The sequence below is a fragment of the Ochotona curzoniae genome, unplaced genomic scaffold, assembly GCF_017591425.1.
Source record: "Ochotona curzoniae isolate NIBS_2020 unplaced genomic scaffold, NIBS_Ocur_1.0 contig_1014, whole genome shotgun sequence".
NCBI classification, from domain to species: Eukaryota; Metazoa; Chordata; class Mammalia; order Lagomorpha; family Ochotonidae; genus Ochotona; species Ochotona curzoniae.
This window is the reverse complement of record NW_024464920.1, coordinates 314979-453219: the sequence shown is the minus strand read 5'-3', so window position 1 is coordinate 453219 and position 138241 is coordinate 314979. Positions and strand designations below refer to the sequence as shown.

General features: G+C 53.7%; 5 protein-coding genes across 9 annotated transcripts; 3 read left to right on the top strand and 2 right to left on the bottom strand.

Moving 5' to 3' along the window:
• Nucleotides 1-21344: 21344 nt before the first annotated feature.
• Nucleotides 21345-28965, top strand: RND1 (Rho family GTPase 1). The gene is made up of 5 exons (XM_040988503.1): nt 21345-21475; nt 22061-22148; nt 24525-24634; nt 25437-25571; nt 28236-28965. Exons 1-5 carry the CDS (start codon nt 21356-21358, stop codon nt 28479-28481), a joined length of 699 nt encoding a protein of 232 aa, XP_040844437.1. The 5' UTR covers nt 21345-21355; the 3' UTR covers nt 28482-28965.
• A 6037-nt stretch (nt 28966-35002) lies between these two features.
• DDX23 (DEAD-box helicase 23) lies at nt 35003-49127 on the top strand. The gene is made up of 17 exons (XM_040978454.1): nt 35003-35081; nt 38832-39040; nt 39760-39864; nt 41592-41685; nt 41791-41856; nt 42335-42473; nt 42734-42867; nt 42965-43077; nt 43290-43433; nt 43563-43788; nt 44123-44268; nt 44618-44795; nt 45764-46006; nt 46641-46792; nt 46976-47084; nt 47708-47882; nt 48293-49127. Exons 2-17 carry the CDS (start codon nt 38832-38834, stop codon nt 48514-48516), a joined length of 2457 nt encoding a protein of 818 aa, XP_040834388.1. The 5' UTR covers nt 35003-35081; the 3' UTR covers nt 48517-49127.
• A 609-nt stretch (nt 49128-49736) lies between these two features.
• On the bottom strand, nt 49737-61401 carry CACNB3 (calcium voltage-gated channel auxiliary subunit beta 3). Of its 5 annotated transcripts, none has more exons than XM_040978478.1 (13): nt 61214-61401; nt 54538-54660; nt 54255-54377; nt 53464-53579; nt 53241-53305; nt 53028-53047; nt 52802-52882; nt 52570-52628; nt 52357-52466; nt 52015-52166; nt 51783-51878; nt 51538-51687; nt 49737-51090 (listed from the first exon to the last, which is right to left on the bottom strand). In XM_040978478.1, the coding sequence occupies exons 1-13, from the start codon at nt 61253-61255 to the stop codon at nt 50776-50778; spliced, it is 1452 nt and encodes a 483-aa protein (XP_040834412.1). In that variant the 5' UTR covers nt 61256-61401; the 3' UTR covers nt 49737-50775. The 5 variants fall into 5 exon arrangements, with proteins under 5 accessions (XP_040834412.1, XP_040834419.1, XP_040834404.1 ...); XM_040978485.1 differs by having other exon boundaries at nt 53241-53302; XM_040978470.1 differs by lacking the exon at nt 61214-61401 and adding an exon at nt 58584-58741.
• Nucleotides 61402-88449: 27048 nt separating this feature from the next.
• On the top strand, nt 88450-101954 carry ADCY6 (adenylate cyclase 6). Its single transcript, XM_040978440.1, has 22 exons — nt 88450-88527; nt 89442-90300; nt 93274-93423; nt 93722-93843; nt 93967-94078; nt 94206-94333; nt 94694-94852; nt 94940-95081; nt 95458-95586; nt 95748-95773; nt 95908-96055; nt 96247-96344; nt 96480-96567; nt 96724-96840; nt 97039-97197; nt 97435-97613; nt 98246-98281; nt 98365-98494; nt 98745-99008; nt 99577-99781; nt 100404-100528; nt 100747-101954. The coding sequence occupies exons 2-22, from the start codon at nt 89443-89445 to the stop codon at nt 100870-100872; spliced, it is 3501 nt and encodes a 1166-aa protein (XP_040834374.1). The 5' UTR covers nt 88450-88527; nt 89442; the 3' UTR covers nt 100873-101954.
• Nucleotides 101955-103687: 1733 nt separating this feature from the next.
• TEX49 (testis expressed 49) lies at nt 103688-128368 on the bottom strand. The gene is made up of 4 exons (XM_040988495.1): nt 128238-128368; nt 109588-109710; nt 104080-104224; nt 103688-103736 (listed from the first exon to the last, which is right to left on the bottom strand). The coding sequence occupies exons 1-4, from the start codon at nt 128314-128316 to the stop codon at nt 103688-103690; spliced, it is 396 nt and encodes a 131-aa protein (XP_040844429.1). The 5' UTR covers nt 128317-128368.
• Nucleotides 128369-138241: the final 9873 nt, after the last annotated feature.

The window sequence follows — 138241 nt, the reverse complement described above, 5'->3', positions numbered from 1 at the left end:
AGAAATACAAAGAATCATCAGGACCTATTACAAGCAACTATATGCAAACAAATCAGAAAACCTAGAGGAGATGGATAGATTCTTGAACACATACAATCCAGCAAAATTGAATCAAGAAGCAATTAACAATCTAAACAGCCCAATAACATGCACTGAGATTGAATCAGTAATTAAAGCCCTCCCAACCAAGAAAAGTCCTGGACCAGATGGCTTCACAGCTGAATTCTACCAAACATTTCAAGAGGAACTTACCCCAATCTTACACAAGCTTTTTCAAGCAATAGAAAAAGAGGCAATCCTCCCAAGCTCTTTCTATGAAGCTAATATCACCTTAATACCAAAGCCAGAGAGAGAAACAACAGAAAAAGAGAACTACAGACCAATATCCTTGATGAACATAGATGCAAAGATCCTTAATAAAATACTAGCCAATAGGATCCAACAACACATCAGGCAGATCATTCACCCGGACCAGGTGGGATTCATCCCAGGCATGCAGGGATGGTTCAACATTCGCAAAACAATAAATGTGATACACCACATCAACAAATTGAAAAATAAAAACCATATGATCCTCTCTATAGATGCAGAGAAGGCATTTGATAAAATCCAACACCACTTCATGTTAAAAACCCTAAGCAAGATAGGCATAGAAGGAACATTCTACAACATAATCGAAGCAATTTACGAGAAACCCAATGCCAGCATCATACTAAATGGGGAAAGATTGGAAGCTTTTCCGCTAAATTCTGGAACTAGACAGGGATGTCCACTGTCACCGCTACTCTTCAATATAGTTTTGGAAGTCCTAGCCAGAGCTATTAGGCAAGACAAAGCAATTAAAGGTATAGAAATTGGAAATGAAGAATTGAAATTATCACTATTCGCAGATGACATGATTCTCTACATAGGGGAGCCAAAAGACTCAGTCAAGAGACTATTGGAACTCATAAGAGACTTTGGCAGAGTGGCAGGATACAAAATTAATGAACACAAATCGATGGCGCTAGTGTACGCAAATAATTCCACGGCTGAGCAGGAAATTGTAAGTACTGTCCCCTTTAAAATAGAGGAGAGGAATCTTAAATACCTAGGAATTAAGCTAACTAAAGATGTGAAAGACCTCTATGATGAAAACTATAAATCATTTAGGAAGGAAATAGAAGCAGACCTTGAAAAATGGAGAACATTACCATGTTCTTGGATTGGCAGGATCAACATTATCAAAATGACCATATTACCAAAAGCAATATACAGATTCAATGCAATCCCAATCAAAATCCCAACAACATTCTTCTCGGAAATAGAAAAGATGATACAAAAGTTCATTTGGAATCACAAAAGACCACGAATAGCTAAAGCTATCCTGAAAAATAGAAATCAAACTGGAGGACTCACAATTCCAGACCTCAAGACATACTACAGAGCAGTGGTTATCAAAACAGTCTGGTACTGGTACAGAAACAGAGAAGAAGATCAGTGGAACAGAATAGAAACACCAGAAGGAAATCCACACATGTATACTCACCTAATCTTTGACAAGAAAACGGAAAACAATCCAGGTAAAATACCTGGTTTATTCAACAAATGCTGTTGGGACAACTGGATAGCAGCTTGCAGAATAAAGAAGCAAGACCCACACCTGTCGCATTATACAAAAATCAGCTCTAACTGGCTCAAGGACCTAAATTTACACGCAGAAACCATCAAACTATTAAAGGAAAATATAGGAAACACACTCCAAGATATTGGAACAGGGAAAGACTTCTTAGAAAAGACACCCAAAGCAAAGGCAATTAAATCCAAAATGAACAAATGGGACTACATCAAACTAAAAAGCTTCTGTACAGCAAAGGAAACAATTAATAAAGTGAAGAAGCAACCAACAGAATGGGAGAAAATTTTTGCATACTACACAAGTGATAGGGGACTAATATCCAAGATCTACAAAGAGCTTCAGAAACCCAGGGACAGCAAAAACAACAACCCTGTAACAAAATGGGCAAAAGAAATGAACAGACATTTCTCAGAAGAACAGGTTCAAATGGCTAACAGGCATATGAAAAGATGCTCAGGCTCCCTAGCCATCAGAGAGATACAAATGAAAACCACGTTGAGGTACCACCTAACTCCAGTGAGGCTGGCCTACACCCAGAACTCGAATAACAACACCTGCTGGCGTGGATGTGGGGAGAAAGGTACCCTCCTTCACTGCTGGTGGGAGTGTAGGCTAGTACAACCACTATGGAAATTAGTATGGAGAGTGCTGGGAAAATTGCAAATAAACCTGCCATATGACCCAGCTATCCCGCTCCTAGGAATATTCCCAAAAGGAGTGAAATCTGCCTGTGAGAAGGGGATCTGTAATTCTATATTTATAGCAGCACAATCTACAATTGCAAAGACGTGGAAGCAAACCAGATGTGCGTCCAAGGAAGAGTGGTTAAAGAAACTGTGGTATATCTACTCCATGGAATATTATGCAGCTATTAAGAAAAACAAAATTATTCTATTTACAACCAGGTGGTCCCAACTAGAAACCATTATGCTGAGTGAAATGAGTCAATCACAAAAGAACAAATACCATATATTCTCTCTCATATAAGGAAGCCAACATGGAAAGGGTAACTCCAACAGTCCAATCTATGCTGGTTTTTTGATGTTTTTACTTCAGTTTGGTTGCTTCCAAATAATCTCTATTCTCTAGTAGAATTCATCATGTGCTTATGAAGTATATGATGGCACCATTTTTCCCGAGAGACTTCTGTGTTTCCTTTTTGTCATGCATGTGTTGGCTATTCAGTGGTGTTACTTTTTTTCAGGGTGATATACTTTGTTGTCGATGTTGTTGGTGTTGTTGTTGATGTGGTTGTTATGAATTGATGTCAATCTGAAACAGTAATATTATTTCAACCCCAAACAACCTGTATCTCATGCAATAAGATATTGTGAAGTAATCAAGGAATCAATAATCAATATGAGTAGACTGCTTCTGATCTACATCAAAGAATTGTAAAATTGTAAGGCTCTAAACAAGATGGAAGAATCCACCATGGGGGGGGGGAGCGGGTTTTGGGGAGGGGAGGGGGGAATCCCAGTGCCTGTAAAACTGTGTCTCATGATGCAATGTAATAAAATAATAATAATAATAAAAAAAATAATAATAAAAATAAAAATAATGCAAAAAAAAAAAAGATGTTTCTCCATAAACAAAGAAAATTCCTCGTTTCCGAGGTACCTGGCCTTGGGACAAAAGGTCACAGAGGTGCCAGACATAGGACATTCCAGGCCTTGGGCAGATGTATATTACTTCTTCCTGCTCTCCTTTCAATGATAAAGAGATCAGCCTGAGGCCCTCCCACAATGGCCAGAGGAGATGGCGGATACTTCAGGTGGAGAATTGATATGCTAATAGCACCCCTGTCCCTTGGAAGAGACGTGCCCTGGTGAATCCAAGACATGGTGGGGAAATTCTCTTTTACTCGGGGACCCAGAATACCCTAACTGCCTACTACCCACTCTAACTCCTCTCTCAGTGCCATATCTCACTTCATGTCCTGGGTGCTCCACTTCTAATCCAGTTTCCTACTAATGTGTCTAGCAGGGAAGTAGGTGATAACAGAGGGATGTGCTTGGGCCCCTGCCACCCCGATGGAGTTGCCTGTCCCGCCTTTGTGGGTATTGGGAGCTGGACCCAAGGATGGAAACACATGCCTGCTCTCTCTGTGTCTTGCCGAGTGATAGGAACAGTCTGACTATAAGTACTTTACATTTACATTGCTCCAGCAAAACATGACCATAAATAAAAATGGAGCTTTGGGAAATATGGGTTGGACTATTATTAATGATCTTAATTGTATCCTCAATATTGTTATAGTTTTATCAGAAATTGATGATCCAGGAATAGCTGCAATAATAGATCTCCTTTGTAAGTTATGCTGTGACTTAATAATGGATATAGTGTGTATGTTAGAGTCTTTTAACAAAGGTGACTCCATCCTCCTAAACTACTGGTGAAATGGGACCTCCTCTCTTATCGCTCCTGTCAAGAGACTCCTAGGCGCACAAGCCCTCCCCTTATCACCTTTGTCAAGAAACCTCAAAGTACGTAAGCATGTCATGGTAGAAATGATAAAGAAGAAATAATTGTATATTAATGAATAGGTATGTTTTGAGAATGAATATGCATGTTTTTTAGAATTAAGAGAAAGCAAGTGTTATTGACAGATAATATGTAATAACCAATCAAAATATTGTAAACAACTGCCTGTCTTGCCCCTGAATTTGTATATAAACCCATGCATTTGTCCCAGTTACTGAAGCCAGCAGGCTCCCACTAGACCGGAGCCAAAAGCCCCTGGGCTTCCACTCGAACTTGCAGGCTCCCACGAGGCCAGAGCCAGAGAAGCCAGTAGGCTCCCACGAGACCGGAGCCAAGGTTTTGGGCTTCCACTCGAACTTGCAGGCTCCCACGAGGCCGGAGCCAAAGGCCCAGCAGACTTCCATGAGACTGAAGTCAAGAGGCACTCTCGGTGGCTTCCCCCATCCTGTTTGGTGTGTGCTTGCCTGAATAAATGCTTGAATGCTTGATTGCAAAGCATCCACTCTCGACTCTTGGCATTTGTTCTGGTGACCGGGCTCGGTGTTCGCGACACCGAGTCTCTCCCTGAATTAGCAGGGTCGTAGAATACTTCAAGCTAACTCACTCAAGGAGAGCCTTGAGGCCGGGGGTCCAGTGCTGGCGAAGGCCTGATCCTGTGGGACACTTCAACCAGCTCTCACTTGGTTCAGACCCCAGCCGGAGTTGCAGGGCCAGCCGGTAACCAGGTCACCCAGGTGGCTGAGGGAAGTGGCAAGGCAGAGGTGTGGGGCAAGCTGAAGAATCAGGAAAGAGATCTGCATTTCCCTAGGGAAGGCTGGGCCAGGGCTCGGGGCTCTGATGAGCCTGTTTTCTGTAGGGGAGAGGAGGCACTGGGCTTGGGGACAGTTAGGGGCACAGGCGGTGCCCGAAGGAAGTGACAGCTGTGGCAAAACCCTGACTCAGTAACTCCAGATCCTTGTTAGGAAACTGAGGTCTCCAGAGGCCGTGGCTTGCCCATGCCCACAGGTGGCAAGTGCTGGGTCCTGGCATGGGATCACAGCCTGCTGGATGCATAGGCATCAGCTACTGTGTTACAGTTGGTGGTTGGGGGGAGGGGGTGCTAGAGAGTCAGGTGGGATGGGAGGCCATCTGGGGAATCCTAATCCCCAGGAAGTGTTCCAGGAAAGATCCTGAAGTAATGTCATTCAAGCCACCCCTGTCGGGGATAGAAGGAATGAGGAGTGATTTGCCCAGGGTTGTGCAACTAGTGATAGGCAGGGCCAGGATTCGAACCCCAGGCAGCTGGCGCCTGTACTCTCCAACCTGTTACCATCAATTTCTGGTCCTAACCAGAGCCTCCTGGCTCTCCTGCCTCCACAGGCCTAGGGGGAAGCACCACAACTCAGCTACCTCCCTCCAGTTCTGCCTCTCCATTATTAGACCTGTGCCAAGGTTTGTATCCTTGGCCTTTGGCAGCTCAAACAAGTCCACAGCCCTCTGTCCTCAGGATTACAGGAAAACACGTGCCAGCCTCAGGGAGTGTTGCCCTGGGGCACTGGGAATGTCCCCCAACACTGAAGGGTGGGACAGGCTCTCCAGACCTGCTCAGACATGCAAATGAGTTGCCTGGAAAGCCTCCGGATTAAGGGAAACAAACACTCACCCTAAGAAGGAATTGCAGCTCTGGGTTCCCATCTCTCCAGACAGACAGCTCCAGGCTGCTCTGCTGGCTACTCCCTTGTTCAACAAATCTTGGCTCTCTCACCCATTTAGGCCCTAGCTCAGGTAGCGTGGAGCAGGTACTGGGAAATGAGACTGATGGTGCTGTGCAGGTGTGGGTCCAACCCATGAGAGCCTGAAGGAGAAGGATCAGGTGGCTAGGTGGGCTCTGGGGAAGGAACGTATGAGGACCAGAGGATGAAAAGATGTCAGCTGGGATGCTCAGGGAGGACATTCCTGGCTAGTGGAAGGGCCTTGGGATACAGCTTTGGTATATCAGAAGAGATTGGACAGTGAACGGGCTGAGTGAGTCCTGACCAGCATGAGAGAGAGAGAAAGAGAGAGAGAGAAAGGAAAACATCAGAGTACATTAGACATTCTGTAAAAGCACATGTTTCCGGAAACTCTAGTATTCCAGGGTGTTTCAGCAAGGCTGTGGAGGGGCAGGGGCTGGTGCAGTGGCTTCACTCCTGGGATCAGCGTGGAGGGCCAGTGGAAGCCATCTTCTGCCAGACCTGCCCGCTGCCCCCCCATCTCTGTCACAGTAGGTCGAATTCTCTGCCAGACTTCCTGCCTTTCTCCCATTTGCTGCAAACACTATGAAGGCAGGAACTGTTTCCTGGAAACAGCTGGTCAGGGCCAGCTTTGTGGCCATTTCTGATGGCAGATCCCATACCGGAGCGCCAGCTGTACTGCTTCCTATCCTGCTCTCTGCAAATGATGTGCCAAGGCAGTGCAAGTTGGACCAAGTAACTGGGGCCCTGCAACCACGTGGGAGACCCACATGGAATTCCAGGCTCCTGGTTTCAGCATGGCTCAGCCCTGGCCATTACAATCATTTAGAGAGTAAACTAGCAAATATATTCTCTCTCCCCGCACCCCTTCTTCCCTCCCTCCATCTGTCCCTCTGTCTTTCAAATAAATAGATTCCAAAAAAAAAAAAAAAAATCAAAGCGAATAAAATCTTAGCTATTAAAGGGACAAATGTTCCCAAGTGTCAGGGGTTACACACTTGTGTGCATGTGAAGACTGGCCTGCCTAGGCCTGGCGTGATAGTGTAGTGGTTAAAGTCCTCACCTTGCATGCCCAGGATCCCATATGGGGCGCCGGTTCTAATCCCAGCGGGCCAGCTTCCCATCCAGCTCCCTGCTTGTGGACTGGGAAGGCAGTCGAAGATGACCCAAAGCCTTGGGACCCTGCACCCGCATGGGAGACCTGGAGGAGGTTCCCGGCTCCTGGTTTCGGATTGGCTCAACATCAGCCATTGCGGTCACTTGGGGAGTGAATCATCGGACAGAAGATCTTCCTCTCTGTCTCTCCTTCTCTGTGTATATATGACTTTTCAATAAAAATATATAAATCTTTAAAAAAGAATAAGAAGAAGAAGAATGGCTTGTCCAAGGGAATGGACATCTGATCAAACAAGGGACAGGAGAAGGATCTTGCCCTGCTGGCCTCCTAGGAGGTGAAGGCATAGGGTGTGAGCCAGCCCTTTGCAAGGTTCCTCGGAGCAGACCCGGGGCAGGTACGGATAGCCAAGCACACCGGATCCCTGGGAGAGGGAAGCTAGGCAGTCCTCCAGGACCATCCCATACTGGAGGTTAGGTTTTTTGACGTGCATGGGTGCCTGGCGTAGGGCAGCCCAGTGCCAAAGGTACTGGATGAAGCCCTTCAGACCGCCCAGTCGTGCACCCACACGGTTAGAGGGTCTTTTTCGTTTTTAAGATTTATTTTTATTATTTTTTATTGGAAAGGCAGATATACAGAGAGGAAAGACAGAGGAAGATCTCCCGTCCGATGATTCACTCCCCAAGTGAGCGCAACGGCCGATACTATGCCGATCCAAAGCCAGGAGCCTCTTCCGGGTCTCCCACGCGGGTGCAGGGTCCCAAAGCTTTGGGCCGTCCTTGACTGCTTTCCCAGGCCACAGGCAGGGAGCTGGAAGGGAAGCAGGGCTGCCAGGGATAGAACCAGCACCCATATGGGATCCTGGGGCGTGCAAGGCGAGGACCTTAACCACTGAGCCACCACGCCGGGCCCAAGAGGGTCTTGATTTATAGGGGGATGATGAGATCACACTGTGGCAGTGGAAGATGACCTGTGGTTTTTGTTTGTTTGTTTTGTTTTTTTTTAAAGATTTATTTATTGTTATTGCAAAGGTGGGTATACAGAGAGGAGAGACAGGGAGGAACATCTTCCATCCAATGGTTCATTCCCCAAGAGGCCACAAGAGCTGGAGCTGAGCCAGTCCGAAGCCAGGAGCTTCTTCTGGGTCTCCCACGCAAGTGCAGGGTCCCAAGGCTTTGGGCCATCCTTCACTTCTTTTCCAGGCCACAAGCAGGGAGCTGGATGGGAACCAGGACTGGCCGGGATTAGAAGCAGCATCCATATGGGATCTTGGCATGTTCAAGGCAAAAACTTTAACCACTATGCTATCGCGCCAGGCCCGGAAGATGACCTGTGGTTTTTAAGCCCAGGTTAGGAATTACAGCTGAGTGACTTCCATTGATAAGTCCATGACATGTGCATGTATGTCAGGGACTGACACCGAAGTAGTTTGGAGGGGAGAACAAGAGAGAAGTGGGTCTGATGGCAGAATCTGTGGGGGCAGTGTGGGCTCACCCCTGTGGAACTGGAATCTCTGCTGGCTCCCCCAAGAACTGCAGATGGAGTCAGGCCTTGCTAGGGAGCTAAGGGGGAGCCCCGCTGGGTTGGGGTTTTCACTGGTGAGAATGAGAGTAGGACTGAGGGCAGCAGGCGTGGCTGTGCATGGCTACCTTGGCGTAGGTGTGCACTGGGACGGTGGAGTGACAGATTGAACTTGACTCCAGCCTCCACTGGTACAGGTGAGAGCCAGGCTGGGTGTAGAACAGGCAAGAACAGGTCTTGACTCCTGCTGAACTACGTGAAAGCTCTGTCTGGGCACAGACCAGGTAGCAGTGAGCTAGAACACCCAACCAGAAAGAGAACCAGAAAGAGTGGGGCCAGTTGAGCAAGGCCACTGTTCTTGTCAGGAGAGCAGGTGGACAAAGTCAACCTGGGCCAAAGACCCACTGCTGTGTGAGAACTGCCACTGGGAGGAGACTTGATGGAGGAGCTGGGGAAACTCCTTTTTTTCCCCTCCCTTAGGGTACAGAGGGTCAAGGGCTACAGGAAAGTGGGTAAGACCATTATTCCCCACTAATATCATCTTTTTCCCCCCTGTATCTGGGGTCAGGGGAGAAACAAAGGTAGAAACCCCACCCAGCCTCCCACCCATCCCAGGTCCCCAATGTGGGGCATGCTCCGAGGGCCCTGCTTAAACAGTTTTGAAATGGGCCCGGCGCAACGGCACAGTGGTTAAGGTCTTCGCCTTGTACGCCGCCAGGATCCCATATGGGCACCAGTTCTAATCCTGGCAGCCCCGCTTCCCTTCCAGCTCCCTGCTTGTGGCCTGGGAAAGCAGTCGAGGACAGCCCAAAGCTTTGGGACCCTGCACCCGCGTGGGAGACCCGGAAGAGGCTCCTGGCTTTGGATCGGCATAGCACCGACCGTTGTGCTTACTTGGGGAGAGACTCATTGGACGGAAGATCTTCCTCTGTCTTTCCTCTCTGTATATCTGCCTTTCCAATAAAAATAAAATAAATCTTAAAAAAAAAACAGTTTTGATAGTTCGACATTTCTGAATTGCTGCCAATGTCGCAGTTCCAAGCATGATGAAATCTCTTCAGAATCCACTGGCTGACAGTGGGGTTCTGAGATCAGCAGTTCAGTTTGAGGGATCTCCAAACTTCATCTGAGGTGATCCCAGACCTGATTCTTGTGTGTGTTTGCCAGTACAGGCTTTGGCATACTCCATTGCCCCAATCAGCTTATGCCCATGCTGGTCATTGCAATTGCTGGGTCAGTTCTGTTTCCAGCCCTGTCTTCCACACGAATCGGTGGGTGTTGCGGTCCAGCCCCGTCCAGCCCCTTCCTGCCCACTTCATACTCGGCCCTCAGGCAAACCAGTGGGAGCTACAGCCTAGTCAGGGTGATTCCCACAACCCCCACCAGGTCTGCTCCCTATCCTGGTTCCCATGCTTGCCTGTATGTACCAGACTGGTTCAGACTGTCCCACAGCCCATTTAGCTCTCGTACATGTCAATGGGCAGTTCAACCCAACCAACCCTACCATCTAGTCTACACACATACTGGTAGGTGCCTTTTTGCCTAGCCATCTCTGCCCCTGTCCTGGTTTTCATGCTCTCCAGTGGGAGTGGTAACCCAAGAGGGGAGTGCCCACTATTTTGCTACTAGGCCATTCCAACTTCTGGATTATGCACTCTCCAGGTGATTCTGGAGTTTAACTTGACAGATTTAGCCCCCAGTGCCAGCTTCTGCCAGTTGATGCTGTGGCAAAGGCCAACCAAACCTCACCCACTTTAATATTTGCTTCCACCAGTCAGAACACTCAGCCCAACCTGGCTTTCCCCTGATCTGGCTCACATGAGGCCCACAGATGTTGCAGCCCTGCCTGGTCTGGTCTGTCTCCATCCCAACTCACGCTCTCCAGTAGCAGTGGCTGTCCAGCAGGAGAGCCCACATTCCCCCTGCCGGCTTTGCCCCCTCCCTCCTTGGTTCTAATGTGTGCTGTTTAGGCATTTCAGCCACATTTGGCACAGCTCACCTCACCTTGGCATTTTGTAATGTGCACTGCTGTGTCTCGTGACTGAACCTGGCCTGACCCACACTCTATTCTGGTGCTCAGATTCACCAGTGGGTGGTGTGAACTGGTTCAGCCTGGTCTGCCCCCGACCTATGCCAAATGTATGCCCGTGGGTATCTTTCCCTGACCTGGTCTGGGTTGCTACCTATCGTGGTTCTTACACTCACCTGCAGGGACTGTGTCCCGACAGAGGAATTTCCCAAGCTTCTCCCAGTGCCAGGTCTTACACATACTGGTGGGTCCATGGGCCAGCCCTACTTAGTCTACTTCCTGTCCTGGTAGTAACAGTGGCCTTTCCTTACTGGCCTTCAATCTATTCCAGTATTTACTGTTGGATGTTTCAGCCTAGCCAAGGCTCGTCCATACCCAGACACTGCTCACACATGGCTCAGTAGGGGCAGAGACCCAGCCTAGTCCATCCTGCATCAACCCAGGTTCTCCAGAGCACCAGATGGTGCTGGCATCTAGCCTGGTTAAGTGTGCCCAGCCCCTGTTCACACTTGTGCCAAGGGAGATTGCAGCCATATCCAGACCAGAATGCAGCCCCCACTCTGGCTCCTGCATTTACCAGGGGGAACCCTAACCCAGCAAGGGTGTACTCTCGCAGCTCCTCAACTGGGTCTATTCCCAGCCCTAGGTTACGTGTGTGGTTATTCTGACCCAGCTGGGTTAGCCCCTAACCTGTCTTGGCCTTCCATGCTGTGGCTTAGTATCCCTGGCTCATGCAGACCAGTTGGTGTAAGAGCCTAGCTCAGCATGACCTGTGCTCCAGCCTGATTTCTGTTCTTCCTTGTGAGTTGAGGTTTGCTCAGCCCTACCCGGTCAGCCCCCTTCCAGTTGCAGCTCAGCCCACCCCACACCCTATTTTAGGATGCAAATTCGGGTGCTTTTGCCTTGACCTGCCCAGACTGTTGTCAGTTCCTTTACCTGTGAGTGATGGCAGGTTCCATGGTCACACCAGCTCAGCCCGTCACCACTCCCTCTCATGAACTAACCATCGGAACTTGTATTTCCTCAGGGTTGGGCCCACACTTCCCCCACAGAATCTAACCCCAGACCTGGTTCCCTCACATGCCAGCTAGTGTCTCAACCCTGCCAAGTATGACCCATCTCCTACTCCACCACTCAGTCAGGTACTGGTACTTATCCCTGCCAGACAGGCCCCCATCTACAGCTTTTGTGTAGACTGATGTGTGGCAGTCAGTGATGCTCTATGCTAACAGCCCATCTCAGGATTCCCATGTGGGCTGGTGAATCAGTCTGACCCGAATAGATCTTACGGACTCTCCCCTCCAAACCACCAGGTCTCAGTCCCCATGCTTGCCAGAAAGTTCCATGGCTCCGTTGCTGGGAATCACCCAGGATTCATCCCTTACCTACACTCACAGAGGCCTAATCCATGGATGTCCCTGGGTAGCAATTACAGACCCTAAAGACCCCAGAAGCTGCAGCCGGGTGGCCAGCAGGCAGAGCCTGATGCACTTGATGTGCTGGCTGCCCAAAGCCTAGGACTCGGTCACTGCCGAAAGGCAGTGACTTTGGCCTGAGTCCCCAGCATTGGGTCCGGCCTGGCTGCGGCACCCTCACAGCTGCCACATTGCAGGACGCTATGGCAAAACCCCGCCCCGGGAAACTCTTTCATTGGGACACAGACCCTACAGGTGAGCGCAAGAAGCTTGGCAAGGAGCAGCCCAGACCATGCCAGGTTACAGTATCCGCCGGCATACATGTGGGTCAGGTCTGGTATAAGACCAGTCTGGGACAGCACATAGCATCCACTGGCAGATCTGAGAACCAGGACAGGGGCAGGAGGAACCAGATTGGGCTGCTACACCCATTAGGACCAGGACAGCTATCAGGCTGGGCTGGGATAAGCTGCAGCATCCACCAACAGGAGCCGGATAAGGGTGCAGACTAGACTAGGCCAGGCTGTGCAATAAGACTGTGGATGCTAAGGTGAGGTGAGTCATGCCAGCCTGGGCCCAGTGTGGGTCAGGTACGTGAGTCCCAGGGAAGGGGGAATCTGACAGGGCTCGAGTATCTTGGCTCAGATCTTGGGGCCCATCTGTGTGGTGGGGATGGGTTCCTGACCCCCAGGGACAGGGGAACTGGTGGGGTGTGGGTCACTTGGTCCAGACCCTGGGGCCTGATTTCTAGGTGGGTGTTGGTTTTGTGAACCCCATGGGTGGGGAATTCAGTGGAGCTTGGGTCACCTGGCCCGGCTCCCAGGATCTACCTGCCAGGTAGATGCCAGGTTTGTGAGCCCCAGGGGTGGGGGATCCAATGATGTTTAGGACACCTGGCCCAGGTACTTGGGCTTGCCTGCAGATATGTGCCCTATTTAATGAAAAAGGTGGAGCAGTGAACACAGGCCTTTGTTGTAAAAGGAGAATATGGCAGCTTATTTGGTGCTGTAGAAGAACAGATGTAACTGGACAACTACCTTAAACGAAGGATGACAGCAAAACATCTCGGTGAATGGAGTCAGTGGACACTGGGAGGGTGACATCATCCTCGGATCGGTGAAATCGGCAGCATTCCAGAACTATCCAAGCCACTTGGACAGAACCCTCGGAATATGCGCACATGGAGACTCTGGGTTGATATGAGGTGGGGGTTCCTCATCCCTGGGCACTGGGACGTGTGGAAAGTCTTGAGTGGTTTTCCCCTTTATCTCTCCCCTTCCCCCAGGAACAACAAGAAGAAAAAGCAAATTTGGAAGCAACAACAACAACAAAGACAGATTAAAAAAAAAAAAAAAGATTCTTCAGGGCAGAGAAAGCCCTGGGCTTGTGTAGTTTCTGGTAGGAGTCATGGTGAATTTTAATTTGCTGCTTCCTCAGACATCTTTGCGCATTCTGCCACTGTCCCAGATAGGGAATTTATCAGTGTAATCAAAACCACAAACAACGCAGGTGGCTCTGAGCCTGGGGCACGAGGCCCCCGCGCACATGGGACCAGGAGATGCTATCTGGACCTCAAGTGTGCTCTGTGGTGCTGTTCCTAGGAGCCACCTGCAGAGGACCAGGCTGCTGGGGGGGCCTCACTCCAGGACCCTCACCCTGATTCACTCACAACGCTTTGTTCATCTTTTTCTTGCTTTGGAATTTAGTTTGTAAAGGGGTTATGTTTGCCACATGTACACTAGAGATGATGTCAGAAAAAGCCAGAATATGAAAAACATGAAAACAACCCACTTTCTGGCTCGGTGCAGTAGCTTAGCGGCTAAGGTCCTTGCCTTGCATGTGCCAGCATCCCATATGGGGCAACGGTACTAATCCCGGCAGCCCCGCTCCCCATCCAGCTCCCTGCTTGTGTCTTGGGAAAGCAGTCGAGGACGGCCCAAAGCCTTGGGACCCTGCACCCGCGTGGGAGACCCGAAAGAAGCTCCTGGCTTCAGATCAGCTCAGCTCTGGCCGTTGTGGCCACTTAGGGAGTGCATAAGCAGACAGAAGATCTTCCTGTCTCTCCTCCTCTCTGTATATCTGATTTTTCAATTAAAAAAAATTTTAAAAACTCTTTAAAAAATAAAACAACCAATCCCAGCGTTGAGTCCTGACTCCCCTTCTGACTCCTGGCACTGGCGCCATGGCTGGTGACTTTGGTGGTTGGGCCCCGATGTCCACATGAAAGTCCCACACCGACTTTGAAGCTCTGAACTTCAGCTTGGCCCAGCCCTGGCGATTGAAGGCATTTAAGGAAGTGAGCAAGCCGATGAGGGATTTTTGTCTGTCTCTCTGCTTTTCACAAATGAATAAGTGTGGCTGGCATTGTGGTACGACGGCTTAAACCACTGCCCACATGGGTGCCGGTTACCCCATTTGGATCCAGCTCCCTGCCAACACAGCTGGGAAAGCAAAGGGAGATAACCCAAGTGCTCGGGCCCCTGTGCCCATGTGGAGACATGGATAGTCATAGCTGACCGGCTTCAGCCAGGCTGAGCTCTGGCGCTAGGCCATTCGGGAAGCGAACCAATAGGTGGGCGTGTGCTCTCTCTCCCTCGCTCTGTCTCTCTGTAATCCTGCCTTGCAGGGGCTGGCTGCCACCTGCACCCCATGTGGATGCTGTTTTGAGTCCCAGCTACTTCACTTCCAATCTAGCACCCTGGTGATGCTCCTGGGACAGCAGCAGCAGATGGCCTGAAGTGCTCGGGAGACCTCGATAAAGCTCCTGGCTTTTGATGCAGCCTTGGGGCAGCCCCCATCATTGCAACCCACATGGTGGGGCATCAACCAGGGGCTGGAAAAATCTTCTTCCTCTTTCTCTGTAACTCTGACTGTCAAATACATAAATATGGAACTATTAAGCAGGAAGTTAGAAAAGTATCTATGAGGGCCCAGCGGCGTGGCCTAGCAGCTCAAGTCCTTGCCTTGAACGCTCCGGGATCCCATATGGGCGCCGGTTCTAATCTCAGCAGCTTCACTTCCCATCCAGCTCCCTGCTTGTGGCCTGGGAAAGCAGTTGAGGACGGCCCAAAGCCTTGGGACCCTGCACCTGCATGGGAGACCCGGAAGAAGTTCCTGGCTCCTGGCTTTGGATCGGCACAGCACCGGCCGTTGCACTCACTTAGGGAGTGAATCATCAGACAGAAGATCTTCCTTTCTGTCTCTCCTCCTCTCTGTATATCTGACTTTCCAATAAATAAATAAATCTTAAAAAAAAAAAAAAAGAAAGAAAAGTATTCATGAGATGGTCCTAAGGAAAACAGGCACAGGGCAAGTGAGAGGACACAGCGGGCTTTAGCAGCCTCACAAAACACCTTGGAAATGGGTTGATATTTTACACGGCAAAGTCTTACCCAGATCCCAAAAACCTGACAGGTAAGCCCAACCTTCTCCCGAGGAACACACCCTAGGGAAATCTTCCCTGCCCAGCATCGAAGAACAAAATCTTTGCACAACGTTACCTATTTCACACCTAGCAAACACCTTTGCCTAGAAGAGGGCTGAGGGAAGTGGGAGACTGGCTGTCACTCCCTATCAATCCCAGCGTGAATACAGATGACACCCATTCGACTCTGAGCTGCCCACCTGGCTTGTCAGGTAGATTCTCTGTTGAAGTACGTGAACTGGCTTTCCCCATTCTAAATAGCGAGGCACCTTCCCCTAGATTTTGTCCGGAGATGTACCCATCTATTCTGATGGATGCTCTACTGTAGCCTTGCTATCTTACCTACCACTCCTTTCTTCTCACATCTGGATTCTTCTTGATTTTAAAAAATAGTTACTTATTTTTGTTGGAAAGGCATACATCTACAGAGAGAAGGAGAGGAAGTCTTTGATGTACCAGTTCACGTCTCAAGGGGCCACAATGGCGAGCTGAGCTGATCCATAGTCAGGAGCTGGGAAGTTTCTCCAGGTCTCCCACACAGGTGCAGGGTCCCATCCTCGACTGCTCTCCCAGGCCATAAGTTGGGAGCTGGATGAAAAATGGAGCAGTCAGGACACAAACGCCATTATGGGAATCCTGGTGCTTGCAAGGTGTCATCGTGCCAAAATAAATAAACCTTTAAAAAAAAAAGTCATTTAAGAACCATGCTATAGGTAGCGTTGCTATTTGGGACACCCAGATCCAACATCGGAGTGTTGGTGCAAGTCCTGGATGCTACACTCCTAGCAACATGCCTGGGAAAGCAGTGGGTGGTGACTCTAGCACATGGGTTCTGCCACTTACAAGGAACACCTGCGGGCAATGCCAGGCTCCTGACTAACCTGGTCCAGATCTGGCTGTTTGTGGGCCTTTGGGAGAGTGCTTTGTCTGTCCCTCTCTGTATCTTAAATTCATGGAAACAGAAGCAGTCCTACTACTCGCCACTTCTGCAAGCACATCCCTTCTAGTCATTCCCTTCTCACTACAGCAATGGGTAAGGGGGCCACGTTTCATGGGAGACTGACTAAGGGCGGATGATGCAGGCCTGGAAGAATGTTGAAGGAAACTCTGGGAACTTTCAGAGAGACTGTACCATTTTGTACCTCCAGGTGATTGTTGAAGGTGAGTGGGGCCAGAGATGGGAAAGGGGCAGTGCAGGCCGGGTTAACCTTGCAGCCTCCCACCAATCAACCTTAATGTTAGGTTGCAGGGGAGCATTTGGCTATGAGTGATGAAGAACCTAGGCGTTTTCTGCCTTTTGTGATTCTGCCTTAATGGCTTGGCTGGGGGCTGTGTGAACCTCAGGCCTGATAGTCTACGTGACACCTGGCAGGTCACGTAGGCAGACCACTCCTCAGGAAGGAGGTACCTGGTGTTTGATAAGATTCATAGCCCAGTAGCTTATCAATTTGTACTTTTTGAAAGTTGCTTGTTTCAAACCCACCAATAGAAGCCTGCTAAGTCATGACTGTATAATTAATAGTCTGAAATGTATAAGAACTGGGGGGGCTTGAACTCCCTACGGTCTTCTGGCTCTTCTGGCTCGCGCTTCTTTTGTCCTCCTTGTGGATCCTTGCAGCCTTGGCTGCCCCTCCCCCGCCCAGCCATGCTGGGCTAGGGGAGGTGGCTGGGTTACCTAGGCTAACCTGAATAAAACACCTTTTCGCCTTAGCACCGACTTCAGACTTGATGATTATCTGGGGATTTCAAAAACCGGCACAACAGTGACAAGGGCTGTGGAATAAAGCTGGGAATTGCTGTGTAGCTGGATGAGGAAAGACGCCTAGCAGTAATGCTGGTATACCATGGAGCTCTGGTTTAGACACAGCTGCTCTGCTTCGGAACCAGCTCCCTGCCATCAGCCTGAGAAAGCAAGGGATGATGGCCCAAGGTCGTACATTCCTGCAGCCATATGGGAGACCCAGAAGAAGCTCCCGGCTCCTGGCTTTGGACCAGCCCCAGCTCTGGCCGTTGTGGTTATTTGCAGAGTAAACCAGCGGATGAAAGAGCCTTTCCTCTGTTTCTCCTCTCTCTGCAAGTCTGACTTTCAAATAAAAATAAATCTTTTTTTTTTTTCCTTTAATAAGTCTAGCTTTGCAGAGCAGTTTTGTAGCATAGCAGGTAAACCAGCTACAAGCCTGCGTCGCATCTGGGTGCCCGTTTGAGTCCCTGCTCCTCCACTTTCTTTTTTTAAGATTTATTTATTTATTGGAAAGTCAAACAGAGAGAAGGAGAGACAGAGAGGAAGATCTTCCGTCTGATGATTCACTCCCGAAGTGAGCGCAACGGCCGATGCCCAGGTGCAGGGTCTCAAAGCTTTGGGCCATCCTCGACTGCTTTCCCAGGCCACAAGCAGAGTCAGCTTAGACCCCTGTACCTGTGTGGGAGACCTGGATGAAGCTCCTGGTTGCTGGCTTCAGCTGCCAGGAGAGTGAGCTGGTGGCTCATACATTCTCTCTGTCTTCCTACTAAATAGCATAAATCCAAAAGACAAAGCAAAAGCTCTATTACCTCCTTAGGTCCCACCCTCCCCTGAGGGTAGCTCCAGGGAGTCTCCCCTGCACTAAGTCTTGGGGGCAACTATGAAGTTCCGAGACTGTGTCCACATCCAGAAAGCCCTCCACCCCAGCAGTTTCCCAGAAGGAGTGGAGAGGGGAAGGAGAAATGGTAGGTCCCTACCCCTATGCATAAAAAGACCAATATGGGGCCCGGCACCATGGTGCAGTGGTTAAGGTCCTTGCCTTGCACGCCTGGGATCCCACACGGTGCCTGTCCTAATCCCGGCAGCTCCGCTTCCCATCCAGCTCCCTGCCTGTGGCCCGGGAAAGCAGTTGAGGACGGCCCAAAGCTTTGGGACCCTACACCCGCGTGGGAGACCCGGAAGAGGCTCCTTGCTTCAGACCGGCATAGCATCGACCGTTGCGCTCACTTGGGGAGTGAATCATCGGATGGAAGATGTCTCTCCTCTCTGTATATCTGCCTTTCCAATGAAAATAAAATAAATCTTAAAAAAAAAAAAAAAAAAAAGACCAGTATGGACCTGGCGCTGTAGCCTAGCAGCCAAAGTCCTCACCTTGCACACACCTGGAATCCCATATGGCGCATGTTCTAATCCTGGAAGCCCCACTTCCCATCCAGCTCCCTGCCTGTGGCCTGGGAAAGCAGCCAAGGCTGGCCCAAAGCCTTGGGACCCTGTACTTGCATGGGAGACCTGGAGGAGATTCCTGGATCCTGGAAGAGCCTTCTGGCTTCGGATTGGCTCAGCTCCAGCCATTGTGGGCACTTGGGGGAGTGAATCATCGGATGGAAGATCTTCCTCTCTGTGTATCTGACTTTCTAACAAAAAATGAAATAAGGGCCTGGTAGAGTGGCCTAGTGGCTAAAGTCCTCACCTTGAACACGCCAGGATCCCATATGGGTGCTGGTTCTGATCCCGGCAGCTCCACTTCCCATTCCAGCTCCCTGCTTGTGGCCTGGGAGGGTGGTTGGGACTCTGCACCCACGTGGGAGACCTGGAGGAGATTCCTGGATCCTGGCTTCAGATCGGCATAGCACCAACCGTTGCGATCACTTGGGGAGTGAACCATCGGACAGAGAATCTTCCTCTCTCTCTCCTCTCTGTATATCTGAATTTCCAATAAAAATAATAATAAATTTTTAAAAGAGATAAATATTTATTGGAAAGTCAGATATACAGAGAGGAGGAGAGACAGAGAGGAAGATCTTCCGTCCGATGATTCACTCCCCAGGTAACCGCAACGACTGATCCAAAGCCAGGAGCCAGGAACTTCTTCCGGGTATCCCACACGGGTGTGGGGTCCCAAGGCTTTGGGCCGTCCTGGACTGCTTTCCCAGGCCACAGGCAGGGAGCTGGATGGGAAGTGGAGCTGCCAGGAATAGAACCGGCGCCCATATGGGATCCTGGGGCATGCAAGGCGAGGACTTTAACCACTAGGCCACGCCGCTGGGCCCAAAAGAAATAAATCTTTAAAATAAAAAATAAAATAAATCTATACATAACAAGAAGCCCAGTCTGGTTGGAAGCCGGGCTGCCAGTTTTTCCCTGAGATGACTCTGGTGTGTCAAGTGTTATTCTCGTTGACCTTTGCTGTCTTGTTTACCCCTCTTCTAAGAGAAGAGCTTCGTCAGCTACAACTTGGAAACCGCTCAGTCTGACTTGGAGGAACGCTGGCTGTGCTACTGCTTCGCTCCTGCTGTCTGTGGAAGGCATTGGAAACACGGCTTTTCAGCATCCTTTATCACGGGGCAAGTTGCCCTGGGTGGGGCAGCAGAGCCCGAGGATTAAGAGCGCAATTCAGACGCAGCATAGGCCTGCAAGGTGAAGCAACATGAACCCAGCCTGGGCTGCTGCTGTGCCCAGTCTCCCAGCCCAGGCGGCTCTGCTGGATCACAGCAGTTTCTGCACTGGCCACACCCACGGTTCTGCTTACCGCATTGGCACCTAGATACCAAACCCTAGCTCCGGGACCCATCTTCCGGCCTGGACTGTCACCAGGTGACATATCTCAGTGCCTTGGTGTCCACGGATATCACCCAGGGCCTGAACTGTGTCTGATTCATTCAGGAAGCTGTTTCCGCAGCTGGACACCTTCCGGCGGCTCCTGCCAGGCTTGGCTGAGAGGGTGTCTGGTCAAATCAATAGCAACCTATGACTTCTGGGCTTCCGAGCTCCCGCTCCCAATTGTCAGGAGCCCTTTGTTTTTTTCCCAGATGACTCCAGAAGGTTTATTTTGGTTTAGTTTTCACTTTGGGGCTGTTGAAGTAATTCCAGAGAAGACTTGGGCTTTCAAAGGAAAGCTCAGTACCGGGAAGTGGCTTGGACGGGAATTAGGCTAAGGTCTGGGAATCCCAGCAGGAATCTTTTGCTTCCTTCCCACCCCCACCTCCCCGCGCCCTGCATCTGTTCCTAGATTCCAGTTCTCCTGGGGACTCCCTGCAGCCCTGGCTTCACAGGTGCTTTCTGCTTTCCGTGGTAATTCATTTATTTTAAGATTTGTTTACAGAGAAGGAGGGACAGAAACATCTCCCATCTGCTGGTTCACTCCCTAAGTGGTCACAACAGCCAGAGCTGAGTTGATCAGGAGCCAGGAGTCCCCTCCAGGTCTCCCACACTGGTGCATGGTCCCAAGGCTTTGGGCCGTCCTTGACTGCTTTCCCAGGCCACAGGCAGGGAGCTGGATGGGAACAACCAGGATATGAACCAGTGCCATATGGAATCCCAGGCACATTCAAGGCAAGGATTTTTTTTAAAAAAAGATGTATTATTATTATTTTTATTGGAAAGGCAGTTGTACAGAGAGGAGGAGAGACAGAGAGGAAGATCTTCTGTCCGACGATTCACTCCCCAAGTGAGCGCAACGGCCGGTGCTGAGCTGATCTGAAGCCAGGAGGCCAGATCCTCTTCTGGGTCTCCCCTGCGGGTGCAGGGTCCCTAGGCTTTGGGCCGTCCTTGACTGCTTTCCCAGGCTACAAGCAGGGAGCTGGAATGGGCAGTGGAGTTGCTGGGATTAGAACATGCGCCCGTATGGGATCCCGGGTACTTTCAAGACGAGGACTTTTAGCTATTAGGCTTCTGCGCCGGGCCCAGTTTATGGTGGGCACTCAAGATTTTTTTAATTGTGCTACAAGTCTCTTCTCCCTCCCTCCCCGTTTCTAATAGGAACGCAAAACAGCGTGGGAATCCCCCGTGGGTGGGTATGCAACGGGTGCCGCTTTAAGAGAAAGGGACGGAGGAAGAGGGCGCTGACTCAGATCATCCTACCATTGGCTGTTGTGGGGGATCCCACCTCGGGGATTGGCCTGGTTGGAGTCCGCCTACTCTTGCGATTGGCTCCACGGGACCCATTTAAGAGGCCGTGCCCGCCTGCTGCTCAGTCGGAGGAGGGAGGCAGGGACCGCGGTGGAGCTCGCGTCAGGTGCACCTGCCGGCAGCTCGCTCTCCCACCCGCTCTCGCTCCGGGTCCGCGGCGGCTGCGACCATGAAGGAGAGACGGGCTCCGCAGCCAGTGGTGGTCAGGTGTAAACTCGTTCTGGTGGGAGACGTGCAGTGCGGGAAGACGGCGATGTTGCAGGTGCTGGCGAAGGACTGCTATCCGGAGGTGAGCGCCGCCCCGCGCAGACCCCACCTGGCCGGGAGAGCGGGCCCGCCGCGCCTCCCTCGCCCTGCCTTCCGGCTGGAGGGCCTGCCTGCCTGAGCTTCCCCCGAGACCTGTCCCACTTCTGTGCCCCGCTGGCTCCTCCTCACCCACAGGCCCGATCAGCCCCCTCCCGCCTGCCGCGATGCCGGGAGAGCGCCCTGGACGCGCCCCAGGGTTGCTGGTCCTCCTGGCTCACAGGTTCCCAGAGGACAGGTTTTGCTGCTCCTTTCGGCGGCCCCCCTGGGCCAGGGGCTTGTACGGGATTAGACAAGAGCAGGATTGGCTGAAATTGGGAGTGTGTGCGCGTCCCTGACCATCCGGGCTCCAGGCTGCTCGCCGGCCAGGGAAGGGGGGTGGTCTTCCCCCATGTCTCCTTCCACCAGCCAAGAGCTTCGGTGTCTCCCGCCCCCCTGTGGTCCTACGGTCTCTCCTGCACCAGGTGCCCCTTCTTCTGGCTCATTTCCTGTCACCTGAGCGGCTTCTGCTATGGCCAGCACTAGCTAGGGGTCCAGGGCCCAGGGGTCACTGGTCCCTCTCTCCTCACAGACCTATGTGCCCACCGTGTTTGAGAACTACACGGCCTGTCTGGAGACAGAGGAGCAGCGAGTGGAGCTCAGTCTCTGGGATACTTCGGGTAAGACTGTGCCCCCTCCTCCCCAGTGCCCCTTTCCTACCTGCATTGGCTGCTGCCCGCTCAGGTCAGGGGTGGGGGTGGGCAGGAAGATGGTGCCTGCCAGGACAGGCAGAGAGCAGAGATCTGTGGGGAGGGGGCAGTGGATGGACCCCACAAGCACTCACTCTGGCTCCATTAGGGGTTGGGATGGTGAGAAGGGACCCTGCAGTATTCCTGGGGGTGGGGGTGGTGGTCAGGGACGGCTTCTCTCTTTCACTTCCTGCCTCCCCTCACCCACCCCCGCCACAGCATAGCCAGAAAGGAGGCGGTTGGGTTGGACAGGGAGAAGCCCCGCTAGGTCCGCACTCCCCTGCCCGCCCGCCTGCCGCAGCCCCGCGTTCACCAGGCTGCTGCGGCTCCGGAATGAAGCCATGCATCACCGATGTTTGGGGGTGGGGGTGGAGACTCGGTCCGGTGTCGTGGTGGCCTGTGCGATGGATGGGGTGGCTGGGGGTTGGCACTGAACCAACCGTCCCCTGGATGGCGTGGGGCAGAAGGCACTCTGTCATGCCTCCCGCAGGGAGCGGTGTTTCCCCAGCCCCTTGGGCCCCCTGAGCCCACCATGCCTGGGTAGGCTTTGCTTTGATCCTGAGCGCTTCCCACCATGTCTCTATCCTGATTTCTTTCTAATAGCCTGACTTAGAGTCACAATGAGGGAATAAACGCAAAAAAAAAAAAATAGGAAAAATAGAAAAAAATGCATACAGGGGCTGAGTTTCAAGAGGACCTACAAAATCAGGAGAGGTTTGTGCACCGTCCAGCTCTTGCGAAAGACCCCTGCTCCTCTTCCCCAGTGCTGTGAGGTGTGAGGAAGCCTGGGGTGGGGAATGGGAAGGTAGAGAATGAGACTTCCCCTTGCTCTGTGCTGTCCCCCCACCCCACCCAAATCCTGCATGCCGCGTGGCGGTTCCAGGGTGGGGAGGCGGGGTCCGCTTAGCCTGGACCCTGCTGCACTGGCTGGATGGGGCTGGAGCGCAGCTGCCTGATGTATGGCTCTCCTTCAGCTGCAACCTCCCACCACCCAGTCTTCCCAGCATCTTGCTGCAGCTCATCGCCTTTCACGACCACCACCCCAAACTCCCACTGCTTCCCCCTCCTCCCACCTGAATCCTGGTCCAGAGACTGAAAAGTCATCAAGTGTGATGGCTCCTCCCTCTGTCCACCCCAGCCCCGTCCCCGACGCCCACCCTGCTCCTGGTTTGCAAGGGATGGAAGGCTCTCAGATTCTCTTTCTTTCAAATTGGGGTCCCATATGGAAGGAGGAAGTGGCCAGTGCTTCCCCCCCCTCCCCAGCACCGGGGCTGGCTACCCTACCCCATGAATTATTCCCTGGCTGCTGTCAGGGCAGGGGGATCACTTGGAGACACAGCCAGAGCGCCCCCCAGCCCCCAGCCCCCAGCCCTGGGGCTGCAGTGTTCTCTGCCTTGCTGGGTGCTGCCCCTCTCTGAGACCGAGCTGGGCTGATTGCTTGAAGGAGCAGACAGCTATTCCAACTCCCCCTTCTTCTTTTTTTTTAATGACCAACGCCCCCCCAAGCTTGGATTCCCCCCAGTTTCCATGGCAATTGCAGAGTAGGGAGAGGGGCTGCTTGCTATTCTGAGCACGGATTGTCTGGGTTCCAAATCTGCCACCGTTCCTTCCCCGGGGTGGAGGGGGCAGGCTCAAACCAAAATGCCCCCTTCCATCAGCCTACCTGGATCTGGCCTGCTGTCCTCCTTGCTCAAGCAGGGCCCCAGCTCTCTCTAAATCCCCAGCAGTTGCCACCCTGGTACCTGAGCAGGTAGGGGCTAGAGCCCGCCTCCGGTTCATTTCAGGCTAAGCAGATTTAGGTGAGCAGAGAGTATGGGCCTGCCGGGCCGTGCGCTGGAGTTCTTGACCTCGTGGTAAATAAGCAGGGCCGCCCGTTATGTAATAGGCAGCTTTGTTTCTTCCTTGGAGCCCCCGGGGGCAGAAGAAGGGCACAGAGGTTGGGCAGCAGGTGAACTATAGGCAAGAACAAGCTTCAGTGAGCCCCAGCCTCCCGGTAGGGATGGGAGCATCTTCTGAGATGCAGAAAACAAGTGGTCCTTAAGCTGAGCGCACTGCTGGAGACACAGCCAACATCATATAACACCCTGCCCTTCTTGTTCCTGCCCTCTCCTTTTCAGAGCTGATCACCTCTCGCTGCCTTTTGTCAGGTGGTCAGCTCCCAGGTTTTCGGGCTATGGGCGTGCTTCCCAGGAAGACGGGTGGGTCCTAAGGGATCAAGAGTGCCATTCCTGGGGTGCTTTGGACTTGGGCCTGCAGAGGAAGGAAGATGGAGTGACTCACTGTGGGCTTTTCCTCCTCTGCCACCAGGCTCTCCCTACTATGACAATGTCCGTCCACTCTGCTACAGCGACTCGGACGCGGTATTACTATGCTTTGATATCAGCCGTCCAGAGACAGTGGACAGCGCGCTCAAGAAGGTGAGCATGAGGACAGGGAGGAATCTTGGGGAGCCTGTCTTCTAACTCCCTCTTGTGTACCGGCAGGAAACTGAAGCCGGGGATAAAAGAGATTCGTATGAGGCCTGACTATTAGCTAAAGCCCAGGACAGGAGCCCAGAGTGTCGCCCCTCCACAACTGGCCCTTTGGACCGTCCTCTACTATTTTACCGGGGGACCCACCAGAGAAGGGGGATGTTGAAGACTTAGAACACGAAATTTTGGGAACCAGAACCTTCTAGTAGCTTGGTTTGAGGCTCAGGGAGGGACCTCCAGGAGACAGTCCCTACAGACTTTAGTACCTGGCAAGCCACATGGATTGGAACTGAAGTGCTGGTAGGAAGTGTCTGGGCCTGGGTGGCCAGATCTGCCTATGCTGAGCAGTACTAGTGAGCCTTGAGGGACAGCCTAGCTTCCTAGAAGTTGCTGGAAATATGTCCTTGCCCTGGAAAGAGACTGGGCAGCTTCCCCAGTACCCTGGAAGCAAGAACGGCAGATCTGCATCAAACACCTTGGCACTGAGTGTGAAAAGAATCCCCGTTTCCCACCACTCTGTGACCAGGCGCTTGACAGAAAGGGGACAGGCTCCCAGGTCAGCACTCTGGTGGCCCCAGGGACTCCCAAGCAAGCAGGAAACTGGTGCAATGAACTTGCTCCGTGGGGATGCTGTCACAGAGGGAGGACTGGGCTGGGCACAGGTGTGCGGTGTTACCCATTGCGCTTCTTGAGCCACTGACTTTCCTCCCTTCCGTCTTCCCCTTCCCTTCTCCCTGCTGGGCCCCAGTGGAGGGCAGAAATCCTAGATTATTGTCCCAGCACACGTGTGTTGCTCATCGGCTGCAAGACTGACCTGCGGACAGACCTGAGCACCCTGATGGAGCTGTCTCACCAGAAGCAGGCCCCCATCTCCTATGAACAGGTGCGTGGTGGGTGAGGCAGAGGGCTCGAAATAACCATCTTTGCTCAAACTCTCCTACTGTTGTAGGAGACAGGTGGAGTTAGGGACTATAGCAAACCTGGGACAGGTGTTGCTGCTTGGGGTGCCTATCTCCTATCTTGGAGCTCCTGGGTCAAGTTCAGGAGCAGCTGATGGTCACTCATGGGAGGAACTCTGAGTTCTGGGCTCCTGGCTCAGCCCAGGAGTGAACTAGCAGATAGAAGATCTCTGCTTGTTTCAAATAAATAAAAGTAGATTAATCACAATATAACATCATCACTTGGAGAGAGATACTTGATGACTTGGGTGGGTGTGTGCTGTGAATCAGCAGGTGAGCCAGTCCAGCGTGTCTCAGCATTTCCGGGTTGCTCTGCACTGGAACCATTGGATGGAGCGGGGAGGGGTTCTTAGAATTTCAAGTTCCTGGCACTATATTTGGGGAGAACAGATACTCTGTATCTTTTTATTTTTCAATTATTATTATCAGAAAAAGAGACCACTCCCTTCTGCTGGTTCACTTCCCAAATGCCCAGAAGTGCCTGGTCTGCAGCTGGGAGCTCAGTCTTGGTCAGAAACTCAGCTGTTTGAACCTCTACCTGCTATTCCCCTCGTGTGCATTAGCAAGAAGCTGGAATTGGTAGTGAAGCTAAGACTGCAACCTATGCACTGGAAGGTGGGCATCTTAACTGGCATCTTAACCCCTGAGCCAAATGCCCACCTCATGGGAGTCAGTGTTTGTAAGGAGAGTCCTGGGTAATTTTTCAGATATGTGCAAGTGTAAGTATCATTATATGTATGTATATATTATATGTATATATACACATATATATGGATTTATTTATTTGAACACCAGAGTTACAGAGAGAAGAAAAACTAGAGAGGAAGAGATATCTTCCATCCGTTGGTTTACTTCCAAGATGGCCACCACGGCCGAGGCTGCATCAGGCTGAAGATGGGACACAGGAGCCTCATCTTGGCCTCCTGCATGCATGGCAGGTGCCTGACCACCTGGGCCATTCTCTGCTGCTTTTCCCAGGCCATTAACAGTGAGCTGGATCAGAAGTGGAGCAGCCAGGACATGAACCAGTGCCCAAATGGGATGCTGTTTTAAGCCACAATTCATTAGAATCCTCTGGGGAGCTTATTATAAATGTTAAAGTTTGGGGTGATGGTTAAATTGTTGCCTAGAACACTGCCATTCTATAGTGCAATACATGCTTTAAGTCCTAGCTATTCTGCTGCGCTTTTTAAAAAAGATTTATGTATTTATTTATTTAAAAGGCAGAGTTGCATATGTAGCCGGGGAAGGGAAGATAGATTGATATTCTATCCACTAATTTGCTCCCCCAAAAAGCTGCAACAACCAAGATTGGGCCAGACTGAAGCCAGAACCCAGGAACTTCCTCCCGTCTCTCACATGGGTGCAGCTGTCCAAGCACTTACACCACCACTGCTGTTTGGCCAAGCCATTAGCAGGGAGCTGGATAAGGAGTAGAGCCTCTTGGACACAAGCCAACACCCGTGTGAGATGCTGGAGTCTCAGGCAGGTGTTTAGCCCACTATGCCATGATACCAGGCTGTTTCGCTTCTGATCCAGCTGCCCCGAGCCAGCAGGTGATGGCTCGGTGTGCAGCCTGTTCTACTCCTGCGGGACACCTGCATAAGTTCCTGCCTCCTTTGTTTCAGCGTGGGCCAACCTTGGCTGTCGATATTTGGTGAGTGACTTAGCAATTGGAAGATTTCTGTCTCTCTTCCTCTTTGTCTTTCAAAGAAATAAAAATAAGTAATTTAACAAAAAAAAAAGATTTTGGGGTCAACACAGTGGCGTGGTAAGCTAAAGCTTCCGCTTACAGCACCAACGACTGGAAATGGTGCCTGTTTGAGTCCCATCTAGCTCCCTGCTTATGGCTGGGAAAACAGCAGAGGTTGATACAAGTCTTTTGGACCCTGCACCCGCATGGGAGACCTGGAAGCTTCAGACCTGCCTAGCTTCACTGTTGCAGCCATTTGGGAAGTAAATCAGTGGATGAAAGACCTCTGTCTCTCCTTCCCTCAATAACTCTGCTTTCCAAATAAAAGCAAAATGAGAGGGAGAGACACAGCTCTTCCATGCTCTGCTTCACTCCCCAAATGGCTGCAACAGCCAGGACTGGGTCAGAGCAGAGCCAGGAGCCAGGAGTTTCATCTGGGTTTCCCGTGGGCTTGGAAGGACCCAGCTACTTGACATCGGCTGCTTTCCCAAGTGCATTTAGCAGGGAGCTGGATCGGAAGTGGAGCAGCTAGGACCCAAACTGGCACCTGCATGGGATGCTGGCAGTGCAGGCGGCAATCTAACCATGAAGCTACACTGCCGGCCCTAAATAAATAATCTCAAACATTCTGATACCTAAGCTGTAGCCCCCAGAAATTCTGCTTTACTTGTGCCAGCAAGTAAAACAAAAATGTGATTTTAAAATGGTCTCAGGAGCTTCTTTTGTGCATTTAGAGCTCGTCTTCAGGAAATTGTTGAGGCTGGGGTGGGAAAGCAGCAGTGGGACTGGGTCCCCCAGGCATCCTGGGAGAGTAGGAGTGGCTTGTGGAAGGAGGCAGGGCAGAGCCCCGGGGACCCCCTGCTTAATTAATGACCAACCACACTCCTTCCTGCAGGGCTGTGCAATAGCCAAGCAGCTGGGAGCAGAAATCTACCTGGAAGGCTCCGCTTTCACCTCGGAAAAGAGCATCCACAGCATCTTCCGCATGGCCTCCGTGGTGTGTCTGAACAAGCCCAGCCCCGCGCCCCCGCGGAGCCCCGTCCGAAGCCTCTCCAAACGGCTGCTCCACCTGCCCAGCCGCTCTGAACTCATCTCCTCCGCCTTCAAGAAGGAAAAGACCAAGAGCTGTTCCATCATGTGAAGTGGGAACAGGGGCGGGGAGCCCCCACTTCCTCCCTTGGGGTGCAGAGGCACGGGGAGAGGGAGGGTGAGACACTTGAGGACACTGGATGTGAGATGATCAGATGGCCATGGTGAGGGCTTGGAAGGCGACAGGAATGGGACAAGGAGTGACACTGAGAAAGAACCATCATACCCAAGCCAGGTACTAAATTGTGGCGAGGCCTTCTGTCCCAGGGCCCCCCACCCCTGCTTCAGAGGAAGGAAAGGTGTGTGGAGGTATGGGGTGGGGCATGCTGGGCTCAGGGGACCCCGGGAGCCCCAGGAGCTTCTTCCACACAGCTCTTCCATGCAGGCAGGGGACAGGACGGGTGCCCAGCCCTTCCGGTCCCCTCTGAGCAGGAGGCCCAGGAGTGGAGAGTGAGGACGCCGGCTGGCAGCTCCCTTGGGAGCACAGCCCAGGTGCTTCAGAAGCAGGCGGCAGGAGCTGGTCAGAGCCGAGGAGAAGGGCACATCACCTTTGCATAGCCCATGGCTCACGGGGAGGTGACAACATATAATCACACACTTCTCACCCAAGTCCCCCAGATCCCCTTCTCTCGTGGAGTGTGGGGGTGGTGGTGCTGCAGGGGCAGGGCTGGGTGGGGTCACCAGACCTCTGCCCTTTTGGGGCAGTATGATTGGCATTTGTTTTATAGACTCTTGTCTTTGGGGGGGGCGGGGGGGTGTTTCCACCTGTTGAATGTTCTGTGTTTAAAGAAGAAAAAAACTATTTATTAATGAAGAATATAAGACGTATAAACAAGGGGCCGCGTTTGTTCTTTTGCTGTTGTCTTTGGTCGTGACAGTGAAGGGAAAAGCTGTCCCAGATCCCATTTTGTGGGCAGCACAGTGGCTGCCACAGATTACCCCCCCGTCCCGCAACACCTCTGTCTGCTCCAGTGCCAGCCCCGCCCAAGTCTGGCAAGGCCAGAGAAGAGCTCTCAGCCCTGGGGAGGAGCGGGGGGGCGGGGGCTCTGCATCCTTGCTAATGTGGATGCTCTTGGGGGGCAGTCGCACGCAGGGTGGCATTGGGTGAGTGCTGGATACCAGCAGCCCTCACCAACCCCATGCCAAGACGTCAGGTTCCCTGGAACAAAACCATTGCCCACTGGAAGCCCTGGACTTGGAGAACATAGCAGACTTAGAGCCCAGCTGGAGGAGATCTAGGCTCCGTCTCCACTGCCTGATTGAAGAGGCAGAGACCGAGCCACAATGGTGTGGGGTGCAGGGGGGTCCTGGGGCTGCTGCCTTGGTGCCAATCTCAGTGCCTGGTGATGACAGTTTGGGGCCTTGGCTAGCCTTTCTGATTTACAGCTCTTGGTTTCAGAATGTCATAGTACAGTACCAGAGAGAAAAGGTTCCTTTGAAAATTGATTTATTTGAAAACTAGAGTGATAGTGAGAGAGAGGTATCTTCTATCCACGGGTTCATTTTCCTAAATGCATAGCCTGGTTGGGTCATCTGGAACTATGCCTGGCTTTCCACGTGAGCGACCAGGGTTCGAGTGGTTGGCCAGCATCCGCTACTTTTCCAGGTTCATTAGCAAGAAGCTGAGCAAATATTTTAAGAATACTTACGGTGTGCCCCAACCATTAGTAAATTATTATTTTTTATAAAGACTTATGGGTCTGGCGCTGTAACCTAGTGGCTAAAGTCCTCACCTTGCACACGCTGGGATCCCAGATGGGCATCAGTTTGTGTCCCAGTGGCCCCACCTCCCATCCAGCTCCCTGCTTGTGGCCTGGGAAAGCCTTGGGACCTTGCACCCACATGGGAGACCCAGAGGAGGCTCCAGGATCCTGGCTTCGGATTGGTGCAGCTTCGGCTGTTGCGCTCACTTGGGGAGTGAATCATCGGATGGAAGATCTTCCTCTCTGTCTCTCCTCCTCTCTGCATATCTGACTTTCCAATAAAAAATAAATAACTCTTTTAAAGACTTACTTGAAAAGTTACAGAGGGGAAGAAGCAGAGACAGAGGTCTTTCATCCATTCCTTTCACTCCCCAAATGGCTGCAGCAGCTGGGGCTGAGCCAGTGCAAAGTCGGGAGCTTCTGGGTCTCTGTGTGGGTACAGGGGCCCAAGCACTTGGTCCAACTGTTTTTCCCGGGAACACTGGCAGACAGCAGGAATGGAAGTGGAACAGCTGGAAATAGGATGCTGCTGCTGTAGGCAGTGACTTGATCCGCTACACCACAGTCCTGGCTCCACTGGCAAATTACTTGTTTCTTCCTGTGCTAGTCCTTTGGGGTAATACCGATTCTACTTTACAGAGTCAAGGATACATGACAGAATGGCAGAATATGTGCATGGTTCTGCTCTCCTGTGAGATTAGTGGAAGCATTTATTGCGTCTTTTTTTTTCTAGAGATTTATTTATTTTTCTTGGAAAGGAAGATCAGATTTTACGGAGAGAAGGGGAGACAGAAAGATCTTCCATCTGCTGATTTACTCCCAAAAGGGCCACAACAGCCAGAGCTGAGCCAATCCAAAGCCAAGAGGCAGGAGCTTCCTCTGGATCTCCCACACGGGTGCAGGGCCCCAAGGCTTTGGTCCATCTTCGACTGCTTTCCCAGGCCACAAGCAGGGAGCTGGATGGGAAGCGGAGCTGCCGGGATTAGAACTCGGGCACCCCTATGGGATTCCAGGTGTGTGCAAGGCGAGGCTTTAGTCACTGAGCTGTTGCGCTGGGCCTAGCGTTGCCTTCATTTTATGAGGAAAGAGAAGACATAAATTCTGTATAACTTGCATAAAATCATACTGCTAGTCAGGAGCCGAGTCAGGATTCAGCCCAGTTCTCCCTGTTAACCATGTACTCCAGTGGACCTCTTCCTGCTAGCTGTAGTAACAGGGACTCTACTGTGGTCCTTCCTGGAACACACTGTCCATCTCCAAAGAAGTGTGTTCGTGGCAGAAGCAGCAGAGTGAGCGGAGTATCTTTTTTTTAAGATTTATTTTTGTGAGCCTGATGCAATGATTTAATGGCAGGCCTGGTGGGGGTTATTGTAGGTTGCTCCGACTAGGCTGCAGCTCCCACTGGTTTATGCAAGGGCCGAGTATGTGCTGGACAGAACCAGGCTGGACTGCAACACCCATTGGTTCTAGTAGAAGTCAGGTCTGGAAGCAGGACCAACCCAACAATTGCAACTACCAGCTGATGGGGTGATGGACTGTGCCGGGCCCTGTACTTGCTAGTACGTACAAGAATCTGGTCTGGGAACACCCAAAGTTTCTTTGGGGATCTCCCCAATTGAAATGCTGGACTCAGAACCCTAACCATGAAAAAACACAGGACAGAACAAGTCAATCAACCACCTCAGCTATATGTTGGTGATGAAGGCCTGGGCAAATGGAGACTCTATGATGGACTATGTCAATCAGTGGATTATGCAGCGACCTTATTGTGCTTGGAGTGGCGAAATTAGCAGCAATTTATAACTGTTGAACTATCAAAACCAGCTGAGCAAGACCCTCGGAGCATGCCCCACACCGGGGGCCTGGGGCAGGTGGGAGACTGGGTGGGCTTCTCCCTTAGGATCCCCTTTGCCTCAGATACATGAAGGAAACAATATGGAACTAGTGGTCTTGCCCATTTTCCTGTGGCCCTTGAACCTTTTTACCCTAGTTGGCTGGGTGAGGATTGTCAAAAATATAGTGAAAAAAATGGAAAAACAAAATAAATGTGCAATCTCAACAATTAAAATATTTTTTTTATTTTTGTGGGCCTGACACAATGATTTAATGGCTAAATCCTCACCTTGCAAGCACCAGGATCCCATATGGGTGCACCTGTGTGGGAGACCTGGAAGAAGCTCCTGGCTCCTGGCTTCAGATCAGCTCAGTTCTGGCCGTTGTGGCCATTTCAGGAGTGACCTAGTGGATGGAAGATCTTTCTGTCTCTCCTTCTCTCTGTAGATCTGCTTTTTCAATAAAAATAAATAAATTTTCTTTTAAATAGGTATTTTACATATTTGAAAGGCAGAGTAACAGAGAAGAAGAGACCTAGCAAGAGGTTTTTTCCCACTCATTGGTTACTCCCCACACGGCTGTCTCTCCTTCTCTGGGCTGGGCCAGACCGGAAGCAGGACCCCAGAACTCCGTTTGCATCTCCCATGTTGGTGGCAGGAGCTCAGACATCGTGAGTCATCTTCTGTGCTTTGCCAGATGCACTGGCAGGATCAGAAACAGCAGCCGGGGCTTGGCTTGATTGCTCTCAGATAAGGGATCTGAGTCTCAAGTGACAGTTGACCCATTGCCCCGTAAGTGGCATCCTTTAAGCTCAATGTTTTGCATGTGACGTATCAGAGGAAACCCTGCCACTGTGAGCGTAAAAAGTTGCGCGGTGTTTCTAGGTGCCACCTGACTCATCTTTAAAGGGGCAAGGCTGTTGTGTATCAGGTGAAGCCACCACCTGTGGTGCTAGAATGCCATATAGATGCCCAGTTTGAGTCCTGGATGCTCCACTTCCAACCCAGCTCCCTGCCAACGTGCCTGGGGAAGCAGTAGAGGATGTGTTTGGGTCTCGGCACTCCCATGGGAGACCCCCAAGGAAGCTTCTGGTTATTGGTGTCAGTCTGGCCCAGTGACTATTTGGGATGGAATATCTGCAGCGGCCAGGAGCTAGGGAAAGAACACGAACTCTGGAGTTCTGAGTCTTGTCTTTTACCCATTTGGCTTTTGAAAGCACAATTCATCTTTCTGGGCTTCAACCTCCTTCTCAGGAAATGCACATAGCACCCATCTCACATTGCTAGGAGAACCAAGTAAAATAAGTAATGTAGGTTGGGTCCAGCACAAAGCCGGACCCTTAGAACATTCCAAAATTGGAGACCCTGTGGTGTGGCCTAGCAGCTAAAGTCCTTGCCTTCAGTGCACTGGGATCCCTTATGGGCGCCAGGTTCTAATCCCAGCGGCCCCACTTCCCATCCAGTTCCCTGCTTGTGGCCTGGCAAAGTAGTCAAGGACGGCCCAAAGCCTTGGGACCCTGCACCTGCATGGGAGACCCAGAAGAGGCTCTGGGCTCCTGGCTTCAGATCAGCACAGCACCGGCTGTTGCAGTCACTTAGGGAGTGAATCATCTGACGGATGATCTTCCTCTCTGCCTCTCCTCCTCTCTGCATATCTGACTTTGCAATAAAAATAAATAAATCGCGGTGGCGCAAGTGGTTAAGGTCCTCGCCTAGCACGCCCGGGATCCCATATGGGCGCCGGTTCTATCCTGGCAGCCCTGCTTTCCTTCCAGCTCCCTGCCTGTGGCCTGGGAAAGCAGTCGAGGTCGGCCCAAAGCTTTGGGACCCTGCATCCGCGTGTGGGAGACCCGGAAGAGGCTCCTGGCTTCGGATCGGCATAGCATCGGCCATTGCGCTCACTTGGGGAGTGAATCATCGGATGGAAGATCTTCCTCTCTGTATATCCGCCTTTCCAATAAAAAATAATAAAAATAAATCTTAAAAAATAAATAAATAAATCATTAAAAAACAAAAATTCCCAAATTGTAGCTGCGGCCCGGCAGTTGAAGCCTGGCCTTGTCCCGAGTCCCATTCTGGGAGGGGAGAGCCCTCTGGTGTTAATTCGGCGAACGACACCCCACGAGACCTCGGACTTGAGTTGCCTGCAGTTCCTTTTGGGGTACAAGTGCGGAAGTAGTCCCAGCGAGCAGCTGGAGAGAGGCGCATCCCAGGGCCACCCTAGGCTATTGCGCACGATGCTCACGGCTTTGGGATAATCTGGGTCTACCTCGAGGCTCTGCTTGGAAACTGAACACATTGGAAGAGGATAAAAATAGAGCTCTGGCAAGCTTAAGATAGCGAAACAGTAAGGAAGGAGGCATTAGACACTTGTGGCTATCTACTATACAGTCCCGGAAGCTGTAATGCTCTTTTGGTTTGGTTTGGCTTTGAAGGGCCAGTCAGAAGCCGGAAAGACCACCGAGAGGCAAAATGAGCATCCAGTGGGAGACTGAGGCCAGGGGGTGGGGAAAAGAAACGCAAATACTCAAGCAGCCCGTTTGAAAGGCGAGCCGGGGCCAGCCTCCGGTCACGCTCCTGAGTTCTCACAGCAGTGGGATCTGGCCGGGACGTCCACCCCGAGGAGCCAGCAGGTCACACGGGCCCGAGGCTGGCTCGGTTCGGCGCTGTAAAATGGATGAGAACCTAAAGACATCGCCTCTTTTCCACAAACGGTATCTGCGGTCCCTGCGGTGGTCAGTCATAAACGCCGGGCTACAGAAACGGAAGGAAGCCTTGAAGCCCCTCCGCGTGTAAGGCACGGGCCGTGATGGTGCCATTGCAGCAGGTGCACTCGGCCAGAGGAGCCCACCGGAGTCCAGCTCATCGCCAGCGTCCCTCAGAGCCTGAGGAACTACATTGCCCAGCGGCCTCTGCGGCCCGCGGGAGGCGCTCGCGCCGTGCATTGTGGGATTAGTAGTTCGCGGTCCCCCCATCGGCCCGAGCCTTCCGGCGGCACGAACTCGCCTTCCCAGCTTGCCGCGCGGCACGGGGTTGCCTCTGGGCGACCAGGAAACAGGAAAGATGGCGGCTGTTCGGCGACGTTGAGGCCGCGTTGGGCGGTTCCGACTCAGGGTGGTGAGTCCCCAGGTGGTGGAGGTGGTTCTCTCAAGCCCGTAAAGAAGGCACGAGTCGGGGGCATGGCTGCGGCCCCTGCCTCCGGGAGGATGCGCGGAGGAACGCCTCGGGGAAGGGGCTCGAGCGCCGGGGCGCGGGCCTCGGGGGCCGTGCTGACTGCTGGGGCCCAGGCCACGTTCTGCACGGTGTTCCGGGCTCGGAGCTCGGGCTGCCGGCGCAGTGCCCGCGGTGCCCGCGGTGCCCCAAGCCTGGACCGCCCTCCGTGCTGCTCCAGCCCTGGGGGCGATCGCACTGTTACTCAGGTCCTCCCAGCGGCCCCCGGACTTTTCCCGCCTCCGGGCCGGTCAGTGTGCGGTCTCTTCTGAATTGCACAGATCATACCCATCCCCCGCCCGAGGGCCCCGGAGCCGCTTTCTCGGGGGGCCTTCCACACCCCTTTTATGACACGTCAAAGGAGAGCGCTCCTTTGCAGGCTCTCTCATAGTTCCCTTGTTCTGGCCTGTGTTCGCAGCCCCTCCATTGTCCCGAAGCATCCAGTGGGATTGCCCTTCCTGCTCTACCTCACCCAGCGCCCTGCACTGCCTTGTGGGTGCTGCTAGACGCTTGATAAATACTTCACAGAGTGGCTGCAGGCCAGGAGCCAGGAGCCAGGAGCCAGGAACCTCTTCCAGGTCTCCCACGCAGGTTCAGGGTCCCAAAGACTCTGGACCACCCTCTGCTGCTTTCACAGGTCACAAGCGGGGAGCTGGATGGGAAGTGGAGCTGCTGGGATTAGAACCAGCACCCTCGTGGGGTGCTTGTGCTTATAGTCAGAGTATTAGCCAGTTGAGCCATCGCATAAGCCCCAGCGCAGTCACTTCTTACCATCGAATCGCTTCACATAACTTGGGTGGTGTTTGACACATGTGACCACCTCCCTCCTGGAAGCATGTTTTTGGTGTCTGTGTTGCTTTCTTTATTTGAGAAAAACTGTCTTCTCGCTGTTGCTGGTTTTTTTCCTCTATTTTTCTTTTAAGATTTATTTATTTTTATTGCAAAGTCAGATATACAGAAAGGAAGAGAGACAGGGAGGAAGATCTTCTGTCCGATGATTCACTGCCCAAGTGACCGCAACGGCTGTGCCGATCCAAAGACAGGAGCTTCTTCCGGGTCTCCCACGTGGGTGCAGGGTCCCAAGGCTTTGGGCCGTCCTCGACTGCTTTCCCAGGCCACAAGCAGGGAGCTGCATGGGAAGTGGGGCCACTGGAATTAGAACCAGCACCTATATGGGATCCTGGTGTGTTCTATGTGAGAACTTTAGCCGCTACGCTATCGTGCCGGGCCCTTTTCCTGTAACTTCTACGGTGACTGACTTGTGTCGCAGAGCTCAGTGCTGGGTCCTGTTTATTATTTATTTTTTTACTGCAAAGGCAGCGTTACAGAGAGAAAAAAAAAAAAAAAAAAGAGACACACAGATCTTCCATCCATTGGTTCACTCCTTCAATAGCCACAGCAGCTGGAGCTGGGCTGGTCTGAAGCCAGGAGCTTCTTCTGGGTCTCTCACTTGGGTGCAGGGGCCCAAGGACATGGGACCAGCCTTTGCTGCGGGAGTGGATAGGAATGGAGCAGCGGGGACTTGAACCAGAGGCCATAAGGGAGGTAGTGCAGGTGGAGGTTTAATTCAGTAAGCGGCATGTCCCCTGTTTATGACCTGTACTTTCCAATGAGGTGATCTCGTTTAGTGTTCTGTGCCTTTAAAAAAGTATTGCTTTGTGACCCACATTGTTGTCTCGAGACTGTGTTGCGTGCCAGGCATGTGTTTGCATCTGCCTGCTAAGAATGATCTCCTTGTTGTCTCACAGACCACATCCCCAGCGTGGCCGCCGTGGAACTTTACGTTTCACCCTAAAGCTCTTTCATCACCAGTCTTTGATTAATTCACAATTAGCAGATAAAACTAATAGAATATTCAGACCACAAATTTCAGTTTCTTGTTTTTTTAAAGATTTGATATTGTAGGGACCAGTATGATGACTCAGTTGGTTAATTTAGCCTCTTTTTTGCAAGTGCTGGGATCACATATGGGCGCTGGCTGCTCCACTTCTCATGCAGCTCCCTGCTTGTGGCCTGGGAAAGCAGTGGAGGACGGCCCAAAGCCTTGGGACCCTGCACCCGTGTGGGAGACCCGGAAGAAGCTCCTGGCTTTGGATTGGCTCAGCTGTGGCCTTTGAGGCCATTTGGGGAGTGAACTGGGGCATGGAAGAACTTTCTCTCAGTTTTTCCTTTTCTCTGTAAACCTGCCTTTCCACCAAGAAATAATAAAATAAGTAAATAAAAAAGAATATGCAAAAAAAAATGGAACTGTTTTGGTTTCTCTTTTGAGCTTTCTAAAGGGCTCAAGTATATATATATATATATATAGACTGATCCTGCTTGATTGGTCTGATAAACTCCCTAGACAAGCACTATATGATATTTTTAGGAATATTGGATACAGTAACACTTGTTTTAGTATTTTGTAGTCTGGTTGCAAAAGTATGTATTCATTGTACACATTTAGAGAGGGGTGTGTGTCAGAGAATCCCAAGACTGACAGGCCCCACTGGAAAGACAGATCTATACAGAGAAAGATCTTTCATACACTGGTTTATTCCCCAAGTGGCCACAACAGCCAGTGGTAAGCTGATCTGAAGCCAGGAGCTTCTTCCAGGTTACCCACCTGAGTACAGGGCCCCAAAGGCTTGGCCATCCTCCGCTACTTTCCCAGATCACAAACTGGGAGCTGGATGGGAAGTGTAGCTGCCAGGATACGAACCAGCGTCCATATGAGATCCTGGCACTTGCAAGGCAGAGTATAAACCAACTGAGCTATCGTTCTGTGGCTCTAGGTATAGTACTTCTAAAGTTCATGGGGAGGGCCTGGCGAGATGGCCTAGCGGCTAAAATCCTCATCTTGAACGCGCCAGGATCCCATATGGGCGCAGGCTCTAATCCCGGCAGCCCCACTTCCCATGCAGCTCCCTGCTTGTGGCCTGGGAAAGCAGTCGAGGACGGCCCAAAGCTTTGGGACCCTGCACCCGTGTGGGAGACCCGGAAGAAGTTCCTGGATCCTGGCTTTGGATCAGCATAGCATCGGCCATTGCGCTCACTTGGGGAGTGAATCATCGGATGGAAGATCTTCCTCTCTGTCTCTTCTCCTCTCTGTATATCTGACTTTGCAATAAAAATAAATAAATAAATCTTTTTAAAAAAATCAATAAAGAAAAAAAACTTAAAAAAAAAATCAATAAAGTTCATGGGGAAAGGAGCTGCCTGGCGGTTGGGGTGCTGCTGAGGACCCTTGCATCTGATCACAGTTCATTCCTGCTTCTGGCTTCCTGGTAATGTGGACCCCAGGAAGCAGCAGGTGCTGGCCCAGCAGCCGGGTGCCTGCCGCCCCCATGGAGGCAGCGTGGAGCTGCCGCTTCGGGTGTTGCAGGCATCTGTGGAGTGAACCCATGTCTGTCCGTCTGTGCCTTTCGATCGATAAGTAGATACGTATGTCTCCGAAGTTTGTGAGAGATGTATACTTTCCAAACCTACGTATGGGTTTTCATCTTTTTTTTTGCGCCAAAATGACCATTTTTACATTCCGGGTCCCAAGAAGCTTAGTTGCAGCTTCCTCATCTGTAAGATGGGTGCAGTGTCAGATCTATCTCGATGGGTGAACTGCTTCAGATCAGCTTAGGGTGGTGCCCGGTATATGAGAAGCATTCGTCTTGCCCACAACAGATGGCAGGAGAGCTGGCTGACAAGAAGGACCGTGATGTGTCACCTTCCAAGGAGGAAAGGAAGCGATCGCGGACTCCTGAGCGAGAGCGGGATAGAGAGCGAGACCGGAAGTCTTCACCTTCCAAGGAGCGGAAGCGGCATCGCTCCAGGGACAGACGGCGAGGAGGCAGCCGCTCCCGCTCGCGCTCCCGCTCCAAGTCTACGGAGAGGTAAGGGTCGCGTGTGTCAGCTGCAACGGCAGGGGCACACCTCACACTTTTTAAATTCTTGGTTCTTTTTTTTTTTTTTAGAGAGGGAGACTTTATTTTTATTGGAAAGGCAGAGACAGAGAAAGATCTCCAGCCCGATGGTTTACTCCCCAAGTGGCCGCAATGGCCAGAACTGAGCGGATCCGAAGCCAGGAGCCAGGAGCTTTGTCCTGGTCTCCCATGCAAGTGCAGGGTCCCAAGGCTTTGGGCCGTGCTCCAATATATTCCCAGGCCTCAGGCAATGAGCTGGATGGGAAGTGGAGTAGCCACGATACGAACCGGCGCTCTTAGGGGATCCTGGGGCGTGTGCAAGGCGAGGATTTTGCCACTGAGCCATAGCACCGGGCCCTTGGTTCTTGTGACGTGTCCCGTGTCAGGCTTCTGCCTTTGATGAGTTAGTGTGCCTCAGCCCAGCCGGGCTTGCGGGTGGATCGGGTTTCTGCGGTGGCCCAGCCCTGAAAGGGCCCTTGGGAGAGGGAGGTGCGGGTGATCCGAGAGGAAGGTTCGCTTGCTCTGTTGGTGCACCAGCAGGCTGTAAGGTCCTTGTGGACTGTCCTTGCACGTACCCCAGTTAGAATGCACTTTTTTGGAGAGTGCAGTGCCTCTCCCTTCCTCGGGGCCACAGGGAAGCAAGGTACTTCGGAAAGAGGAGAGGACTTCTCCCATCTACTGTCTCGCAGAGAACGGCGGCACCGGGAACGGGACAAGGAGCGGGATCGGAGTAAGAAGGACCGCGACCGAGACAAGGATGGGCACAGGCGGGACAAGGACCGGAAGCGCTCCAGGTACGGAGGCTGTACGGGTGGGAGTAGGGGGGGTGCTCCCTGTGCTCCCTGGATTCAGCGCTATAAGAAGGTGCTCACCTACTGGGAATTCATGCAGAACTGTCATCGGCTGCTTCTTCTTCTTTCTTAAGATTTATTTTATTTTTTGTTGAAAAGTCAGATATGCAGAGAAGAGACAGAGAGGAACGTCTTCTGTCCGATGATTCACTCCCCAAGTGGCCCTAATGGCCGGAGCTGAGCTGATCCTAAGCCAGGAACCAGGAACTTCCTCCAGGTCTCCCACACAGTGCAGAGGCCAAAGGACTTGGGCTGTCCTCCACTGCTTTCCCAAGTCATAAGCAGGGAAGTGGATAGGAAGTGGAGCAGCCAGCAACCATCTGGGATACCGACTCTGCAAGCTGGAGGATTAGCCTGGGAGCCCCTGCACTGGCCCCTTTAATTTTATTTTTTAAATATTTATTTATTTATTTGAAAGACTTAGGAGATGAGGAGAGAGAGAGATCGTTCATTGCTGGTTCAATTCCCAAGTGGCCACAGTAGCCAGGGCTGATCTAGGAACATCATTTGGGTGGTAGAGCCCAAGCATTCCTCCATTGCTTTTCCCAGGTTATCAGTTGGGAGCTGGATTGTAAATGGAGCAGTTGGACTCAAACCCCATGCCATGCCAGCGTTGCAAGTAGCAGCAGCCTTACGTGCTGTACTGCAACTCCAGCCTCTCTTATTTCATGTTTATTTGTAAGCCAAAGACTCCGAGAGGAACAGACAGAGCTCCTTCGTCTGCTGGTTCATCTCGCAGACGGCCGCCGTAAGCCAGGGCCAGGCCAAGGCCAGGTGTCGGAGGCTCATCCAGGTCTCCCGCTGGGGGCACGTGTGAGCAGGAAGCTGGATCCTGAGCTGAGTAGCTGGGATCCACACTCCTGCTTTAACTGCTGCCCCCAGCGTAGGCCCTGTGTGTCTTGTTCAGAAAGTATAATGGTTAGTGAAGTCACAGTGCTTTAACGCTTAATTCGTTTTGAGAATTCAGAAACTAGTTTGAAGAGATGACCAGCCCGTCAGATACCCCTTTTGGCCCATTAGCTAATTCAGTTTCCCGCACAGCATATGCATTTGCTGTGGTGGTTTAATGTCCTAGTGCCTTGATCTCTCGTCTGTAAGCTTTTTTCTTTAAAGATCTATTTTATTTAGTTGAAAGCAGAGAGATCTCCCATCCACTGGTTGATTCCACAAATGGCTGAAGTAGCTAGAGCTAGTCTGGCCTGAAGCCAGGAGTCAGGAGTGTCTTCCAGGTCTCTCGTGTGGGTCTGTGGGTCCAGGCATTTGGGCTGTCTCCTGCTGTTTTCCCAGGCCACAGCAGGAAGCTCAAGTGGAGCAGTCAGGACGTTAACCAGTGCCTACATGGGACTGTGGTGCTGCAGGTCAGGGGTCCGCACCACGACACTGGCTGTGAGGGGCGTGTCTTTAATGTGCACCTGATGTGTCATCCGTCATGAAAGTGCATGTCACAAAGGAGATTTGTCTCAGGAAAGGAGAGTCAGATAGAGTAGGGCCAAGACAGGCCGCAAGTAGCTCTGTGTGCTGCTAAGAGAACATTGGGACACGATGAATGAGTGTGGGCCAGTCTTGGTACATCAGGGGGCATGTCCATCTTGGTTTTGGGGCTCAGCCTGATTCTCCTCCAGTTCTGGGGAAGACAGCATGTGGAACCTCCCTGGTACTTTTCTGTACAGCTTATCTCCTGGTCGAGGAAAAGATTTTAAATCTCGGAAGGATAGAGACTCGAAGAAGGATGAAGAAGATGAGCATGGGGATAAGAAACCTAAGGTAAAGGAGAGGAAGGTGTTTTAATGTTCTTTAACTTAGGCCCTGCTTTCGGGCTGGTTTAAGGCAGGGAGCCCTGACAGACCGAAGTCCTGTCTTCCTCTTCAGATCCAGCCATTGTCCCTGGAGGAACTTCTGGCCAAGAAGAAGGCTGAGGAAGAAGCTGAGGCCAAGGTGAGAACCTGGGAGCATGGGCTGCCCTGGAATGCTGGCCTGGGTAACAGAAATGCCTTTTGTCTCAGTCCTGCTGAGGGGGAGCCAGAAATCGAGGTGTCGGTAGGGTTGTTTCCTTGTCTGTTCTCTGTCTCCCATTGGTGTCTTCCCTGTGTACCCCAATTTCCTCCTCCTGTAAGGAGGCCCCCCCACATCATTTTAACCCAGTCACCTCTCAAAGGCCTTGCCTGCAAGCACATCCTGGGTGCAGAGGCTGGGGCTTCAGCATACTTAGATTTGAGGCAGGAGTTGGGCGCAGACAGTTTAGGCCGTCGAGGATCCAAGGCCTGTTGGCGTTCTTAATCGGTGTAGCACCTGAGCGAGCGTGGCTGGGCTCCCTGCCGTGTGTGACTGTGGCTGGGTCCTGCTCCCAGGTTCTGATCAGCGTCTTGTGCCCTGCGCCCGGATCCTTTATTTATGATCCCAATCTGTTTTATAGCCCAAATTCCTTTCCAAAGCAGAGCGAGAGGCGGAGGCTCTGAAGCGGCGACAGCAGGAGGTGGAGGAGCGGCAGAGGATGCTTGAGGAGGAGAGGAAGAAACGCAAGCAGTTTCAGGACTTGGGCCGGAAGATGTTGGGTTTGTTTTTCCACCTCGTGTATCCGTTAGATACGGGGCAGGGAAGGGGAAACGAGAGCACAGTGTCGCCCAGGACACTGCCCCGGAGGACGGAAGATGGTGGACAGTCACGGCGATGCCACCCGACCTCGGGTCATCGTGTTCCCCCACGCTCCGTCCGCCCTGATCTTTGCCCTGGTGTCCGTAGTCTGGGTCCCGTCCTTTCCTCTCTTGTCTTCCTGCACTGAACCCTCGGCGGTACTTGTTCCCTTGGCCTGCAGAGGACCCTCAGGAACGGGAACGTCGGGAACGCAGAGAGAGGATGGAGCGGGAGACCAACGGCAACGAGGATGAGGAAGGGCGACAGAAGATTCGGGAAGAGAAGGATAAGAGCAAGGAGCTGCATGCTATTAAGGTGCGTGCTCCCACAGCGAAACAGGGAGCCGTGGTCACCTGGCTCTTCCGGCCCCTGCCCGGGAGCCTGATGGGCTCGGTGCTGTGTCCCTGAGCAGGAGCGGTACCTGGGAGGCATCAAGAAGCGGCGCCGAACGAGGCATCTCAACGACCGCAAGTTTGTGTTTGAGTGGGATGCATCCGAGGACACGTCCATTGACTACAACCCGCTGTGAGTAGCTCTGAGGCTGCAAGTTTCGTCTTTTACACCAGGTGGCCCTAGAGAGCCTGTGGCCTCAGGAGGAGGAGTAAGTTAACCTGAGCTGGTAAAGTTGGTAGGCGACTAGTTAGCCAGCCCTGTGGGGAGGAAGGGCCTGTCCGAGGCCTGTGAGTCTCCTCCTGCTACTGTACAGCTGCTTTTGTCCTGCTCTGGCTCAATCTCAGGTACAAAGAACGGCACCAGGTGCAGTTGCTGGGGCGAGGCTTCATTGCGGGCATCGACCTGAAGCAGCAGAAGCGAGAACAGTCACGTTTCTATGGAGATCTGATGGAGAAGAGGCGAACACTGGAAGAAAAGGAGCAGGAGGAGTGAGTGATGGGTGCCGGGGGGGCTGGGCAGAACCCAGAGTCTACAGAAAGGAGTTGCAGGGCGCTGACGGCACCTACTCCCCACGTCCTCCCCATGTCCTCCTCACGTCCTCCCCACGTCCTCCCCAGGGCGAGACTCCGCAAGCTTCGCAAGAAGGAAGCCAAACAGCGCTGGGATGACCGCCACTGGTCCCAGAAGAAGTTAGACGAGATGACGGACAGGGACTGGCGGATCTTCCGTGAGGACTACAGCATCACCACGAAGGGTGGCAAGATCCCCAACCCCATCCGCTCCTGGAAAGACTCTTCTCTGCCGCCACACATCCTGGAGGTCATCGATAAGTGTGGCTACAAGGTAAGGAGGGGCAGGTCAGCGCAGGAGCCCCGAGATGGCCTTGTGTTCTGAGCAACACCCAGAGTTTGGGAATAAAGAACTCTGTGCCTTGATTGATTGGTGCCTCCTCTATTAGCGGACACTAATTATCCTCTATTATCTGCCCCTCTTTGGTGCAAGCAGTGACCTCTTGGGTCCTCCTTCCAGTGGACCAGGTGCTTGGTGTCTCCCTGTTGTACTAAAATATGTGCCCATCTTGGCAGCTGTAGCTGCCCCTGCCCATCCTGCCCTGGCAGCCGCAGCCCAGGCAGCATGTTGCTGCCTGGGCTCAGATCTTTTCTCTGGCTCACTACAGGAACCAACTCCCATCCAGCGTCAGGCAATTCCCATCGGGCTACAGAACCGTGACATCATTGGCGTGGCTGAGACTGGCAGTGGCAAGACGGCGGCCTTCCTCATCCCGCTGTTGGTGTGGATCACCACACTTCCCAAAATTGACAGGTGGGCTCAGCTGCTGTGGGTTGGAGTGGACTTTGGTGGGAAGAAAGCTACCAGTGAGGTGGCGTCGGGTTTTCTGTATCATGGCAACAAGTGCCTCTCTGCGTTCTGGGTCTAAGGGAGTGATTGGATCGTGATATCAAAGAAGCTTATGATTCTGTTGCTGACAAGGCCCACTCCCTGGCGAACTTTGCTCTCCTGGAGTCTCTGAGTTTTGAGTGGGCTGTTGCATCCTTTTGTCAACACTTCCCCCGTATCCATAGCTACCCTCAAGAGTGACTGTGTCTTCCTCCGTTTGTGAGTGCCTGAGAACCAAAGCTGATGAAGCTATGGGACACCCCATTTACCACAGGATCGAAGAGTCAGACCAGGGCCCTTACGCCATCATCCTGGCCCCCACCCGTGAGCTGGCTCAGCAGATTGAGGAAGAGACGATTAAGTTTGGGAAGCCGCTAGGCATCCGCACTGTGGCCGTCATTGGTGGCATCTCCAGAGAAGACCAGGGCTTCCGGCTACGCATGGGCTGTGAGGTTTGTTTGCCTGGACAGTGGCCAGCCCGCTGGCTGGGAAATCTCTGTTCTGGTTTCTTAAATAGATGTGCAGCGAAAATTTAAGAAGGGGCCTGCCTATATATAAGTTCTTCTTTATTCTTATTACTTTTTAAATTTAACTGTATGTATTTGAAAGAGTGACAGAGAGAGAGACAGAGCGAGCTCACTTTCCAAGTGTTCACAACAGCCAGCCCTGGGCCAGGCTCGAGTCAGGAGCCAGGAGTGCCATCTGAGCCTCCGTGTGGGTGGCAGGTGCCCAGGCACCTGTGCCATTCTCTGCTGTTTGCCCAGGCACAGTAGCAGAAGGATGGATCCAGAGCAGACAGCTTGGTCTTCACCCACTGCTCTGATGTGGTATGCTGGCATCACCAGTGGCAGCTTAACCTGTGGTGCCACAGTGTCTGCCCCTGTGAGCCATTATTAACCCAAAATGTATGCAACAGGGGCTGTGTGGCACACAGTACGTGTTGTGAAAGCTCATTAAACCTCCCAGGGACCGCATCAGAATGCCATTTCCATTTCATAGATGAAACTGAGGCTCGTCTGAATTTTAAGTCTGTCCAAAGTGAAGCACAGACTGGCAGTGGGCAGAGCGGAGATTCACGTCCCCAGTGGCCTGCCAGACCTCACCACTGTGTTGGCTGCTGGAGAAAAGGGGGGAGGTTGGTTGGTTGGTTGGTTTTGTTTTTTTATAAGAAGTCAGCCTGCCGCCATTAAGCCTTGTGCAGACCTCTGAGGATAACTCGTTTATTCCACCCCTCTACAGTATTCCTTAATCTCGCTTCTAAGAAAATTCTCTGTGGAAGAGTTTAAGGGAGTGATTTCATTGCCAGTTCTTAGGAACCCTTGCTGCCCAGCACGACCGGAAGGGCGGTCTGCATTCCTTAGCTGATGGCAGGAGAAGGGCCTGCCTGTGGGCTCCCGTGTGATCACACTGTCCCCCCCAGATTGTGATTGCTACCCCGGGGCGTCTGATTGACGTGCTGGAGAACCGCTACCTCGTGCTGAGCCGCTGCACCTACGTGGTTCTGGATGAAGCCGACAGGATGATTGACATGGGTTTTGAGCCGGATGTCCAGAAGATCCTGGAGCACATGCCCGTCAGCAACCAGAAGCCTGACACGGACGAGGCGGAGGACCCCGAGAAGATGCTGGCCAACTTTGAGTCAGGAAAGCACAAGTACCGCCAAGTAAGACTGCGCCCCTGGGCCCTCTGCCCTCCTAGCGCCCACGTCCCCATGCACTCCTCCGACGGTCCTCATGGTGGCGCTATTGAGCTTCCCCCTAAGAAATGAGTCTGGAGAGCCCAGGCTTCAGGTGCTGGCAGCTGCTGGCAGCCCTCCTGCCCTGGCATGTGAGTGCTTTGAAGAGCAGATACAGGGCAGAGAAGAGCTGCCCAAGGTGGTGAGCAAGCTGACACTGGGGCATATCTGAGACGCACTCAAGAGTCAGAGAGCTCCCATGTGGGCGTTCCATCCCCATGTGCCCGTTATGACCGGGCAGGAGCTTCATCCGGGTTTGCACATGAGTGCCAGGCTGCACCTGAGCCACCGCTCGCCGCCTCTCAGGGTCTGTCCTGGAGCCGGACGCGGGTATACTCTGACCCCAGTGTGAGCATACTAAGTGGCGTCTCACCTGCTTACCACATGCTGGGGCTGAGCTGGGGCTGAGCTGGGGCAGCGAGTGCTGCTGGGGGGCCCTGAGCTGGGGCAGCGAGTGCTGCTGGGGGGCCCTGAGCTGGGGCAGCGGGTGCTGCTGGGGGGCCCTGAGCTAGGGCAGCGGGTGCTGCTGGGGGGCCCTGAGCTGAGCCTCCTGTCTCCACAGACAGTCATGTTCACGGCAACCATGCCCCCGGCAGTGGAGCGTCTGGCCCGGAGCTACCTGCGGCGACCTGCTGTGGTGTACATCGGCTCTGCAGGCAAGCCCCACGAACGTGTTGAACAGAAGGTCTTCCTCATGTCCGAGTCAGAAAAGAGGTACAAAGGCGGCTGGTCTTGGAGCAAGAAACAGCTTCCTCCAGTGCTGGGGTGGTGCGGGGGACTGCTCTGCCATGTAGGGGAGCAGCCGAGGGCATCGAAGCCCTCAGTGTTCATGTCTCAGGGCAGGGTCTGGCATTGCACTGCTGCAGTGTCTCATCTTTTCTGTCCCTCTTTTCCCAGGAAAAAGCTGTTGGCCATCTTGGAGCAAGGCTTTGATCCACCCATCATCATCTTTGTCAACCAGAAGAAGGGTTGCGATGTGTTGGCCAAATCCCTGGAGAAGATGGGGGTATGTCCGGCAGGCCTGTGTGTGTGGTGTGGCTGTCCTTGAAGTGCACGTTGTCGGTTCTCACCTGCCCTTCAGCCAGAGGGACAGGGAGAACTGGGCAGATGCTAAGGCTCCCGGTCCATATTGTCAGCGGCAGCCAGAGCTGCCCTGGGTCTTCACCCAAGAGGCGTGGGGCCAGGGACTGGTTTTACGACCCATATTCCGGCTGGCTCCGAGGCTGTGGGACTGAGTGGGCCAAAGCTGTGTGTGTTTGCAGATGTTTGAGCAGGAATGTAACAGGGCAGGAGGGAGGCCTGAGGACCGGTGTCCTTTAGTCCTGGTGCTGGGGGCGTGAGGGCCAGCTCTCACCTCCCTGGTTCTTCGCGGTCCCTTCCTTCCATCTTCATCTCTCATTCTCTCCTGAGTCCCTTTCAGCCGTCTGACTCCCCATCTTGCCCCAGATGGCTTTGTCTTGGGCCTTGCCTGTTCCTGCCACCCCACACTGTGGTTCTCCTCCCACGTTCTTGTCCTTATCTCAGGGCCCTTCCTCTCAGCACCCTCCCTCTCTCCCGTCCCTCTTGACTGTCTTCCCGTGGTCTCATCGCCCTTATCGCCCTTACTCCGCCTTACTCCTCTTCCAACAGTACAATGCGTGTACACTGCACGGGGGGAAAGGCCAGGAGCAGCGTGAGTTTGCACTGTCCAACCTCAAGGCCGGGGCCAAAGATATCTTGGTGGCTACTGATGTGGCTGGTCGTGGTATCGACATCCAAGATGTGTCTATGGTTGTCAACTATGATATGGCCAAAAACATCGAAGGTAAGTGTGTAGAGGAAAGTAAGACTTGCCCTCTTCCCACTCCAGGACAAGGTTCCACTCTGGGGTGGGGAGACTGCTGCTGCCTCCTCTCGCGGCTCCAGGCCTGAGCTGGCCTGTCCAGTGAGGAGAGCTGTGACGTTCTCGCTCTGTCTGGGGCTGGTGGTCCAGCCTGCGACAGCCCTTCTGTCTTGAGAGGTGTGGGGAAGAACGGGGCGAGGCAGCCCTCGGTGCGGCAGGATGTGGGCTGGCGGTTGACCACAGCCAGCAGCGGGAGCAGGAGACCAGGCACCCGTGGGAAAGCGCTCCAGGGCGGGAGGGAGAGCGGACAGAGCATCTCCGAGGTGGCGCCTGGAGCCAGAGCTCAGCAGAGCGCCAGGCCCGGGCCTGAGGCTGTTTCCCCTGTCCCTCAGATTACATCCACCGCATCGGCCGCACTGGCCGAGCCGGCAAGAGTGGTGTGGCCATCACCTTCCTCACCAAAGAGGACTCTGCTGTGTTCTACGAGCTGAAGCAGGCCATCCTAGAGAGCCCGGTGTCCTCTTGTCCACCCGAGCTGGCCAACCACCCCGATGCCCAGCACAAGCCAGGAACCATCCTGACCAAGAAGCGCCGGGAAGAGACCATCTTTGCCTGACACAGCCCACTTCCTACGGCGTCAGGGCAGGAACTGAAGCTACCGGATGCCTGCTCGTCAGCACCCCCAACGTCCCTCATTCCAGGTTCTCGGACTTGGGTTATGGCGGCTTAGGAGACCATCAGACTGCCTGCTCTAGACCTCCACTCTGGGGAAGTGACCGCCAGTCCTGGCCCACTCCCAGGGACAGGGGTAGGCTCTGTGATTGTAGTGGGTTGTCAGCTCTCGGCAGACCGTGGGGGCAGCTGCTGAGCGCTGCCCATCCCTGCCCCCTCCTGGATGAAAGCCTGGCTGCCTTGGCCCAGGTGTGACTGGAGAGCACAGCAGCATCACGGTCCTAGGTGAGCCAGGAGATCTGGCCTGGTGCCGCCCGTGGACCTCAGACTCTCACCTTGGCCAGCTGCTCTCCCAGGGAGAGCCTTGGGCACTGCACGGCCCCAGCCTCGGGGTGCTGTGCACTCCAGGCATCCCTCCCCCGGGGAGTTTTTTAGTAGATGCGGGACAGGGTGAGCTGGCTGTGTTCAACTTGAAGTCACTGAGATTTCTGTTTTCTATTCTCTGAAAAGATAAGTTTGTATGTTCTGAGAATAAATATGAGTATTAAGGCTGCATCCGCTTCTAGCTGTGTCTCCCAGCTGCTCCCGATGTCACACAGGACAGGAGGGACACAGCAAGCGTTGTGCGGTTGAGGGGCTGGGAAATGCTGGTGGTCTGAGTCGGCCCTGGAGCTTGGGAGCAGCAGAAGCCATGAAAGCCGGTCACAGAGGTTCTCCCCTCCCTGGCGCTAGCCACATGCGGCTTGTGGCCCTGAACTGGCCACCAGTGGGGAACTCTTTGCAGAGGTAAAGCAGGAAGGTAACTGTAGGGTAGCCCTCAGTGCCAGGCTCCCTGGAGAGGCAGGTACCAAAGGCCTCACAGGTTGATGAGCTGGGCCCCTTCCGCCCCTCCCCTTCCGGAATGAGCTGGCCAAGTCCATGGAGTTCAAGCTGTAGCTGCTTCCAAGGCCTTTGGGGCCTGAAGCAGGGACAGTGGAGAACCCCTTGTGTGCTGCTGAACATGGGCACGAGGTGGGGTACCAGGGGCCGCCATGCCTGCTCTGTCCCGCCCACTTGTCACTCAGCGGCTGCTTTGAGAAGTGAGACGAGCGTTCCTCCTGGACTTGAGTCACACGGTCCAGAACCTGGCTCCCTGTACAAGCAGGACAGAAGCCCGAGGGACTGTGCGTGGTGTTTTATTCACAATGACAGCGAGGTCGGGCAGGGTCTTGTGGAGCATGCTCTGAAGGTCATACATGAGAGCCGGAATGTAAGGGTTTAACTGGGTAGACAGAACCGTGCTGGGCTATCCACCATGTCCCAGCTCTCCTCGTGTGGCCCTAACCTAACAAGCAGCAGCTAGGAGTCGGGGAGGAAAGCCTGGAGCCCCTACCTTTCAGGAGGCATGAAGGGCAAGAACAGAAATGACAGGATGCAAGGGCAAGAGAATGCGGATGGCAGGGAGGCCCCCACGGCGCTTCGTGTTTTCTGCTCCACGAGCCCGTCCGCCCACCCGCCCTGAACCCAAAACCAGGTGGGCCTCCGACCTGACCCCACTGCTTCACTCCTGGCCCCGTCATGCTGGGAAGCCTCCTGGCAGGGGGAGGAGAGGCCTTTCCTCCGAATTGCTATGATCTCTCAGGCCTCGGCCTAGCCTGCCTGCTGCTCCAGCCTGGCAGGTGGGTGCCCCAGCCCAACTGGTGGGAGTACCACCCAACTGGCTTTGATTGTCTCATTTCTTATGTGTGGCAGTGAGGGGAGTGCAGGCCTTCGGACCCTGAAGCCCAACCCCCCAAGTCCCTCGACTGTTCGGACTTGCAACTGCCCAAGACCATACTGCTTCCTCATGCCGTGGTGCCCACACCCAGCCTCTTCTCGTGTGGAGGCGGCTCCCTTCCCTGAGTCTGGTGGGAAGGCCTCTGCTAAGGAGATCCTGGCCTGAGGGCGCTGCCCAGAGGGGCAGCAGCTTGTGCAGGAGAGGAAGGTGCCAGGGGTGCAGGACACACAGCTAGTACCTGGAATGGGAGCCTAGGGGGTCACTGTGCCCAGTAGGTGAGAGGGGGCCCCCTGCTTTTCCTAAGTAGCCCTGAAGCTGGGGCTGGGCAGGGGTTCGTGAGGGCTGAGCCTAGAGCCAGCCTAATGCCAGTCTAGTTCCGGCCTGCCTGGAGTGGGGTGCCCCGGCCAGCTGTGCCTATGCCCAATAGGGTGGTACAGCAGGAGGCCATCAGTAGCTGTCTTTGGGCCAAGGCCGGTTCCGCTGCCAGTTCCGGTCATTGTGGCTGTGCTCCGAGTTCTGGGCTAGGAGCCGGTCCTGGGGGTCATGCCCGTTGGCGCTAGGCAGCCCCGAGGTGTGCTGTCGATGAGGCTGGTACAGGTCCTGGTAGGCATCCGCATAGTCCTCCTCCAGGTGGCGAGAACTGCGGCGTGAGGATCCCGTCCACGCTTGGCGGGAGCTCTCGCTGGCCTCGTCCGAGGGCATCAAGCTGTCCCGCTCGAGGGGCGAGTGCTCCTCGCCACGCTCTGCCAACAGCTGCTGGTTCTGGGGGGACCACACCACAGCTCTCAGCGAGGTGGTACAGGTCTGGCTGTGGCCTCCCTCTCACCTCCAGTAGGATGAGAGCTTCCTCCCCCCTGAGCTCCGAACTCCCAGCAACGGGAAGTCGGATAAGCAAAAAGAGTGCAGGAGCATCAGATACAGAGAATGAGAGAAGACGGACTGGGAGCAGGCGTGGGAGAGAGAGAGAGAGAGAGAGAGAGAGAGAGAGAGAGAGAGAGAGAGAGAGAGAGAGAGAGAGTGTGTTGCTCTGGACTCCTGGGCAGCTACTTCTCGGATCACCCACAGTGCTGTTTATTCCCTCTCTCATCAAAAGGTTCCTGGCCCATCTGTGCTTGCTCTGTCCAGCAGAGCTGACTCTGAAGGCAGGCCAAGGACCATCCTCTTGTAAGGGTATCGGGGAGCCTATCTATACCCTTTGAGAAGGCTTACCTGGAGTCCAGGGATGGCACTGGGTGGGCCCAGAAGCCCAGGACCAGGGGCTGGGTGGTGGGTGGCTCGCCAGTACACCTCCAGGTATTCGGCCAAGTGCTCGCAGGCATCCTCCAGCTGGTTCTCGTCCAGGATGACATCAAATGACTCCTGGGAGGGTAGATGGAGGGCGGGGCAGCCATTGGCGGCCACAGCCCCACCCCCGCCCCCCTGGTGACCCAGGAGCAGCCAGCCCAGGCACTCACGGGTGGACACTGCACCAGCTTGTCGTACGCCATCATCTGTACGGTCAGGTGTTTCATCTGGGACTTCCCCCGGGAGCGGATGAGCCGCTGCAGTACCTGAACAAGGAGTTCACATGCGTGCACACACACAGTATATCAGTAGTGCACAAAGACGACTTGGAGTGGCAAGGGGACTGGGCATGGGGGGAGGCAGCAGCTGCACCGCACTCCAGGGGGGCACCCTGCTTACTACCTTGGGCGAAGAGACTTTGACGAAGACGATGATGGGAGCCAGCGAGGTCTTGGCCAGCTGGGCTGGGTGGTTGATGGTGTCCGCGTCCAACACTACCAACTGCAGGGATTTGGCCAACTCGAATATACGCTCAATTTCACTCTGCACTTCAGCTGGGAAGGCAGGGAGCAGTGGGGCTCACAGTGGCTCCCACTGTTCACCGCACCAGACCTGGAGGACTCCCCAGGGATGCAAAGGGAGGAACTGTGGGGAGAGGTGTAGGGAGTAGAGAGGGCGGTGGGCAGAGAGGCAAGGAGTTGGGGGGGTGGCCGGAGCAGGGCTGTCAGGAGCCCCACGTCTTACCGATGCTGGAGCGGGCAGAGGAGCGCTCGATGATGGTCCGTTTGCCAGGGTTGTTGAGCACGGATCGCTTCGCCAGGGAGAGGTCAGCAGTGACGCGGGTAATAGAGATCCTGGGGGGGGGGGGAATAGTGCAAAGCACAGCTCCCTCCTGGCCCTGCAGTGGGTGCCCCCCTTCTCTGCTTGCCAGGCCCCCAGGCTGGCTGGGCAGCTCACCTGCCGTCAAACCGATGTTTGAGGAAGTCGAAGAGAGCCTTCTGCATCATGTCGGTGACCTGGGGTGGAGATGACACAGACCCTCAGGGAAGCCATATGCCCGTGCGGGGTCCCACTCAAGACCTAGCCACACTGCACATGCAGAGCCTGGGCGCGAACAGCACTTCCCGCTGCTGCCTTCCTACGGAACCTTGGCCAGGAGACTCGACGGGCCAGGCACCTCCGCTCTCACCTCATAGCCTTTCAGAGAGGGTCCCACGAGCACCACGGGCCGCATGGAGGGCACCACGTCGTAGGGGGGAACATGTTCCGCCTGCAAGATGAACACCAGGCCACATCACGACCCTGAGGTTCGTACAGTGCCTGCCTGGGCGCACAGGCAGGGCATCTGAGCTCCTCCCTTCTCTGGTCTTCCCTGAGCTGCGAGTCCCCAGCCCAGCCCCCTGCCCCCCACTCACCTGCTTCTGCTTCTGCTTGGCTTTTTGGAAAAGGAAATAAAAGATTAAAGTTTGGTGAAGGGAGAACGGGGTCCTGGCAGCCCCGTCCCCAGGGAGAGGGTGGGCTTCCTCCCAGCTCCTTCAATCCCTCCGCCAGCCCCTTCCCACGCAGTCCCCTGGACAGACTCCTCAGCTGCCCACCTACCCAAGACAGGTGGGTTGGGGAGAGGCTACCTAGTGACGGAGGAGGGGAGCGGCGGTTGCCAATGTCACTCAGGCTGGAAGGGTTGCCGGATCTCCTGAGAACAGAGAGAGGGGGTGTGTGTGTGTGTGTGTGTGTGTGTGTTCCACAGGCTGTTGAACTTCCACACACTCCACGAGACGTGTGCACAGTTTTGGAGCTGAGTGTGCGAGCAGTCCTTGGCATGCTGTGGTCTGTGGCTGCACCTGTCCTCACCTGGCCTTCTGTTCCTGCTTGAGCCGGATGCTCTCCAAGCGCTGGGGGCTGGGGATGAAGGCGATGTCCCCGCCCTCCTTCACTAGCCGCCCGATCCACCAGTCATTGCTGTACTTCTGCGGAGGGGTTGGGCAGAGAGGCATGCTGAAGGGAGTGACAGCCCAGGGCTCAGGCAGTTCTTTAACGTAAGGTGGTCTGGGATGGAAGGTGCCAGAGGGAAGGGCAGCCCTAGTCTTGGGCCACCCAGGGGACCTGAGGCAGCCAGTGCAGCTCCTCAGGCTACAGCTGTGGGCACTTGGGGGCTGAGGCCTGGGGCACGCGGGGCATACGGCTCAGGCTACAGCTGTGGGCACCTGGGGGCTGAGGCCTGGGGCACGCGGGGCATACGGCTCAGGCTACAGCTGTGGGCACCTGGGGGCTGAGGCCTGGGGCACGCGGGGCATACGGCTCAGGCTACAGCTGTGGGCACCTGGGGGCTGAGGCCTGGGGCACGCGGGGCATACGGCTCAGGCTACAGCTGTGGGCACCTGGGGGCTGAGGCCTGGGGCACGCGGGGCATACGGCTCAGGCTACAGCTGTGGGCACTTGGGGGCTGAGGCCTGGGGCACGCGGGGCATACGGCTCAGGCTACAGCTGTGGGCACTTGGGGGCTGAGGCCTGGGGCACGCGGGGCATACGGCTCAGTGCCGAGGAGCTTGGGGGAGTCAAGGATGGAAGCCAGAGGTGTGGGCTCTGGGGCAGCAGCAGCAGAAGGAAGGCTGGAGACCCATGTGGACCGCAGGGTCGGTCACCTCTTTAATGTGCAGAAAGTCTTTGGCCTCAAAGTTGACTCCCGAGCCCTGGACCGGGCACTCCTCATCCAGCACGCCGCAGTAGCTGACATTGGTCCTCACAGCAAACGCCACGGGTTTGTGCTGGAGAACACACAGCCACATCAATACAAGGGCACAGAGCTCTCTGGGCACTTCCCTGGCACAGGCTGCCCATCACGCACCCATACTCCCGTGACCCCAGCATGTGGCTTCCACCCGACTGGCCTCCTGTCTTGGTCCCTGCCCGTGGGGGTGGGAATACCTTGGCTCTTTCCAGCTGCTGCTGAGCCTGGCTCTCCACTTCGCGCCGGGCACTCTCCCGGTCCTCCTCCAGCGAGACGTCGGAGTCCAGAGACGGGCGGCTGGTGTAGGAGTCGGCTGAACCCTGTAGCAGGGGCCGGAGGGGTGGGGTGGGAGCAGACTTCTGGGCTCAGGCCTGAAGCCTACACACTGCAGCAGCTCCTGGGGTCCCTCCTAACGCACCCCCCCCCCAAGGGCCCCCAGGATCTCTGAGGCTGCAGAAAAGCTGGTGCAATCTACAAATAAGACCATCTGCCCCTCCCCCAACCAGGCATATTGTCACCTTTGAATATTCTCCCGCACCTCCTCCCTTCCCTCTATCACGTGTCCAAGGCAAGCAAAAAACCTATACTGAAGATGACAGACTAGACCACTGTGTGTCCAGGAAGTCCAGCCTGCAAAACTACCGGGGTGCAGGCCTCTCCCCGTCTTAACAGGACTCAGAGGCGGCCCACTTCCAGGAGATCGGCCACCTCCTCAAGCCACTTCTTCCCTGTCCCCACCCCCGTACTTTCCTTTCCTCTCCCACCTGCTGGGGCAACAGGTGAGGCGAGCAGCAAAGAGGCAGACAGAAGCAACACAGGCTCGCTCCTCTCCTGTATCTCCTCCGTTCTCAGGCCCTGGAGGAGGCCCCTCCTGGAGACCGGCAACCCAGCCCAGGACCAAGACCCTGGCCGTGAGGGCAGGGGGTCTTCAGCAGTGTGAAGCAAGGCCAGTCCCCAAGGCCTTGCCCATAGGAGGAGCCTTTGGGTCCAAGCGTGCATCTGTGGCATGCCAGGCGTTTGCGGCCACGATGCAGAGGCAGAGAGGACCAACGAGAGGCTGCGGTTTTCCACTCTGCCTACACGAAAAGGAAGCTTTTTTGTTTTCTACTTCAGTTCTTCTCCCACTTTTATGTATGTATGTATATATTTATTTATATTTTGGACCCGGCACAGTGGCCTAGTGGCTAAAGTCCTTGTCTTATAAACACCAGCATCCCATATGGGTGCCAGTTAATGTCCTGGCTGCTCCACTTCCCATCCAGCTCCCTGTTTGTAGCCTGGGAAGGTAGTTGAGGACGGCCCAAAGCCTTGGGACCCTGTACCCATGAGACCCGGAAGAAGCTCCTGGCTCCTGACTTCGGATCGACTCAGCTCTGGTCTTGGAGGTCACTTGGGGAGTGAATCAGTGGATGGAGAATTTTTTTAAAAAAGATTTATTTATTTTATTGCAGAGTCAGATATACAGAGAGGAGAAGAGACAGAGAGGAAGATCTTCCATCCACTGATTCACTTTACAAGTGACCGCAACGGCCAGTGCTGATCTGAAGCCAGGAGCCTGGAACCTCCTCCAGGTCTCTCATGCAGGTGCAGGGTCTCAAGGCTTTGGGCCATCCTCAACTGTTTTCCCAGGCCACAAGCAGGGAGCTGGATTGGAAGTGGGGCCACTGGGATTAGAACCAGCGCCCATATGGGATCCTGGCATGTTCAAGGCGAGGACTTCAGCAGCTAGGCCACGGCGCCCGGCCCATGGATAGAGGATCTTTCTCTCTGTATCTCTTTCTCTCTGCATTATGCCTTTCCAATAAAAATAAAGCCAGGAGCTTCTTCTGGGTCTCCCACAAGGGTGCAGAGTCCTAAGGCTTTTTGGGTCATCCTCGACTGCTTTCCCAGGCCACAAGCACGGAGCTGGATGGGAAGTGGAATTGCCAAGACACGAACCAGCACCCATATGGGATCCTGGCGCTTTCAGGACGAGGATTAAGCCACTAAGGCCATTGTGCTGCACGGCCCCTTCCAGCTCTCCTGCCTTTTTTTCTTAGGAGTGGAAGCCTAGCATGCTTCTCCCCTCAACTCCGAGATGCTCAGAGCAGGGAAAGGGAACCTTGGAGAAAGGGTTCGTGGTGGTGTGCAGGGGAAGGGGCTTTGGGATATTCACAGTGTAATGTTCCAAGGCCAAGGCCACCCACCCACCACAGGCAGAAAGTAGTCAGACCCTCAGTGGAGATGGCCGTGCTGTCTGGGGCCCACTATGGCATCCTCTACGCCAGCCCCACCTCAGGCAGGACAGCTGGGCCAACCCAGTGTCTAGCAGGCCTAAGGTGAGCACATTTCTACAAAGGTGGAGCCTGTCTGCTTGTCCCTGTCGCTCGGTAGCAGCATAAAGGCTGTGCTGACACTGTGGCTTGGGGTGGGGCCTCCTTCCCGGGGTCCCAGGACCTCAGAAACACCTTAGTGAGCTATGGCTCCAGTGGACAGGGAAGGGAGGCAGGCAGGGCAGCCACACACGTTGGGACCTAACAGATGCGCAGCAGGGACCGGTAAAGGGGCCTGACCAGTAGTTCCTGCTGGGCAGGCTATCGGTGTAATTCAGTCATTTTCATGCTGCGTGGGGGCATCCTGGGCTCTCACTCTAGAATGAAAATGGTAGGAGCTTCCCCCAGACAGCTGGGAAAGGAGGTTCAGAAGACTCAGTCCTCAGGGCTCACCCCTTTCTCATGCACTTCTGTCTTGTAGGGGGACCAGGGCAGCACATTTTGGGGTCTTGCCTTTGTCCCACCCCCTACACCCAAGCAACCAAAGGCTCAGCATCAAGGAGCAGCCAGAAGTGGGCTCAGTGCCGTGGGGTGGTGCCCCCCTCGCCTGGTGAGCGTGTGGGCAGGCTGCAGCTCCTCTCTCGCCTGGTGGGGGGTGGGGGGAGAGGAGGCAGATGAGCCACTGAATTTATTTAGAGCCTGATCTCCCTCCCACTGCTTCAGAAGGGGGCCTGGGGAGGAGCCTGGCAGGCAGAAGGCATGTGTGGGGGAGGCTGATCCAGGAACCAGGGAGGGCAGGAAGGCAGAAGGGGCTGGGGTCAGCAGGCTGCCTGGACACCGCCCACGGTGCCGCCTGGTCCTGCCCTCCAGCCCTGCAGAGAGCCTCCATCTCAGGCTCCCTCGGGCACCCTGGTGATATGCCAGCTGTCACAGTGTCCCGAAGAGGTATCCACCAGTGCCTTGGAAATCAGCTGCGCTAGTTAGCCGCAATGGGATTAGTCCTAAAGGCTTCCCCCATGGAGAGCCGGGCGCAGGAGGAGTCCAGTTCCAGGGGTGGACCGGACGCGATCCGGGCCGGGTGGCAAGAGGCGGCCTCAGGCCAGCCAGGGGCTCTCTCTCCTGGGAGACCTTCTGATGGGACAGCTGAGGTGAGGCTGGCAGCTCCAAGGGGCTCCCAAGCTGCGCCCCGTTCCGGCTCCATCTTTCCAGGCACTCACTCTGTTCTCTGAGCTCCGGGAATCACTGCCTAATGAGCTGATTTGTCTCAGTGGGTCAGGAGATAAAAGCAAAGAAGAGAATTAAATATTTATTGGTTGCCTGAGTGGCTGAACCAAGAGCTTCTTCTCCATCTCCAGGCCCTTCGGCCCCTCTGGCCTCATCTCCTGGCCCTCCACGCTGAGCAGGGGCAGCTGCAGCCCGGGGTGGGGATTGGGGGTGTGGGACCCAGGCCCCAGCCTAGGGGAGGAAATGGGCTACAGGAAGGGTGAACTAAGGTGATGCACCGCAGGCGCGGGAGGAGATGGCGGGGGTGCCTCAAGTTCTACCCTCCTGCTTTGGTCCCCAGCACTCTGATGTTCTCTGCCAGTTCCCTAATTTGCAGCCCAGCGAGTGTGCAATGTCCCCCCTCCCCTAGAGTCGCAGCTTCTCTCCGGCTCTGTTGCTCAGACCCGTCACCCCCGGATCCAACACTCCCGTACAGTCGCGGGGAATTGTGCCTCTGCCCGCTTAGCCTCCAGCCCTCCACCCTCGACCCGGTGCGCCCTGGGCTTCAGAGCCACCTGCTCCAGCCTTGCCCCGCGCTGCTCCTCCCCGCACGGGGAGAAACGCACTGAGGGGCTGCACCAGCTCCAGCAGAACCCCCGCGGGCTGGGGCTGCCGAGGTTCCCAGAGCGCCCCCAGTCACCATCGGGGAGGGGGGAGGGGGCAGCAGGGCCCTCGGAGCGGAGGTGTCGCCCGACTCCCCCACCCCCGCCCCGGCGTGGGCAACTCACCGCCTCCGAGTCCTCAAACCCGGGCACGTAGGAGTCGTCATACATGGGGAGTCCGGGCGGGGTGGCGAGCGGCGCCGGGGCGGGGGCGGCCCCGAGGCAGGGGCGAGGACGCAGGGCCGCGCCCGAGATGCCGGCGAGCACCGCAGCCTCCGGGCGGCGGCGGGCGCGCCAGGGAGGAAGCTGCCGCGAAGACGCCTGCCTGCTCGGGCTCGAGCCGCCGCTGCCCACCCCCACCCGCGGGCCCACCCCGAGCGCGGCCGGGGAGTCGGCGCCGGCTGCACGGCAGAGCGCCCGCCCACCCTGCGCTCGCGGAAGGCGGCGGCGGGGCGCGGCGTGGTGCGGCCGCGGGGCCTGGGCCGCGCGGTGGGCGCGCCAGGGAGCTGGGCAGGAGGTGGGTCCCCGAGCACCCACGGGCCGGGGCGGCGGGCGGGCGGGGCGGAGAGGCCGCGGGCGGGCGGGCGGGCCCAGGCGGGGATGGAGGCGGGGCGAGGCAAGCTGCGGACTCGCCGACGCTCCGCAACCCAGGAACTAACTGGCTCCGCCGGGAGACAAAGGGCTGGGCCGGGGGCGAAGGGGGCGCACGGCGCGGCCGGGGAGGGGGCGCACGGGTCTGCAGGGCGGGAGACCGGGAAGGAAGATGGGGGGGGGTAGACGAGGAGACGGACGGGAGGTGACCGGCTAGGGGAGGGGGTTCCAGGTGAGATGGCGGCGCGTCCCCGGGCACTCCGAAAGAAGCAGAGCCCCGCAGCGGAACGGGGAAGGAATGGGTTTGGCGACCCCGGCCCTCAGCCGGTGCAGCAGCCTCCTTTTCTCCCACTGGCTTTCGGGCCCCTCGGTGCAGGAGTGGGGTCGGCTGACCCTGGAGAAGGGCCTAGGTCTGCGCGGCTGGGTAGGCCTCCCCGCACCTGTTGCGCGGCGGCTGTCATGCCAGTCCCGCCGTAATGCAGGTTTCCCTCCCTCACCTCCTGGCCGAACACGGGGGGGGGGGGGCAACCACTGCGAAGGTGGGCACCTGCCTGCCACCCGGCTGGATGCGGGAAGTAGGGGGAAGGGAGGGTCTCCCCGTCACTGGTGGGGTCAGGGCCACCCTGCCTGGCGGGCGAGTGGGGGCTGAGCCCTTCGGTGGAGCGCCCTTGTATGGAGGAAGCTCCCCGCACCCATGGAGCTTCCTTTGAATCTTGACAGCCTGCAGGCAGGGGGCTACACTTGGAGGTCTCCTAGCATCCTTACCTGAACTCAGTCCTGATCCATTTTCCCATCTTTCACCCCCCCCCCCCGAGGAGGGCGCCAGGTTGGCAAATCCGCTACCTCCTCCCTCCCTGAGCTAGCCTCCGAAGAAGGTTTGGCCAGGTCTGTGGTAGAGAAGGGAAGGCCACCCAACAAACCCACTGGCTTCCTTCCTAGGTCATGGTTCCCTTGGCTAGCCTAGACTCCCAGGAGCCTGCCTGCGGTGGGGCGTGTCCAGGCAGGCGTGCCCAGCATCCTCCAGGACGACTGAGGGCAGCCCTTGCTGCTGGCGGTGGGGTGGGGTGGGTGTGTGAGGGCAGTCTAGCTGCCCAGTCCAGTGGCCGGTGGGGGTGGGGCAGAGGATCGAGGTGCCCCCTCTCAGTTCTTAGGCTTCTTCGGCCCTTTCTCATCCTCTAGAAGGATGCAGCCCCTCAGTGCTCAGTCTCCCCTGGGACACTTGCTAATGGTGTTCTCTGCCGGACCCGCCAGAGGCCCAGGGCGCTGGGAGTCCGTGTAGATCTGCCATTAGGCACCCTGCTTCCTCACACACGTTGTTGTCTTCACTAAGTCTGCTCCCTGGGCATGGGTTGCCATGCCAACCACCCCCATGAGATGGGTTAGGTTCCTTCTATCTGGACCCATCCCCTGGGTCCTGCAGGAGTGCCACCTTCTCCCTCCCTTGCTCCCCATACCTTCAGGGTTGCTACCTGGTGCCCCTTTGTGCTTTCACATCACCCACACCTCTCCACTCTGTCCACAACCTAATGACTGCCTGCTCTTTAGCAAAACACACGCGGCTGTCAGCATCTGTGTGGCTTCTAGCCCTTGTTCTGCTTTCTATAAGGGGTGAGGACCAAGGGCAAGAAAGGGTTGGGGGAGAGGACAGTCCTACACTCTTTGTAGGAGAGAGTTGTTAAACTGGCAGCTGGCCTTGGCTGAGCATGGCAGCCTGTCCTGGGAGGAGATACCCAAGCAGCTAGATTGGGAGCCTGCAACACGCCTTCCAGAGCCTCCTCTAGGTGCACCAGGAAGCTGGGCACATCACAGGCCCCAGGGAATTAAATAGGGAAACTAAGGCAGGCCCTAGGACTTCTGGGAAAACTTACAGTCATCTTCATTAAGCCTGGACCAGGAAAAGGTGCTTAGTTGCTAGGTGCTACCCAGGGGGCTCAGGTAGGGGGTCCTTGGCATCCTGGCACAGGGCTCCTCTCTGGGTCCCCACCCTGCTCTCTCCTCCCAGAGCTGCCAGTTCCAGTTCTACTCTCCTAACCCAGCTTCTGTTTCCCTACGCTTCGCCCCCTCCCGTTGCCTCCCTCGCGATGCTGCAGGCTCCCCCCAAAAAGGAACCCTTTTTCCTGCTTGGGGCGGGGTGCCCTCCCACCCCTGGGGAGGGGCCCCATTACCTCGTTCAGCAGGAAGGTTGCACTGGAGTCAGAAAAAGACATAGACCGGGCTAGCCGCCTCTCCCCTCCCCCGGGCCAGGGGCTCCGAGGCGGGAGCAGGACCAGCCACGGCTCTGCACGCTGGCTCCCGCCTGCACGCCTGGCCTCGCCTCGCACCCGCCCGGCTCCGCCGCCGGCTCCCTTCCCTCTCTCCTGGTTCCTCCCCCTTCCTCCTCCCTCCCGCCCTCCCTCCCTCTCCCTTCCTCTCTCGCCGCTTCTGTCAGTCTCTCTGCCTTTCGCTCCAGCCTCCCTCCACTTCCGTCTCTACGATACCCACTCTCTATTTGGGTGCCTCCCACCGCCTTAACAGCCGCATCTCTCCCCCTCCGCTGCCAGTCCCCTCCTCGGAGCGGGCAGGGCCTCCCCAGCTCCGCCGGCGCAGGGGCGGAGGGTCCGAGGTGGCCCCGGCACCTGCGCTTTGGCGGCGGTGTTCCGCTCGCGCCCAGCCTCCCCTCCGCGCGCCCCGCGCAGCCTCCGGCGCTCGAGCGAGTAACGCGCTGCGGTCCCGGGAGAGGGGACCCAGGGAGAAACTCCAGTGCCCACCCCTCCCAAACCCAGGCCCGACGGCTCCCGCGCGACCCACTTGGCGCCAGCCCAGCCGGGGTGGTCTCTACTGCCACCCCCACACCCACCCCCGCCTCTGGCACCGTGCGGGCTTGTGCCTCGCGGAGCGTGGCTAGGGCGCAGTGCAGCGGCCCCTCCCCGGCCGGCTGCAGCGCCCTGCTGGACTCCGGGTGGCCACGCCGGCCCCCCGGGTGGCGGCACTGGCCCGGACTGCAGGCAGCTAGACGCGGGGGAACGGCCCTGCCAGCAGGAGGCGCTGCCCTGGACCGGAGCAGAGGGTCCCCGGTTCGGATCCGGACCCCGCCGAGGCCGGAATCAAGCCCCTCCCTCTTTACTCCTGACTGGGCAGCCCAGGGGAGGACCCCAGGCTGGGCGCTCTCCCCAACGCGCCTGGGGCTCCTCTGGGGCGCCTGGGGCTCCTTTGGGGCGCCTGCGCCCCCTGCAGACCCTAGACCGTTCCTACCTCCATCCCGGTCCTGAAGGGCGCCCCAGCTGAGTGGGGCTGCGATCCGGCCGACGTGGACTACCGAGCCTAGTCGCCGGCGGGCTCCTCGGGTCGTACCCCTCCCGCCCCTCCAGAGGGCACGTCAAGCCAGACAAGCCCAACTCCTGGCGGGGAGGGGGGCAGGCGTGGAGCTCCCTGGTGAGCGGACTCGCCTCTCATTGGTCCCTCTGCACCCCTGGACCCCCGAGCTGACCGGCAACCAAAGACGGCGGCTGGGCGGGAGAAAGGTATGTGTCATGGAGACCACTGTAGTGGCAACCCTGACCCCCCACTTGGGCAGCCTTAGGGACCCCTCCTCCCAGTGTCCATCCCCTGGAGATGTCGCGGAGACTGTCTCTCCCCGTCTGCGCATCCTCCACTTACCCCTGCTGCAGAAGGGGCCAAGTTGGGGAGCTCGGTTCCGCTTCTACCCCCAGCTGGTCCTTGCACAGGGCCTGAGCGGGAGAAAGCTTTGGGAGGGTCCCCACCCCCCCATGCACACAGTACTTAGCTTTGACCACGAAGAGAAGATAGGCTGTGTGAGTGTGTGTTGTGGCCCTGTGTGCAGGGTTTGACGTGCCTTCCATTTGGCGGTGAGGCCGGGAGGAGAGTGGCCCCTCCTACCCTCTTCACCCGGCTGACCACAGCTAATGGACTAGCTCCTCAGGGCCTCGGGGCAGCTTAAGTTTCCATAGCAGAAGGGAAGTGGGGGCAGCGGGGAGGGGTGCGGGCCGGGGCATCCAATTGTCCTGGCTTGTCGATCCTTCCACTCTGCCGGAACTAGCCTAGGAGCCATCTATGCACCACTTGGGTTAAAATAGAAATATCAATGACTCCTTCCCCAGCCATCACAGGGAATCGGGCTTCACAACAGCTCCACCCCCACCCCCTCCCATCCCAGCGGCTGGACCAACATACCGCTGTCTCCATCTGCCGTCCAGAGCTGGGACCAGGAGCCCGACCTCCAGGTCCCCAGAACTGCCGCTCCCAGTTCCTCTCTGGGCCTGGCTGGGACATACCGTTTTTCTTCCCCCAACTCCAGTTCTTACCTTTCCACATCCAGGCAGGGCTCCCTGCTAAGAGGGCCCTCCAGCCCAGGTGGATGCATTCCTGGGAGCCTGGCCCTGGATGGCTCACTCAGGCCCGGCATTGATACGGAGCTTCCCAGGCACCCTTCATTCCAGTGCTTGATCCCCAACCCTGCGCCGCAGCGAGAACGCTGGCCCGGGTTCCTCTGAGCCCCTCGGCCACTCTGGGCAGACATGATGCTGACCTTCAGGCTCGAGGTGCCATCCGTACCTGGCATAACCTGCACAGCCGCGCTTGGTGTTTGAGAGCCCCCCCGCGGACAGACACTGCTGCACGCCCCCCTTTGTGTCGGTTCCACCTGCTTCCGCCTGCGCGGAAAGGCGCCAGGCCCCTCTCTTCGGAGGAAATTTTGCCCGAGCAGCTTTCGCAGGGATTTCCTGTGGCTGAAGCCAGGGGTTTCTGCGGAAAGTTCTTGCCACAGCGCACCCCAGTCCCTGTTGCTGCTCTCTGTCTGCTGGGCCCAGGAGTTATCGGCTGTTTGAAGGCACTTGCCGCCCCATCCCCTGACACAGCATGTGCTATAAATATGCCTGAAGAGGTTTCTGCTGACTGTGCAGCCAGCGTGCACCCTCCTTCCCAAAACCAAGCCTCTGGAGGGACGGGGAGGTGGCTTACGGTTCTCAGCCCTTGGGGACAGACCGTGTGACTGCTGTGGGCCTGGGGGCACCTCCTGGTGCCTGGGAAAGAGGTGACGGGGTGCCTGGAGCACGCTTTGGCCTGCAGCATGGACGTGCTTCCTGCATGTTAATTTTGCCATCTTAGTTCTCATCTTTCCTTATGGCTGCACTGCATGCCAGGGTGATCCTGCTTCCACAGAATGGACTGGAGTTCCAGCTTACCCCAGTCGGGGAGGAGTTTAAGAGGCCGCATCTGAGGGCTGCCTTCACCACCTCGCCCCCTTCACCGGTGGCCAAACCCTGCGCCTGCCACACTCTTGATGCTTGAGGTCTCCCAATCCCTGTGGGTGTCCCAGCTTTGTCACTCAGGGGTGGACCTAGGGGTTCTAGGGCCCCTCCGTCTGGGGTGGAGCCTAGGTGCCGGCGGAAAAAGTTGCCCCTCTCTGGAACAGCTAAGCCTGCGCTTAACTCTGCAGACCCTAGACTGCGAGCTGTTAAGAGAAGGGAGTTCCCCACATGGCGATGGCCAAAGCAGGCTGACCATCCAAAACTGGGGCCACAGGAGCTACCGGCATCCTGGGGCCCAGCAGCTGGGCAGCTGCCAGGAGGCTGGGTGTGCCCCACCCCCCCACCCCAAGGCTCAGAGCCCCAGCATGCATAGCAGAGAGGCCTGGGGTGAGGGCCATGCAGTCCTTCCTGTGGGTCCTTTCTATGGGTCATCCCTAAAGCACTGCCTTTTGTGAATGCCTTGATTCCCCACTGGCCTTTTAGGACACAGGCAGCATGGAGGGGAGGCAGCGGCCCACGCAGGTTGGGTCCCTGTCTGCTGGATGCCCCACTGAGTTTAAGCCGCTGAGCTGTGGTAGCCCTCCCTGGCTCAGAACGAGGACATGGTGCCTGCAACCTCTCTGGGAATGAATAATTGAGGAGGGCATAGTGCTGGCTGCTCAGTTGCCATCCCACGGGCCCAGTACTGCCTCTGCTGCTCACTGCGGGGAGCTGAGTGAGCCTGGCTAGGAATGGGGACTGGGGAGAGGCAGCTACAGGGTAGGGACTGGGAGGGTGGGGAGAAGCCACGTGGTACAGTTCTACTGCCCACCCCCATCACTGGTTGGGAAAAAGGCAGAGGTACCCTGGAACCAGCTTGGGAAGTGGAACTGGTGGTCACCTGGGGTGGGAGGTTTGGACACACACCCTGGGGGTGGCATAAGGACCTGGCTCCTTCTCTAGAGATCTGAAGTCGGTGTGAGCGGGGCTTTTAGGATACTGGGCGCGGCTAAGGGCAGGGGCCGCAGAGCAGGGAGGTGAGTGGCATAGCTGCTGGAGGCACACAGGCCTGTGCAGGCGGGGGAGGAACGCTCCTGCCAGACCTGGGGAAGAAGGACTCCCAGAGGCCCAGTCCTGGTTCCCCCCCCCCCCCTTCTCCCAGGCAGTGCTGGGCAAGACATTCTTAGCTCAGAAATCCAGTTGCAGTGGAAAAAGCCAGTGCTCACTGTAGCGGAAGGTCTGTGAGAATTCCGAAGTGACTCGGGAGTCACTGATGGCTGGGGCTGGGCAGCTGGGCAGCTGGGCCCGCCCACTGCCTGAAGCCAGTGACCTGCATGCGGCCCCTGGCCTGGGCCTGACCCAGGGAGGAACTCTGTGGTTCCTTCCACCTCTGGGAGTGGATGACTGGCCAGAGGCCACAGTGAGTCCACGGATGGCTGTGCCTTCAGAGCCACTTTAGCGACTATGCCTCCTGGAAGCTTTCTGTGGCAGTGTGTGGGCTGTGTATGCTACACTCTCGGGCCTGGGGGCTGCACGCTCGGGTCAGGGGTGCCGCACACTCAGGCTGGGGGTGCTGCATGCTTGGGCTGGGAGCTGCACGCTCGGGCTGGGGGGCTGCACGTTCAGGCTGGAGGGCTGCACACTTGGGCTGGGGGGCTGCACGCTCGGGCTGGAGGGGCTGCACGCTCGGTCTGGGGGGTGCTGCACGCTTGGGCTGGGAGCTGCACACTCAGGCTGAGAGGCTGCACGCTCGGGCTGGGAGCTGCACACTCGGGCTGGGGGGCTGCACGCTCGGGCTGAGGGGCTGCTCAGGCACTTGGTGCTCTTCCATGGCCAATGCCACAGCCATTAGCAGGCACTCCACACTCATGTCCCGTCTATAGCAATCATGCATCACACATTTCCTGACTCTGCTTTGAGGCTGTGTGAATAACATGACAGGCATTTTGGAATGCAGTTCTTAAACAGCCTTTGTTTTTTTAAAATATTTATTTACTTATTTGGAAGGGAGACTGAGAGCAAGCAAGGGTTCTCATCCACGGTTCCTCCCCGGATGCCCCACTGACAGAGCATCACCCCTGCCTGCTGGGATCTGGATTAGCAGGAAGATGGAGCCGGGAGCTGGAGCCAAGACTAAACCCAGACACACGTCTGAACAGGCAACCTAACCCCTAGGCCAAGTGCCTGCCCCAGCATACCTTGTATTGTTGCGGAAGCTGTATCTGTGGATTATAGAAATTAGGAAACACACATAAGGCATAAAAACAAAATATCATATAACCGCTAGTGTGAACACTTTCTATATAATCATCTGGATCTTTTAATCTTCAAAAATTTAAAAGCTGAGCTAGAATTCAAAGAAGGTGTGCTCCAGTGTTAAGTACATAGCTGGGTAAATTTTGAATGATGTGTATGTCTGTATGCTTAGGATAACTGTATCCTAAGCAAGATCCAGGACATTATTTTCATTCCAGAAATTTTCCCCAAGGCCCTCCCACTCAGTGTCCAGCTTCCAGGGGCAACAGCTGTTGACACTCTTAATACCCTCGATGAGAATGACCTGGTCTTGAACTTCCTATAAAAGGAACAGTACAATGCTGCATTGCTGGAAAAACTCTGAACCCACAATGAAAGTGAGCAACAAGGGTGGTGAGTTCCCACCTGCCTCCTGCCCCGCACGTGCGCGGCTTCCTCGTGGTCAACATCGCACAAGGCAGGGCCTTTCGTGGGGTGGGCACTGGTGATCACCCACAGCCCGCAGGGGGCTGCTGCTTCCTCCTGTGAGTGTAAAACCACACCACGGGTGCCCCCTGCCGTGATGGCGTGCCCCTTCAGCTCTGAGAGACCCCTAAACTCTCGCTTCTCAGGCCCTTCCCTGGTCGCTTCGCTGAGCTCTTTTATTTGGTTTTTATTGAATTTATTTTATTTTATTTTTTCAAATGATGATTACATGGTTGACCAAGGTGGGAAGGATTGAGGGCTAGGGAAAAGTGGGTGAGACCATTTGTTTCCTACTTCTCCATTTCTTCTTGTCTTTAGGGGAAGGGGAGAGATAAAGGGGGAAGCCACACCCAGCCCCCCAAATGTCCCAGTGCCCAGGGATGGGGAACCGCCACCCAGTATCAACCCAGCGTCCCGATGTAGTGCGTGTTCCGAGGGTTCTGACCAAGTGGTTTGGACAGTTCTGCAATGCTGTCAATTTCACTGGTCCGAGGGTGAGGCAACCCTCCCAATGTCCATTGGCTGCCATAGTTGAGCTCAAGTCTCCATTCACCCAGATCTTTTATTTGGATCAGATCAAAGCCAGGAATAAGGAGCCAGGAGCTTTATTCAGGTCTCCCCCGTGGGTGGCCATCTTCCACGTCCTTCCCAGGCACATTATTAGCACGGGACCTGATCAGAAGTGGAATAGCCAGGACTCAAATGTTGTCACCACAAGGTCAGCTTAACCCACTGTGCCACAGCATTGGTGCTGGTGTGGCAAGTAGCTTTGTTTCTGAAAAGCACCCTTGTCCAAGAGGCTGCTCTGGGAGCTCTGCCCAGAAGTGGCCCCAGTTCTTCTCCACATAGCTGAGAGATCATCACGTGAAATAAACAGTCAAAGAACATTGCCTGATAGTAAAGGAATATTCACGGTAAACAGTGAAAATGCCTAAGGAAGGCTGGGACATGAAGCCTGCAGTGTTCCTTCTCACGGTGAGGTGGGCTGGGCGGGAGGTGAGTCAGGGCACCTAGAGCTTCCTGCCTCTAGCCCTGCACCCTAGCTGCGGCCCTTGAACCCTTTTCTGCAGGGCCACCTTCCCAGGGTGTACCGATGTCGCCTGCCTGACAAAGAGGATGCCATGCACACTGATGTCCCCGGGAAGAGGCCGTGGCCACCTTCTCAGGGGACGCCACCAAAGTCCCACCCCCTGGCCAATGAGGAGGACTGCTGAGCCTCTGTGCCTCCGTGCCCCTCCTCACAGGCAGAGTCCCTTCCCGGGGCTGCCCGCACTCTCTCCGGATGCTGTGTGCTCCATCTCTTTCAAAATGAATCCAGCTTTCTTTTTTGCACCGTAGTGGTGTCTCTGCTTTGAATTCTTATCTTACACAAGGGTGGGAATCTGGAAGACGACGACGACGGCCCACGTTCCCATAGCAACCATAGCTGACTTCATTCTCGGACTCCTAGGCTCTGGCCTTTTGCCTATCTCGCCTCCTAGAAAACTGCCGCCCACTTCCAAAGAGGGCTTAAAAAAAAAAAAGATTTACTTATTAATTTGCAAGGCAGAATTAAACAGAATGACGGAGAGACTGAGATCTTCCATCCGCTGATTCATGGTCCAAATGGCTTCAACAGCCAGCCAACCCCGGGATGTGGACCGTGTTGCCCTGCCTTCTCAGGCACTCTTGGTATGGAGTGCAACCACGACTCCGGCTGGTGCCCCATCCAACTCCGACCCCTGCAAAGAGCGCTTTGCGATGCTCTGGTGCCAATACGTGGCTTCCTGGTTTCCCTGCCTTTTCATTCCCAGCCTGCTTTCCTGGGGTGTGTGTGACAATATGGGAAACCTTCTAAATGCCCTAAACATTTGTTTAGATTTTATTTACTCTTCTCTCTTTCTCTGTTACTCTGCTTTTCAGGTAGATAAACAAAATCTAAGAAATATATTTTTTAAAAAATGCTAAAGGTATGTTCATGGTGGCATAGCCGTGTCTGCGGCTTGGCCATCCTCACCCCCTGTCAGAGGCTGACAGTTCTGGCTGCTCTGCTTCTGCTCCGGCTTCCTGCCAATGCATCCTGGGAAGCGACAGAGGATGGCCCAAGGGCTTGGAGCCCAGATTGCCCTCTGGCTTCCTGGCTTTTCCCGGGCCCAGTCCTGGCTGTCGTGGACATTTGGGGGCATAAACAAGCAGATAAACAATCTGTTTCTCCCCCCTCTTTCCACCTTTCAAGTAGATGAAAATAAAAATAAACATTAAAAAAAAAGCTTTGATGTTCCCCATTTGCAGTTAAAAACTTTTCATCTGCAAAAATAAATAAATAAATAAAAGTTTAAGAAGGCCAAGAAGATCCTGAAAATTTCCATGACAAATTTGTTATGTTGGGGAAAATGTCAAGTGTGTCCGCTTGTTTCTGGATCAACTCTGTGCAGTGCAGTAGGTGCGCTTGGGGCGCTCCAGGGGCCGTTCGCCCTCGTGCCTGGAACTGCACCTGCTCGGCAAAGAGGAAATGGAGGGAGCCCAGGGCACTGTGTCTTCTCTTACGGGAGCATTTTCCCACTGGTATAAAAAGCTCAGAAGGCTTGGTGTGACTCCAGTGTTTGATCTTGGTCAATTTTGCAAGAATGATTGCACGAGCGCAAATACTTTCCACCCAGAGTCCCCGGCTTGCGGCACTGTGCCAGATCTGCTCTGTCTCCACGTAGGTGCATGTGTGTGTGTTGGACCATGTCGGGCCTAGCAGTCAGCATCAACCTCCCTCTGACCTATGTCATCGTCTGTTGACCAAGAAGAGCAACAATTCTGTGTAACCTTAGGACGGTTAACAACCGCGGGAGACTTAACACTGATACGCTATTATCTACATTTCCCCAACTGTCTCAATCACGTCTTACAACTGATTAGAAAAAAACCTAGTGGGGAGTGTCTTTGGCTTACCCATTGGGATCCCCGCATGCCACGCACATCCCTGGCCTGGTTGCCGGCTTCCTGCCGAGGCAGCCTCTGAGAGGCAGTGGTGTCGGCTCCTGCATTGGAGGCTGGGTTGGAGCCCTCGGCTCCCACCTGCGACCTGGGGCAGCGTAGCTGCGTGGTGACGTGCCCCCGTTGCACATTTCTGGGTGCCGTTGTGCCTTTCCAAGTGCAGCGCTCCGGAGCCTATGGTGCCCTTCTGTCCCATTCGTGGTGCTGTTCAATCAGATCAGCTGGTTAAGGGCTGGGGTCCCTGTTGTCTGTCTTACTCAGGGAGGATGTCACCGCTCTGAGTGAAGAGTGGAGACAGGGGCAAGCTTACCTGGGTCCATGGTGGGGTGAGGTGGCTCCTTGCCAGGGATGGAGAGTCTTGGAGCCCATTTGTGCCAGCCCAGCCACAGTCGAAGCTCTTCTTCCTCTTCACCTCCCCTGCCCTTAAGCCCTGGGCTTAGATCGCAGGCTGAGAGCCACCTGGCGCAAACCAAATTAAAACAGATTCTTGTGCTGTGGGTCTGACTGTGCCCATCAGTGCAAGGCACCGGCGGTGAGCTGCAGGACTGAGTTCAGTCATCTGTGTGCTGGATATGGGCCTGCCGTGGCAGCCTCTGCGGCTGGAGAAACGGGGGACCATGTCGCCGGCCACCTGCTTTCCGTCTCTCTCACCTTTGGCACACATCCACAAAGCTGACTTCTTGTCTGGCTGGTAGGTGGCAGGATCAACTTGGTCTGTAGCAGCTGCCTAGCAAGGGAGAGGGGAAGCAGAGGGAAAGTGCTCCCGTGAGCCTCTGCTTACCACTCTAAAGTCCTTTAAAGAAAATATAGGTGGCCTGGGGGCGTGGTCTAGTGGCTAAGGTCCTCGCCTTGAATGCACCAGGATCCCATATGGGCGCTGGTTCTAATCCCAGCAGCTCTACTTCCATCCAGCTCCCTGCGTGTGGCCTGGGAAAGGAGCCGAGGACAGCCCAAAACCTTGGGACTCTGCACCTGCGTGGGAGTCCTGGAAGAAGTTCCTGGCTCGGAACCCTGAGTGGTCCTCAGAATCAGAAGAACAGTAAACTTCCTTCAGGACTAGGAAGAGGAGCTTTCTCTGGTCCTTACTTAGTTCCAACTCTGGGTCCGCACCCTCTGCAATGACCATCAGGGTCGCTCCAGAGCCCTACCCCCCTCAAATACACACACACATACACACACACACACACACACACGCACACAAATTAGAATAGATAGGCAGAGAACAATAAGGAAAGATCGGTCAGCATGGACTCACACATACCTTACTAGATAGGACACAAAGAGCAAGTACTCCTCACCAAGGTATGAGAGATTTCTCTGCACACCCCTCCTAAAGCTGTTATGCACCTCAATTGTTAAAATATCATTGAAGTAGTCACAGGAGGTTAAGAACTTGCATGTAATTTTAACATATTGTTTACTCAACACTATGTCAATGAATTCCATCACGTTATATATTGTTGCTGATGGGGCTTTTAATTGATCGGGATTTTATTCTTTTGGCTCTACCTTCAGACCAGAGAAGGTCTCCCCAACAAACCGTTGAACTTATCTGGACAATAAGATGCTGGACTCTCTGCTTGGTATATGCTTGCAGTAAAGGAATCTCAACTGAACTTGAACTACAATAAGGTGGAGGAATCCACCATGGGGGGAGGGTTAGGGGAGGGGTAGGAGGAATCCCAGTACCTATAGAACTGTGTCTCATAATACAATGTAATTAATTAAAAAAAAAAAAAAGTTCCTGGCTCCTGGCTTCGGATCGGCACAGCACCGGCCGTTGCGCTCACTTGGGGAGTGAATCAGCGGACAGAAGATCTTTCTCTCTGTCTCTCCTCCTCTCTGTATATCTGACTTTGTAATGAAAATGAAATAAATCTAAAAAAATTAAAAAGAAAATAGAGGCATCGTGACATTTCACTGCCAGCGCCTTCTTTCCAAAGCACCACTTGCACCTCCTCGTATTCTGAAGCCGCTGCTGGGTATACAGCAAATGGTGAGAGCCATTGTGTGCGCATGTGCACTACTTCCAGTGGCCAGGATTGCAGAATCTCCCGGTGGCCATCTACAGACGAAGGGCTGAGGAAAAAGATGAAGAAGAAGAGAAAAAAAGCCTTGTACATAGCCTTAAAATGGCAGGAAATTCTTTCATTTGCAACTAAATGAGTAAATGCAGAGCATGCTCCAACATAGCAAGATAAGTACATAGTGCCTCAGATTCCCGTCCATGTGGAATCTACAAAAGGAAGCAGGGATTAGAAGGGCGCTCCCTGGGGCGGGAGTAGGGGCCGGGGTGTTTGTCAGGAAACTTCCTCCGTGAGAAAGGAGGCTGCGTGCAGTCCGCAGGCCGTCTGCCGCGAGGACTGGGCTGAGGGGCGATGCATCACACTCCCGTGAGCCGCACTGAGAGCAGGTTTTCAGTGTTTGCAACGCCCCGCACAGCACACACGCACAAAACCGCCGAGGGAATGCATGTATTAATTATCTTGATTCAGACATTCTGAAAGGTGTGCATATTTCAGAGTAACATATTGTACCTAACTAACGCATACGGCTTTACTTGTTAATGAAAACAAACATTAGTGAAAGTGCTAAAGCTGAATAAAATTTTCTTATAGCACCAACATTAACATCATCCCTCCAGACACAATTAAAAATAGTTCCACTGGAGGTCCGGCGCCATAGCTTCGTGGCTAAAACCCTTGTTTTGCATGTGCCAGAATCCCATCTGGGTTAGTAACCCAGTTGCTCCACTTCCCATCCAGCTCCCTGCTTGTAGTCTGGGAAAGCAGCGGAAGACAGCCCAGAGCTTTGGGACCCTGCACCCGCGTGGGAGCCACAGAAGAAGCTCCAGGCTCCTGGCTTCAGATCGGCTCAGCTCTGGCTCTTGCAGCTCCTTGGGGAGTGAATCAGTGGATGGAAGAACTTTGTCTCTCCTTCTCTCTGTAAATCCGACTTTCCGATAAAATAAATAAATAAATAAATAAATAAATAAATAAATAAATAAATAAGTCTTTAAAAAAAATCTTTCCACTGGGTGGGCATGGTGGCCCAGCATGTGAAGATGCTGCGTAAGAGGCCCACTTCCTGTGCTTCTCATCCAGCTTCCTGCGAATGGGCACCCCAGCAAGCACGAACTTGGGTCCCTGCCATGCACATTGGAGACTGGATGGCACTCCCGCTCCTCCGTGCAGCCTGGTCCGTTCCGGACATTGCGGACACTTGGGGAATGCAGCAGGGCGAGGAAGACCTCTCTGTGGCTCTCGCTCTCTCCCCTTCCCTTCCCCTCTCTCTGGAACTCTGCTTTTGTCAAATAAATACATATTTTAGAAATTTCATCTATACCCAGTACCTCATCAAATTTTTCTATGTGTTCTTCTTTCTTTTTTTTTTTTTTTAAAAAGATTTACTTATTTTTATTGCAAAGTCAGATATACAGAGAGGAAGATCTTCCGTCTGATGATTCACTCCCCAAGTGAGCGCAACGGCCGATGCTATGCCGATCCGAAGCCAGGAGCCAGGAGCTTCTTCCGGGTCTTCCACACGGGTGCAGGCTCCCAAGGCTTTGGGCCGTCCTCGACTGCTTTCCCAGGTCACAAGCAGGGAGCTGGATGGGAAGCGGAGCTGCCGGGATTAGAACAGGTGCCCATATGGGATCCTGGCGCATTCAAGGCAAGGACTTGAATTAGGCCATTAGGCCATGGCACCGGGCCCTTGTTCTTTTTTCTAAGATTCATTTGATGTATTTATTTTTTATTTGAAAGGAAAAGTTACAGAAAAGAGAAGGAAACAGAGAGAGAGATCTTTCATCTGCTGGATCCCCAAATGGCGGAAGTGGCTGGAGCTGAGCCGATCCAAAGCCTGGAGCCAGGAGCTTCTTCCAGGTCCCCAATGACGATGCAGGGACCCAAGCACTTGAGCCGTCCTCTGCTGCGTTCCCAGGCCATGGGCAGGGCGCTGGATCTGGAGTGGGGTAGCTGAGACTCAAACCCACACCCGTATGGGATGCCAATGCTGCAGGCAGTGGCTTTACATGCTACCCCGGTCCCGCATTTCCTATGTGTAACAGGGGTTAATTTAGCCAGAACTGGGTTTGGAAGGGACTGAAGAAGCCCGCAGGAAGTTGGGTTTTGAGCAGGGCTCTGGCAGCAGTGCCTCTCGCTGACGGCAGCTCCCTGGAGTACGTGGGCCTATGGCTGCTGCCTTCTGGGATGTCTCAGTAGGAGGCTCAGACTGGAGCTGACACTCTGTTACGGGATGCCTGTGTCGCAAGCAGTGGCTCAGCCTGCTCTACCACAAGACTGGGCCCAGCAGATGGATATCTTAACTGCTGAGCCAAATGCCTGACGTCATGCCCAGACTCATGTTTTTTAAAAAAATCTATTTCTTTATTTATACTGGAAAGACAGATACGCAGAGAGGAGGAGAGACAGAGGAAGATCTCCCGTCCAATGGTTCATTCCCCAAGCGACCACAATGGCTGGAGTTGAACCATCTGAAGCCAGGAGCCAGAAGCTCCTTCTGGGTCTCCCATAAGGGTACAGAGTCCCAAGGCTTTGGGCCATCCTCGACTGCTTTCCCAGGCCACAAGCAGAGAGCTGGATGGGAAGCAGGGTCACTGGGATACGAACCAGTGCCAATATGGGATCCTGGCATGTGCAAGACAAGGACTTTAGCTGTTATGCTGTCGCGCCGGGCCTCCATTTTTTATTTCAAAGGCAGAAAGAGATAGTTTGTTTCTCAAATAGTCACTATGGCTGAGGTGGAGCTAGGCCTGAGATAGGTTCTTGGAACTTCATCCAGGTCTCCCACGCTGATGCAGGGACCCAAGGACTTGGGTGTTCTCTGCTGTTTGCTTTCCCAGGCCACAGGCAGGGAGTTGGATGGGAAGTGGAGCAGCCGGGACACCAACTGGCACCCATATGGGATCCTGTTGCCACAGGGTGGAGGATTAGCCTGTTGAGTCATGGCATAGGCCATCCTCCTTCTTTTTAAACAAAAGATTTACTTATTTCATTCGAATGGGAGAATTGTAGAGGGGAAAGAGAGAGAGAGAGAGAGCTACTCATTGGTTCATTTCAAATGACTGCAATGGCTGGAGCTGGGTTGACTTGAAGCCAGAAGATTCTTGCAGGTGTCCCATGTGGGCGCAGGGCTTGAGGGTTTGAGCCATTCTCTACTGCTTTCCCAGTAAGCAGGGAACTGAATCAGAACTGAAGTAGCCAGGTTCCGAACCACTGCCCATCACAGGTGGAGGTTCAGCCCTACTATGCCATGGTCAGTCCCCGGTCATCTTGCCTATAAAACAGGAGCAGGCTTCAACTAACATGAGTGGAGAAGATATTTATTGGGAGGGTGATAGTGAATAATCTGCTCACTGGAATGACAGAGCAGTCTGTTGGGAGACACCCGCCCCTGCTGATGACACCAGAATAAATTCTAAGTTGCCCGTGCTTGTTTTGAAAATTCATTTTAAACATTATTATTATTTTTTTTTAAATTGAAATGGCAGGGCCTGGCACAGTAGCGTAGCAGCTAAAGTCCTCGCCTTGAATGTGCCAGGATCCCATATGAGCGCTGGTTCGTATCCTGGCAGCTCCGCTGCCCATCCACCTCCCTGCTTGTGGCCTGGGAAAGCAGTTGAGAATGGCCCAAAGCCTTGGGAGCCTGCACCTGCGTGGGAGACCTGGAAGAGCTCCTGGTTCCTGGCTTCGGATCAGCGCACAGCACTGGCCATTGCGGTCACTTGGGGAGTGAATCATCGGACAGAAGATCTTCCTCTCTGTCTCTCCTCCTCTCTGTATGTCTTTGTAATGAAGATAAGATAAATCTTAAAAAAAATATAATTGTTGCAGGTCCGGGACCCACCCGCTGCCTTCATTGGGCAGTGAATGGGATTTGGGCCTGGGAATTTAAACCTCCAGCAGCCTCCTGGCAGCTGGTGGGTCTCAGGACGGGGCGTCTCATGCCTGGATCCCAGACAGCTGCCATGTGCACATGGTGAGCTGTTCCAGAGTGGTTAGTGCGCCATTTGGTGCCAGGCTCTGCCTGCTGGCCGCCCGGCCGGGGCGCTCTGGGGATTTGGTTCTTTGAGTTGCTGCTTAATTAGCTTCAGGTTGAACTCATTGTGCTTCTTGGACCTGAAACAGGCAGTAACTCTTCCTTTGTAAAACTTGTAATCACTAATAATGCTGACCACCAAATACCAGTCCATGCAGAAGCCTGGGCTTGGGGCTTGTCCTGCAAAAGTAGCTCCAACAGCTGGCTAATGTGTCAACTGGTAATGGAACAGAGTAGATCAGGCATGACTGAGCAAACCTTAGCCCACAAGTAAAACTAGAAACCAGGAGGGAGCAGAGGTCATGCCGAGCTAGGCTCTTGTACCTACTAGTCTGCGGGAGCCAGGGACGCTAAGCCACAGTGTCTAAGGCAGAGTTCGGGACAGGGGAGGGGCTGTGCCAAGCTGAGTCAGGGCATCCACTGGCAGGCAAGTGATCTATGGCCCGGTTGGGGAGCAACCCTAGCTGGGCTGAGGTTCCCACCAAGAGGCACGTGGCCTGGAAGGGGGGCTGCATTCTGATCTAGAAACAGTTGTAGTCTCCCTTGGCACAAGTGTGGACTGGGATTGGATGCACCGAACCGGGCCGGACCCCAACACCCCCTGGTGTCCTGGAGGACCAGGGCAGATGTGGGATGGACTAGGCAAGGTCTCAAACCCCTACTGAGCCATGTGTGAGCCATACGTGGGTATGGACAAACCATGGCTCAGCTGGAACATCCAACAGCAAGAACTAAATTGGGTTGAAGGCCAGTCGGGAAAAGCCACAGTTCCTGCTATGACAGGAGGTGAACTGAGTAGGGTTGGCTCATGGACCCACTGGTAAGCGTGAAACCTGGCATTGGGAGAGGTTCTGATGGAGGAGCCTGGGCAAATCCTCTGGCAGGACACAGACCCAGCAGGTAAGCACAAGAAACATGATAGGAAACAGCCAAGAAGAGGCCATGGAAAGCTACACACTGGCATACAATTGGCAGACGTGGGGGCAAGACCAGGCTGAATCTGTCCACATCATCCACTGGCAAATCCAGGCACCAGTGTGGGTCGAGCCAGGTTCGGTCATAACAAAGACTAGTGCACAATACGGAATGCCAAGGTGAGGTTGCCTGTACCGGAAGGGACCGCAGCGCCCAACCAGCCTGAGAACAAGAAAGGAAGTGGGCAGAGCCGGCAGGGGAATAAGGGAGGGTTCCTTTGCTGGACAGCTATTTCTGCAGGAGAGCATAGGCTGGGATGGGGGCAGACCAGACTAGGCAGAGCTACCACACCTGTGCGCCTCATGTGGACTAGATCAGGGAAAAGCCGGGCTGGGCTGATTATTCCTACTGGTGCAAACAAAATTAGAGTGGGCGAGGGTTGTTTGGGCTTAGCCACAGCATCAGCTGGAATCTGGGAGTGGGAGAGGCCTGGGAGGGAAATAGTGGGCTCATCCCTCTTGGGTTACCACTTCCACAGGAGGACATAAAACTAAGATAGTGGCTGGGGTGGAATGGGGTGTGGGACAGACTGGACTACTGATACACATACTGGCAAACCAGAGTAAGGGGCGGGCCTGGTGGGGGTTATTGTGGGTTGCTCCAACTAGGCTGCAGCTCCCACTGGTTTATGTGAGGGCCAAGTATGTGCTGGGCAGAACCAGGCTGGACTGCAACACCCATTGGTTCCAGTGGAAGTAGGGAGTGAAAACAGAACCAACCCAGCAATTACAACCACCAGCTGATTGGGGCGATGGACGGTGCCAGGCCCTGTACTTGTTAGCACATACAAGAAGTTTTTTGGAGATCTTCCTAATCTAAATGCTGGACTCAGAACCCTAACCAAGAAAAGAGAGAAGACAGAACAGGTCAACCAACCATCTCAGCTATGATGGACTATGTCAATCAGTGGGTTTTTCAAAGACCTCATAGTGCTTGGAGTGGCGAGATTGACAGCAATTCATAACTGTTGCAATATCAAAACAACTTGAGCAAGAACCTCAGAGCATACCCTACATCCGGGACCTGGGGTGGGTGGAAAATTGGGTGGGCCTTCTCCCTTAATACCCCCCTTTAAACATGAAGGAAACAATATGGAAAACATACTAGTATTATCCACTTTCCTGTAGCCCTTGAACCTTCTTACCCTAATTAACTATGTAGATTGTCAAAATAAAAATAAAATTAAAAAAATATATAATTGTTTATCTTGACAGTCAAAGTTGCACAGAGAATTCTTCAATCTGCTGGTTCACTCTCCAGATGGCCCCAGTGGTTTGGGCTGAGTCAGGCCAAATCCAGGAACCTGGGACTTCATGTGCATCTCCGCTTGGGAGGCACGGTTCAAGTGCTTGGATTATCACCCCTTTTGGTTTCCCAGGCACATGAGCAGGGAGCTGGAGATAGAACAGGCAGGACTCATTATGATGATATTTGCACCAGGTGCAGGCTCAAAACCTCCCGTGGCCAGTCACCTGAGCTTGGGTCAGTGAAAAACCTGTGTGGGTGACTGTGCACACAGTAGGTGCTCAAAAAATGGTTTATAAACTCATAAACGAAACAGCTGACATCAGTCACAGAACAGATGGAGGCCTAGCTCATGCCCTGAAGGCTCAGAAGTGTCCCTTTTTGCTAATGCGGTGACATTCCCAGCCCATCCTCTAGGACTTGCAAATTTTTCCATCTTACCCTTGTGGCCTGAGCTCGGAAACACTGTAGCTTGTTAACAATGACGAACGGCAGTCTGCAGTGTCAAAAATGTGTCACCAGAGGGCGCAGGAGACACAGTAATCTGGGCATCCAGGGGTCTTGCTTGTAGCGCTGGCCCGGCTGCCCTATCTCCACCCTGGCAGTTTTGAGTTTGCACTGGGTCTTTGCTGTGAGATTGCTACAGGACTCCGGCCTCTTGTTTTTATGGTATCAATTCCCTCTGACTATAAATACTCCATGGCAACAACCCCAGCATGGCATTGGAGCACAGTGCAGGGGTGGTGGTGGAGTGAGGGCCTAGGGGTCGAGGTGGGCTGTAGTTTCCCCGGAATAGAACTGCCTGTGGCACAGGGGAGCAGAGGACTGCCCGTGCCTGTCCTTGCGGAGTGTCACATGCAGGGCCCAGCACTGTGCCTCCTGGCACCCAGAAGGTGCTCAGTAGATTTTCATCCGTGTCAGCAGGCTGCTGATATGGACCATCACACAGAGGAAACCAAAACGAGCCATGAGGGTCCTCCAGAGTCACCCCTGAGCCCCGCAAGTGCCTGCCTGTTCCCCAGTGTGTTCAAGCCAAGGGCTTTCTCACCCAGACCACTGAAACAGCTTCTCAAGTGGTTCCATTGCATTCCTGCATCCCACAATTTATTCTCCAGCCTGCAGTCGGCATGATCTTTTAAAACCATAAATCAGAACGTGCCACTTCCGAGCTTAACACCTAGCTCAGGCTATTCATTACCCTTTGAATGGGGTCCAGCCCTCAGCCTGGCCTAGGAGCTGGCTGTGCCTGCCAGGGCATGCCTGCCCGTCTGACCTCACCTTCCGCGGTCTCCTCGCCCACACCAGCCTGGCCTCACAGCCTCTGCCCGTGGCACCACCGCCAGCCTGCCGCTACCTTTGGGCTTTATCACCAGCTGCCCCCTGCCTGGATTGCTCCTGCCCATGCCTCACCATGGCAGCCGGCCTGTCATTGAGATCCTCAGGGAAATGTCACTGCCTCAGAGAGGTCTCTCCTGTCTGGTTCCAATCCTGACTCCCCTGTCACCCTCGTCTGCCTGCCATCTCATCCATTCATTGGTTCCTTGCTCTTCCCACTGGAAGGTGAGTTTCCCGAGCCCAGGGAGCAGGGCCTGGCACAGAGTAGGCACTCAGAGATGTTTGTGAGATGAGTTCATAATGGTGGGCAGGAACTAGCATCTTTGGAATTAACAGTCAAAAATTACATGGCCGGGGTTGGGTGGGGGTGTGCTGTGGAGTAGCAAGTTAATCCTCTGCCTGCAGTGCCGGCACTCCATACGGGCACTGTTTCATTTTCTGGCTGCCCCACTTCCCATCCATCTTTTTGATTATCACTTAGAAAGCAGTGGAGGATGGCCTCGGGCAGATCCTCGGGCCCCTGTACCAGTGTGGGAGAGCTGGAGGAGGCTCCTGGGTCCTGGCTTTGGATCGGCCATTTGAGGAGTGATTCAACAAATGGAATTTTGCTCTTTTTCTCCTTCTCAAATGCTGCCTTTCTAAGAAAAATAAATACATCTTTAAAAAATTACTTTTGGGGGCAGGTGCTCAACCTCATTAGAATGTTGGTTAAGATGCCCATGTTTCAGGTCCAGCGCGATAGCCTAGCAGCTACAATCCTTGCCTTGCATGCCCAGGATCCCATATGGGTGCTGGTTTTAATCCCGGCAGCTCCACTTCCCATCTAGCTCTCTGCTTGGGACCTGGGAAAGCAGTCAAGGATGACCCAAAGCCTTGGGACCCAAAGCACCTGTGTGGCAGACCTGGAGGAAACTCCTGGCTTTGGATCAGCTCAGCTCCGGCCATTGTGGCCTCTTGGTGTAGTGAACCAGCAGATGGAAGATCTTTCTCTCTGTCTCTTCTTCTCTCTGCAGTTTTGACTTTCCAATAAAAAATAAATAAATAAATAAAAATAAAAGTACATCCCCATGAGTGGAGGTGGCTGTGAGACTGGAGGTGGCCAAGCCCCACTGTAGCTCTAGACCCAGGGGGCAGGTGTCTAGTGTGAGAGTAGCGGCCACCATGTCAGGAGTGGTGGAATGGCTGGGTCCCCTTGGCTGAAGGAGAGTGGGTTATGCCTCACATTGCATGTAACTCCACGTGCGGAACTCTGACCTGGCAGTAAGAAGACAGAGGAAGGGCTGCGCTGCAAGAGAAATTCATGCTTGGGGAAAGGGAACAGGCAGAGACTGGCTTAGCCGTCACCCCAACAACCTAGAAAAGAGTCTCCGTTTGCTACATCCTGGGGACTTCCCAACCCTGCAGATTCATATGGCTGTACCGACGCAATATGGCTGCCTGGCTGCCCGGCTGAGCCTCCATTCTAACTGAAACTGGAGCATCGCTGAAGCAATAGTCACTTCCTGCTGTCTGAATTTTAAAAACAAACAAAAAAAGGCCCGGCGTTGTGGCCTAGTGGCTAAAGTCCTGGCTTTGAACGTGCTGGGATCCCATATGGGCGCTGGTTCTAATCCCGGCAGCTCCACTTCCCATCCACCTCCCTGATTGTGGCCTGGGAAAGCAGTTGAGGACGGCCCAAAGCCTTGGGACTCTGCACCCATGTGGGAGACCAGGAAGAGGTTCCTGGTTCCAGCTTTGGATCGGCACAGCACTGGCCGTTGCGCTCACTTGGGGAGTGAATCATCAAATGGAAGATCTTCCTCTCTGTCTCTCCTCTTCTCTGTATATCTGACTTTCCAATAAAAATAAATAAATCTTTATAAACAAACAAAAAAAGACTTACTATTATTATTTTGAAAAGTCAGATATACAGAGAGGAGGAGAGACAGAGAGGAAGATCTGCCATCTGCTGGTTTACTTCCCAAATGACTGCAACAGCCAGAGCTGCGCAGATCTGCAGCCAGCAGCCAGGAGCCTCCTCCGGGTCTCCCATGTGGGTGCAGGATCCCAACGCTTTGGGCCCATCCTTGATTGCTTTCCCAGGCCACAAGCAGGGAGCTGGATGGGAAGTGGAACCTCTGGGATTAGAACTGGAATCCATATGAGATCCTGGGGCATGCAAGGTGAGGACTTTAGCTACTAGGCTACTGTGCCAGGCCCACTATTTTTAAATACCTGTACATACATACATGGACGGCAGGTTCTCCCACTTGCTGCCTCACTGCCTACGTGCCCACAGCAGCCAGCATCGGGCCAGGCCATGAAAACCGGGAGCCTGAAAGTCAGCTGTGGGTGGCAGAGACCCAGGTAGTTGAGCCATCACCTGTCAGGGTGAGCAGGAAGCTGGCCTCCGGAGCAGTGCCAGGAGCCCTTCCCGGGCACTGCAATGCGGGATCCGGGCGTCCCAGGCCATGGCTAAGCCAGGAGTCTTCTAAATCCAGCGTTACCATTTTCCAGTGAATCCCCAAGTTACTGCTTGCATCCTGAGCAGGGAGGGCCTTGCTGCATTTTTTTTTTAAAGATTTATTTTTTTATTATTTTTTGTATTGGAAAGGCAGATATACAGAGAGGAGAGACAGAGAGGAAGATCTTCCGTCCGATGATTCACTCCCCAAGTGAGCACAACGGCCGATATTATGCCGATCCGAAGCCAGGAGCCTCTTCTGGGTCTCCCACATGGGTGCAGGGTCCCAAAGCCTTGGGCGGTCCTCAACTGCTTTCCCGGGCCACAGGCAGGGAGCTGGAAGGGAAGAGGAGCTGCCGGGATTAGAACCGGCGCCCAAATGGGATCCCGGCGCCGGGCCCTTTTTTTTTTTTTTTTTTTGCTTGGTGCAACAGTTCTTGAACCAGGTCTTGTGGGACTGGTGTCTTACCAGCTGGGTCAAAGTGCTATGCCAAGACAAAAAAAGAGTAGTTTTTGTTTAATGACAAAAGAGTAGACGGGATTTTTTCCCATCTTAAGGCTTTTCTGCACAGTATTTTTAAAAGTTTTGAAAAAAGAAAAAAGTTTTGGTGTTCGCTATTCTAGAGTCTTCACTTTGTTGCAGTACAAAATTATGGGTGGAGTTATTTTAATATAAATGTTTCATTGTGTTTTGCCATCATTTCAAAGAGTACTTTTTGGAGTAAGGATTTCTTTTTATTTATTTGAAGGCAGAGTATCAGAAAGAGGGAGACAGAGACGGAGAGATCTTCTGTCCAGTGTCTTATTCCCCGGATGTGCTCAATGACCAGAGCTGGGCCGTGCTGAAGCCAGGAGCCTGAGACTGTTCAGGTCTCCCAGGCGGATAGAAGGAGCCCAAGTCCTAAGGCTTCCTTCCGCTGCCTCCCTGAGATGCCTCAGGGGGAGCCAGGATTTCAGCTAGCGTGCTGACACTGGATGCCTGCATGGCCAGCACTTACCCACTGCATCACAGCCCTGGGCCCCCACAGTAGGCTTGGGAACTAGCTTCAGAGATCCCACTTCCTGCTTTTGTTGGAAAGTCACTTTTTTTGGTTTGTTTTTGAACTTGAGAGGCATAGTTACTCATACCTACAGAGAGACACGCTGGAGATGGAGCTCGCGCGTCTGCTGCTTTAGAGCCAGCACTGGGCGAGGTGCATTGGCAGGGAGCTGGATTAGAAGTGGAGCAGCTGGGCTCACGGACTCTTAGCAGGTGCTCGCGTGGGATGCCTGCGCTACAAGTGGTAGCTTGCTCTTTAGAAATACAGATTGATTTGTTTATTTGAAAGTCAGTTAGAGAAAGAGGGAGAGACAGATCTTCAGTCTGCTGCTGCATGGCCCTCGATTGTTGCTGCAGCCAGGAGCCAGGAGCGTTGTCTGGGGGTCCACGTCCTAGGGCAATGCTCTGCTGGTTTTTCACGAGCAGGGATCTGGGACGAAAGCGGAGCAGCCCGAACTTACCTTACAACAGGATGCCAGCGTCACAGGGAGTGGTTTAACATGCTATGCCACAATGTCCACCCTGGAGTGGACTTTATTGTTATTATTTTATTTATTTGCAAGGCAGAGTTATGGGGGAGTGGGGAGATCTATTTGCAGGTTCATCCCCCTCCCCCAGTGCATCCAAGGCCAGGAGCCTGGAACTCCACCTGGGTCTCCCACACAGGGTCTAAGTGCTTGGGCCCTTCTCTGCTGCTCCGCCAGGCACATCAGCAGGGAGCTGCACTGGACATGGTGGAGCAGGTGGAACTCCGACAGTGCCATATGCGCAGCTGCAGTAACAGCCACGGAGAGGACATTTTGCTAGCGGTTGAGGACACTGGCAACTTACAGGTCAAAGTCAGGCAGAAGTTGAGTTAGCAGGGCTGGCACCATGGCACCGTAGGCCAAGCTTCTGCCTGGGCTGCCAACATCCCCTGTGGGCACCGGTTTGAGTCCTGGCTACTCCACTTGTGACTCAGCTCCCTTCTTATAGCTTGGGAAAGCAGGAGAGAATGGCGCAAGTCCTTGGGGATCCTGCACCCAACTGCACCCACGTGAGACCCTGAGGGAACTCCTGGCTCCTGATTGGCTCAGCTCCAGTAGTTGGGCCATTTGGGGAGTGAACCAGCGGATGGAAGATCTCTGTTTCTCCCTTTCTCTCTGTAAACTTGACTTTCACATAAAAAGAGATACATCTTACAATGTTGGGGAGCAGTGGCCATTTGGGATACCTGCACCCGAGGTTCCAGTGCCTGGGCTAGGGTGCTGCTTCACTTCTGAGTCCCTCAGATGTGAACGGTAGGAGGCAGCAGTCTCGCCAGAGGAGCACACGCACTGCCAGCTGTACGGAATCCCTGCCTGGCTCGGCCCTGCCTAATCCAGGCATTTGAACAGCAGGTGGAAGATTTCTGTCTCCTTCAGTCTTTCAAATAAACACAAATCAATCTTAAAAATCACCTTCCTGGAAAAATTTAAAAGGCAAGCTTATTATGTACAAAGCAGTCTTTGGATAACACACATTACCAAGAATGTTCTTTAGACTCTGTGCTGCGTTTGTGTCTGTTTATGGCTGTTAGGCAATGTTTCCAAGTGTCCCTGGCTTTTCCTGCACCAGGTTTAGCAACCCCAGTGGGCACCAGAGCGTGGGCAGGGTGGTGAGGACGAGGAGGGAGCAGCGACCCAGCGCAAGAGCAAAGGGTTAAATCGGCTTTCACCGGAATCTCCCAGGTCACCCCTAAACCCTTTCTCACTGGAGCCCCCTTAGCCAAGCATCCAGTTTCCGCCCTCTAGGCTGCTGCGGGAAGAGGGAGGGACCCTGGAAACGAGCAGGTGCAGGGTAGGGGGCTTCAGGGAGAGTGAGGGCGGCGTGGAGTGGGGGGACCTCAGTGCCTTCGGCCCCCTGGAGCAGCGCCCCCAGAGAGCTGGTGGAAGAGGAAAGAAGAGGTGTGCGGGCCAGGAGGCCGCACACACCTGGCGCCTTGAGGAATGAGCGCTGAATTAATTATTAAACCGAGTTCCCGCGGGAGGGAGGGAGCGCAGTCAGGGCCAGGCGGGCGGGAATGGCAGGGTGGGGGCTGGGCGGGAGGAAGGGAGGGGTGCGGAGGGGCTCGGGGTGCCAGCTTGGCCCTGAGGACCCGGCCGCGCCGGGAGGCGACCCTCGGAGGGCGGTGGCAGCCAGAGGCTGGCTGTGCCCGCGCGCGCGCCGCGACCCCGAGGCTGGGGACGTGTGGGGGGTGGGAGGCTGGAGGGTGGCGGGAGGGGGCTCAGCTGCACGGCCCCCTCCCCGGGGTCCTGATCCCCCGAACAGTAGCCCGCTTGTTTCCTCTTCCCCGGGGGAGGAAGCGGCCGCAGAGGAGAGGAGGGGGCCCGCGCGCAGGGGAGAGCTCCGGGGCCCCGAGCTCCCGCGCGCTCCGGAGGGCAGTGCGCGCCGGGCGCAGCAGCAGCTCCCGCGGAGCGGGGGAGGGGGCCCCGGACAAAAGGAGCTTGTGCCTTTAAGGCGGGGAGTCCGGGAGCCGACGGGGAGGGGACTTCTGGATCCGGGGTAGAGGGCGCTGCGCTGGACAACAAGGGAGGGGGCGCGGGCCGGGCGGACGCCGGGCGCCGGGCGGCGGGGGACGGCGGCGCGGAGCAGGACGGCGCGGCGGCCGCCCGGCCGGGACCCCCGCCGGCAGGTGAGCGCGCGGCCCGGGGCTGCAGCCCAGCGCGGGCTGGGCGTGGGGGGCCCCCCCGAGACCTGGGACCTAGCAGAACCGAGGCACCCCAGGAGGAGGAGGAGGAGGAGGAGGAGGAGGAGGGCAGGGGTCCCGATCTCCGGACTGTCCGGCCTCCTTCCGTGGGGTGTGCAGGCAGCCCAGCGTGGGGAGGGGGTACAGGAGAAGGGGTCCGAGGCCCAGAGTTGCGGGGGGGCTGGTGAGGTAGTTGCTAGAGCAGACGGCGGGATGCCTCGGTCTGTGGAATACTTCCCTCCCTGCCCTTAGCCCCACAGCTTTGGAACGAAGCAAATGCTGCCAGCCACCCACTGCCCCCCCACCCCGGAGCCGCAGAGTGGGCCGCCCCGGGTAGGGTGGGAAGGCCCACTTCATTCGTAGCCGACTGGAGGCCTCCTTGCAGAGCCAGGGGGTGGCCAGCTGGCCGGAGAGGCCCTTTCCCTCCCCTCGCCGGAGTGTGGCCCTGGGTGCCCGAGAGAGCCCCTTGTGGGGCTGCATATGGGTACCCAGTGTGGAGAGGGAGGGAGGCGGAGCTGGACCTCCAGACACAGGCCTGGGGAGGCTCCTCCACATCTGGAAAGGCCGAGAATGGAGGCCCACGTCCCTACATGGTGGGCGGTGCTGGCAGTGCTGGGCCACGCCTGGGCAGCGCCTTCTCCCCTGAACTTTTGTGAAGTCGTTTAGAATTCCCTGGCTCCTGCCCTTGCCAAGGCGGGCAGGGGCACCAGAGGTGGCTAGGAAGAGGCTTGGTGAAGCCTTGGGCAGAGCCTTGGCTCGGGCTGGGCCTTGGCCTGCTGCAGAAACTGCTGTTTGAGGCTTAAGGGTCAGGGCTTGGGAGGGCCTGGAAGGTCCTGGGTGCGGGGCTGCAGGGCAGGTTGCTCCGACCGGGAGCTGGGAGTGTGTGGAACAACCAGACCAGGACCCAAGGGCGCAGGAGGGCCGAGACAGTTGGGCCTGGGAGCCCGACTTTCCTGCGGAAGAGGGAGACGGCATGCCGGCCTAGAGTTCGTAGTGCTGGTTCCAGAACGGGCAGGGGTGAGGGACCATGCCAAGGAGGTCTGTGGTCTGGAGCAGTGCCCTCCCCTGTGCCCGTGGTGCCAGCCTGGCAGGGGGTGCCAGTGTCGTGCTATGGGAGGGGCAGTGCCTGGAGCAGAGCCCTGGGTGGCTGCAGTTGCTGGGTGGCCACCCTGAAGCTGTCCCCTCGGGGCAGACGGCATGTTTTCGGAGAGGATCAGGCACTCCGCTGACAGCTTCTATCCCTTCGCTGTGAGTGTGTGCCAGCTGCCAGGGCCTAGCTGCTAGCAGGCGGTCTGCTGAGGGTTGGCACTTGTTCTCACGGCGGAGACCCTGCTCCCCCAGGAAGTGTTGTGCAGGGCCAGGCTGCCTTTTGCCCTTTTCCGAATGCCTGCCCACTCGGGGTCCTGTGTGCCTGACCATGTGTGACTTCAGGCGGTGCCATGGGCCATCTGGGAGCCCAAGAGCATGCGCGACTCCAGGGGAAGTGAGCTGGGCCGAGGGTGGCTCTGGAACGTGCCCCCTGCCTGTGTGCTTTGTGGGCCTGTGGACTGCTGCTGCCCTGGCTTGAAGCATCCGCCTGGGGGGAGCCTGGGGGAGTCCCCAGGCTTCTTGTCCCCCGGTGAGTACAAGTGTCAGTGCTGCTAGCTCAGCAGGTGCAGAGGGACACCCTGCGGGCCTGCTGCAGCACAGGTGGCCGCACATGGTGCTCCCAGGTCCCTGGCTCCCTGTCTAGGCTCAGCCAGGACACACTTCCACAGTGTCCATCCCTGTGCCCTCAGCTGGCAGCCCCCAGAACTGCTGAGAACACAGTACTAAACATTTCCTTTCAGGAAACCTAGGGGTCTGTGACTTATTTGGTACCCCTCATCTTGATAACTAGAGCCAGCCTTGTAACATGACTATGGGCCTCAGTTTGGGTGTTTGCTTTTAATGAAAACAATTGTTTATTTGAAAGGCAGAGAGCACCCACCTGCCGACTCCCCAGATGCCACGATGGCTGGGGCTGGGTCAGGCTGAAGCCTGGGACTCACGGTCCCCACATGGGCGGCCGGGACTCAAGGGCTTGAGCGTCCCCCAAACTCCCGGGATACATCCGCAGGAATCTGCACTGGACGCCAGGCCTTCAGATTTGGGGTGCAGGCAGTTTAGCCTGTGTACCAAAGTCCCCACCCATCACTGCACCACCTCCCCAAGCAGGGCCTTGAGAGCAATGGTGGATGATGGCCTCTGATTTGTTGTTTGCTCTGGCAAATCTGTCCTGGGTCCCGGGCGTCCACAGAACTGGCTTCACAGGGTTTTGCTGAAGAGCAAATGGAATTGTCACGTGGAAGACCTTGGCAAGTTCAAAGCCAGAGGAAGTACCTGGGGCGAGTCTAATCCATCCGTGCAAACCTTTCATCCATTTACTAGATCCTGTTGGGTGTTGTGGACAGATCAGTCAGCAAAACAGGCCGGTATGCTTGTTTTCCTCAAGTTGGCGTCCCAGTTAGGAGAGCAAGAAAGTGAACAGACCAGGAGCAGACATGGGTGGCAGGTGCTGGCAAAGATTGTGGAGAAGAGGATATGGCTGGGGAGGGAGATAGGGAGTCCCAGGAAAAGGGGCTGCTATTTTAGGAGGGTGCCCAGAAAAGCTTCGGTGATAAGGGAGCAGAAGGGCTGAGAGCTGGTGGAGCTCTCGTGGCAGACAAGGAGCACCCTGCGGCTGGCCTGCGCTTGGGGTGCCGGGGCACGGCAAGGGAGCTTTGGAGCTGGCGCGGTGAGGACGAGTAAGGACGAGTGAGAACCACAGGACTGTCATTGTTAGCTGTGTTCGCACCTCCTGCCACCTGCCCGGTCCTGGTGCTTGCTTACATTCTGGCTTTTCAACACACCATGTTCCTGCGGTGGGCCAGGCCAGCAGCTGACACTGGCCGTGCAGGGCCTAACCTCAGAATGCTTCCACTCCAGAGGGTGGAGACATCCACCCAGGCTGGGTGGGTGGGTGGGTGGGCTTCCAACATGGAGGAAATTTGCAGAGGCCAGTGGGATTGGATGGTGTCCAGGTGAGGGAGGTGGGAGGAAGTGCAGGTTGAGTGGCTGGTGGGAAAAGCTGGGTTCAGCTTGGTGGAGTGTGCGTGAGTGTGACGAGGAAGGAGGTCACGGATCAGCACCTCATTCTGCATTTGTGATTAGTACAGCTCGCGCTCTTCAGAAACGTGGCTTAGTCACTGACATTTAAAAATCGCTTGATGTTGCCTTGCAACACAGGTGTTTTTCCCGATAGCCCCCGCTGCAAACTTGGAAGGTCAGTGTCACCGGGACACCTGGCACGCAGAGCGGGCTCTTTCGCTCTCAAGGCGTTTCCGGAACCGTAGCTGGCTCACTCTTTGACACAGGCATTTGAGGTTGTGATCGCCAAGCAACATGCCAGTTTGGAAAGAGGTGGCTTTTTATGTGGATGAGTGTTGGAGTGAGACGAACCTGGTAGAATCCTGGCTGTCTGCACTGAAGGACTCCTTGGCTTTGGGTCACCCCCTCATGTCTTGCCTTCATTAACCTGCTGAGTAAGGGGAGGTGCCATTGCACACCTCCAAGTGATTTTACAAGGATGCCATGTCGGACACAGGGCGTAGCAGGGCCCAGGGGAGTGGTGGTGACCACAGGGATCCTACTCATGCTGTCTCCTTCCTCTCCCTGCCAGCATGTCCTGGTTTAGCGGCCTCTTGGTTCCCAAAGTGGATGAGCGGAAGACAGCCTGGGGTGAACGCAATGGCCAGCAGCGCCCACGCCGTGGGACCCAGGCCACCGGTTTCTGCACGCCTCGCTATATGAGCTGCCTTCGGGATGCAGAGCCACCCAGCCCCACCCCGGCAGCTCCTCCAAGGTGCCCCTGGCAGGATGAGACCTTCGTTCGCAGGGGTGGCCCGGGCAAGAGTGTGGAGCTGGGGCTGCGGGCTGTGGCCCTGGGCTTTGAGGACACGGAGGCGACGGCAGCAGCTGGGGCGACTGAAGTGGCCTCCGGAGTGGCCCCCAGGAGCGGCCGATCGTGCTGGCGCCGCCTGGCACAGGTGTTCCAGTCGAAGCAGTTTCGCTCCGCCAAGCTGGAGCGCCTGTACCAGCGCTACTTCTTCCAGATGAACCAGAGCAGCTTGACGCTGCTGATGGCGGTGCTGGTGCTGCTCATGGCCGTGTTGCTGACTTTCCATGCCGTGCCCGCGCCCCCTCAGCCTGCCTACGTGGCCCTGCTGGCTGGGGCTGCCACCCTTTTTGTGGCGCTCATGGTGGTGTGCAACAGGCATAGCTTCCGCCAGGACTCCATGTGGGTGGTGAGCTACGTGGTGCTGGCCATCCTGGCTGCCGTGCAGGTCGGGGGTGCCTTGGCAGCCAACCCGCACAGCCCATCTTCAGGCCTGTGGTGCCCCATGTTCTTCGTCTACATCACCTACACACTCCTACCTGTCCGTATGCGAGCGGCCGTCCTCAGTGGCCTGGGCCTCTCCGCCCTGCATTTGATCTTGGCTTGGCAACTCAACCGCACTGATGCCCTGCTATGGAAGCAGGTGGGTGTGGAGGGCACCAGGGCAGGCACTGGGTGGATAATGAATGTGGGGGCATCTGGGAGGAGAGGCTGGGGATGGCAGGCCATGCTTCCAGGATCAGCCTCCATCTGGGGTCTGGGGACAAGGACGTGGTGAAAGACTGGGAAGATCCAGGGGCCTGAGCCTGCACTCTTGTATTTGGGTCACAGGCTCCATTTCTCGGTGCTGCCATAGAGGTGGTACAAGAAGGGCTGTAGGTGGGGGTGTGGGATGTGTTCCTGGGCTGGGAAGGCAGGGTGGCTGTGTCCACAGATTGACCCCTAAGATTCAGTTTTTGGTGTTGTCTCCACAGAGCAATCTTGGGGTTGGCCTGGGTGGACTGCAGGTTTGGATGGCCTTGGCAGGCAGGGGAAGAATCACCTTTGTTCAGGACCAAAGCTTGTGAGAGGCCGGGGAAGCTGGGGTCTGTTCTCCCGCGGGGCTCCATAGGGGTTGAACCTTGGCATGTTGGGGTGCAGTCAGATCTCACCCCACCGCCTTGTGGTGGAAGTTCTTGGCCCCGCTGGCCATGGCCTTTGGGTCCTGAGTGCAGCTGTGGGACTAACAGCATGGCGTGGCTGAGCCACACGTACACCAGGCTGTCCAGCGGGCTGCATTCTCTGTGGGATCTCAGACCTCAGTCTCCCAGGCTTTACCACTGGGGGCAGCACCCACCTTAGAAAGCGGCTCTGAGGTCTTGCCCTCCCTGCTGGTGCCTAGCCTAAGGGTTCCTGGGAAGGTGCCCCACGTGGGTGCTGGAGAGTACAGCCCTGTATGCTTCATGGGCCCCCTTGGTCAAGGTGGCAGAGACCTGGCTCTGCCCTGCTGATTGCCACTGCCCAGTAGCCCACCCTGGTCACACCCTTAGAGAGGAAGTTGCCCTGAGCTCCCAGGGTGAGAAGCTAGGTGCTCTGGCATGGTGCCCTTCCCCGCCCAGCCTGGACTGGGAACAGTATGTACCTTTTTGAAAGTAACTTTATAGCCCGTTTGTTTGTGGAGCACGTGCCCATAGGGCATTATCAGGCTCTTAAAGGGCCAGGTTCTCCCCCACTCCCAGCCCCTCTGCTCCAGGCTGGTTCTGGTCTAGGTCGGGCTTTGGGGGCTGGAGTGTTCTCCTGGGGGAGGAGGGAGTTTAAGGGGCGATCTGCCTCTATCCCTCTCCTCTTCTGCCGGTGGGGGATGGGTAGGAATCTCTTGCCTGCTCTGGGCTGCCATGATGCCCAGGACTGTGCCAGGTTCCTGCCTTCTCAGGGTGCCTAGTGGTAGCCTCACTCAGTGGATCTGAGTGGGCGCATTCTTACTTGTGGGACAGTTGTTCCCACTCCTCTGCTGGTCCTTGGGGCCTGGGCTCCCGTTGTAGCCACCTCTGAGCGGAGAGCAGTTCTAGTGCCCGTTTCCATGAGGGCGCTGGGGCCTCCTTTCTGGCCTCCTCGGGCAGCCTTTCCGCCTACAAGGAGCGCCGAGCCTGGACCCAAAGGTTCAGATGCTCTAAGTGGTACACCCCACTGGCTTGGACCCAGCCTGGAGCTATCTCTGGGGCCCTGGCATCCATCTTTCCTCACAGTTGAACAGGGATGTGTGCGTTTGGAGTTATTTCAGCACTTCATCCCCCTTCCCTCCTCTGTGACTCACATTTTCCTCTTGGGCTCCTGGGGCCAGGAAGGGAAGTTGCCTGATTTACCCCCCCCATCCCTGTCCTTCTCCCCTGCTGGGGGGCTATTCTTAGAATCCCCTAGGGGAATAGTATATACGCCCCCTTCAGCCCCTGCTGCTGGGAGGGGGAGCAGCGTTCAGGGCCTTGGGAGCTGAACTAGGAAGGGGAGGCCAGTCTTCCAGGCCAGAGCGAGTGTGTCCAGGGAAAATGTCTTTCCCAGGAGGAAATTGAGGTCCCAAGGATTAGATGGCCTGTCTAAGCCTCACGGTGCTATTCCAGTGCAGGGTAGTGCTCCGATCACCTGGCTCCCAGCTGGCGCTTCTGCCTTGCTTGTTCGCGATCCAACGCTGACCTGGGGCCACAAGTGCCAGGTTAACCTCTGAGTTTCCAGAAAACCCTCCAGCCAGTGCAAATGATTAACAAAAGGAGGCTAAATATTCCTAAGGTGGGAGCCTTGGCAGGGCCAAACGCCAGGTCTTACACCTTGGGAGTGGTGATGAGGTAGCCAGGCATGGAGAGACCCCCATCTCTCACTAGGGGCCGTAGAACTGATGGTTCCCAGGCAGGCTTCCGAGGCTGCATCTGAACAGCTGGAGGCCACGGGACTCTGGGAAGCCTGGATTACACTTGGAAGTATCAGGGTGTAGGCCTTGAGCTCTGACTAGACAGGGTTCAGGTCTCAAGTCAGCTACTGTCAACTGTGACCTTGAGCAAGTCCCTGAGTTCCTGTGAGTCCGTTACCTGCAAAAACGGATGCCGCCACCCATTTCACAGTTGAGATACATTAGTATATAGAGGAGAGCTGTAGAATGCAGGTGCTTTGTAGAAAGCCAGCAAACTAACCACTAATCACAGTCATAATAGTAATTACCGCTACTGTGTCAGGCAAGGAGGAACTTGAGATCTTCTGTTCCCTTTCTTTGGATTATAAATAAGCAAGCAGAAGCCTAGGGAGAGGAGGCGGCTTGTCCCGGGTCACTCGCGGAAGAGTGCTGCCGCATAGCAGAACCACATACAGAAGGAACAGCATTTGTCTTTGGTCTCACAGGATGCTAGGGCCTGGCCCCGGTTGGTGCTTGTGCTGCCCCAAACTGTGATGAGCTCTGGCTGGTGGTTATGGAGTGATCTGGGCGAGGGGCTGGCCTCTGGCGTCCTGTGGGGGTGTGTGGGAGATGTATGCCAGGTTATAGGACCCAAAAGGAGCTGTGGCAGAGAGAGCCTGGCTGACTCTGTGCGAGCATGCACATGTGTGTGAGGGAGATGGAGGGACTGACTCGCCTGCCCCTGCCGCCCTCCTGCAGCTCGGTGCCAACGTGCTGCTGTTCCTCTGTACCAACGTGATTGGCATCTGCACTCACTACCCAGCTGAGGTGTCCCAGCGCCAGGCTTTCCAGGAGACCCGCGGCTACATTCAGGCCCGGCTGCACTTACAGCACGAGAACCGGCAGCAGGTGAGCGCTGCTTCCCGGGCAGGAGGATGTGCTGCTGTGGACCACTCTGCGGAACAGTGTGACTGGTTCCCCCTGGACCGTGGGTCCCGTCCTGTTGGACAGTGGGAACACTGCATTAGCGGGTGGTGAGACAGGGTTGAGCTGTGTGCGCGCCCAGCATCAACAGTCAGGTTGAGGTCCAGAAGCAAGCTGTGGTCTCTAGAGAGTTCTGGAAAGATTGTGGGCATGTGGAGGGACCAAGAGGGATGGGAACAGGAGGCTGGGAGAACAGCGGTGCCTGTTGGGACCACTGGTCTAGGAGCGACTGCTGCTGTCGGTGTTGCCTCAACACGTTGCCATGGAGATGAAAGAAGACATCAACACAAAGAAAGAAGACATGATGTTCCATAAGATCTACATCCAAAAGCACGACAATGTCAGGTAGGGTGGGAGCTGGTTGCGGGGAGGAGGTGTGACGGAGGGGGCGGTGTGGTGGAGGAGGGGATGGCCTGGGAGTTACGGAGGGCCGCGTGGGCCATATACATCCTCTGCTGTCACCCACAGCATCCTGTTTGCAGACATTGAGGGCTTCACCAGTCTGGCATCCCAGTGTACTGCGCAGGAACTGGTCATGACCTTGAACGAGCTCTTTGCCCGGTTTGACAAACTGGCCGCGGTGAGGGTGCTGGGGCTTGGGTGCGCTGCTGACTTGGGCGGGTGGTGGCAGCCTGAGCACGTGGGGGGCACGGAGGGAGTCTGCAGGGAGTCAAGACGACCCTGCCCTCCAACTCCTGTCCCTTTAGGAGAACCACTGCCTGAGGATCAAGATCCTAGGGGACTGTTACTACTGCGTGTCAGGGCTGCCGGAGGCCCGCGCAGACCACGCCCACTGCTGTGTGGAGATGGGCGTGGACATGATCGAGGCCATCTCGTAAGTAATGTCTCACTCCTGGGCGTCCTCGCACTGTGGGAGAAGCCCCAGGGCAGTGCTGGAGGCTGTGCAAAGGCCGGTGGGCAGGAGTAGACTCGGGGCAACCTGCACTGGTGTGTGGGGGACCAGGGCTGGTGGTGAGAATAGCGATGCCCCCCTTGGGGCTGAGTTCCACAAGACGCTGCAGGGCCCTTGCTGGGGAGCAGGCTCTCAGGCATGACTGTGAACCCCACCTCACCCACGTCCGGCCGAAGCTGGGCTCGTGTCCCCTATGTCTGGGGCCGTCATTGCGCACTGAGCTTTGGGCTAGGGGAGGGCAAGGCTGTGCTGAGAGCTGATCTGGACCCGTGTTTCCCCTAGGCTAGTGCGTGAGGTGACCGGCGTGAACGTGAACATGCGTGTGGGCATCCACAGCGGGCGTGTGCACTGCGGTGTTCTTGGCCTGCGGAAATGGCAGTTCGATGTGTGGTCCAATGACGTGACCCTGGCCAACCACATGGAGGCCGGGGGTCGGGCAGGGTGAGTGGAGGGCTTCAGGCAGTGGGGAGTGGGGAGCAAGGTTAGCAACATCACTGAGCCTCGCCTTGCTGCTCCCCCACCGCGCAGCCGCATCCATATCACTCGGGCTACACTGCAGTACCTGAATGGAGACTACGAGGTGGAGCCAGGCCGCGGTGGTGAGCGGAACGCATACCTTAAGGAGCAGCACATCGAGACCTTCCTCATCCTGGGTGCCAGCCAGAAACGAGTGAGGGCCGGGGCAGGGCCGGGGCAGAGTTGGCCGCAGAGGGAGGCCCAAGGGCTGGGGCAGGGGAGGCCTCAGAGGGAGGCCCAAGAGCCGGGACAAGGCTGGCTGCAGAGGGAGGCCCAAGGGCCAGGGCAGAGTTGGCCGCAGAGGGAGGCCCAAGGGCTGGGGCAGGGGAGGCCCAAAGGCCAGGGCAGGGCCGGCCACAGAGGGAGGCCCAAGGGCCTGGGCAGGGGAGGCCGCAGAGGGAGGCCCAAGGGCCGGGGCAAGGGAGGCCGCAGAGGGAGGCCCAAGGGCCAGGGCAAGGGAGGCCGCAGAGGGAGGCCTAGGCCAAGGCCTCAGTGGGCCCCCATAGGGCTGATGCTACCCTTGTCCACAGAAAGAGGAGAAGGCCATGCTGGCCAAGCTGCAGCGGACACGAGCCAACTCCATGGAAGGTCTGGTGCCACGCTGGGTGCCTGACCGTGCCTTCTCCCGCACCAAGGACTCCAAGGCTTTCCGGCAGATGGTGAGGGGTGCTCCTTAGCACATACATGCTCTCTGGTCCTGGGGCTAGGGAGGGGCTTGCAGGGTGCGGAGCATCTGGTGGCATACTCTTTAGCATGGTGTTGGGATGAGGAAGGAAGGGCTTGATCTTTCACCTCATCTGTATACTGTGTTCTTCTCCAGGGCATCGATGATTCCAGCAAAGACAAGTAAGTCAGGCGCCTGCAGGGGGTGAAGGAAATGTCCATGGGCTGAAGGGGGCTGAGATTCCCCTGTCTCCTGGACCTTAGAAGTGTTGTGTGGGCGTTTCCTGTTGCCCCTCACATGGGCCCCCTGCCCTTAGCCGGGGCACTCAGGATGCCCTGAACCCTGAAGACGAGGTAGATGAGTTCCTGGGCCGAGCCATCGATGCTCGCAGCATTGACCAGCTACGCAAGGACCATGTGCGCCGGCTGCTGCTCACCTTCCAGAGAGAGGATCTGGAGAGGAAGGTTTGGGGAACGCAAGGGCAGAAGGGCAAGGGCCGGGGAGGGCAAGGCTGGGGAGGGCGAGGGCTGGGGAGGGCAGGGACTGGCAGGGACTGGCAGGGACGGCCAGCCACAGGCGAGGGAGCAGGGGAAGCTTTTGGGGACCGGGGAGTGTCAGCCTGTACTCGGCTCAGCCTCTTCTCCCATACCCTCAGTACTCACGGAAGGTGGACCCCCGCTTTGGAGCCTACGTCACCTGTGCCCTGCTGGTCTTCTGCTTCATTTGCTTCACCCAGCTCCTCGTCTTCCCACGGTGAGAACCCCGGCCCTCCTTCCCATCTCCCTAAACACAGCCGCAGGAGCCCGCTGTCCCCAGGTCTGCTCCGGGGCTGGGACAAGGGTGCTCTGAGCCCTGAGTCACTGCTGCCCTGGGCCTGTTCTGCCCCAGCTCATCCCTGGTGCTCGGGATCTATGCCAGTATCTTCCTGTTGCTGCTCATCGCTGTGTTCATCTGTGCCAGCCACACCTGTGGTTCTGTACGTCCAGGGATGGGGGGAAGAGCTTCTTGGCCTGGTGGGGGTGCAGGGAAGGATGGAGGGAGGGAGGGAGGGAGAAGCCAGCCCTTGCCACCTCTCCTTGGCTTTCCTCCCTGGCTCACTGACTTCCACACCTCCATGTCTTGCTGTCCCCAGCGGTTCCCTGAGGGGCTGCAGCGCCTTAGCCGGAGCATCGTCCGGTCGCGGGCGCACAGCACGGCAGTTGGCATCGCTTCCGTCCTGCTTGTGTTCACCTCTGCCATCACCAACATGGTGAGGATCCCGTGGGCACTGTCCTGCCTGGGCGTGTGCTGTGCCTTCAGGGTGCCTGCTCTCCCGGACAGGGTGGGGTCAGCTCCAGTTCTCCCTGAGTGAGAACTTTGTCCTCTGGGGTATCTGGCACCTGGGCACGGCTCCTGGGGCCCTCCCCTCCCTGCCCCGGTTACCCTGATAGACTTGTTGTGTTTAAAGTTCATCTGTAGCCACACCCCCATACGGACGTGCGCAGCCCGGATGCTGAATTTAACACCATCCGACATCACTGCCTGCCACCTGCAGCAGCTCAATTATACTCTGGGCCTGGATGCTCCCCTGTGTGAGGGCACGGCACCCACCTGCAGCTTCCCAGAGGTACCTTAGCAGTGTTTAGGCAGGGCCAGGGTGGGAGAGGATGACCTGGCACACGTATAGGCCCATCTGTGCCAGTCCTGTTGGTGGACACGGGTGGCCCAGTGCTCTGACCCGAGCAGAACCAGGGGTCCTGGTGTGGTGTGGGGCTAGGTGCACAGATCCCGGGCTCCTGTGTCTCGAGGAGCTGTGGCCTCTGTCCTCACCCAGTGCTGTCTCTGCTGTTGTTGCCCACCCCAGTACTTCGTTGGGAACGTGCTGCTGAGTCTCTTGGCCAGCTCTGTTTTCCTGCACATCAGCAGCATTGGGAAGCTAGCCATGATCTTTATCTTGGGGCTCATCTATTTGGTGCTGCTTCTTCTGGGTCCCCCAGCTACCATCTTCGACAACTATGACCTGCTGCTTGGCGTTCATGGCTTGTGAGTTGATCCCCGGCCCCTTTAACACTCCAGGAATGTCCCTGCTTCTCCTGGGTCACGGTGGGCCTCCTGGTAGCCTCAGAATGCTGCCACTCCTTTGTGGAAGGGAGGGAAGTGATGTAGAGCTCGCAGAGACAGGGAAATCCCAGCCTCTTTATGTTGGACATTTAAAAAAAAAAATGCCTTGTGGCATTTGCACGGTGCTTCTCTCTGCACTGTGTTAGCCGGATGCAGGTCACGCAGCTACTCAGCAGCAGTGGCTCACACCAGAACCTTGACCCTTGTGAGGTCTAGGATACCACCCTGTCATGTGTGGGTGTGGCTTAGTGTGATAGTCAGGAAGCCTCTGCAGCTGGGCTGGGGTTTGAATCCCTGCTCTGGCAGTCATTAGCCGTGTCACTGCACGGGTGAGAGACAGTTAGCTTCCCTGACCCTCGGCTTCCTCATCTGCAGACGTGTTCTTGGTTGTTGCTCTTCTAGTTAATACATGTGCGAGTCCCAACCCAATACGTGACTTAACTGGTGTGTGGCCAGTAATGCAGTCTGCCTCCCCTTCCATGTCCCCGCGTTCTTCCCTTTCCTCTGCCCCCGGTGAGCACCGGTAACTTTTGTCTTTTCTGCCTTTCTGCCAGGGCCGCCTCTAATGAGACCTTTGATGGGCTGGACTGGTAAGTGAGGGCTCTGAGGCAGCGAATGGTAGGGCTGCCGGCTGCCTGCTTCAGACACCAAGCAAGCCTCTGCTCACCCTCAGCCCAGCCGCAGGGAGGGTGGCCCTCAAATATATGACCCCTGTGATCCTGCTGGTGTTTGCGCTGGCCCTGTATCTGCACGCCCAGCAGGTGGAGTCAACAGCCCGCCTGGACTTCCTCTGGAAACTGCAGGTGACTGGGTGGGCCTCCGGGGCGGGCGGGGGCGGGGGTGGGCAAGGCAGAGATGTGGGGCAGAGCCCCAGCCAAGCCAGAAATGCAGTGTGCCTCCGGTCCCTTCCCTTGCCTCGTCCTGTGCTTGCCCCCTCTGCCTGTCCCTTAGGCCGTGCCTGTCTGTGCCTTTCTTCCTGCACATGGTTCCCTCAGATGCTCGTCTCCAGGTGTCGGAGTGACGGGCAGTGGGTGACAGGTGTGGTGTCTGCAGGCAACAGGAGAGAAGGAAGAGATGGAGGAACTGCAGGCATATAACAGGCGGCTGCTGCATAACATTCTCCCCAAGGATGTGGCCGCCCACTTCCTGGCCAGGGAACGCCGCAACGACGAGCTCTACTACCAGTCCTGTGAGTGTGTGGCCGTCATGTTCGCCTCCATCGCCAACTTCTCCGAGTTCTATGTGGAGCTCGAGGCCAACAATGAGGGTGTCGAGTGCCTGCGACTGCTCAACGAGATCATCGCTGACTTCGATGAGGTGCGGGTCCGGCTGGCCGATGCTGGGCGAGTGGCGGGACTGCCAGAGCAGAGGGCTTTGGAGCAGGAGGTCAGGACTGGAGGGGTTGGGTGGTGCTAGGTGGGGAAAGGCAGGTTGAAAGGGACAGGGACCCCAGGAAAGTTAGCAGCACTCCGGCTTCCAGAACAACAAAGACACGAGGGACTTTGGGCCAGGGGAGGGGAGGGTCAGCATTTGTACCAGTGGAGAGCCCAGGGAAGCCGAGCAAGCAGAATGGCCCCCTGAGCAGAGAAAAGATTTGGCAGCAAAATGTGAGGACCCGTCCCGAGCGATGCTATTGGGGCCGGAGGGAAGCCCGCCTGCTCAGCAAGGAACTCATTCCCAACGGTGAGGGCTGGGCAAATAGATTCTTAGCCTCTGGCCTGTAATCCCACCTGGGAGGGAGCTGCTGAGGCCGTGCCTAAATCCTGCAGGCAGCTGCCGGCCTGCGGGGACTCCCTCACTGAGGGTTGGGCAGCTGGGAGACAGGTGCAGGGCCAGGCGTGAGCGTGGGGCTGGACCGTGACACCCAGGACCCTGTGTCGTCCAGATCATCAGCGAGGAGCAGTTCAGACAGCTGGAGAAGATCAAGACCATAGGCAGCACGTACATGGCGGCCTCAGGGCTGAACGCCAGCACGTATGACCGGGTGGGCCGCTCCCACGTCACAGCCCTCGCTGACTACGCCATGCGGCTCATGGAGCAGATGAAGCACATCAATGAGCATTCCTTCAACAACTTCCAGATGAAGATCGGTGAGGGGGACCTGGTTGCTAGGCAGGGTTCCCGGCAGGGCTCCTTCCATCCCAAGTCTGGTATATCGAGGGCCTGCTATGTGCTAGGCACGGTCTGGGGGCATCCTGGAGCATATTTTAATCCTCTGGTTAGTATCTCCTTTTGTAGATATTGATCGACTCTAAAGATATGAAATAACATCTCCTCCATGTAACAACTAGAACGTGTTATGTAAAGCCTGATATGGAAAGCCGGGTTTAGCTAAACTCCGTTGTCTCAGTCCTTGACTGTGGCCAGAGAATCCGGTGGATGGCAGTGATTCATAGTATGGCTTCTGGTTTGAGTTGTGACTGCTTTTTGAGTAAGCCGTCTCATGGCCCTAAACTTTAGTTCCCTCACTTATACCGTGGGGATGGCAGTGCCCACGCTTGGGGGAGGATGAAGTGGCACAGAGCCGCTGTGGCTGTCTTGCCTCGGGGAGCTCGCCCACTGCCCTGCTGGGTGTCCTTCCTGACCACAGGAGTCAGGCCTTTCCACTTTCTCCGCAGGGTCCTTCTGGAGGTCCTATGAAGTGGGCTTACTTGCTGGCTTGACCCTAAAGTGTCTGGTAGTCTCAGCCTCTTGTTGTCCTCCCCACCTCAGGGCTGAACATGGGCCCGGTTGTGGCAGGTGTCATTGGGGCCCGGAAGCCGCAGTATGACATCTGGGGGAACACGGTGAATGTCTCCAGCCGTATGGACAGCACAGGCGTCCCTGACCGCATCCAGGTGAGGGGGTCATAGTGGTATCTGGGTGGGGCCTGGGTCCAGAGAGCTTCCACGTGTCTCTCTCTCTACAGGCCACTAAAATGGGGTAGGGTGGCAGTGTTGTGGTTGGTGGGTAGGCACTGGGAAAGGGAATCTAGCCCGACTGAGAGTGCCCTGGGCCCCTGCAAGTACAGCAGGAAGGATTCCGGGCTAAGCAGCCTCCCCTCCCACTCCCCCAGGTGACCACGGACCTGTACCAGGTTCTAGCTGCCAAGGGCTACCAGCTGGAATGTCGAGGGGTGGTCAAGGTGAAGGGCAAGGGGGAGATGACCACCTACTTCCTCAATGGGGGCCCTAGCAGTTAGCAGGGCCCAGCTACAAATGCAGCTGACAGGACCAAGGTGGGCATTGAGTGAACTCTGTGCTCGCTGGGAGGAGCTGTGGGGAGCGGGGGGCGCTGAGCCTCCAGATCCTATGGACTGCAAAGGGTGCTCCCCAGCAGGCTGGGCTCGGTCCCCGCTTGTCTGCCTGGGGCTGGCAAACTGGGGGCCACCAAGAGGATCACGCAAGTGACTTTTTAAAACCGGGGTAGGGCTGTTCCCTCTCCCCTCCCAGCTTCTGGAGACAGGAGGTGGGGTGCGGCAGCAGAGGGTGGCAGGAGGGGTTCTACTGCCTGAGAGGTTGGGGTGACAGCCTGCCGTGCCTACCCTTCCCCTGACTGGGCAAACAGGGCTGAGCCTTTCCTGTTCCCTCTCTTTCCTGGGAGTATTTTTCACGGAGACTGACGCCGGCCTGAGGAGTGCCTAGTCTCTGCTTGCCTGTGGTGTGCCTGCGTTCCCAGCGCTGCGGCCTCTGCTGCAGCCAGGTCTCCCTCCATCAGCACAGGACAGAGGAGAAAGATGCTCTAGGGGCCCAGCTCTGTCCACATGTCAGGAGGATGTTTCCATTTGCCAAATCCTAGTCCCCATGGTCTGTCCCCAAAGGGACATGTGACAGCTCAGATTTAACCCTGGTCCCTGCCTGCTCCAGGGAATAGTGGGGTTGGCCTCACTGGTACTGTGAAAATGCCCTAGCAGAGAGTGGTCTTGGTTGTGGGGATGTTAGGAGCTGGGTGTTTCCCCGCCAGGTGCCGAGGAGCAGGTTGCCAGGGCAGTGCCAGAGGCTGATCCAAGACCCTAGCATGGTCGTGATCAGCTGATTGACCCTGTGCTTGCTTGCTGTCTGCTGGAAGCAGGGCACGAGTGTCTGTACCCCTTCACTTGCCAGTTAGAAGAGGGTCAAGGCTAGGAGGGAGATGACCCTGACCTTCAGCTTGTCCTTCAACTCCCTGGCCCTGGGGAGGGTGTGTGAATGTGTGTGTGTGTATGTGCGCGTGTGTTGCTCTTGGCGTGCAATTCTATTTTCCAGGTCTGTGTGTGTGCCTGGCTCCTGCTCCTCAAATCTCTTACTCCGAGTTGCCTCTCTCCTGTGGGCTTCTGTCTTCTAGGAATAAGGCAGGGTTTCCTGTTTCACAGGGTGTCGGGAGGGGCCCAAGTTGCATAGGATCGGCATGGGGTATGGCAGTGAGAGGAGGGTGGCCTGGGAGAGAAGCCCTTTTTGTGCCAAATCCCTAAGTGCCGTTTGGGGACCACATTGTAGAGCTTGACTGTCTCCCTGCCTGGGCTAGGGACCCAAGCTCCTGCTTGAGCCTCAGGGTTCCATGGACATCAGCTGGCCGGGTTCTGGTGGACAGGCTCGAGACTCTGCTTGGGTTTCCCAAGCTTCCGTCCTGGGATGTGGTGTGCTTTCAGACCGGGGGAAATATGGAAGCGCTCTGAAGACTCAGTACTGGTACTAAGGGGTGGGTGCTGGGGAGGCTCCCCTAGGCCTTCGACTGGCTCCTGCACGCGTGTGCTGCCTCCGTTCCACCCAGCCTGCTGGGGATGGCTTAGAAACTTGACTCCAGCTTTTCTTCCAATTCTTGCCTGCTTTTCCCTACTCCTTTCCCTATAACCTCCTTGACTCGGGCCTGACTTAGTTGGTGTCTTGGCTTCTCTGCTTCTCTGTCCACCCACCGAAGCCAGAGACATTGGCCTGTGTTTTGCTGGAAGGGGCTAGAGAACAGCGAATCAAGGGCCCCTGGAGTTAGAGGGCTCGAGAGAGTGGAGGGCGCCCTTGCTTTCCTCATGCTTTTCCGACCCCAGCTCCCCGCAGGCACCTGCTTTATGCCTTGGTACCGTCTGCCATGGAGGTTCCCCAGGCCTTAGCTAAGTGGGCCGTTAGGCACTTCATTGGCCAAGGCAGAAGGAGGGGGAAAAGCTAGCTGATCCAAACACAATGCCCAGTTCCCTTCTCCAAGCCATATCTGTGGATTGAGGGGCTGCTTGGGGTCTTGGTGTGGACGTGAGGGCATCAGCAAAGCGGAGTGGGAAAGCCTCAGCCTCGGGTGGCTTGTCGCTGCTTCTTGCCAGGTGGGAGGGCCCTGTCCACATCCCGGGCCCCCATGCCACAGTGCCAGCCGTGCCCTTCCTCCGGGCCACCAATGCTCCTTTCCTTACCGGTTGGTGGAGGAGTGAGGGGATGGGAGGCCATGGGCTTGGGTTTATAATGTAACCACTGTGGGAACCAGGGAGGGTGGTATACCATGTATTTCAGTGAAATATTTAATATATTTAAATATCAATAAAATCAAATTATTTGTAAAAAGTCCCTGTTCTTTGGAGCTGTTCTGGGCCCGGGGTTGGGTCAGGAGTGACGGAAGCTGAAGGCAACCTTCCGTTCTGAACATCTGTGGGCCTCTCTCTCCGGTGATCAGAGAGGACTTCCTGGAGCCTTTGCTCTGCCCAGGGGGAAGCTGCAGTGTCTTCAGAGCATGGCTGATCTGGGTCGCGAGGGGCAGTGTGTGTCGTACCTCTGCCAAGACCCGTGCGGTTGCCTTTCCAGTGCATTCGCCCCTCCCAAAGCTCTCATTCCAGGATCCGGCTTCCGTAGACTCTCACCCCGCTGCTCTCCCAGCAGTTCCGAGGTACTGGAATAGCCCTCCCTCTCTGCCGCCCATGCAACCAAGCGAGTTGGAAGTCCAGTCTGTTTACTGTTCTTTCTGAAACCCCTCCCATTAGTCATCGTCTACATTGGGACCTCTCTCCCTGCTTGGCACCCCACTCCTTCCGCAGTCCACCTTGTCCTGCTGCAACCGTATCCTTAATACAGACTGAAGGTTCTGTCGTTGAGAATAGAGTGATCCATAAACCTAGAAAGGAGAGAGGGGGTGTTGGATTCAGCCAGGCCAGGCTAGAGGCGAGGAGGATGTCAGTCGGACAATGAGGTAGGGCCACTGCCCCTGGGCCTTGGTTGCAGGAGTGAGAGGTGGCAACGAGGGAGTTTGAGATTGCTGGGCTGCCGCAGGAGTCCTGTTCTTGGGCCCACTCTGAAGTCCTTGGTGCGTGAGAAACTCAGCTCCTGGGGGTCACCTTTGCCTGGTGAGACCCTAGCCCCTCCTCCTGCCACTCAGCAGAGGACACAGCCCAGGAATTTCAGTGAGGGGGAGGGACACTTGGCTTTGGTCTCCCCACCCTGACCCTTTCCGGTCTGACCTGGTCATTGGGCTCTTAATGAGACAGTGGCATGGGCTCCGAATCCACGGCATAGTTTCCTCTGGGCGCACTCCTGGGTCCTGGGACCGCCAGAAACTGAAGTTCTGCGCGTCAGTCAGTGGGACTCGGAAGACCTGATTGGGGACTGAAAGTTGGGGGGGGCGGGAAGGGCAGGTTTTCAGATGCCTCCAGGTCCTCAGTGCAGCACAGCCCAGCCCAGCAGCCGAGCCTGACTGGGTGCTGGGAGGTGCTTCTTGACTTCCAGATTCTAGTATCTCAAACCCTTCATGCTCAGCTGAATCACTGTTGGTTCTTCTTGCTCTCTCGTAAGTCCATGTCAGAGAGAATCTTCCCCAGCTGCTTCATGATAAAAACAAAACAAAACAAAAAAACCCAAAGCAAAACAAAAGAAATGAGTGGTAAAACCCATTTGGGAAGTGTGAACTGATGCATTCGTTTTCTCCTTTTCTAAACTCCTCTGGCTGCTTCCCTTGCCTCCTCTTGGAAGTAACGCGTTCCTCTGCTCACTCTGGGCAAGTCTCTGAGATCTAAGGGTACTGCTACCGCACATCCAGACGGTGCAAATACACGCTGTTCACCAAGTGCCTGGCATGTCCTCCATACAGTAGCAAGTGTTGTTCTTTTCAAATTTTGAAATAATAGCAGATTTAACTAGATTTCTTAAAAATATTTTCTTGGGTCCTGGTATGATGGCTCAGTTGGCGAATCCTCCCGCTTGCAAGCACCAGGAACCCATATAGGCACCAGTTCATGTCCCAGTTACTCCACTTCCCATCTAACTCCCTGCTTAGGACCTGGGAAGGCAGTGGAGGACGGCCCAAAGCCTGGGGACATGTGGGAGACCTGGAAGAAGCTCCTGGCTCCTGGCTTCGGATTGGTTCAGTTCTGGCTGTTGTGGCCGCTAGGGGAGCAAACCAGCAGATAGAAAATCTCTCTCTTTTTTTTCCTGTTTCTCCTTCTCTCTGTAAATCTGCCTTTCTAATAAAAATAAATAAATTTTTTTAAAATTCATCTATTTTTCATTATTTGGGTAAATTAATTATACTAGCATAATACATTTTAATTTAAAGCATTTATTTATTTGAAAGGTTCACTGTCCCAATGCCCAAAGCATTTAGGGAAGGACCAGTTGAAGCCAGGAGCCAGGCCTGCCAGCCAGGCCGCCCAGGTGCAGTAACAGAGACGCAGGTACTGGGGCCGTCTCCCATTGCCTTCTCACGTGCAGTACCAGGGAGCTGGGCTGGCTGTGCAGTAGAGGAGCTGGAACTTGGAGTATTCCCACTGTGTCATAAGGCCCACTCCCAAATTGGTGTTTATTTTTCATTTATGAGAGAGGGAAGGTAGGAGAGTCGAATTCTGTCCCAAAAGCCCGTAGCAGCAGGGGCTGGTCGCTGTGTCCCAGTCTCCCATCGGAGTGGCAGGGGCCCAGCGCTGGAGCCATTCCTGTGCGGCGTCTGCGCAGGAAGCTGGGCTAAGTGTGGAACGGAGACTTGAATCCAGGCACTCGTGTTGGATACAGGCATCCCAGCTGGTGTCCCTACTACAAAATACCTTCCCCTAGATATTTTTTTAAATGTAGAGAATTATCATTTCATATTCCAGTTAGCTATCTGGTCCTTATAAACCATTTTTTTTTTTTAAAAATCCCCAATTATTTAATAAATGTTATTTTTTTTTACTGAGTTGTTTTTAGACTAATAATAAACTTTTAAAATAATTTATTATTGGGGCTAGTGTCATAGAGTCTCCACCTCCGTCTCATATAGGCACTGGCTCATGTCCTGGCTGCTCCAAGTGCTGACCCAGCTCTCTGATTATGGCCTGGGAAAGTGGAGGAGTATGGCTGAAGTCCTTGGGCCCCTTCACTCATGGAAGACTTCAGAGGAAACTCTGCTCCTGGCTTCAGATCAGCTCAATTCCAGCTGTTGTGGCTATGCGGGTAGTGAATCAACAGATGGAAGATCTCTTTTCCTGTCCTCCTCTCTCTGACCCTGTTTTCAAATCAAAACAAAATAAATCACTGAAATAAAAATGTTAAAAAGTAGAGTGTTATTTACTTGAAAGGCAGAGTTACAGAGAGGTGGAAATCTTCCGTATGCCAGTTGGCTCTCTGAATGGCCGCAGTGGCTGGAGCTGGGCCAGGCACAAGTCGGGAGCCAAGCTCCATCTGGGTCTCTCATGAGCCTGCAGGGGGCGGGATGCTGCTGTGTCAGGTACTGTAGCAGGGGAGGCATCAGAAGTGGGACAGCCATGATCCACACCTGCACTCGTGAGAGGCCATTGTTGCAGCTCACAGCTTAACCTGATGTGCTGCAATGCCAGCCTGTAACAATGAACTTGAAGTTTGCTTTTAGAAATAATTCAGGGTCACAGTACAACGGCTCAGTGGCTAAATCCTTCACCTTGCAAACACTGGGATCCCATAAGGGTGCCTGCCGGTGTATGTCCCAGCTGCTCCACTTCCCATCCAGCTCATTGCCTGTGGCCTGGGAAAGCAGTCGAGGACGGCCCAAAGCCTTGGGACCCTGCACCCGTGTGGGAGACCCAGAGGAAACTCCTGGCTCCTGGCTTCAGATCAGCTCAGCTCAGCTCCGGCTGTAGCCACTTGGGCAGTGAACCAGTGGATGGAAGATCTTTCTATTTGTTTCTCCTTCTTTCTGTATATCTGTCTTTCCAATAAAAAAAAAAATTAAAAATTTTAATCGGGGGCTGGAGTTGTGGTGCAGGGGGCTCAGCGAGGCTCCCCCCATCTCATGTGTTCCAGTCTCAGTTGCTGGACTTTCACTCGAACTCCCTGCACCTGGGAAGGCAGTGAGGGTGGCCCAGATGCTCGGGACCCTGCCACCCATGAGAGATTTCCCAAGGGAATTCCTGACTCCTGGTTATTTGAGGGTGAACGAGTAGATGGAAGAGTGATTCTTCTGTCTTCCCCCGCCCCCTCTAACTCTGCCTTTCAAGTACATTTTTAAATTTAGTTTGGAGAGAATTACAGATTCAAGTACGGTTACCAAAAAACATACAGAGAGATCCTTCTGTAGCCACTCCTGTCATTGGCGTTATCTTGGAGAACTTCAAGACCCAATACCACAACTAGGATGCTGACACTTCTGCGGTCTAGAGTTGCCACTTCACAACCGTGCCACCTAACTCGCTGTCAGTTAGCCAGCATTTTTATGTAGTTTAATTATTTATTTATTTATTTATTTATATTGGAAAGTCAGATAGAGAGGAAGATATTCTGTCGGATGATTTACTCCCCAAGTGGCCACAACAGCTGGATCTGAGCTGATCAGGAGCCAGGAGCTTCTTCCAGGTCTCCCATGCGGGTGCTTTGGGCCATCCTCAACTGCTTTCCCAGGCCACAAGCAGGAAGCTGGATGGGAAGCAGAGCAGCTGGGATTAGAACCGGCGCCCATATGGGATTTGAACACTTGTAAACAGATTTCCCCAATTGAGCCATCCCACCAGGTCCTGTGCTTTTATTTATTTATTTTTAAAGATTTATTTATTTTATTGGAAATGCAGATGTACAGAGAGGAGGAGAGACAGAGAGGAAGATCTTCTGTCTGATCATTCACTCCCCAAGTGGCCGCAATGGCCGATACTGCGCCAATCCAAAGCCAGGAGCCAGGAACTTCTTCCGGGTCTCCCACATGGGTACAGAGTCCCAAGGGCTGTCCTCGACTGCTTTCCCAGGCCACAAGCAGGGAGCTGGATGGGAAGTGGAGCTGCCTGGACTGGCACCCATATGGGATCCCGGCGTGTTCAAGGCGAGTACCTTAACCGTTACGCTATCGCGCTGGGCCCCTGTGTTTTATTTTTAAACAAGAAAAAAAGGGCCTGGCGTGGTGGCCTAGCGGCTAAGGTCCTCACCTTGAATGCTCTGGGATCCCATATGGGCACCAGTTCTAATCCCAGCTGCTCTACTTCCCATCCAGCTCCCTGCTTGTGGCCTGGGAAAGCAGTTGAGGATGGCCCAAAGCCTTGGGACCCTGCACCCATGTGGGAGACCTGGAAGAAGCTCCTGGCTCCTGGCTTTAGATCGGCTCAGCTGGAGCCACTGAAGTCACTTGGGGAGTGAATCATCAGATGGAAGATTTTCTTCTCTGTCTCTCCTCTCTGTATATCTGAGTTTGCAATAAAAATAAATCTTAAAAAAAAAAGCAGAAAAAGAAAAAAAAAAAAGGGCAGAGAAGGAGTGCCATCTGCTGATTGACTCCCCACATGCCTGCAACACCTGGGGCATTTTTTGAAGCCAGGAGCCAGGCTTACGAGCAGGATATTGGATTGGAATTAGCGTGGGTCATACTTGAACCTGCACTCCTATTAAGCATTGCAACTTCCTCTTCTTCGGGACTGTCTTTCTTCACTTAGCATAATTCCCTGGGATACAAGTTAGCTTGTATCAGGAGCTTGTCCTAGATGCTTTGAGAAAGAGTGCAAAGCAGAGAGCTCGCAGGCACTGGTTCAGTCGCCGGCTGGGACTGGAGCCAGGAGCTGAGAGTTCACTGCAGGTCCCCGCAGTGTGGACAGGAGGTGAATCCCTGGACCTGGACCATCTCCACTGCTGCCCAGCGCCTGCATCAGAGTCCATCTGCAGGCAGAAGCCACGTGCTGGTTTGCAACCCAGGCACTTAAGCACCAGACCGCCTGGCTACCCCCAGATTTTTTTTTTAAAAGATGCATTTATTTATTTGAAAGGCAGAGTTACACACACAGAGAGAAAGAGAAAGAGAGAGGTCTTCTGCCTGCTGATCTACCATGGCCACAGTGGCCAGAATTGGGCCCAGCGGAAGCAGGAGGCTGAGGTTCTGTCTCATCTCCCACATGTGCGGCAGGAGCCCAGACACATGGGTCATTTCCCACTGCTTTCCCACACTCCAGTAGTGAGCTGGATGGGAAGTGGAACAGCTGAGACTCAAATGGGTGCTTCGTATGGGATGCCAGTCACCAGCCCCAGAGGTTTTCCTTGAAGTATACATTCTCTCTAACTTTACAACAATGCTTAAGGATATTATTCCCGTTTCAGATGGCAAAGTGGCTAAAGGAATTCAGCTAAGGCTGAACATCTTTGTGGAATTTAAACTGTACACATGCCAAAGTTGGTGCTGATCAATACAAAGTTGTGTCTTGAATTTGTTTCGGTTTTGGTTTGATCCCCAACAGTTCTGTGAGGTTGCCAGAGCGGTAGAATGGGTGTTCTCATTTTCTCTATGGAGGAAACAAGTTAATAGCATCTAAGTGGTTTACCCATGGCTAAGCTAACTCAAAGGAGGCAGAGCTAGGATTCAGATCTCAATCTTCCGATTCCATACTTTCTTTACTTGTCTAAAGTCAATCCGTCATTCAAGCCTACGTTTTACCATCTCTTCTCGGCTCCTTTCCCTTGCACCCTAAAACCATGCCCTACCTGCATGGCGGGCTTTCCTTAGGAACCCAGACACACGTTGCCTTCCCCTCACACGGTGCCCATTTCAAGACACTTACACGTCTTCAGCCACACCTTCCGTACAGCTTCGTGGTACTTCGTGTGGCTGTTCTGGTGCACAGAGTAATTCCTGTTCTCCGAGACAATGGGAGGAAGCCTGGACAGCCCGGGCTCCTTGTGATCTGTAAGAGAAGAACTTGTCCGGAGTACTTGGCAGATAGGTTCACTGCGTGCCTGGTCTTCCGGCACGGTGCCCAGCAGGGGTCTTTCCCAGGCATGCACATCTGATTCCCAGGATCTCAAGACCCACATCCCTGTGCCCATGACAAAGGGACAGGGGGAGAAGCCTGTGTCTCCGGGCCTCTCTCCCTACGCTTGCTCCCCTCTATCCAGCAGTGGCCTCCTGCTGGAATCAGCATGTGGAGGCCTTCGGGGTCAGGTCAGTGCCGGTGAAAAAGGCCCCTGATTGGACCGGATATTCCTCCCCCTAGGACTGGCACATGTGTAGAACTTCAGTTGAGTCACAGGTAAAGTTGTATTTGAGCCAAGTCTGGAGGGGATAGAGTAGAAGTGGGAAGGGCATTTTGGGCCGCAGGAAGGTAAGCACGGAGGAAGCAGCAGACACAGAGCGCAGCTGAGTTTTCTGTTGATTTGGAGTCTGGAAGGCTTACTTGTGCAGAGACGGTAGGATGGGCAGGGAGACAGCGTAGAGCCTACCAAGCTTTTCTTGTATTTGAGAATTCCCTTTTGTGAAACAAAATCTGTATGTTAGCAGGGTGGGAAAACCTTTTTTTTTCTGCCAAGAGCAATTTGGATATTTAGACCATCGTTCACAGACCCTAAAAAACAATCAACTCAAATAATCTAGTGGCTAAAGTCCTCGCCTTGCATGCACCGGGATCCCATATGGGCACTGGTTCATATGCTGGCAGTCCCGCTTCCCATCCAGCTCCCTGCTTGTGGACTGGGAAAGCAGTGGAGGACGGCCCAAACCCTTGGGACCCTGCACCCACATGGGAGACCTGAAGGAGGTTCCTGGCTCCTGGCTTCAGATCCACTCAGCTCCAGCCATTGCGGCCACTTGGGGAGTGAATCAATGGATGGAAGATCTTTCTGTCTGTCTCTTCTCCTCTTAGTATATCTGTAGTTTCCAATTAAAAAAAAAAAAAAGAAATCTTAAAAATATTAGCCTGCTCTAGATTTACTGAATTTCAAGCCTGGCCTTGAGTTGCTTTGGCAAGGCTGTTTTTCCCTGCCTCTTCAGTCCATCCCATCGCCTAAGCTGAAACAGGAGTAGACACCCGGCCCTGTCCTCTTGGGCCAGCACAGGGGCCGAGTACAATTCAGATGCACACTGGATGCTTTTGGTGCTTCTTGCCCATTGTCATGGAACTCTGCCTTTTCTCTTTCTTGATTACAGATGTTTGTCAGGGACTGGATCAGACCCGCTCTGGAAATTGTTGAGGCTAGCTGACCTGGCTCTGGTGTCGGGTACCATGCTACTTCTGTTCTGGAGTTCTTCCTCAGCTCCTGGCATCTCTCCTTCCCACCTTGACTCCACTGAGTATCCGTTCTCTCTGTCCCTTTCCCCTCCAATCAGAATCTCCTTTGACATGAATCGGAGAGAATGGCGCGCATTTTCAATCCCTTCTCTGCTCAGCTGTGGACTTGGAGTGGCGGTAGTACTGAAGCATTGGTTAATGTACAGAGTGCTGGAAGCCTGGACTGAAAGGCAGGGCTGGTTTGTGTTTCATCCCAGGTTCCAGAAATGATAGGCCGTGTCCTGGACGAAGTGTCATTTGAGCTTGATCGGCTTGATTTTTGGCAAGGTGGAGATGGCAGAATGTTCGTGGACAGGCAGATGTAGATGAATGAGAAAGAACACGCGCATACCCAGTAGGCAGTGCGACCTGGCCTGCCAGCTACCGGGGGCCTGAGCTCTTTTTCTGATTCCGAGGCCTCAGACTGATGGTCGGTGGGAAGGTGGCAAGCTAGCGCTTGCACTGCCGTGTATGGCAGGCTGCAGCCTCTGACACTGCTGTCTGCTATCAATGTGCTGGTCTGAGTCTCAGCTGCCCCTGGGAAGGCACAGAGGATGGCCCAAGTGTCTGGACCCTAACCAACTCTGCAGGAGGCCCGGATGGAGCGCCTGGTTCATGGCATCATCTATCCGGGGAGTGAACAAGTGGATGAAAGCTCTCTCTTCCCCTCCCACTATCTAAGTCTGTGTTTCAATTAAATGAATGGTTAACAAGCCCTTCCAGCTGACGTTTTCTGTCTCGATGTCTAAGCGGTAGGCTCCTAGCTTCCCATTGTCGATTGTTCCTGTTACTTAAAGGTGTTATTGGACGGTCTTGCCCACTGGGACATCTTCTTCCTAAATCAAGGTACCAGTTGGCATTTACCTTGCACTCATTTTGGCAAGCTGGGAGATTTTTTTTTTTTTTTTTAAATTGGAAAGGCAGATATACAGAGAGGAGGAGAGACAAAGATCTTCCGTCTGATGATTCACTCCCCAAGTGTTCACAACAGCCAGATCTGAGCCCATCTGACACCAGGAGCCAGGAGCCTCTTCCGGGTCTCCCATGTGGGTGCAGGGTCCCAAGGCTTTGGGCCGTTCTCCACTGCTTCCCCAGGCCACAAGCAGGGAGCTGGATGGGAAGCACGGCTGTCGGGATTAGAACCAGCACCCATAGGGGACCCCAGCATGTTCAAGGCGAGGACTTTAGCCACTATGCTATCACACCAGGCCCTGGGAGATTTTTTTTTTTAAGAATTTATTTATTTTGATTGGAAAGGCAGATATACAGAGAGGGGCAGAGACAAAGAGAAAGATCTTCCATCTGTTGGCTCACTGCGCAAGTGACCGCAATACATGGCCCCAGCAGACGGAGCTGAGCCGATCCAAAGCCAGGAGCCAGGAGTTTCTTCTGGGTCTCCCACACGGGTACAGGGTCCCAAGGCTTTGGGCCGTCCTCGACTGCTTTCCCAGGCCACAAGCAGGGAGCTGGATGGGAAGTGGAGCAGCTGGGATATTAACCATCACCCATATGGATCCCGGTGCTTGCAGGCGGCAGATTACCCGTTGAGCCATGGCACTGATCCCAATCAGTAATTTTGTTGACGTGTGGTAAAAAGCGGTTCTCGGCCCAGCGAGTTAATTTCATGCTCTATAAAGTCTTTATCAGCAAATAAACACTGAGTAGCTTGAATAGCTTCTTGAACCGGGCTCTAAGTGGAGCTGTTAGAAAACTACATTTAATGCACCACAATGTTCATGCTGAGTGGCATAAAAATATTTGGAAATCACAATGGAATATTATTCAGCCACAAAGAGTAATGAGATCCTCGGGGTCAGCATTGTGGCACAGTGGGTTAAGCTGCTACCTAAGGTGTCGGCATCCCATGTGAGCACCGGTTCAAGTCCTGGCTGCTTCACCTCTCATCTCGTTCTCTGCTGATGTACCCAGGAAAAGCTGTGGAATATGGCCCCTCACAGAAGACCTAGCTGGAGCTTTTGGTCCCTGGCGTCAGCCTGGCCCAGCCCTGACTCTTGTGGTCATTAGAAGAATGGGTTAATGACTGAACGAGTCTCTCTCTTTGCAGCCCTGCCTTTTGAACAAATAAACAAGCAAATCTTAAAAAAAAAAAAAAACGAGATTGTGACATTTGCAGCTAACAGACAGAACTGTAGGTTATTACATGAAGTGAATTAAGCCAGATATAGTTAACTGCATGTTCTCTCTGATTTGTGGGGGTTAAATAAAAATTCATCTGAATTTAAATGAGCAATTTGGGGAGGGTGCTGGATATTAGGTACCAAAACACAGGCAGTAGAAATAAATTCTAGTGTTCCACAGCACAGCGGGGTTACTATAATTCGTAGTTGTGTGGTTACTGTAGCCGATGGTACCATACAAACATCAGAATAGAAAAACCAGTAGGCACCAAGCAAAAGAAAGGAAGTGGAAATGCCAATTGCCTGACAATCTGTCTGTACCACACGCTATTAAATATTGTACATACTGATATTGGCAGGCACACACCCTGTGGTGCCCTGCATCCGCACGGGAACACTTAGGTTGAGTTCCAGCTCTGCTCCCGATTCTAGCTTCGTGTTGACGCAGACCCTAAGAGGCATCCGTGGTGGGGCAGGCATTCGTGTTCCTGTGACGCACGTGGGAAGCCTGGATTGAGTTCCTGGCTCCCAGCAGCATCCTGGCCCATCTCTGATCACTGCGGCATTTGGGGAACGTGTCAGTGTGCGGGCGCCTTGTTTCTGGCCCTCTTCGTCTCCAGTAAAATAACTTGAAAAATACACAAGTGTTATATATTAAATGGTTTATTTATGTTACTTGGAAAATCAGAGTTACAGAGAGCGCTTCCAGTGCCATGACTGCCAGAGCTGGACCAGTCTAAAATGATACCGAGGGGCTCTCTCTGGGTACCCTACGTGGGTGCAGTAGCCCAAGTACTTGGACCATCCTTTGTTGCCCTCCTAGGACATAAGGAGCTGGGTCAGGAAGTGGAGCAGCCGGGATGTGAACCAACACCCACATGGGATGCTGGCAGTACAGGTGGAGGTTTAACCTGTTCCACCGCTGCATTGGACTCTATGTTCATTAAGAATTTGAAATAAGAAGTAGTATTAGTGGAGTGGGTTTTGCATCTATCCAAATTGGTGATGCAGGTTTTTTTTTGGGGGGGGGGCAGGGGGAGGTCACAGGCTTTTCTTTTCTGCTGTTTTGCAGTAGGCAATACTGCTGCTTATAACAACTGAGCTGCCCGGAGAGTTCTTGAAACGGGTTTTCCTGGTGGCTTCCAGAAGTCTGACATTAGAGCAAGCATGATCTACTGCAGCAATAGTGTCCAACACATACTGCTTGCAGCTGTCTTGGAGATGCTGCGGCCGCAAGCGTGCGAATAGCGCCTCAGCTGGAAACGTGCCCTGATCCATCTGCGGCAAAAGTCCTCCTGAGCAGGAGGTTACTGTTGGGCGTTATCCCCTTGGAGTTGGCTAGAGTATTAAGATGTGCTGACATTGGCTACCGAGCGTGTGGCAGGTTCTCTGCCACTTACTGCCTTCCCTGAGACAGGGACATGAGCAGTGCTTAGGGAAGGGGACAGAGGCCTCGGTCCAGGGCATCGGGCCACTGTATGGTTCGTTGTCCGTACGGTAGCACTCCTGTGCTTACACACCCAGTCATTCCTTCCTCCAGGAGGTAACTTCTTCAGGATTCTGAACATGCTGCACAAGTGCATCTTGGTGCTGGTCCGCAGGGGAGTACGTGGGCTTCCCACATGTGGTGGCAATAAAGTTAGTACTTAGTACTTGGCACAGCTCTTCAAGGCAGGTGCCGTTTTACAATTAAGGGAGAGAGGCACAAGGTAGCTTCGTAATTTGCCTATAATCAATAAGTAACACGTGACACAGACATGAGTTTCAACTTTTTTTTTCTTTTAAAGATCTGTTTATTTTGATTGGAAAAGCAGATCTACAGAGAGAAGGAGAGACAGAGGGAAAGATCTTCTGTCCACTGGTTCACTCCCCAAGTGGTTGCTACAGCCAGAGCTGAGCTGATCCAAAGCCAGGAGCCAGGAACCTCCTCCAGGTCTCCCACATGGGTGCAGGGTCCCAAGGCTTTGGGCCGTCCTCGACTGCTCTCCCAGGCCACAAGCAGGGAGCTAGATGGGAAGTAGAGCAGCTGGGACATGAACCGGCGCCCATATGGGATCCTGGCATATGCCAAGTACAGACTTTAACCATTAGGCTATTGTGCTGGGCCCAAGTTCAAATTTTTTAACAAATGGTTTGTTTCCCTAGCTTAAACTTTTTGAAATGTTATGTATTTTGATTTTTATTTGAAAGTAGAGAAAGAGACCTCTTCCATCATTTGATTCATTCCTCAAATACCCACAGCAGCCACGGCAGGACCAGGCTGAAGCCAGGAACCAGCAGTTAAACCTGTGGCTTCTACATGGTAGCAGGGACCGGAGTGTTTGCCCTCCCAGAGCATGCATGAGCAGGAAGTGAGGGTGGGAAGTGGAGCCAGGACTTTGGACCAAGATGTGGTGGTGTCCCAGGAAGTCTATTCAAATCCACCAGACAGCTGTCCTCTACTTTCTCCAGCCCACCCACTTAGCCACCACACTACACCGCATCTTTGAGTAATGCAAAGGGCTTTCAGGGAAGCCCCAGGCCCATCATGGGCTGACTTATGTAGACCTCAGCGGGGATCCTGGTAAGACTCACTTGCAGAAACCTTGAGTTGAGTAGGGAACGGGACATGGTTACCTTGATCCGGAACCAAAGTTTGCCTCCTTGAGTGCTGCTGAAATGTGAGCTCATTTCCCAAGGCCAGCACTTGAGTGGAACTTAATGGGTCGCTCACTCAGCTAGTACATTAGGTCAGCACCAGTGCAGAAGACCAAAAAGACTGAGCCCCGTGGGGAAAAAAAAAAAAGTGGCCTGTGTGCTGCAGTAGACACCCCCAAGCTGGGAGGTAGGCCCTCTTCCTAAGCTTTGGGTATGTAGCACCTTCCCCCTACTTTCATGCGCATAGGCAGCGATAGTATGTGTAAGTGAAGAAATTCTTGGCTGGTGGGTCATGCACGCTTCCGTTTGAAAAATCAGAACTACAGTGCCCTCTGCTGGAGTCTAAGTGAATGTCCTCTGCAGCCGTCCGCAGACTACCAGGCTCTCAGAGAGGCCTGGAGGTCCAGCCACCGAGCAGGGAACGCTCCATCCCTGGGCGGGGGAAGAGCACCTGCCGTGCCCTCCTACAGGATTCAGAACATTGAGATGTGTGCATCTTTGACCAGAGACGTGAGGGTTAAGCCTTTCTTTGAAGAAATTCAATTGGAAGAAGTGAAACCAAGTAGCAGGGTGTGGATTGGGGGTTTGTTGGCAACTTCCTCTGATAAGGGTGGAGCCCTGTGGAGTGCAGGTGTCTGTGCTCAGACAGCACTCTGGAGATTCTGGCAGGGAGAGGGCGCTTGCTGTAATAACCAGCAGGATCTCTGCCCGGTCAATGGGCGCTGAGCTTCCTGTCACTGAGCAATGCCCGGCGTGTTAGGGTGAGATCTGGCCCACGTGGGTAAACCCAGGGCAAGGGAGTTGTCTTGGAAAAGTGCCGGATGAGACGGACTTGATGTGAAATCAAAACCAAGATGCTTCTAGGCCAACAGGAGTATGGTCAGGTAGAGCAACAGGTGTACAACTAAGTAAGGTATGATCCTGGATCTATCCTTGGCTCTTGCAATGTTTGTGGAATGATCCAGCAGGTGCAAGCTCCTTCTCTGTGTCTGCCTTCCTTTCAAATAAATACAATGGATAAGATAATAATAATGATAATAAACTGCGTTTCTGACTCGGTGGATAACTCAAGTATACTTCCTTTACCCCCTTTCCCTGTTGGGTTTTTCTGTTTTGATTTAAAAAAAAAAAATTTTAATTTTATTGGAAAATCAGATATACAGAGAGAAGGAAGAAAGACAGAAAGATCTTCCATCCACTGATTCACTCCCCAAGTAGCCTCAACGACCGGAGCTGAGCCAATCCAAAGCCAGGAGCCAGGAGCTTCTTTCAGGTCTCCCACGTGGATGCAGGGTCCCAAGGCATTTGGGCAATCCTTATTGGCTTTCCCAGGCCAGGGAAGCAGGGAGCTGGAAGGGAAGTGGAGCAGCCGGGATACAAACAGACACCCATATGGGATCCTGGTTCATGCAAGGCAAGGACTTTAGCCACCAGGTTACTGGGCCCTGATTTGATTCTTTCTTTCTTTTTTTTTTTTTTTTTTAAGATTTATTTATTGGAAAGTCAGATATACAGCGAGGGGGAGAAACAGAGAGGAAGATCTTCCATCCGATGAGTCACTCCCCAAGTGAGTGCAACGGCCCATGCTATGCCTATCCAAAGCCAAGATCCAGGAACCTCTTCCGGGTCTCCCACACGGGTACAGGGTCCCAAGGCTTTGGGCCGTCCTCGACTGCTTTCCCAGGCCACAAGCAGGGAGCTGGAAGGGAAGTGGAGCAGCTGGGACTAGGACGGGCACCCATATGGGATCCCAGCGTGGTGAAGGCGAGGACTTTAGCCACTAGGCCATGCCGCCGGGGGGCTCCCCTCCCCCCGATTTGATTCTTTACAAGGAGGCAGAGATTGGCAGAACGAATGATGCCAATGACTCAGCTCTGAGTTTTCATCAGAATCAGATTGAGTGGGCCCTTTTGACTTGAATGTTACTATGCTTACACCTACAAGGAGAAAGAAAGCCTTGTCCTTGAAAGAAAAATGATGAATGGTTAAAAATATCAGGATAGAGCGTTGACAAAATGTACGAGCATTCACCGTTTCATTATTGTAGTTGCTCTTAAAGACCTGAGGAGGCAGGGAAGATCGTAGCTGATTCGATCATGAAGAACAAGTTCAAGTGCTGGAGCGGGTAGTCAGTAAACAGTTACGCTTATGTGAATGTACTGTCAACCCCTTTATTGGCCAGGAATAAATCTTGAGGCTTAATCAGGACTGAACCCTATACATGCTGTTTTTTCCTACATACATGCCCAAGATAAAGTTTTATTTATAAATTAGGCGAGGAAGAGACCAACAACCAATAATGAAATGGAATTATACAAATACACTTTGGTAAAGTTGTATAACTGTTGTCTCTCTTCTTGTGGTGAGGTGAGATGCTGGTGATGAGATGAACTGAGTGAATGACAGACAGTAGGAGACTACTCCACGAAGTCACCGGGTCACCAGCACAGTGACACAGCTACCATCTGCTGCTTGGTGGCCGTTCAGTGACGAATGATTAGGTAGCATATACCGTGTGGATTGCACGGCAAAGGGTGGCCCACTTACATAATGGCAGGGAGATGACTGGTGCAAGATTTCTTAGGCAACTCAGATTTGCTAGCAACTTAAAACTTATCGGTTCCTCCTGGAACTTTTCGTTCCGTATCTTTGAACCCTGATTGATGGTGGGGAACTGAATCCACAGGAAGCAAAAGTGTGGATGAGGGGGGAACTACTGTATTTACTAGGTGAGATCAGCCGGAAAGAAACCAAGGAATCATTGAATAGACAAGGCTGTATTACAAAAAGAAAGAGGCTTTCTACTTTGGTTTGTGGAACTAAGAGTGAATATAGTTGGGCAATACGAGTTTCTTGAGTTAATGGACTTACATGGAGGCACTAAAGGAAGTTCATGGACAGGTGGGCGTTGGGTGCAGTGGATAGGATGCTGTTTGTGATGGACAGGTGGGCGTTGGGTGCAGTGGATAGGATGCTGTCTGTGAAGCACAGGTGGACGTTTGGTGCAGTGGTCAGGATGCTACAGGTGATATCACATCCTGTATCACACAGTGCCTGGGTTCAAGACTTGACTCTACTTTCACTTTACTCTGACTTTATTTCCACTTTATCTACAGTGGATTTTCAAAAAGTTCGCAGAAATGCCCATTATTAAAAACTATGCATGGGTTCTGCGTTTGTTACACTTGTTACTTGGGATGCTCCATGCTATATCAGAATGCCTGAATTCAAGTTCCACTCTGCTCCCTGTTCAAGCTTCCTACTGATGGACACCCTGGGAGGCATCAGTCATGGCTCAAGTCCTTGGGTTGCTGCCCCCCACAAAAGAGGTCCAGATTGAGTTCCTGGCTGCTGGCTTCACTCTGGTCCAACCCTGGCTGTTGTAATAGTGGGGGAATAAGCATGGTGGATGAGGGCTTGCTAGGAGCCAATGAGAAGGTCAGATATTACACATAATCCCCCCTCTCTCCTTTGTCGATTTCCCATACCGGTTCTTCTTTTTTTTTTTTTTAATTTTATTTACTTATTTTGTTATTCTACAATACAGTTCTACAGGCTCTGGGATTTCCCTTCCCCTCTTCCCAAATCCTTGCACATCAGCCCCCCCCCCCCCGACTAATTTCTCTGTGTCATTAACATAGTATAGTCATTCATAATAAGTCATAAGTTCGCGATTTTGCTATTTGAGTGTATCCTGATATTGTAGGCACGGATATTGGTGAACACTCTAGTATTGTCAAGATACATGCAACAGCTTCTTTGGGAGTCCATTTTTTGACCTGGAAGTAGAGATGCTCACTGCATTGTGTCTTTACCTCAGTATGTGATAGTCTCTACTGCTACATTTTTAAACGAAAAGCCACAAAACAAAATCAACAACAGAGAGAAAAACAGAACATTTACAACGGCATGAGGTTAAGTAACACGCTACTGAATGGCCAATGCCCACACCAGTTCTGAAGTAATGGGAAAGTATCAGAAATATTCCCCATTGTGGTACTCCGCGAGGCCAAACCCTTCCCGGATACCATATCCCCAGCCGTCACAGAAGCACCAAGACTCAGAACTTTCAAAGCTTCTCTCCAGGCATGTGAATTAAGATGAAAGTATAAAGGGGAATGTTAAGATCCACTTACTCTTTCTCTCTCTTTTTTAAACACAAATGGTTATAAATAGCTTTTGTTAAGTGGAATTTGCGATAGTCTTTTTATTTATTTATTTTTTTGAAAGATTTATTTATTTTTTGGAAAGTCAGATATACAGAGAGGCGAAGAGACAGAGAGGGGAAGATCTTCTGTCTGATCATTCACTCTCCGAGTGACCACAATGGCCAGTGCATGCCGATCTGAAGCCAGGAGCTTCCTCCAGGTTTCCCACACGGGTGCAGGGTCCCAAAGCTCTGGGCGGTCCTCCACTGCTTTCCCAGGCCACAGGCAGGGAGCTGGATGGGAAGTGGGGCTGCCGGGATTAGAACCAGCGCCCATATGGGATCCTGGGCGTGTTCAAGGTGAGGTCTTTAGCCGTTAGGTCACAGCGCTGGGCCCGAGCCACTTACTCTCAAATTAGCTGAGAAAAATTAGACATTGGAGGCAAAGCGGGGGAAAAAAAAAAAAAGAGCGCTACTAATTGGCTCATTTGGCTAAATGGGTGCAGGGTCCCAAGACTTTGGGTCATCCTCTACTGCTCTCCCAGGCCACAGGCAGCACCCATATGGGATCCTGCTACTTTGTAAAGGGAGGATGAACCAGTTGAGCTAATATGGAGAGAAAGCTTTTATCTGCGTCCATGAGGAAGGCTACTTTTCGAATTAAGACAGAAAGGACATTTTTTTGAATAACATTCCAGGCCAGGCTCTATAACAAGCACCCAAGTCTGTGGACCAACTGAGATAGGCAAGGGTGGCTGTTGGGGGCACTGACCATTTCCTGCCCTGTGATTGGCCCTTTGCCCTTATTGGTGTGCCTTGGTCATCTTTAAGTTGATTGGTCAAGTTTGACAGTTAAGCGGGGGTGCTTGGCGGGGGAGGGGCTGGAGCGTAACGGTCATAACGGTCACAACGGAGTTAACGGACGGAACGGAAGATCAGAATAAAGGCATCTTGGAGACTCTCTCAAGTGTCGGGTGATTTCTTCCGCGGGACGGGAGGACCCCCGATATCTGGTGCCGTGACTCGGATAGAAGATAACTGGTGCTGTGAATCGGATAGAAGTCAGCTGGTGAACGCCAGGAAGGTAAGCTGAGCAGATCGCTCAGGGAGCCGCTTACAGCGGGAATTAGTTTACAACTGAGCTTTTTGCTCAGGAAGCCGCAGCAGCGGGGGGCCCATTTAAGCTGAGGTTTCAGGTTACCTCAGGGAGCCGCTGATAGCAGCGGGGACGTGCACGTCAAGTTCGCGGATTAGCGACGAGCCAAGTTCGCAGGGTAGCGACGAGTCAAGTTAGTCAAGTTCGCGGGTAGCGACGAGTCAAGTTAGTCAAGTTCGCGGGTAGCGACCATTAAAGCTGGGTTTTGCGACTATTCGGATCCATTCAGGGTCGCGGTTTACCGCCATTCACGATCGCGGTTTACCGCCATTCAGGGTCGCGGTTTGCCGCCATTCACGATCGTGGTTTACCGCCATTCACGATCGTGGTTTACTGCCATTCAGGGTCGCAGTTTACTGCCATTCAGGATTGCGATCTAGCGCCCATTCAAGTTCGCAGTTAACGATCAGATCAATTTCACCATTTGACAATCGGTCAAGTTTGCAGGTTAGCGACGATCAGCGGTGTTAGAAATATGGCCAATTTAACTTTTTCAGCGCACATACAGCCTTTATTACAGAAACTGCTGATGGTACTATTGTTTTTGCAAACGGTGCAAAGGATGACCCTATGGTTTCTGAAGGAGGACCTTTTGATCCTGCCACAATGGGAACACTTAGGCAGAGACTTAGCTAGGGCAGAATGGCAGGAGCCCATCCCTCCAGGAATGGTCAGGTTCTGGACATTGATTAAGTCTTGCCTGACAGATGGCACTGATAAATTCAGAGGACGTATACAGGAAGGTGAGAAAGTCTTATGGAAACGCAAAAAAAAAAAAAAAAAATCAGAATGGATGGTTTAAAGACCCTTAATGATTTCCAGCAGGTATTGGGACATATTAATTGGATCAGACCATATCTTCGTATTACCACCAAAGATTTAGAGCCCCTGTTTTCTATACTTCATGGAAACCCCGCATTAGATTCACCCCGAGAGCTTACTTTGGAGGGACGCAAGGCCCTTGAATTGGTTCAGAGTAGACTCCAAGAAGCTCAGGTTGAGCATTGTGATCCTTCACAACCATTGTCTGTTCTGATTATACCTGAAAGTATTCCTGCTGCGCTGCTATGGCAGGGGGGGCCTTTAGTCTGGATCTATTTACCCATGCAACCCTCCAAAGTGCTTGCCACCTTCCCTGAACTTATGGGCCAAGTGATTCTTAAAGCAGTGGAGAGAGCCCGAGAAGTCTTTGGTGTTTATCCTAGCTTATGTGTTACCCCTTATTCTAGAGAAATAGTTGCCAGTCTATGCCAAACGGTAGATATTTGGGCCATTTTGCTATCCTGCTTTTCTTTGCAATTTGATACGCATTATCCATCCCATCCATGGGTGCAGTTTTGCAAAGAAGTCCCATTGTGCTTTCCCAAGGTGGTTAAGGAGCGTCCCATTAGTGGAGCGCGGCTTGCTTTTACAGATGGGGCTAAAGGTGGTACAGGGGCAGTTGTCTTGGATACCCAAATTTTCCCAATTGTGGTTGCTTCCTCTTCTCCACAAACTGCAGAATTGGCCGCCGTTGCTTTGGCCTTGCGGTTAGTGCCTGAGCCCCTGAACATTCTTTCTGACAGCTTATATGTGGTGAATGCTGTTAAACGCCTTGAGATGGTAGAATATATTTTACCTCGCTCTACAGTGCATGAGGCCCTGTTTCAAGTCCGACAATTGTTATTATCCCGGACCAATCCTCTTTATGTGGGCTTTATTCGGGCACATTCCAACTTGCCTGGATCTTTAGCCCAAGGCAATGACAAGGCTGACTCTGCTTCTAGATTCCTCTTAGCATTCTCCGTGGAGGAAGAGGCAAAGCGCTTTCACCAACGGTGGCATGTTAGCGCACAAACCTTGGTAAAGCGCTTCCCAATCTCTCGGGATGCTGCCCGCACTATTATTAGACAATGCCAAAATTGTGTCCCATTTTTATCCCAGCCTTGCTTTGGGGTTAATCCCCGTGGTCTTATGCCTAATCATATATGGCAGATGGATGTTACCCATGTTCCCAGTTTTGGTCGCCTTTCTTTTGTTCATGTCTCTATTGATACCTGCTCTGGGGTTCTTTATGCCTCAGCTCATACAGGGGAAAAGGTTCAAGATGTTATATCTCACTGCCTTCAGGCTTTTGCAGCCTGGGGAGTCCCCCAGTGTTATAAGACTGATAATGGACCTGCCTATGCAGCCAAAGCATTTGATAAGTTTTGTTCTGAATTTGCAATTAAACACTCTACTGGCATCCCATATAATCCCACAGGCCAGGCTGTGGTAGAGCGTGCCCATGCAACTCTCAAAGCATTATTAATAAAACAAAAAGGGGGAGTAGGAGCCACCCTATATCCCAAAAGTCCTAAACATCAATTGGCTTTAGTTACTTATATTTTTAACTTTTTGATTCTGGATTTGGATGGCCATTCTGCTGCCGAACGCCACACTGTTGGCGCAGGCCCCTGCAAAGATTGGGTGATGTGGAAGGATGTTTTAACAAAACAATGGATGGGCCCGCATCCTGTCTTACGACGGACGCGAGGAGCGGTTTGTGTTTTTCCACAGGATTCTGATGGACCGGTGTGGGTGCCAGAACGTTTGACGCGAGTGATAAGAAAGCCGGAGCAAGATGAACCTGTGGACGTGGTGGATGCTGACCAGCCTGATGTTCATTCAGATACCGAGACGAGACAGCCAGAATCTCCAGCTAAAACTGCACCATAAAAGGGGTGCAGCAAATATTGACTCGCTGTCTAGGGCCTTGGAAATGGCCCCCAGAATGGACTGCTGTCAAAGTACTGTGACTCCTAGAAGAGTAGCACCTGATCTTGCTGTGACCAATTTATTTCCTACCTGATCAAATTGTGCCTTTGTGGGGTATAACTAAACATATGGTAACCCTGTTCAATCTGTTTCTGCTCAGTCTTGGAATGTCTGGGTACTTTGCACTAATAGGGGTGGGTGTTCAGATATATCAGCTTTTGCATTTATTGATAAGGTAGTGATAAGAAATTGTAATTATAGTAGTAATAGTTCTAGAATATGGGAAGAAAATGTTAAAGTTAATTGCAGTTGTTATGTTATCTATAATGCTATTTATGTATGTGTACAAGCTCCATTTATGTTTATTGTTTCCATGAGTGCTAATGTTACCCTTTTGAATTGCTCTGTAGTTAAGTGAGCCCTTAACCAGTGTTGGAATGGCTCTGGCACTGCGGTGCTGGTATGCATTCCACAACTTATTTCCATCATATGGGGACCTCCTGTGTGCTTAGTCTACCTGGAATGTGTGTCACTCCCTCTATTGTCACCAATGGTTCCTGAGTATTGAATTTGTCCAGAGAGTTATCCGCTATGCTATCCCCTAGTGGAAGCTGGTCCATACGATTCGATAATTTGACATAGGAACTAAGATCCCAAATTATAGCCATAAATAGCATAAAAGTAGAGATTGCCACAGTAAAGCAATGGACAAATTGCATACTAAAGGATCTTTCCTTTGCACACCAATGGGCTGGTATAGTAGCCCTGGGCCTTATATCATTCTTTGGGGTCTGTGGATGCTTCATCCTTGAGCACAGCGTCAGCAGCAGTAACAGCAGCTGCTAGTGCAAGCTGTGCTTGCCCTTCACAACAGATAATCCCTAAAAGTCTGGCTAGGCATGCTGGACCGGTAGCCAGAGACGGGTAAGTATCCGATATGGCTTCACCAACCTAAGACAGGTGCCACGTTCCTAGCCACGTGGTTAGCCCATGATGGGTAAGGGGAGCCTGAACTCGGAACACCTAAGACAGGCACGGTCCCTTGCTTAATAAAACAAGAAGGGGGAGCTGTTGGGGGCACTGACCATTTCCTGCCCTGTGATTGGCCCTTTGCCCTGATTGGTGTGCCTTGGTCATCTTTAAGTTGATTGGTCAAGTTTGACAGTTAAGCGGGGGTGCTTGGCGGGGGAGGGGCTGGAGCGTAACGGTCATAACGGACACAACGGAGTTAACGGACGGAACAGAAGATCAGAATAAAGGCGCCTTGGAGACTCTCTCAAGTGTCGGGTGATTTCTTCCGCGGGACGGGAGGACCCCCCGATAGGTGGCCAACAGGCATTACAAAGAATTTTGTAACAAAGCTGAGGACCTCTCAGAGCAATCAAGCGCGGTGGCGCAAGTGGTTAAGGTCCTCGCCTTGCATGCCCGGGATCCCATATGGGCGCCGATTCTAATCCCAGCAGCCCCGCTTCCCTTCCAGCTCCTTGCCTGTGGCCTGGGAAAGCAGTCAAGGACGGCCCAAAGCTTTGGGACCCTGCACCCATGTGGGAGACCCGGAAGAGGCTCCTGGCTTCGGATTGGCATAGCATCGACCGTTGCCGCAAGGCTCACAATCATCGGATGGAAGATCTTCCTCTTTGTCTCTCCTCTCTGTATATCTGCCTTTTCAATGGAAAAATAATAAAAATAAAAATCTTCAAGAGCACTTGAATGACACCCTTTGAACAATCGTCCTCACCTAGGGGCCTCAGGACCGGACTGTCTCTGTCCTTGATGATCTGTCCCCAACCATCTGTGTCTCTCAGCGCTGATACAGTGTGACAGCAAGGAGTGGACCCCCCCCCCCGCCCCTGACTCCTATGGATACAAGATGGAAAACTGAAACATTGATTTCACTCACCTTATCCTAATTGGACTAGAAATCCCATCATAGGCTTTTGTAAAAAAAAAAAAAATACTAAAAATTTAAAAAGGAGCCTGGAGCAATTGCTCAATTGGCTAAATCCTCCCCCTTGCTGGTGCGATGATCCCACACAGCAATGGGTTTGTGTCCCAGCTGCTCCACTTCCCATCTAGCTGCCTGTCTGTGGCCTGGAAAAGCAGTGGAGGACGGCCTGAGTCACTGGGAACCTGCATCTGCATGGGAGGCCCCGGGGGAAACTTTGGATCAGCCCAGCTCTGGACCTTGCAGCCATTTGGGAAATGCACCAGCAGATGGAAGATCCTTCTGTCTCTCCTCTCTGTAAATCTGCCTTCCCAATAAAAATAAATAAATCTTTTTTTTTTAAGATTTACTTTTTTTTATTATTATTTTCTTTTTGGAAAGGTGGATATACAGAAAGGAGAGACAGAGAGGAAGATCTTCTGTCCGATCATTCATTCCCCAAGTGAGCGCAATGGCCGATGCCATGCTGATCCGAAGCCAGGAGCCTCTTCCGGGTCTCCCACGCGGGTGCAGGGTCCCAAAGCTTTGGGCCGTCCTCGACTGCCTTCCCAGGCCACAGGCAGGGAGCTGGAAGGGAAGTGGAGCTGCCGGGATTAGAACTGGCGCCCATATGGGATCCCGGGCGTGCAAGGCGAGGACTTAACCACTTGCGCCACCGCGCCGGGCCCTAAAATCAATTTTTTTTTTAAAAGAAGAAATTAACTTGAGGATCTGTTACAGAAAAGGGAGAGTATAAGCCCAGGTTGGATCTGGTAGATAGACTGACTACAAATATGCAAATTCAAGTTTGAGGACAGCAACAGGCTTAGCAAGTTAACAATCTAGGCTGGAGTAAGAGAGAGGCAGTTTTCTATACGCAGTGTGCATCACACTCCTGAGTAATAATAGGATTTCCATTTTTATTTTAGCTTATTTCTGTTATTTTTTTTTCTACTTGTTATCTCATGATACCTTTATGTATCACAAAGTAGGTTACTTTCTTAGTTACTTGGTGACTTAGTTATTTTGAAGCAACAGAGCTATTGCAACAACCTGACAAAAAATGAGCGATAGGCAGTATGTGGAGGGAAGAGATGTACTTCTACATTTGTATGGTAAAAAATGTATAATCTGGGCCCAGCGCCGTGGCCTAGTGGCTGAAGTCCTCATCTTGAATGTGCCAGGATCCCATATGGGTGCCGGTTCTAATCCCGGCTACTTCACTTCCTTTCACAGCTCCCTGCCTGTGGCCTGAGAAAGCAGTGGAGGACGGCCCAAAGCCTTGGGATCCTGCACCCGCGTGGGAGACCTGGAGGAGGTTCCTGGCTCCTGGCTTCGGATCGCTCAGCACCAGCTGTTGCGTTCATTGGGAAGTGAATCAGTGAATGGAACATCTGTCTCTCCTCCTCTCTGAATATCTGACTTGCAATAAAAAACAAACATATAATCTACCAATTTTATATGAATTTTTAAAAGTTTTTCTTTTCTTTATTTATTTTTTATTACAAAGTCAGATCTGGAAGAAGTCCCTGGTTCTTTGTTACTGAGCAAACCAATGAATAAGAAGATGTTTGTTTCATTGAACAAATTGTACAAGCTGAGGGAGAATATTGAGTGCACACTGCTGTGGTGTAGCATGATAAGCTGCCACTTGTGATGCCGGCATCCCCAAAGGGCGCTGGTTTGTATCCGGCTCCTTCACTTCTGCTTCAACTCCATGCTAATGCACCTGGGAAAGTGGCGCAAGATGGGCCACGTACTTGGGGCCCATTAGCCATGTGGGAGACCAGATGAGCCTCCTGGCTTTAGCTAGGCCTCCTCATGGCCATTTAGGGGGGAAGCCAGAGGACAGAGGTTCGCGCTCTCTCTTTTCCTTTCTCTTTGCAACTCAGACTCGCAAATAATAAATGAACCTTTCGAAAAATGGCATTAAATAACAGGAAAGTGAAGCCGAGTAGATTCTGTGCTTATGCCATATATATTTTGTAAAGATTTATTTTTATTGGAAAGTCAGATATATGGAGAGGAGGAGAGACAGAGAGAAAGATTCACTCCACAAGTGGCCGCAATGGCCTGAGCTGAGTCGATCAGAACCAGGAGCCAGGAACCTCCTCCAGGTCTCCCACGCGGGTGCAGGGTCCCAAGGCTCTGGGCTGTCCTTGACTGGATTTTCCAGACCACAAACAGGGAGCCGGACGGGAAGTGGAGCAGCTGGGATATGAACCGGTACCCATATGCGATCCAGGCATGTGCAAGGTGAAGACTTTAGCTGTTAGGCTACCATACCGGGCCCCATAATTTTTGATGATTCTAATTGTTGCACTGAGAGGATGCATCTCTTAGTCAAGGTAGAAAAAGAAATGGTTAAGAAGTGTCAAGGAAAAGAAATGACCCCCTCCCCGCCAGGCCTCTTCCTCACGTTCCCCTTACTTTTCTCTTCAGCTGTGCGTCTTTTTTTGTCCCGAAATGCATTTTGATATCCCAACAGATACAAGTTGAAGAAGGCCATCTCAGCCCTTCCCTGAGCTCTTCTGGAATGTTGTGGCTGGAACACTGGGCTCTGTGTTTGGTCACCATGGCGTATCACTGAGGGGCACTGTGACTGGCATCGCCCCGGTCTGCTGTGGCACAGACTCACAGCACAGTACTGACATGTGAGACCTTCATTCTCCCAATAAGAAAGCATCTTTATTGGAAAGGCAGATATGCAGAGAGGAGGAGAGACAGAGAGGAAGATCTTCCGCAATGGCCAGAGCTGAGCTGATCTGAAGCGTGGAGCCAGGAGCTCTTCCGGATCTCCCACACTGGGGCAGGGTCCCAAGCCTTTGGGCCATCCGCGACTGCTTCCCCAGGCCACAAGCAGGGAATTGGACGGGAAGTGGAGCTGCTGGGATTAGAACCAACGCCCATATGGGATTCTGACATGTTTAAGGCGAGGACTTTAGCTGCTATTCTATTGTACCGGGCCCTTAAAAATATCTTTAAAAGATTAAAAATAAAATTTAGGAGTCTACATTGTGGTGCAGTGAGTAAAGCCACTGCTTGTGACTCCAGCAACAATATTGGAGCATTATTCATTGTTATTCAAAAGGCAGATTTTATATAGAGGGAAGGAGAGACAAAAAGAGGTCTTCCATCAGCTGGTTGACTCCCCAGATGGCTGCAACAGCTAGAGTTTAGCTAATCTGAAGCCAGGAGTCAGGAGCTTCTTCCGGGTCTCCCACACGAGTGCAGGGTCCCAAGGCCCCAGGCCGTCCTCGACTGCTTTCCCAGGCCACAAGCAGGGAGCAGGAGGGGAAGTGGAGCATCCCAACGTCTGCAAGATGAGGATCCAGCCACTGAGCGAGCCATCACATCAGATCCCCAAATAAATGAATCATAGCAAAGAATATACAGGGCTTGGCATGGTGGCCTAGTGGCTAAGTCTTCACCTTGAACATGCTCAGACCCCATATGGGTTCCGGTTCTAATCCCAGTGGCCCTGCTTCCCATCCAATTCCCTGCTTGTGGTCTGGGAAGGCAGTCTCAGATGGCCCAAAGCCTTGGGATCCTTCACCCGTGTTGGAGACCTGGAAGATGTTCCTGGCTCCTGGTTTTGGATCAGCTCAGCTCTAGCCATTGTGGCCACTTAGGGAGTGAATCAATGGATGGAAGATCTTCCTCTCTGTCTCTCCTCCTCTCTGTATATCCCACTTCCCAATAAAAATAAATACTTGGGCCCGGTGGCGTGACCTAGCTCCCTAAGTCCTCGCCTTGAACATACCAGGATCCCATATGGACACCGATTCTAATCCCGGCAGCTCCACTTCCCATCCAGCTCCCTGCTTGTGGCCTGGGAAAGCAGTCTAGGATGACCCAAAGGCTTGGGACCTTGCCCCAGTGTGGGAGATCCGGAAGAGCTCCTGGCTCCTGGCTTCAGATCAGCTCAGTACCGGCCATTGCGCTCACTTGGGGAGTGAATCATCAGAGGGAAGATCCTCCTCTCTGTCTCTCTACCTCTCTGTATATTTGACTTTGTAATAAAAATAAATAAATCTTAAAAAAAATTATAAATTTTCTACCACCTAAGAAATCGGTTTCGCTGCTTGCTCTTTTTCTGTTGTACTTTTCTGTCTCTTTAAGTTGTGTAAAATGCAGGTTTGGGGGCTGAAAGTTAGCTTGTCTGCTGCTTGCTATGGCTAAAGGTATCCGAGGCTAACGTTCCTGTTGGCCTTGTTTTTGCCTGCTCTGCTCTTTCTGAATTTCCTCTTGCCAGTTTTTTCAGTAGTGGCCTGTTCCATCCCTAGCTGCCCCTGTCGTCATATGGGAGCCTGATACACGTGGTGCCAAGGCTGGAGGGTGGGGTGGCATGAAGAAGCATTCTGCTCACTCTGTTCTTAGGCCTCAATCTTTTACTGAGCTTCATTATCTTTATTATTATTTTTTTTAAGAAAGATACATAAAGAGAGGAAGATGTTCCATCCGCTGATTTACTTACTCCCCAAGCGACTGCAACAGCCAGAGCTGAGCTGATCCAAATCCAGGAGCCAGGAGCTTCTTCTGGGTGTCCCACATGGGTGCAGGATCACAAGGCTTTGGGCCATCCTCGACTGCTTTACCAGCACACAATAGAACCAGCGCCCATAAGGGATCCCGGCGTGTGCAAGGTGTGCACTTTAGCCACTAGGCCACTGCACTGGGCCCCTGCACTGGGCCCTCTTATTGAGCTTTCATGCGCGACCTCTGACCTTCACAATGGTCTCATCCCCCACCTATCTTGGGTGGGAGATGAGGCTATGGCTGGGAGTTTCCCTTCCTCCACATTGGTGAGGAAGAGAGAAGGAGTTTGTTAAGAACAATGTTCTGGGTTTATTTCAACATTGCTACTTTCTTTCTACCCCTGCTGGAAGCTTGTGGGATCCGTGGTGGTAAAAGTCACAAAAATGTGGGGGCCCATTAAGGCCGAGCTCTGATACATTGATTCAGTCTTGCAAGCAGGTCCAGTGCTCTGTGAGTATTCATACCAGTTGCTGGTACCAGTTGCTTTGTTGCCAGCAAGCCATGATGTTCAGTTCCATCTGTTGTTCTGACCTCTTCCAGTTGTGGGGCATGAATGTTTTCCCTATGCCTTCCATGCTCTGATGGGTCTTAAAAAGGTCGTTCTACATTCTTTTTAAAGATTCATTTATTCAAGGCCCCAGCTGCCATGGCGCAGCAGCTGGTTCCTCACTTTGCAAGCACCGGGATCCCATATGGACACTGTTTCATGTTCTAGTTGCTCCACTTCTCATCCAGCTCCCTGCCTGTGGCCTGGGAAAGCAGTGGAGAATGTCCCAAAGCCTTGGGACGCTGCAAATGCATGGGAGACCTGGAGGAAGCTCCTGGCTCCTGGCTTTGGATTGGCTCAGCTCTGGCTGTTGTGGCCACTTGGGGAGTGAACCAGTGGACAAAAGATGGTTCTGTCTCTCCTTTTCTGCATAAATCTGATCTGCATTTTTAATAAAAATAAATCTTTTTTTTCTTCTATTTTATTTTGAATTTTATGGTACAATTCCATAGGATCTGGGAAAAATAAATCTTAAAAGAAAATGATTCATGGGCCCGGTGGCGTGGCCTAGTGGCTAAGGTCCTTGCCTTGAACGTGGCGGGATCCCATATGGGCGCCGGTTCTAATCCCGGCAGCTCCACTTCCCATCAAGCTCCCTGCTTGTGGCCTGGGAAAGCAGTTGAGGACAGCCCAAAGCCTTGGGACCCTACACCCGTGTGGGAGACCCGGAAGAAGCTCCTGGCTCCTGGCTTTGGATCGGCATAGCATGGGCCGTTGCGCTCACTTGGGGAGTGAATCATCGGACAGAAGATCTTCCTCTCTGTCCCTCCTCCTCTCTGTATATCTGACTTTCCAGTAAATAAATAAAAATCTTAAAAAAGAAAAGAAAATGATTCATTTATTCAAAAGGCAAAGTTAGAGAGAGGGAGGGACAGACATATCGTCTGTCCACTCTTTCCTCCCCAAATGGTTACCATGGCTGAGATTTGCCATGCTGAAGCCAGGAGCCTGGAGCTCTTAGTCTCCTATGTAAATGGCAGAGACCTAAGCATTTGCAGCATCTTTCATTGCTTTCCCAGGGAAACTGTCAGGGAGCTGGATTGGAAGAGGAGCAGCTACGACTTGAACTGTTGCCTGCAAGGGATGCTGGCATTGCGGGTGGCAGTTTAATGTGCTCCAGCATAATGCTGGCCCAGAGAAATGGTGTTCTATTTTAACTTGTTTAACTCTTTTTTTTTTTTTTAAGATTTATTTATTGGAAAGTCAGATACACAGAGAGGAGGAGAGACAGAGAGGAAGATCTTCCATCCGATGATTCACTCTCCAAGTGAGCGCAACGGCCGATGCTATGCCGATCCGAAGCCAGGAGCCAGGAGCCTCTTCCTGATCTCCCACACGGGTGCAGGGTCCCAAGGCTTTGGGCCGTCCTCGACTGCTTTCCCAGGCTACAAGCAGGGAGCTGGATGGGAAGTGGAGCTGCTGGTATTAGAACCAGCGCCCCTATGGGATCCCGGTGCGTTCAAAGAGAGGACTTTAGCCGCTAGGCCACGCCACCGGGCCCTTAACTCTTTTCTTGTTAGAATGGGAGTGAAGACTTCCATGTGCTTTACATGTCAGAGTGGACACCAGAAGCTGTGGTCTGCCATATCTCTCTGTAGGAAACAGCATGTGATAGCATGCATAGCACTTCCTCATTTCATAGGCTGGTAGCCTGAAATTAGCCATAGGGGGGAAATGTTACCAAGCAAGCTTGATTTACTTTGTTAACTGTCTCGATTTAAGAAAGTGACAGGTGGCCACACTGTGGTGCAGTAGATCACAAACCCTTGTGAAGTCTCTGCCTTTAACCCAGGCATCCCTTACTGGAGGAGCTATTCAAGCCCCAGCTGCTCCACTTCTAATCCAGCTCCCTGCTCATGCGCCCGCGAAGCAGCAGAGGATGGCCCAAGTCCTTGGGATCTCTTCCCCACCTGGGATGCCCGGATGGAGTTCCAGCCTCCTGGCTTCGGCGGATCCTTCTTGGCTACTTATGAAGCAAACCAGCAAATAGAAGATTTCTTCTTCCACGCTTCCCATTCTTTATCTGCTTTCAAATAAAGTAACATCTTTTTTTTTTTAAAGTGATACAGAAAATGTTAATAAGGAAGCTTAAAAGTGTATGAGAGGATGGGCATAGAGCCCAGCAGTTAGGACACCAGTTAAGCAGTCTCATGTTCCTTAGTGTAGTCCTTGGCATCAATATCCAGCTCTGCTTCTAATTCCAGCTTCTTGCTGATATGAATGGCGAGACGCTCAGCGATGGTCCAAGTGACTGGGTTGCTGAATCCTCATGGAACACTTGAAATTGCACTCCTGGATCCTATTGTGAGAGCTTGTTTGGAGGTTCTAGCAGGGGAGCACAGCTACTCATATAGCCTTGATCGAAGACCGGTCCTCCTCTAGCGGGGATGGTCGTCCTCTTCGATGGAGCGCGCAGCTTCGGGAGGGACGCACATGGAGTGGTGAGGGAGGAAGGGGACACCCGCCTAGCCAGCCAGATCGGCCGAATCAACCCTGGCGATCAATGGGGTGACAGATGTCGCAGCCAGATCGCCCTCACATCCTCCCGGAGCCTATCTTCAGAACCCCAGCTGTTCGTAAGTATTTAGGGAGCAAACCAGCAAATGGGAGATTCGTTTTTCAAATAAGTCCGTTTTTTTGGGGGGGGGGGGGTCAGTGCCATGTGTTACATTTAATCATCTGCCTGTGACACCAGCATCCTTTATGGGCACTGGATGAATTCTGGCTGCTCCACCTCTGATGCAGCTCCCTGCTAATGGCCTGGGAAAGCAGCGGAGGGTAGCTCAAAGCCTTGGGACCCTGCACCCACGTGGGAGACGCAGAAATTCTCATCTCCTGGCTTCAGACTGGTTCAGCTCTGTGACCACTGCAGCCATCTGGGGAGTGAACTTGCAGATGGAAGACCTGTCTCTCCCCTCTGTACTTCTGCCTTTCAAATAAACAAATCTTTTTTTGGTTTTTAATATATTATGTCTATAGCCATTACATTATCAATAGCACAAAGATGGTTTCAGTGTCAAGCGCCTATTATCCAACTTAGCAGATGTTGTGCTCCTCTGAGACAAACGAGTGGTAGTCCAATGTTTCATTTTCATCTTTTTTTTTTTGCATACTTCTTTTTAATTATTTTTTTTTTTTTTTTTACTGGAAAGGCGGATATACAGAGAGGAGAGACAGAGAGGAAGATCTTCCGTCCGATGATTCACTCCCCAAGTGAGCCGCAACGGCAGATGCTATGCCGATCCGAAGCCAGGAGCCTCTTCCGGGTCTCCCACACGGGTGCAGGGTCCCAAAGCTTTGGGCCGTCCTCAACTGCTTTCCCAGGCCACAAGCAGGGAGCTGGAAGGGAAGCGGGGCTGCCGGGATTAGAACTGGCGGCCATATGGAATCCCGGGCGTGCAAGGCGAGGACCTTAACCACTTGCGCCACCGCGCCGGGCCCTCATTTTCATCTTATAATGCATTTGAAAACACCAACTGCTGAGGTTTGAGTACTAGCTTGGCTGTTTCACAAAGGCCCACACAGCTGAGGGTTGGCTCCAAGGGCGGCAGGCATTTGGGGAAGACAGTCTCCAGAGGGTGAGGTCTAGTAGGAAGCCCTTAGGTTATTCAGGCTGTGCCTTTCACAAAGTATTTCTCCTAAACGTCTTACTACTACAAAGTTTGTTTTTGGGCCCAACTCTCTGTTCTCCGTGAGCTATGTAAACTTCTCTCCCCTAGTAGTTTTTCTCAGGTATTTCACTGCAGAGACAAAGGGGAGACGAATCCATCCACCAATAGTCACAACCGCAATAGCAGCACAGGGTGGGTAGGTGGGAAGCAGGCTGGGGACTGCTGGCGGTGTACACCATCGGAGTCAACTGCAACTCACGTGGGCTGTGTGTGACTTGGCTTCTCTGCCACCGACCCGGCCCCCTGGTGGAGCAGCAGCAGATGGCTCTAAGGCTTGGGCTTTTGCCACCGAGGTTGGAGATCTCAAAGAAACTCCCGGCTCCTGATTTCAGCCTGGCCCAGCCCCAGCCATCGCGGCCGTCTGGGGAGTAAGCCAGCACATGGGAGATTGGTTTCTCCTTGACTTTTTGTAACCTGTACATGGTTGTCAGATGAAATCACCATGAACTCAGGCATGTGGCAGAACTTGTGTGTGTTCATTTTGGTGCAGTGGGTGTAATACTGTAAATGTTGATGTCCCAGGAACCGGCACTGTGGTGCAGTGTGTTAATCCGCTGCTTGCATATGGGTGTCACATTTCGGTGCTGGTTTAAGACCCTGCTGCTCTTACTAACGGCCTTGGAAAGCAGCAGAGGATAGCCCAAGTTTGGGCCCCTACACTCACATGGGAGTCCCCAGAAGCTCCCAGTTTTTGACCGGTCTAGCACCAGCTGTTGTGACCATTTGGGAAGTGAATCATTGAATGGAAGATCTGTCTCTCTTCTCTTAATTCTGCCTTTCAAGTAAAACTAAAATGAAAATCTTAAAAAGAAAATACTGATGTTCTCTAGATTGGCTGGGGTGGCAGCAGTAACTGCTTGAGTACCTGGGTCCCCAGACTAGAATCCTGGTGCCCAAGGTTGGTGCTGGTTCAACCCCAGGCATCATGGGCACTGGGAGGTGGTCCACTGGTTCATTCTCCAAGTTGCTGCAATGGCTACAGCAGAGCCGACCCGAAGCCAGGAGCCAGGAATCTCATCAGGGTCTCCCACTTAAGTACAGGGTCCCAAGCCTTTGGGCCGTCCTCGACTGCTTTCCCAGGCCACAAGCAGGAAAGGAAGTGGAGCAGCCAGGATAATGACTGGCACCCATATGGAATCTGAGTGCATGTGAGGTGAAGACTTTAGCCATTAGGCTACTGTGCTGGGCCATGTAAATTTTATTTATTTATTATTATTTTTAATTTTTTATTGCAAAGTCAGATATACAGAGGAGAGACAGAGAGGAAGATCCTCCATCTGATGGTTCACTCCCCAAGTAGTTGCAATGGCTGGAGCTGCGCCAATCTGAAGCCAGGAGCCAGGAACTTCCTCCAGGTCTCCCACGTGAGTGCAGGGTCCCAAAGCCTTGGGTTGTCTTCAGGCCACAAACAGGGAGCTGGATGGGAAGTGGAGCAGCCGGGATTAGAATTGGTGCCCATATGGGATTCCAGGCGTGCAAGGTGAGGACTTTAACCACTACGTTATTGTGCCGGACCCATAAATTTTATTTTTTATAAATTCTGTGATACACATTATTTATCTTGAGTTTCAAAATAAAATGAATTTGGGGCGACATGACGGCTTGTTAGCTAATCCTCTGCCTGCAAGCACTAGCATCCCATAGCGGTCTCAGTTTGTGTCCCAACTACTCCAATTCTGGTCTTTTTGTCTTTTCTCTGTAAATCTGCCTTTCCAATTAAAAAAATCAATAATTAATTGGTAATGCTACCAGCACACACATCATGGATAACTTTAGAAATTTATTTACTTCGAAGGCATGAGAAGGGAGAAGACCAGAGGAAAAGGGTAAGAGGGAGCAAAAAAAAATCTTTCATTTGCTGGTTCACACCCCAAATGGTTACAACAGCCAGGACTGGGCCAACCAAAACCAGCATCCTGGGGCTCCATCCAGGCTTCCTAGATGGACACAGTGGCCCAAGCACCTGGCCCATTGCCTTTCCAGGTGCCTTCGTAGGAAGGAGCCAGAACACAAAGGAGCCAAGATTCGAACAGGCAATGTGGATGTGGTTACCTCATGTGGCTGTTTAACCCGCTGTACCACAATGTGCACTCCCAGACATTAAAAAAAAAAAAAAGGAAAATTTCCCTGCCTGTGATTTGTCAATGGTAAGGCTGTTATGTTTTACAGGAACTATGCTGAATATCCACGGTGGGGGGTGGTGTGCTATCAGGATGTGGAGATATGATTCAACATGACACAGCTTACCCTGTTGTGCCCAGATTTTGAGATCCGCAGAAATGACCAGGAGTCTGAAGTCGAACCAAGTGCGCAAGGATGGTTTATTCAAGCTCACTCAGCACAGTCGAGCCTGGGTTCTTCGTTGAGAGCAGGCAAGCTGGCTGACCAAACAGGACAAACAGCCCTTACCCGGAGTGTGGCCCCCCTTCCCCCCCAACAGCACATTGATAGGGTTTTTTATAGAGGCAGTCCATAATAGTTTGAAAAGGGGCAATTCACAATAGCCAGCAAGGTGAGGCTGGGGGCGGGGAGGGCAGAATACCACACATTCCCTACCTATCTTGCCTGCACAGCCCCGCCTCCAGCAACTAAGGGAAGCACCCACTTGGAGCACCTGCCAGATAACCAGACTTAGGTGGGCCCTGATTCATTCAAGGTCGAGCCATGAGCAAATGGTTGGGATTTTGATACTGAGGTTCTTCAACCCAAAGAAGGGCCGCCATCTTGAACACTTTACGCTAAGTGAACTAAGCCAGTCACAGGAGACAGATTCTCAAATGGCATTTATCTGGGGCATCTGAAGTTGTCAGCATCAGAGAAACAAAGCAGAACAGTGGTCGCCAAGGACCGGAAGTGGGGCAAGCCAGTCGTCGTGCACACTTTCAGTAGTGCAGGATGAAGAAGCTCTTGAGGCTTGCAGTGCAACAAGCTGATGTTACTGAATTGCACAATTAAAACTGTGGTGCGGGAGAGGAGTTGGCCTCATTCAAACACTCATGTTTGACACGATTGTTTCCAACTCTGCCGAACAGTATTTCTTTTCTTTGATTTCCGAGGCCTCTTGTTCCATGCGGCAGGCTGGCAAGCCGTGGTCGGCAGCTGCGCTGCCTGGAGCCTGACAGATACCACAGCTTTTTCCTACTGCAAATGCAGTAGACTGATTAATGTGAGAAAGTAAATGGACAACCAGAAATAGGTCAGATGGCAATTAGAATCTTGGGGAAATAGTTTTGATTGTTTAAAAAACTAATGCACATGACTGCATAATTGAAAATCTGCATATTGTATTGAAATCAAAGTCAGATAAAACTTGAAATCACAGCTGCTTTATCTTATAACCCACAGTGCATTACTAATTATGGGCAGTGCAAGGGCCTGAAACGGAAGTATTTCTGAGAATAAATGAGAATTAAACACTTGGTCAGAAATGACAAAGCCCAAAATATAAAAACAAAACAAAACATTCTATTATAAAGTTTTACCCAGCAAACTTGCAACCATGGAAGAAAAACAATGAAGTAGGACTTGATTTTAATACGCAGCCTTTGGTGGTGGCGTTTTGGCACCGTAGGACAAGCTACATCCCAAAGTGAGGTGCTGGCTGGCACCCTGACTGCTCAGCTCCTCACCCAGCTGTCACTCTGCCTTTCCAATCCTAAAACGAGGTAAAGAAGACT

Coding starts and splice junctions, on each gene's coding strand:
- CACNB3 (XM_040978470.1), bottom strand. CDS start 58,628: ATGTATGACGACTCCTACGTGCCCGGGTTTGAGGACTCGGAGGCG. Junction 53,048..53,240: donor CTCCCCTCCTCCGTCACTAG/GTAGCCTCTCCC, acceptor TTTTCCAAAAAG/CCAAGCAGAAGCAGAAGCAG. Junction 52,467..52,569: donor AAACATCGGTTTGACGGCAG/GTGAGCTGCCCA, acceptor CCCCCCCCCCAG/GATCTCTATTACCCGCGTCA.
- ADCY6 (XM_040978440.1), top strand. CDS start 89,443: ATGTCCTGGTTTAGCGGCCTCTTGGTTCCCAAAGTGGATGAGCGGAAG. Junction 94,853..94,939: donor GAGGCCGGGGGTCGGGCAGG/GTGAGTGGAGGG, acceptor CCCACCGCGCAG/CCGCATCCATATCACTCGGG. Junction 95,774..95,907: donor GATGATTCCAGCAAAGACAA/GTAAGTCAGGCG, acceptor CCCTGCCCTTAG/CCGGGGCACTCAGGATGCCC.
- TEX49 (XM_040988495.1), bottom strand. CDS start 128,316: ATGGCCTTCTTCAACTTGTATCTGTTGGGATATCAAAATGCATTTCGG. Junction 109,711..128,237: donor ACGCACAGCTGAAGAGAAAA/GTAAGGGGAACG, acceptor CTTCTCTTACAG/ATCACAAGGAGCCCGGGCTG. Junction 103,737..104,079: donor ATTAAGAGCCCAATGACCAG/GTCAGACCGGAA, acceptor TCTCCTTTCTAG/GTTTATGGATCACTCTATTC.
- DDX23 (XM_040978454.1), top strand. CDS start 38,832: ATGGCAGGAGAGCTGGCTGACAAGAAGGACCGTGATGTGTCACCTTCC. Junction 41,857..42,334: donor AGGAAGAAGCTGAGGCCAAG/GTGAGAACCTGG, acceptor TCTGTTTTATAG/CCCAAATTCCTTTCCAAAGC. Junction 46,007..46,640: donor GAAAGCACAAGTACCGCCAA/GTAAGACTGCGC, acceptor CTGTCTCCACAG/ACAGTCATGTTCACGGCAAC.
- RND1 (XM_040988503.1), top strand. CDS start 21,356: ATGAAGGAGAGACGGGCTCCGCAGCCAGTGGTGGTCAGGTGTAAACTC. Junction 21,476..22,060: donor CGAAGGACTGCTATCCGGAG/GTGAGCGCCGCC, acceptor CTCTCCTCACAG/ACCTATGTGCCCACCGTGTT. Junction 25,572..28,235: donor CCCCCATCTCCTATGAACAG/GTGCGTGGTGGG, acceptor TCCTTCCTGCAG/GGCTGTGCAATAGCCAAGCA.